At 36.4% G+C, this 114734-nt stretch overlaps 2 protein-coding genes and 1 long non-coding RNA gene across 3 annotated transcripts; all 3 read right to left on the bottom strand.

Moving 5' to 3' along the window:
* Positions 1-2516: 2516 nt before the first annotated feature.
* LOC109054252 (inactive tyrosine-protein kinase transmembrane receptor ROR1-like) lies at positions 2517-8952 on the bottom strand. Its single transcript, XM_042725985.1, has 5 exons — positions 7680-8952; positions 6735-7052; positions 6406-6651; positions 5334-5542; positions 2517-4103 (listed from the first exon to the last, which is right to left on the bottom strand). Exons 1-5 carry the CDS (start codon positions 7834-7836, stop codon positions 2664-2666), a joined length of 2370 nt encoding a protein of 789 aa, XP_042581919.1. The 5' UTR covers positions 7837-8952; the 3' UTR covers positions 2517-2663.
* Positions 8953-20927: 11975 nt separating this feature from the next.
* LOC122137680 (inactive tyrosine-protein kinase transmembrane receptor ROR1-like) lies at positions 20928-106852 on the bottom strand. Its single transcript, XM_042725986.1, has 5 exons — positions 106520-106852; positions 29317-29388; positions 24847-25134; positions 23180-23216; positions 20928-21954 (listed from the first exon to the last, which is right to left on the bottom strand). The coding sequence occupies exons 1-5, from the start codon at positions 106599-106601 to the stop codon at positions 21870-21872; spliced, it is 564 nt and encodes a 187-aa protein (XP_042581920.1). The 5' UTR covers positions 106602-106852; the 3' UTR covers positions 20928-21869.
* LOC122137681 lies at positions 81389-83427 on the bottom strand. The gene is made up of 2 exons (XR_006155021.1): positions 82851-83427; positions 81389-82238 (listed from the first exon to the last, which is right to left on the bottom strand). It is a non-coding gene; the product is annotated as an uncharacterized LOC122137681 (long non-coding RNA).
* Positions 106853-114734: the final 7882 nt, after the last annotated feature.

The following is a 114734-nucleotide window of genomic DNA, read 5'->3' on the forward strand; positions in this document are numbered from 1 at the left end:
TTAATCATGGTATTAGTAGTAAAACTGGGGTTAAATTTCGCCAAAAAACATGGTTACTTCACTTTTACTAGGCTATAATAAAACCATGGTTAATTTTCGTAAGGGATCCTGATGTTTGAAATTAAACTAACACTACATTGCCCTCTTCTGGTGGCATATGTGAAACACTCTGCAATAACCCTGATTTTAATGCTAATTTGAGGTCTGTTTGTGGCATATAATAAAAGAGCAGTTAACTTAATTATTATAGATAAAAACAATAACAGAACTTTTGGAATATATTAATGATGTACACTGACATGAGATCATAATAGAACACTTGAAAAAGAAATGACATTAAACCAAGCTGTTTCTTTAAGTGGCTTTTATAATGTCAACACACTGTATGTTCAGACGTACAATAATAAGACTGCAATATTGATGTAAAATTGTGTGACAAATCATATAAAAATAAACCATTGATCTACACATCAGTTTATCATGCAAAACATCTGTTCATGAAATGTCATGACGCATCAGGAGATTGTCCAAAAGGCATTTCATAGGTCACAAGCAATCATGTCTTCACAAACACTGTACCCTGCATAAAAGATAAATTCTTGATTGTCTTCCACACAGGAAAAGGGTGTCTTGAATTAAACAGTTGCATAGCAACAAACCAAAATGAGAATGAACATGACAAACAGCTGCTTACTAAAATTATTTGTTTAATCTCTGTTTTTGGGAAATTGTAAGAGATTAAACAAGTTACAAAGAATAAAGGTAACAAACATCAAATGAAAGCAGAAAATCGCAAGCACATACAGTATTAACATGAGACAAACATAAAGAACTTCATTCAATCAGAGTCGCAGAGTGACACTGACCTCTAGAGGAATTTTTAAGCATTACATTCTATAGGTAGTGAGGAGTTTATTGTAGAAAAAGTTCTCCGTCAGTTTTAGGACAGATTTCACATATGCTTTGCCAAACAGTGATGTGAAAAATTGACGACTCATTTAGACAAATTAAATGTTATCTTGACAGTTTAAAATATTAATGCATGCTCTGGGTTTAGGCATTTATAGAATATAAAAATAACAAGAATGTTTTCTGGTTGCCTGAATTTTGGTTACAGGCCTTGTACTCATTAGTCAAAAAATTATATGCATAATCCGGGCTTTGTCCGAAAGCTGAAAAAATGCTGTATAATGACTGGAGGTAAGAAGGCAAAAATACTGAATCCAATCTGAATCCAATGATTGTGTCACATCCTATCATCTTAGATTTCTTCATTGATTTATCCCACTATTCTATGTATGCGATTCCATGACAATTGAAAAAAAAAAAAAAAAAATCATCTGAAAGTTAGCAGTCAGTTTGTGTATAAATGTAGGTTTCTGCCCAATTCTGACAGCTTTTGACCTAAAGGGATTCACCCTTTTTTTTTTTGTAATTCACACACCCTCAAATTGCTCCAAACCTGGATTCGTTTTCTTCTGCCGAATACAAAATGAGTAAATGTTGATAAAATGCTAATTTTTGGGTGAACTATCTCTTTAATTCCTAGCAAGAAATAAATACTAAGATGTTTAAATATTTGCTTGGTTAGCACCAAAATTCTCACTATTTTGTTGCAGCTACACCGTTGCCACTTCAAAAGCCTGTCTCTTAGAAACACAAATGTTGCCTGAGAAATCACTGGCTTACAGCAAACGCAGCCCAGGTGTCTCGTGTATTGAAATGATTTCAATTAACAGAAGAATGTCACAGAACACATTCTCTACCACATGTACAAATGCCTGACTTCATAACAAAATGCAGGCACATACGGTGACCATAATTAAAGCAACATTTTTCTGATATTAAGGCATCAGTGATTGATATTTGCAAAACTATACCCTTAATTTGGGAACTTCGGCAAAATGTAATGATGGGACAGAAACCAAGACATTCTGAAACCTTTCAGGAAGTCGTCAATAAGTGAAAAAGCAGACAAAACTGATGATAAACCCACAGCTCTGTTGAAAATAATCGTGAAAGGGCATGATTTCAAAGTTCTGGTTGGAAAAAGGACATTTTAAGGCCACATTTAGTCATACTAAGTCGAAAAAAGTGGCATGAACTTCACAGAGAATATGTGAATATACAAGTTCCTTTTAAAGGGTAGTTCACCCAAAAATTAAAATTCTGTCATTACTTACTCACTCTCATGTTGTTCCAAACCCATAAGACTTTTGTATATCATTGGAACACAAATTAAGATATTTTTAATGAAATCCGAGAGCTTTCTGACCCTTCATAGACAGCAACTGACATGTTGACATGTTCAAGGGCCAGAAAGGTAGTAAAGACATTGTTAAAATAGTCCATGTGACATCAGTGGTATAGTTCTCTTGCTGTCTATGCAGGGTCAGAAAGCTCTCAGATTTCATCAAAAATATCTTAATTTGTGTTCTGAAGATAAACTAAGGTCTTACGGGTTTGGAACGACATGAGGGTGAGTAATTCATGACAGAATTTTCATTTTTGGGTGAACTATCCCTTTAAGACACATTTATAAAACAACATTAAAATATAAACTTTTGCATTTTTTTCAGGCTATTACATATTTACAAGGAAGAAAAAAAAAACATTAAAATATCAATAATTCAATAAATCAATATACAGGACAAAGCATGTATTCACAAATCGGCAGTAATGATGGATTCACTGTATATCAGTCTGTTAGTGTCAGCCAGCAGCGCAGCCTGACTCGGGTCTATTTGCATGGCCTTCTGTGCCATATGTCCAAACACTTGCATTGTGCCGCCCGGCAATGCTGTCATGGGCGTCAGAGTGACACAATGAGAAAGCAAAGGCGTATTGGCGTCATGATTGGAGCCTGTGGAGGGGACGCTGGTCACATGACCCGTGCTGGTTGAGCCGCTGGCGCTGCTGGGCGACCGGCTCTTCGGAGGAGGGCAGTGCTGCACCACCTGTGGAGGGCCCTGAGTTGCGGCGAAATGGGCTGCAGGGAAGGAAGCATAGCCTGTTGGGATAGGGTAGCCATTTACAGGTATAAAACGCTGGTTTTGAGGCATCGGTGCTGCCATGAAGCCCGCAATTTGTCCCGGTTGGAGGCTCTGCGGAGCTCCGTAGATGTATCCGGCGTAGCGCGGGCTGCTGAGGTTGCTGACGGGGCTGGCGCTCAGAGAGGTAGTCTGGGTGGTGGCGTTGCCTCCGGATGGTGTGCTGGAGCTGGCGTGAGAGGAAAGACCCTCCCAAGCACGTAGTCGGGCGTGGATGTCTTTGAATCTCGGCCGACGAGCGGGTCCCTCCTGCCAGCACTCGGTCATCAGTGCGTACACGCGAGGAGGGCAATCCTCTGGGCAGGGCAGCAGCTGCCTCTTCCGCACCATCTCCATCACTTCCTGGTTGCTGAAACCGTAATAGGGCTGCAGGCCAAAGCTGAAGATCTCCCACAGAACCACACCAAATGCCCAAATGTCAGAGTCTGTTGTGTACTTCCCGTAAATGATGGCTTCTGGTGGCATCCAGCGAATAGGAACGAGCATTTTGGGTTGGACTCTGTAATAATCTGAAGCGTAGATTTCTCTTGAAAAGCCAAGATCAGAGATCTTGATGTGAAGTTGCTCACCAACCAGGATGTTTCTTGCCGCAAGGTCTTTGTGGACGTAAAAGTGGCTTGCGAGGTACTCCATCCCAGCTGCGACTTGAATGGCCAGGTGAAGGAAGTCTCCATGATCGAGGCTGGACTTGATGGTACCATCTTCGTCGCTACTGCAGCCCACATCTGAGTGGGGAGAGCGCATGATGAGGAACTCGTGGAGGTCTCCTTGGGCTAGGAACTCGAAGAGCATGCAGACGGGCTGCTCTTGGGTTACGACACCCAGGAGACAAACCACATTGGGATGATGAAGTTCTGCCAGGACAGAGGCTTCCTGCTGGAAATCGCCCCAATGTTGTGCACTTGAGATGTCCTTCAGTGTTTTTATGGCCACTAGCTGAGCTTGCTCCATGCCTGGCAGGTACAGGTGGCCTTTGTAGATCTTACCAAAGTTGCTCTCGCCCAACTCCTCCATGAAGCGCACTGCAGACAGAGGAAGTTCTTTGGTTTTGCTCTACAGAAGAGAAAGAAATAGAAGAGTAAGGCTGGGCTGGCAAATTTGTTATTGCAGATATCAGGCAATAATGTAGTAAATGATCTGTGATCAAGTTATTATTGTTTAAATTATTAAACAATTTGAGAGAAAAGGTATGGTATTAACATGTCATGCACTTTTTTGTAAGTTTTAATCCATGAAGAAACTGTTGTCAACTGTTGTAGCTTTGTTTTTAATCTTTTACTGTGTTGCTGAAAAACAAGACATGCTACAACCTCAACCACTGACCACAGAAATGCATAAAACCTCTGTTTACTCTTAAAATATTCTTGCTGTTGTGTACATTTATGTACTTCGCAGAAGCTGTCTTACCACTTACATGACAGTCACTATGTCTCTGTATGGTTTTATCCACTATATGCATGATATAGCTGTAATTAACATGCATGATGTTGTGTGACTGGTATAGACAAGACTCATAAAACAGGAAATAAAAGGTTTGCCAAAAGGTCACAGCTACATTCAGTGGAGAAATAAACAGCATCAAATAAAAGATAGGAGTCTCTTTCTTTGAAAGAAGCAGATGTTTTGTGTTAGCGTCAACTCTGCCTGAGGCTAAACATGTCTCATCCCTGTTTTGGATATTACTTGAGTGAATGCTGACCTTTGTATGACCTTAGTCTAAACTTTGTAGATGAGAGGTCTCAATGTGTTACAGATACAAACAGCGCTTCAGTGTGTCAAAAGGTCTGATTAATACTGGAACTAAATGGAACTACCATCATCTCATCAAAATATTTGTTTGTAAAAATGTCTCTCTAACCAGCAACCAAGATGAAAAAGAAGGAAAAACAATTTTGTAGCGAAAATCTCATTTGAATCTGCTTTGAATGATCCAAATGATAACAATATGATTATATTTAGATTCCTCTCCAGGCCTGGAAGAGATTGACTCCATATGCTCATCCTGTCGTTTTGCCTCCTGTTTGTGCAGTGCCCTTAACTCAGGAATGCACACTAATTCAAACCTTATGAGAATGCCCAGCAACTCCAATGGACAAAATGTGTTGTTTTAGCACCTGATTCACTTAAGTAGGCCAATCAGAAACTACTTAAATGTTAAAGCACATTTAGCACCTTTGGGTAATAAGAGAATAAGATGCAGGTTTTGTGCTGGAATCCGTGGATACACTGTGGTGTAGATGCACTTTCATAGTTGGTTATGATCTGTTAGTGATAACATCTTACCTTTGGTTTGTATGCCGTGAGCATGGACATCTCCACGTTCTGGCCGCGTACTGGTTTGGGCTGACGTGGGGCTGGTGGACGTGAGGCTTTCTGGTTGTTTCGGCACACACAGATGAAGAAGAACAGCAGGGCAATGGCCAGCGGTATAGTAACGCTTGGTACCAGGATGTATAGGATCCCCATACTGCTGCTGCCATGCTTGGGCAAATCTGTGGACAATCAGTATACAAATATATAAACTAAAACCATACAAAAAAGTCTGTTATAACAACATTTGCACTCAAGCTAAGGCAGTGCTAATCAGTCAATCTTTCAAAGATTACCCAAGTTTGGTTATGTTCCGAACAGAATACAAGCATACTAAAGATATACTGTACACTGCATACTAGTTTTTAAAATGGGATATTATGTAATCATGCACTTGACCTTATTACATGCATGTTTGAACAGAGAGTGGTGCACATTTATCATCTCAGAAATATATTTCTGAGGTGCATTTTTAACAAAATTTTGTGTAAGCATATTTTAACTTTTTGCAGTCCATGAAATAATTGGTTAAAAAAAAAAAGTAAAATTGTAGCTCATATTATTGTTCATATTTATTGCTCTCTTCACACTTGAAATAGAAGGTCAAGTCAGTTGCTTTGCATTTTTACTGTTGAATAAAACTAAAACAAGAAAAATATTTTTAGTAATTAAAATAAAGCCCAAATAAAACATTATTAGAAAATTTGAAAACTTAACCAAAGTTTTTTTTTAAATAAAAATTAGAAATGTTGCCTTGGTAAATTACTGTAATAAAAACTAAACTAAAAGTTAATTGAGCTATATTAAATACATCAAAAAAAAAATCTAATTCAAAATTTTTAATAAATACTATATTAGCTTAGGCCTATAAATAATGCTTTGTGGGATACAGCATTTTAACAATTTCGTTAGATCTTACCGGTGTTCTGTGCATAAATAACCCCACATATAACACAAAGTATGCATACTGTATATTTAGGAAATATTCTGAGTGTAGCATGCTATTCTGAACACAGCCTATGTCAATATGAGCAGTGCATCTCACCACATGGAGGAATGTCGCAGAGCTCCATGCGCACACCCTCATCTAGGGTGAAGCACCAGGGAGCGTCGTGCTTGTTTCCGGGGTTGCGACAGTAGGAATGTCCCCCGTTGAGCTCTGGGTAACGCATGGCCAGGAAGGTGTGGCTGTGGGGATACTGCGAGTTCCACGGCTGACACTGACGACCAGATTTAGTCACGCTGACTGTCCCGCGATAATCCGAACCGCTGTTGTTATAACATTTGTGGCCTAAAATGAAAGAGAATTAATTTAGAATTTCAATAAAATATTATTTTGACAAGTCTTTTTTAATAATTACACAAAACACATACTTTTATTTATGGTCTCAGCTATTGGGATGCCTATTCTCATACAGTTGGCAGCCGCAGGACTGTCTGAAGCGGCCAGGTCTTCACAGTTGGGCAGTTTGAGGCGCTTGAGGATGAGGGGGTTGGAGCGAGCGATGATGTACTCTGTCTTACACAGGTCGTTCTCCAGAATCTCACACTCGTCCTTGCACAAGTCCCGCGGTTTGTCCATGCCAGAGCTGCGGTCACATGTCGGGAAGGCAAAATGGCACAGGGACGGGATAGCAAATTGGGAGCAGCGATCTGACAGGTGATTGGAGGTGCCAATCATGGTGAACGCCGCTGAAAAAAAACCCCAGAAACAAGCCTTCATAAAGGGGATTCTTTCAGATTTTAAATCAAAAATAAGCCACTGTGGATTCCAACAAGCTACGTTACAGTCTAGTGAAATTACATCTTACACACACACAACAAAGAAACAAAGTTCTGGTGAATTGTTGTGGTTTCGCAAGAAGCTGAGTGATTCAAAAACAAATTGACTGCTCACTCTTGAGAGGAAACCACAGTGAATGCCTGTGTGATCTAAAATGGCTACAACTGGAACCTTCTCAGAGAAAACAAAAAAAGGCTTAGTCCAGCCCATATGTGTATGATAGCAAGATTCAGCTTTAAAAAAACCTTTAAACTCTCTCAGACTACATAACTTTTCTCTCTGGTTCTGGTATCAGATTGTAATACCATGGCAGATATATAAGACGGTCTTATAATTACTATATTCACATGGCTTGGTTTCTATATAGCAATTCAAAGAATACCATGTCTGAAACACAGCCTAGCTGGCAAAAGCTCTCTTATCTAAGGCTTCAGACTGATTTTATCAGCTGCATTTCAGTTGAAGTATGTACAAAACAGTTGTTTTGACACGTCTATTGTAAGGACTGAGAAGCGAATGTTTTTTTAAAAGGCCACCTGTGATTTGGGTCTCAATCTCGCCTTGCATCTGCAGCGAGTCCACGAAGATACTCCTGTTTCCTATGAAGCGAGCACACGCGATCCCTCTGTACGGCTGGCAGAAACCTTCCTCATCAAAATCATCCTTAAAACAAAATAAATGTGAAATATGCATGTTAATTATGGTAAATTAGCTTAGCAGGCCTTAATAACAATATGCAGCCCAGATCCCCCAAGTACATTGGCTTTTATCACAGTTTCTTTTTTGGCATTCAGGGAATTCATGCAATGTTGTAATTTTAACTTTAGCTCTAGAGGGCAGTAAGTGCCACTGTTTCACACACATACACACAGCTGCAACCCCACAGAACAAACCTGGCATATTTAATCAGCCTATACAATGCAAATCCAACATATGAAAAGTACATTCAAATGGAATATAATACAGACCTGGATATATCATTTAAAGCATTCAACATATCATAAAAATAATCAAAAAGACGTTTTGTTCTGTGTCTGCGTGTCATACCCTGTAATTTAAACCATATGAACGGGGTGGTTCTCGCAAAATGTATGCCATATATATATACTCTAAGAGAAAAAAAGCAAAATCTGAGTCACTGCTGGACTCCAGTGATTTGCAATGCGGTAAACCAAAACAATTTGACTTAATAACGTGTGAGATAAAATGATCAGGTTATGAACAGTTCAAATAAACAGACAAAATGTGAAAAATTCGGAATCAATTAAAATGGTTGGTGTAAATGAAAAGCAGGTGTGTGAAAGAGGTCAGAGGTCAAAAGTCAAAGCAGTGTCTGAGGAGCAAATGTCAATCCAGACATTAGCACTCAATCTGGACATGTTTAGAATAGAATACTAACTTTGTTTTTTGACTGAGTTACTCTATATACTGTAAAGTGACTGCTATTCTTTAAAATACTAGAAGAATAGGAATGATTCTACGGTCATATATATTATTCTATAAATGTTTTAAACAGTAATACATAACATTTTTGCGAAATGACTTAATGCTGCAGTAGGGTGCAGCTATCAGCTTGGAAATCAAATAAAACTGGCTTTTATAAATTCTTAAGTAAATTTATGTGTGTCAGTTAGTCTATAGTCTATATATTTACAACACTGTGCAAACTCTGGGGTTGGTAAGATATTTTAATGTTTTTGAAATAAGACTTTTAATGTCATTAGTATTACATAATCCTTCAGAAATCACTCTAATATGCTGATTTGGTGCTCAGTACACTTTTTAAATGATCACAGATGAAAACAGCTTTTCTGCTTTATATTTTTTTGTGTGGAAACCTTGATGCATTTTTTAGTATTCTTTGATGAATAGAAAGAACATCTTTATTTAAAACAGATTTTTTAAAAATAATGTTTACTTTCAATTTTGATCTATTTAATGCATCCTTGCTGAATAAAAGCATTAATTTCCTAAAAATCTTACCGACCCCAAACTTTTGAATGGTAGTGTAGTTTACATATTTAAGTTGTACAATGGAATATATCAAAGAACCATGGCATGACAATCTGACAGCATCCCCATGCTAACCCTACAGTTCTGTTTGTGAGGGCAAAAAAGTTAAGTTAAAAATGTGTCCTGTCAAGTACACTGAACAAAATTATAAATGCAACACTTTTGTTTTTGCCCCCATTTTTCATGAGCTGAACCCAAAGATCTAAGACTTTTTCTATGTACACAAAAGGCCTATTTCTCTCAAATATTGTTCACAAATCTGTCTAAATCTGTTAGTGAGCACTTCTCCTTTGCTGAGATAATCCATCCACCTCACAGGTGTGGCATATTAAGATGCTGATTAGACAGCATGATTATTGCACAAGTGTGCCCAAGGCTGGCCACAATATAAGGACACTCTAAAATGTGCAGTTTTACTGTATTGGGGGGTCCGAAAACCAGTCAGTATCTGGTATGACCACCATTTGCCTCACGCAGTGCAACACATGTCCTTTGCATAGAGTTGATCAAGTTATTGATTGTGGCCTGTGGAATGTTAGTCCACTCCTCTTCAATGGCTGTGCGAAGTTGCTGGATATTGACAGGAACTGAAACACGCTGTTGTATACGCCGATCCAGAGCATCCCAAACATGCTCAATGGGTGACAGGTCTGGTGAGTATGCTAGCCATGCAAGAACTGGGATGTTTTCAGCTTTCAGGAATTGTGTACAGATCCAGATCCAGATCCAGATTGTGTACATGGGGCATGCATTATCATGCTGCAACATGAGGTGATGGTCGTGGATGAATGGCACAACAATGGGCCTCATGATCTCGTCACGGTATCTCTGTGCACTCAAAATGCCATCAATAAAACGCACCCATGTTCGTGGTCCATAACATACGCCTGCCCATACTATAACCCCACCGCCACCATGGGCCACTCGATCCATAGCGTTGACATCAGCAAACCGCTCACCCACACGACGCCATATATGCTGTCTGCCATCTGCCCTGTACAGTGAAATCCGGGATTCATCCATGAAGAGAACACCTCTGCAAAGTGCCAGACACCATCGAATGTGAACATTTGCCCACTCAAGTCAGTTATGACAACGAACTGCAGTCAGGTCAAGACCATGATGATGACGACGAGCATGCAGATGAGCTTCCCTGAGACGGTTTCTGACAGTTTGTGCAGAAATTCTTTGCTTATGCAAACTGATTGTTGCAGCAGCTGTCCTGGTGGCTGGTCTCAGACGATCTTGGAGGTCCAGATGCTGGATGTGGAGGTCCTGGGCTGGTGTGGTTACACGTGGTCTGCGGTTGTGAGGCCAGTTGGATGTACTGCCAAATTCTCTGAAACGCCTTTGGAGACGGCTTATGGTAGAGAAATGAACATTCAGTTCACGGGCAACAGCTCTGGAGGACACTTCTGCAGTCGGCATGACAATTGCACGCTCCCTAAAAACTTTATTGTGGCCAGCCTAATGGTGCGTTCAAGTCATGTCGGATACATCGTATTTACGAGTTAAACGCACATGAACGCCAACACAATGTCGTAATTAAAATTCTTAAACCCCAAATTTTCTTAAATTCCCAAGTTTCCGAGTTGGGGGCGTGTCAATGAGAAACATGACAGAATCAATGGATCGATGGATGCAACGTCTGTTGTTGACGGTAACTTTTTAGTTGAAATTCATAGACAGGATTGAAATATAACAATTAATAAGTTTTTATGCGATACAGATTAAAGTGGCTTCACAAATTATTTTTAAAAAATTAAACACGCAAAACACACCTGATGCAAATTCTTTGCTCTTCATTTTCTATAAGCAGAGTTAACAAACCCTGTTGTAGTTTCTTGTAATTTATTAAAAGAAGATACACCGCCATCTTGTGCCGACTAAACTGACTTGAACGCACCCGACTTCGTAATTACGACTTGTCAACTCTTAAGTATGAACTTCCCAGGAGGACTTGAGCACAGCATAAGGCACACCTGTGCGATAATCATGCTGTCTAATCAGCATCTTGATATTCCACACCTGTGAGGCGGATGGATTATTATTTGAGAGAAATAGGCCTTTGTGTACATAAAAAAAGTCTTAGATCTTTGAGCTCAGCTCATAAAATATGGGGGCAAAAACAAAAGTGTTGCGTCTATAATTTTGTTCAGTGTATTATGCAAAACAGTTCCATCTAAAATTGAGGCCAGCACAAGAATCCGACACAGTGACAGACACTGGAAAAGTTTCACAGCTCTCCAGCATGTGCGTCAGAGGAGAATGCATTGGTAACTGTGGCCACCCACAGAAAGCTAAATGACAAGAAGAAACATTTGTTGTGGAGAACTATAACCTATTTTTGCATGATATTGTTTTATTATTTTTTAAACTTTCTCTTTCCCTTACATTCTCTCATTCTCTCCTGCTGTCTTAGACACGCACATATACATGAGCACGCCCCAGTTCATCAGCGTGTGTTTGTGTTTCTTACGAAGAGCGTGGTTTGTCTAAACAGAAGGAAGTCCAGAGCATTTCTTTACTCATCACTGCTGGAAGCAACACAAACTGTGTTAATTGACCTGTGACAGTGATGTAACATGGGAAGAGAACAAGAGAAACACACACAAAACATGATATTTTGGAATTCCTGCAGGATCCTCAAACTCTCCTGTTAAACCTATTGAGTTGAGACAGGAAGGAGCGAGGAGTCTAAAAATGCTCCCATGTGAGCTGAGTAGCAGAGAAATCATCCTGACAGAGATGCACATTAAACATTACCAAGATGGATGTTTGATACTTCAGGGTGTCCTATTCTTGAAAAGTGTGTAGCAACTAACAAAAGCCATCCAGAAACAATTGTACAAAGGGACCCAACATTTTGAGACCACAGAGGAAAGTATAATTTCTTAATTCATATATTAAACATTTTGTACTAAAGTGGATTGATTGATTGATTTATATAGGAAAATTCCACAAGATATGATTTGAAGATGTTAGAAAAAAAAAAAAAAAAAAAAAAAATCCAAACAACAGGAGAAGATCTTTGCCTGTTGTCCTGGTCGGGAACTCAGCTATTTCACAATCAAACCTCAGTTTGATGCATGTTAAGTGAGGTCAGCCAGATGCCCTAAAATTAATATTTTGGCCCAAACAAAGTTGTGATTTACAAGAGCCTTGTTAAGAAGCTAAGCTCATGAAGATGTCAGTGCAACAGTAAGGAGAATGGATTTGTGTCATCGGTGTTATTGCACATGCCCTGGAGTCTAATAAATGTATCAAGATATTCCCATCCGGAAACAATCTCCAATCTGCCTGGGCTGAAGCCTCCTCCATCTTTTTAGCCACTCTCCCTCCTCCTCCATCCATTAAGAAGTCAAAAACACCTCCTTAAGATGTTTCCTACACTTTTTTTTTCTCTTGTGTCATTCGTTGGTCGACTTAAAAACGGGTTAAGCAGCAGAAAGGTTGATCAGTATGGACAGTGAGATACTCTGTTTGGAAACTCAAAGTCATGCTGTGCCGAAATGTGATTTTGAAATAAGCAGATCTGATTGCTGACGACTGATTTTATGAACCGATATTTCCACTTATTCCATTATAAGATCAAGAGACTCACTGGCCTACATTAAGAAAACTAATTATAGATAAGCTCACACTTGAAGGGCTCCCATGATCATGGAAAACATGTGATTTCCAGTTCTGGAAACATCATGGAAATTATTAAGATCTTAAAGTAGAGTAAAACTGGTCCACAAGTCAGCTTGATGTCATCAGTCTGTCCACTGAGGGACTTTGGTACTCTAGAAAAAAACTGTACACTACAAAGATAGTTTACTGACAAACAAATGGAATTTCGGATTTATCTTTATGAAATGCTTAAAAAAAATACTGGAAAGTTTGTAGAAAAGTAATGAAAGTGCACTGAATTTTATCCATCTAAGATGTAGATAAGTTTGTTTCTTCATCAGAACAGATTTGGAGAAATTTAGTGAATCTTCTGCAGCAAAGGGGTGCTGTTACAATGTGAGTTTGAACTTTTTAAACTTAAAACACAGTTTTCTGCTTCACAAAACATTAATCGATGGATTAGAGTCGTGTGGATTATTGTGATGCTTTTATCAGCTGTTTGGACTCTCTTTCTGACGGCACCCATTCACTGCAGACAAGCACTGTTAAATTTCTTAAAAACTGTTCTGATGAAGAAACAAACTCATTATCTCTAAACATGCAAAGACTGTTTGGATCCCTCCTAAACTCGTGTCTTAGATCACCTCTTTTTAACATTTTATGGGTTCAACGGTGATGCATGTACTTAGAGGTTCTGATCTCGTCCAAATTCATGTCATATTTTATGTGCTCATATAAAATTACTACATGCACCTCTGGAGTCTCTAACACTCAATATTTTCATCTCAGATACTTTGTGTACCATGAAAGCAACAATGGTCAATGATATCACTTCTCAGTGACTGTGAGCATGCCATTTCATGCACTATGAATGTTAATGTCCATATTATCATTGCTGTTTTGATGAAACACTTTCCAAAACATCTTAACTTTGTTGTTACTGTAAGTAAGAGGGCATTCCAGAGTAGAGTTTGTGAAGACGGGCAGTCTGCCTGGATCTGTAAAATAGACCGTTTCATTTGCTATGGATCTGCACACACACAATCTTTGAGGTTTTTTAAAACTCTTCTGTATGCCAGATGTAAGACACATAAAATCTTGTATAATGGGGACTAGACTTAAAACCTTGGGAAGGATTTCTGAAAAAGAGAGGATACAATTCACAGTCATGTTTACTCCTCAGCTAATGTTTGACCTGGGTCAATGGCAGTATATTTAACAATGGGGGGGGATATGGGTAACAGTCGACTGGTTTGTCCCTGAAACAGGGGGGCCTGTGGTCCGTGACTGCATCTCGGGAGGAAGGGAAAGACAGCCACCAAGGGACTCTCATTAGGAGTCACAAAGAAAAAGAGGAAAGGGTCCTCATGTTACACTACCACAATGGCAGCCTCTATTACAGAAGCAAAGGACACAACCCTGTGACCCCTGAGATCTCCCAGAAACAGAGAAATGGGGCATGCAAACTATAGTAAAAGACTAGACACATGATCTGAGCATAGATTAAAAAAATCTAAATGCTTGTTTTGACAATGTATTGATATAAAAAAGCCAGTCATATGAAATGAATGTACAGTAAGCAGACAAAAATATATATATATATATAAATATCAAAATTTTGCATCAAGAACCATGGAATGTCACTGGCTTATTTATTTATTTTATATTTAACTTAAATAGTATGTGCTCAAATAAATGACGCATTAGTTTTTTTTTTTTTTTTGTGTTGTATCAAAATTGAGCATCAAGCATTATGAAATGTCACTGGTGCTTTGTTGGTATCCTGACAGCTCTATATCCATCAGAAGCCTGATTAGATGTGTAATTGAATCTATGATCTATGCTTTAGGAACCCAAAAGATCATCCGCCCCTTCTCTTCACTCCGCACTCCATCTGACCACATCACATCCCCTGTGAGCAACGCTGAGCCTCGGTCTCCGATTTCTCAATTTAAAGGTCCCGGTCCACTGGGTGCAACTGCTCTCGCTGAAACAAATAATCTAGAGATTGGCTGTATGGGTGTATTAAAACCCCCACAGATGTTTTGCTTATACTATGTGCAGTTGAGTGGCTTGCTAAACAAAAGAGGGCAGAAAGGTCAAGCTGTTAGGAGCCCATTAGGACGAAAGGTGACAACATACATGGAGAAAAATATTCCATGTTTGTTTTTCTATTCACTGAACCACAATGTGTACTGATCATTCAATAACAAACAGAACTGACCAGCCGAGGTGTCACAAAACAAGTAATTAGGTGGAGTAAACAAAGACTAAATTTGTGCCAGCTGATAGCATTGTTTATTTGCACACGCTTGTCTGCGTTGTGTCAGCATCCCAAACACTAAAGGAATTATGCTAACTAGGTAACGGTGCAAACACACCCACAAAATTAGTGCTAAACACAATTTACATGCCGTAGTTCTCCATCATGTGCTGATTAATTGTGAAAAATATAGCAGGTTACCACAATATTCATCAAAGTTAATGTTGCTCTGCTTCCTTTAATGAATTACTTCCATCATGATCAATATAAAATTTGTAAACACTCTCTTAAATAAAATTATTTTTACAACATTATTTCCATGGGTGATAATAGCACAACTATTAATTTACAAACATTTTAAATGAAATATCAAAATTTTATTACATTTACACAAAGACTTTAATTAAAAGCAAAAATTCTAACCAAAATAAAACTTAACTGAAAATGTACCCGCTCTCAGGCCATCCCAGATGTAGATGAGTTTGTTCCTTCATCAGAACAGATTTGCAGAAATTTAGCATTACATCACTTGCTCACCAATGGTCCTCTGAAGTGAATGGGTGCCGTCAGAATTAGAGTTTAAACAGCTGATTAAAAAACATCTCAATAATCCACATAACTACTTTAGATCAATTCATGTCTTGTAAAGTGAAAAGCTGCTTGTTTAAATAAACAAATCCATCATTAAGGCATTTAAACTTTAAACCATCACTTTTGGCCAAAATATCACTCCATAGTAATATTCACTTTTTGGGTGAACTATTCCTTTAAATTGCATTAAGTTACGGTAAGTACTTAAATGGTCAATCTGTGATGCGTAGTGAATAAGACAGGGTTTTTGCTGAAGAGTCACAACTCTGATTTCACACTCAGTGTGTGTGTAAGTGTTTGAATAGATGTGGGTGTGTATGCATCTGCTTGTGTGAAAGTTATAAAACTGAATCCTGACACCACTGTTATTTACTTCATATGTTATTGCGCGCTACGTGAATCTACATTTGTCTGCCAAAAAAATCGTCTGAAGTTCATGCTGTAATCAGTGTTGGCTCAAAGGATTGGCACAGCAATACTAAACTGACAACATGAATCATATAATCACTAAGCAGAGTAAAGAGCAACCTTTATCCAAGAAAGCTTCTCCACCATGTTTTGATATGTGCTTGCGATTTGTCACACCTTCTGATTTACAAAGCCAAAGTGTATAGATCATAATGCAAACACAGCTATTTAAATGACAAGAACATGCATGTTTAACACAGCCGGTGTGTTTTTATAGAGAGTGGGGAACCTTGAGTAATTATGCATTACTCACAGCTTACTTCCAGGTGTAGGAAAACATAGGAACTCCACATAAGCCTCGGGAACATCAATAAATAAGCTCACTGTACACAACTGTCTCTGCTTTCCTTAAACATGACCTATTTATCTCTGTCCATATCAACAGAACAAATCATTATACATTATATATATCATTAAACTATCTTCACTAAGATATTCATAACTTTAGCATATCCAAAGCTGTAAAAAGCATTAAAACTGAAAGGAACTTGCGCTGCAGGTAAGGGGTTATCCGTTTGAGAGGGGCTCTGGGAATAAAGTTCATGCTCTCCCAATAAAAGCAAATTTACTGGCCCCATGTCCCTCTAAAAGTAATGGGAATAAGACATAACTTATTCCCTCAGTGAAAAGAAGAGAGAAAGAACGCGTTTCTAAGCTTTCATTCATATTTACAGTTGTGTATCCAAACGTGCGTCCGCTGTAGCTCAAATGGAAAAAATCAGAAGGCTTTGGCTGCCAGACTTTGTTCATGGAAAAACATGAGGAGAGGGTGCAGGGCACAGAGTCAATAGAAAAAGGAAAGGAAGAAGACGGCGAGAGAGAGAGAGAGAGGGAGAGAGAGGGACTGGGGATACTCTGAATACATAATATATCATAAAAGTATAAAATACCATAAATCCCTAGTTCAAAATGCCTCATTTATTAATTCAGAGATAGAAAACATGATAAAACTATAATTGTATTCTTTGATTATAAGCATTTTTTTTTTCTTTTAAAATGATTATGAAACATACACACATAGTTATATTTATATATCATAAATATAAATGTATACCACAGTGCAAAAAAGAAATTCTAAATTATACTTTTATAAGTTATAAGAACCAACCTCCACATACCCTTGCTATGGTTTACTGAAATGCAAATATTTTTGTCTGTGATGACCTAATATCAGCTGGCATATATTAACGGACCATTAAAATAAAGATAAACAGGCTGTCTATGGCAGGGTGGTGTGGTCTGCTGATGTAATTGAGTGGTAGAGGTTAATATGGCGTCATATGGGGTGCTGGGGGAGGTATGCTGACCCGCGCTGCTTGCCCTGAGACTGGAAAAGAAGTTTTGACGAAAGGTCAGGATCAAGTTACAGACTGCACCTCCGCCATAGAGCATACCAGGTCAAAGGTCGTATACCAAGAGACTCATATTAAAGCTCCAATCTTCAGTCAATCAACACTTAGTTAAAAGAGCTCCATAACAAGCTAGAGATTTAGATCTTGACCGAGCCTGTATCTGCTTGCATGGTGAGCTATAGTTTTCTGCAGTTATTATAACCTATTTTGAAGCTACAACAACAAGTGCATCTTTGGTCAGGTTAGCAGATAAATTGTACACAATGGAATAAATGTTGAGCAAAAATGTTGTGGGGGAAAAAAGCATTAACACTAAATATATTATAGTGGGGATCATAAAATCCTAGTTATATTTAACAGACTGTACTGTATATATGTATATGGAAGCCCATTTTAGCGTCACAAAAAAAATGAATCGGGTAATTAAAAGTTAAACATTACAAAATAGGAAATAAAGTCACACAGTGAGATATAAAGTCACAATGGTCAGATATAAAATCACAGTCATATGATTTAAAGTCACCATTATAAGGAATCAAGTTGTATGCAATTGTGAGATATAAATTTCCCAATTATAGAAAAATTAAGCCGCATTTGTTAGATAAGCTGTCGTAATTACAAGAAATGAAACTGCAGTTATCAGAAACAAAGTCACAATTTAGATAAAGTCAGAATAATGAGGAACATGGTCAGATTTGACCAGAGGTGATACATGACCTTAAAAGTTTGAGAACTATTTTTGAAAAATAAAGTCACGTTTGCAATACTTTTTTACTCTGAGGTGGAAAACTGACTTTCATAGATATATAGTGACAAGTTCTAAGGGTAATATGTTCCATTAGTATAAAAATGTCTGTGATGGGGGAAAAAAAACATGAAAGCCCATGAACTTGCAGTAAATCTGAGCTGCTTCTACAAGATCTATAATTCAAAGCACTACACAAACAAGCTGCTACTTACTTTCCTAACTTTACAATTAAATTACTGTCCATAACAACACACCACAGTGACACAGTTCTGAATGACCAAATACATCTTCAAAAGATTTACTGTAAGAATCAAATAAATCACATCTAGGCTTTAAGATCAATCAAAGAAGTTATGAGAGCCCTTTATTAAATCCTTGTTTAAACGGGGAGCTTTCTAAAACTGAAGCACTTGAATATCTTTCAGAAGTATTACTGTAGTTGTTACTTAAAAGCAGTACAGGGCCCCATAAGGATGTGCTCCTTCAGACAATGCTGAGGCTTCTGGGATATCTCTAGCTCCCATACCCCAATAGCCCAGCCTTGAGCGAACAATGGTCTGGAGTTTGTTAAGATCAGTTTGATCCACCATTCAGCAGGCCAGTTTAAACAGCAATCGTAAAAAAGCTGAATATCTCGTTTTTAAATGCTATTTTATTTGAGAAAAAGTTTCCCTTTCAAACAGCTGGGAAAACTTTAACAGGCTTGACAACCCAGTGATGGTAGTATTAATCTTGTCAAACAGAGTAAAGGGGGATTTTATAAACAACCTTGTAGAAATGTGAGGCCGTATACGGTTCAAACGCCTGCTATTAAAGAATTCTGCTGACAATTCATGGGAGACCAGCAGCACAACTGCATTGTGTACATTAAGCTGTCTCTTCATGTTAAAATCACAGTAATGAAATCATGTCTATTAACAGTACATTAATGATATTTTGATAAGGATAACCTCTGCAGCTCTTTATGTAACAGCTGATTCTGAAAGATGTTAGTGATGGCAGACAAAAATGAGAATCAGAAATGGTAGAAATTGGTAGAAAAACACCCCAAAATGTACTCTTGTTGCTTCATAACATTACAGTTAAACCACTGATGTCACATGGACTATTTTAATGATGTCCTCACTACCTTTCTGGGGCTTGAACGTGGTAGTTGTGTTGCTGTCTATGCAGGGTCAAAAAGCTCTCGGATTTCATCAAAAATACCTCAATTTGTGTTCCAAAGATAATTTTTTTTATGTGTTTGGAACAACATGACTGTACATCATTTTTTTAATTTTTTTTTTATGTGAACTATTCCTTTTTGAGAACTACTTTTCTAGGAAATACCAGTAAATCCTAAGCTATGAATGTTTTTTTTTGTGGGATGCTTCAATGAAGCACAGGAAATGTTGCTTGATGAGTCATTTATCTCACTTAAAAATCTGTTCTTGCCTATTAAATTCTTCCTTCCGTGCTTCCCAAAAACATCAATAGCATCAATGAGTGAGAGAATGGCGAAAGAGGTGTGATGCTGAGACCCCTCTCCCCTACAGGATGGCTGACATTTGGGCCAGAACAACAGTGACTATTGTTTCTTCTTTTAAGGTTCATGCCCATTCCTCATCCATGGTGTTCGATTACCTCCTTTCCAGGTGGTCCCCATAAAAAGGGCAATGTTAAAAGTGAGAGGCAGTAAAAAGGGGCAAGAAAACATATTGCATTTATTAAAAAGTCTATGAATAAGGTCTTCAGTGTGAGCAATCATGATGTGCAGCTGTGGTGAGCATCTGAGACGCGCTAGACACAACAGGGGACTGTATGTAGACACTGCCCCTACCTGCTGTTTTGAGACCAGCTCACTTTATTCAAGCCCTTCCGCTTTCAAAAGATAAAGCACAGTTAACCTCACATCACTGAATCAAAGCCAAATCCGCCCTCATCAAACAAACAACCTCCTGTGTCACAAAGGGCTCATGGGACTCCATTATGGTCAAATTTTTAAAGGGATAGTTCACCCTAAAATGAAAATTCTGTCATCATTTACTCATCATCATGTTATTCAAGACCTGTGTGACTTTCTTTCCTCTGTGGAACACGGAAGAGGATATTTTGAAATATGAAATAACAGTTTTTTTCATTGAATGAAAGTCACAATTTTGAGATATAAAGTCACAGAAAAAAAACAGTTATGAGAAACAGTCACAATTGTGAGATAAGCTGCATTTACAAATAATAATAATAATAATAATAATAATTCAAAGTTGTGAGATTTAAAGTTACAATTTAAAAAAGTTATATATATATATGATACGTCACAATTCTGAGAAATAAAATAAGTTGCATTTATGGAATAATTAAGTCAAAATTGTGAGATATAAAGTTGCAATTACAGCAATAGTAAAAATTGTGAAAAGTATAAAGTTGCAATTACATAAAAAATAAGTAGCAATTACAAGAAATAAAGTTGCGAATATGAGAAATAAAGTCATAATTGTAAAATAGTCAAAATTACTTCCAGTAAATAAAGTTGCATTTGTGAGATATAAAGTTGCAAATATGATATATAAAGTCACAACTGTAAGCTATGTTGCAGTTATGTAAAAATTAAGTTACAATTACAACAACTAAAGTAGCAATTGTAAAATATAAATTCGCAAATATGAGAAATAGTCACATTTGTAAGATATAACATCGCAATTACCAGAAATATAGTCACATTAGTGCTACATAAAGTCGCAAATATGAGAAATAAAGTCACAATTGCAAAATATAAAATCACAATACATAAAAATTAAGTTGCAAATTCCAATAAATAAAGTTGCATTTGTGAGACATGAAGTTGCAAATATGAGAAATAAAGCCACAAGTGTAAAATATGTTGCAATTACAAAAAAATATACTTGCATTAGTGCTACATAAATTGCAAATATGAGAAAAAAGTCACAATTGTAAGTGAGGGATATTTAATCAGGCTAATATTCCCAGCACTAAACCACTAGTTTTCAAAATGGTAAAACCTAGCTTATTTCTCAGAATGGACAAAAACAAGCTTCCATGCTGTTGATCTATGAATGTCACCTCATTCTTTATTTTTTGTGCCTCATCCCTTACCCTGCCATTCATTGACCTTTTGCTCTTTAGACATCAATACCTCTCCAAACCTTCTCTCATATTTCCTCTCTTCCCCACTACAAGGCCAATTTAAGACCAGCTGTGGCCAGTTCAGCTCTCAGTCTATGCACTGACTCCAGGCTTGCAAACACACTTCTGCTTTGGAGTTCATTAAAGGAAGAGTTTTATTAGAGTCCCAGACACAACACCTCACAAGGGACACCCTCTCCCCACACTCTCTTTACCAGGTGCTGCTCACCAAGACGAGGCTGACACTTCCATACGTATCAAGAAAAAAAGGAGGCACATAAAGGAGAAAGAGTGTAAAAAAAACAGACAGCATACTGACCCTTTTCCTCTTGATGGAAGCTGACATGATGACTTTATTTGATGATGACACTAATGGTTACCAACAGGCCAACATATGGCTCAAAGGGATCTCTGTGCACCTCAGTGCAATGACGGCAGCTAGTCCAAAACGAGCTGTGCTGTCGTCTGTACGAGGCTTAGAGGCACACAGACGGGTTTGTGGACTTTAATCAATATTAATGTGATTTGGAGCACGGCCAGTCACGTCAAACGGTCAGGGGTTCAGTCTTTGATTTGGATGGAGACAATCCACAAAGCTTAGAAATGAAATCTGCACCACTTTGAGATTTGCATCAGTTCTGTAAATAAAAACCACGCGACTGTTTACTTCTAACAGTGGGTCAACTTACTACACAATATGAGAAGGTGCTAGTGAGGGCAAAAACTATAGCACTAAATTGAATGTATTACTGGGATCTAAAAAAAAAAATGCTATAATAAATGTACGCCCCCATGCTAAGTGGTTACAGTAGGTGTTGAAGCCTGCAGCATGGAAATATGTTAAGATTAAAAGAGAAACATGAAGGCAGTGTATTAATGCACTGTCTGTAATCTGAGTGGGTTGAAACAGAAACACGTGGTGAGGCCGCTTGTACATTTTAGCACAAACAGGTGCTGGCTGATTTTAATGAAGTTAGACATACAAATACTGCAGTTCCTACAGCCTTAAACAAGACACATGCAAGCAATATGGACAACATCTTCATTTGTCTTTGCTAACCTAGAATTGACCTGCTGAAGTTTCTGGAAGGCTCACTGTAAAGCTATAAATCAGAATGCAAAGAACAGTCTTTAATTACCACATCTAAGAATAGTTCCTGATACACATCTGAAAAGAACTATGAGGTCTGCAATATAGCTATCATTGTCATTTTTCATTGTAAATCTCAAATTATCTCAATTCTAATATAAAATTTTAATTTGACAACAGTGAAAATAAGTTTGTCAACAGTTTATAACTTTTTAAATATTTTATAATTAAACAATATTTAATTTAATAATTAAAATTATTACATTTAATAATTAAAATAATTTAATTTAATTATAAAATATGTAATTTAATTATACATTATAAAATTATAAATTATATGTCAATTTTGTGAAGTATTTTTGCAATTTAATATAAATGTTTTTTTGTTTTTTTTTATATGTAATTGATTTATGTGATGGCAAAACTAAATTCCCAGTATCCATTACTTATCACATTATCCTAAATAATCTGAATATGAAACACAAAAGAACAGCATTTATTTAAAATATAATATTTTTGTAACAACGAAATAAAAGGTATGTAAATTGTCACTTTTGATCAAATTTTATCTTACAGACAAGAGCATGCATTCCTTTCTGTGCAGGTCTACCTCATCCACTCACTCACACATAAAATGGAAAAGCTTTAGCCAGACAAATCTTGAAGAAGCAATTAAAAATTTGCTTATGCAAGTTTTTTCCCCTTTTGCTCTGCTATATTTAATCGAGGATTTTAGATGGGGTACGGCACAGAGGAAAGGAAAATGGACTTACGGTGAAGGCCTTCCAGGCAGAGGGGTGGGAGCCGGATCTGGAAGAAAGAGAGAGTGGAGATTTTTAACAACATATTAGGCACAAATTGCTCACAAAGAAGCACAACACATGCAGCCAATATGGCTCCTTGGCATGGAATAGAGAATAACTACAGTGACCTCATCAGACCTACACAGTTTCTTTGGCATTCAGGGTATAAGCACATTTCAAGGGTCGTCATTCCAAACAGAGGGACCACTGCTTTGCAACAAGTCAAAAATTATATGGGGTGTATAATACTTGGAAACTGTTTCTCCTAGATAACAAAGACATTATTTTAAGACAATATGAAATCTTTACTGAATTCTACTTCTACTTAGATTTTTCTCCAGAGAAAGACTGTAATATCAATTATTTTTGTTCATAAAACTAAAGTCCACAGAGTTCAAACAGCACCAACAAATAACACAAGGTGTGTCCAAAAAACACATACTGAGTAGGTACTAGATTCGATGAGGAATGAACATCATAACCAGTAAACAGTATGCTCTATATAGCAAAAACATATGTAGTATGAATGAAATTTAGAAATATTACTTTGTCATGGTACTTACAGTAAAGTATGCATTGGATGCACACTTTGGAAATTGTACCTACTGTTTGTTATGAATAGTACAAATTTGGAAATGCTACCCACACCCAGTTCTTATACTGTTTATTGCCCTACTATATAGTGGGGACGTAGACATAATCAGACACAGGGAAAGAGATATTTTCCAAAATCTGTTCTTTTATGTCCCACAGAAGAAAGAAAGTTATACAGATTTGTAGCAACATGAGAACCAGCAAACTCTCAACCTGTGCGAGCGCCCTAAAAGGGTTAGTTCACCCAAAAATGACAATTCTGTCATTAATTACTCACCCTCAAGTCGTTCCAAACCCATAAAACCTTTGATTATCTTCAAAACACAAATTAAGATATTTTTGATGAAATCCCAGAAAGGTAGTAAGGACATTGTTAAAATAGTCCATTTGACATCAGTGGATCAGCCGTCATTTTATGAAGCTACAATAAACACTTTTTGTTTGAAATGAAAACAATTATAATGACTTGATTCAACAATTATTTTCTTCCATGTCAGTCTTCCATGACACGTGCACAAAAAAACCCCCATTCTTGTAGCGTCATAAACTTAAGATTGAACTATTGATATCACATGGACTATTTTAACGATGTCCTTACTACCTTTCTGGGCCTTGAACATGATTGTTGTCATGCTGTCTATGGGAGGGTCAGAAAGCTCTCGGATTTCATCAAAAATATCTTAATTTGTGTTCCGAAGATGATTGAAGGTCTTACGGGTTTGAAACAACATGATGGTGAGTAATTAATGACAGAATTTTCATTTTGGGGTGAACTAACCCTTAACAGGGTTAACACAATGCAGCAATTTGCAAATGTTTGGTTTTCTGCGATTTGTTGCATTTGTTTTTCAGTGAAAAAAAAATGAGATGTAGTCGATACTTTAAAAAAAACATAACTGAGGACCCCCTAAAGTCTCCTGATCTAGCAAAGATGACCCCCTGGGATGCGTTTGAACACACAGACCTGAAGTTTTTCTGCAATGCGTCATTGGTCACTTGATTGTGAAATCATCAAGGTATTGTTAAACTCCAAAAACACTCACCAAACTTGACAAACAGGATTCCTGTGGTAGATACTGTGCCATAGGTGTTGGCAGCCACACACTGAAAGTAACCGGTGTCTGTGGTGTCTAGGTTTCGGATTCTCAGGCGGGAGCCGTACGGAGTGGGCCGGTAAGAGACACGCCGCGGTTCCTGGACCACAGGGGCATCGTTTTTAAGCCAGCGGACTGTGGGTGGTGGATTCCCTGAAACGTGGCAATGTAACTCAGCTGTCTGTCCGAGGGAGGTAGTGATGTTATTCATTGGAGCATCCAGCCTTAGAAAGTGATCTGAAAGGACAAGGCAGAAAAGTTATTGGAAATGTCGATTCAAGCTAACTTACTCAAATTACCCAAAGGGAATAGGGTTAAAAAATCCAACAGAATGAAGGTGAGCAATAATGACAGAACTAATCCTTTAAACCGCCATTATTTGACATGTAGTAAGTCAAAAGTTTTTCCGAGAGGGTTTTTCCGAGAGTGTTTGTGTGTATTTGTAACTATATACGAGCATACAATGTGCAACAAACCTCTAAGCTGCCGGTTAGGAATTCTTTACATGATATTTAGCGGTTGCCACTAGGTGGTAAATCATTAGTTTGTCTCATCGGTCTGGATATTGCCAAAGGGGACGGCAAAACCTCTTGAAGCTTCTGGAAACTTCTGTCTCCAGAAAATCTGTCTTGCCAGGCCTACAGCTAACTTTGATAAGGGGCCAGCAACAACATGACAACCCCCAATAATTCATAAGTGGTGGGAGGGAAATAAAAGTGCTTGCAGTGAGCTGAGCAGATCTGACCCATTCTGGTCTGAGTAAAGCCATAGAGGGGAATGTTCAGATCTATGGGAAAGTTGCACAGACCGTATGTTGAAACACTTTGTGGTGAAGAACCTCAACCAGAATTAGGGTAAGAGTGGATATACAATGGTATGTGTGTGTTTGCGAAAACAATGAGATCTTATCAGTATTAGTACCGTGTGGCTTGAGCACAAATACATTTTCATACATTTGAATAGATGCTGAAATGTACAGTCCAAAATTAACATCCAAACCAAAGATTGTGATCGAACACACACATATAAACCAGTAAATAAATGAAACACATTAATGTTACATCAAAAAAATGACAATGTTACACTTTGTTACACATATGTTGTACTTCTGGTTTTATATACTAAAGTAACACATAAAATGGTTTAAGTTTTAGATGCTATCAATATATTATTGTACATTTCAGTGTATGTCCACCCATACAAAAATGTTAAAATAAAAAGTGTACACTTAGTGTACAAATGCCTATGAATACTAATTAGTTCATCTTGGCAAAAAACAGACAGATAAAGTTGTTTCATACAAATAATTTTAACCTCTGTAGAGTTCCCTGGGACTTCCTGTGGAGTCATATGATCGGTTTGGCTCTTGATGGCATTCTGACAAGCCCTACTGGTGCAGCCAAGAAGCAAAGAGTGAAAGTAAACTTTTCCTCTCACTCAGCACCGATTTACTATGAGCATATCAAACATAGAGTCCAACAATCTGTCAATATACTTGCTCATGATTAAAAGAGTCTAGGCATTGTGCAGTGACTAATTACTATTACAAACTAAATAAATTACTAAAATATATACATGAATAAATAATGCAGTGCAAAAGTGGTGTTCCAAAAGAAAAAAAAAAAATCCCATAGAGAAATTGTTTTTAAATGACAATAAATAAATATTTCACAGCCACCTAAAGAGTTTTGTTCTGTTGTGCACTATACAAATCTGTAAGGCAATGAAATTTGTCTGTGAATCTATGAGGTATATGGTAATGGTAAAACTAGGAAACACAAATTTCTGATTGACATGTTATGCCACATTACTTAACCAAAGTCTGAATTTATAGTTGTTGGAATAGTTCTCCTTCCCTCTCTCTTCAAATTCAGTGGCATCTTCTCACAGGAGGTCAGACTCTGGTGCAGTGCAAGGAATGTGACTTTGACGAGAAAATTAATAAAAGTATATTGAGAGGAAGCCATGAGTGTGGCCCCCCGGGGTTACAGGCAGGGTAAACAGCCACAGGGCCCACAGCTGTGCAGGTACATCCACTATATTAGTCCTGCAGTGGTAGGGGTTGAATTCCTCTGACTACCATTCACCTTTCAGAAACCCTAGCGCTGTCTGAACAACACCTGACAGCAGTGCTCAGCAAACTGCATCTAGGGTTACCAGGAATCTGGTGGTAGATTTGAAATTTTCTTCTTATGTTCAGTTATTTAAAGTAAAATTAAAGCCTGAGAAAAATGCTCATTTTAAAACAACAGACAACATCTGCATTAGAAAGAGCTGCAAAGGCAAGTCACTGCAAATTCACACCAAAAAATACATTAATTGTGCAGATTTTTGGGGCCTCAGTCATTTCCTATAGTCCCCATTGCAACATATGAAACCACAGTGAGATACCTGAGGTCTGGGTGACAAGTGACTAATATACACACCATCCAACTATTACTCCACTCCCTTATATTCTTACTCTTGTCCATTCACACCTCCTCCCTTTTCTTTTCCCTCCTCTCTTTCTACCGCCCTCTTGCTCTCGTTCCAGACATATCTGGTCTGAGGACAGCTGGAGGAAAAGATCCCATCCTTCCCCTGGCGGATCTCTTCTTTATCCCTCCATCTTAATTTCCTCCATCCAAACATCAGCTCTCTTACAACAATATACAAATATGGCTCTCCAAAAAATGGAACCGAATGAAGAATCCAACCACAGGGGGATCAGTTCCGACCCATAATGCATCTGACTGACAAGCCTCATCTTCTGGACACTTCCACTTCCTTTTAATGATGTAAGGATGCGGTGACTGGTTAGGAACTTCAGCCAGAAGGAACAAGCTGCACACAAACCCACACATACATGTAATTCAGCTGTTTATTTATCAAAGTTTGGCAGATGATTTGTAGAAGTAATTTGACCATCCAAAGTTAGCAGGATCGAGACAATGGCATCTTTTGTTGGCAGTCTGGATGTGTGTGGACAGTAGGCTCTTTGTTTACTGTGCTGATAGTTATTGGAGGGGAGTGTGAGGGAAATGGATGTCCAAGTCTATCGTACCATTTCTGCTACATCAGTTTCAAAGGAGCCACTGAGATAAATAGGAAGGCATGTGCATGTTCTTTCTTGGATGTGGAATCTACAAGTGAATGCAACAAAATGTACAATTCAAAGCATTAGAGAACTAGATAGATTTTCAGAAAAGACTGATGACAAGATACTAGAGCATTATGGGTTGTTGCCAAGGTTTCTGTGTGGTATTTATCATGTTGCCTGTTCTGCAATTGCTGATGTTTTTACCTTTCATGAAATGCATGTCATAAAAACTATGACATCTAATTTAACACTGTAAAGCCTCTAAAAGACAGAAACAAAGAAAAAAAGTCATGAACAGCATGTTAAAGTATTAGACATATTATATTTGAAGAAACCTATGAAAAAAACTTAAATAAAAAGTACAACATCCAAACGAAAGACTAATTTTCAAAAATTACACAAAAAATGACAAAAGTTGCAAAATGCGTAAAAATATGATCGTAAACACCACAATATAAAAAAAAAAAATTATAACCTAGAAAAAATCTATCTATCTATCGTTTACTTTAGTTAATATACAGTTGAAGAAACACCACTATATAACAAAAAAAGATATGTATCTAGCAGAAAGGAATTACTGTGAGTTCTTTTGTTTCTTTAAACCTTTTCTGTTTTCTGACCTAAAGCACAAGTCAACTGCTGGTCAAAAGGAAAAGCCTCAAAGTCAGAAGAAAGTTCTTGTGTTGACAGCTGTGTTCAAACACCCAGCAACAAATCTGACTGAGATTTAATTATTAATCCCAAAGCAATTAGGACAATTTGGAGAAATCACATAGCGGACATAATGACTCCAATTCTCTTATTAGTTTAATTACTACTGAGTTTTATTCAAGACAGGAAAAACACTTAAATGAAACGACAAATAAAAGAATGACAGAAAAGAGGCTTGGAATGGAAAGAATGGAACAGAGTGCTTATATTATGTATTTGTAGGTATTTGTGCATGTGCATTCATGAGAGAGAAATTAAATGGGGTTATTATATGTGGGCACTGTGAAATCTTTGGAAAATACAATCTTTTCCTGACTTTTGTTCCAACTTGCATCTAAAATGATAGCACAGACACAACAGATCTAGGTTTACCAAGACAACGGAAACCCCCAAATTAGTGCATAATGTCCCAGACTGAGGAATTGGGATGACTTAAGACACATAACAAGACTCTTTCTAAATGCTGCCGTCCTATAGCTCACATGTTCCTGCTAGAAATGCTGTCTGCTTTGGCAATCAAAACTAACATTCATCTCCAGACAAAACACAGCAATCGCTGCCGATCTGTCACATTACTGTAGTCTTAATGGTGTCCCTGAGTGGCCTAACAGAGCTGGGCTAAAACTCACCTCTTTCAGCTCCACTGGACATGTTCCAACTGGAGGCGGCCACCACGTTTGGGTCTGAAGGAATCTCTGCGCCTGCAGATACAAAGCCATGAACAGAAAGTCAAAGAGAGGCATATTTCAGACTGTGGTGTTACCATGGTACAGACAGACAGATAATTTTGTGCAAATGTACATGATCCCTTATTTAATTTAATACAGTTTTAAGGTTAACTAACAAAAAATTATGGATAGTAATCTGATCTAACATTTAAAAAAAAAAAATTTTCAGTTCAGTATTCTGGCCTTAATTCACTTTTGTGAGAACTATGATACAACATACAGCAAGAATGTGAAATTAAAGAGACGGTCATGTTGCTATTAGCGCTCTGTGTGTGTTCAGGAGTGTGCAGGTAAAAGGTGTGCCTCTAATATATGAAGATTACAGACTTGTTACTGTACAAAGGACATTTTATTATAGTGTAGCAGCACAATATGGGCAAGTGTTGACAGGTTCAGAGTTAGTGATGCTCGTCTTACAATGGCCCCCTTTGAGTCAGACCAGGGATATTTTCATCATTTTACTACAGAACACAATAAACAATGGACTGGGGCAGTAATGGAGTCTGAAAAGAGGTGCAAGGTGCTCCAGGAATGCACAGAATTAGTTCAACTCTCTCCCTTTTTTATGTATGTTTAATTAGAGGTGGAATAAAATGGAGACAGAGTAAATTAATGACTGAAAAATGAATGGGAGAAATCCCAACACTCAGCCTGGTGGTTGTCTGTGAAGACATTTCCAATAAGCTTAATGGAAAAGACCTGATTCATTACTCTAGAACGTAGTCTAGTCTAGTCGGCAGATTTATGTGATTTGAGCTAAAGAGTCTAAATCAGGGTTGTCCAGACCTGCTCCCGGAGCTCCAACCAGCTCCAACATACTTGCCTGGAAGTTTCTACTGAATCTGAATACCATGATCAGTTGGTTCAGGTCTGTGTAATTAGGGTTGGACCTAAACTGCACAGTGGACTTTCAGGTTTGAACAGCCCTGATCTAAATATATGATAGCAATTTAGTTAATATGGGTTGTACTTGCCTGGCTACACTTATGAAAAAGTCAAATTTAGCATACTTTTAAAAATAGTAATTATTACAGATAATAATAAACTTTAAAAGAATATACTTCAGTGTGAACAACATTTTTTGCACATTTAACTATTAACTGAAATTAAAGGAAAATGTATGACAGTTTAAATGTATCTTTAATGCAATTAGTTGAACTTCAGAGTGTTTTTCTTTTCTTAAGTACATATTTACATGTAATTTCATTATTACTTGTATTGTCTTTAAAATATGGTTAATATGGATTTGTAATAATTAGTACATTAAAATATATTAACTTAAAATATATTATCAAATAACACACTACAGTTAAAATAATAATCAAGTACTTAACATGCTTAAGTATGGTTGTCAACAACACAAGTGTAATTGTTTAAAGCACAACAAAAGATTATTAAAACATAATAATTTAAAATGTACTTTAAAGTGTGTTAAGAAATAGTCATAGATGTATTCTCTGAGTACATCCGAGTGGCTTTATTTCATTAATATAACATTATCTGCACTGTTTTAATACACTTGTAAATTAAAAGTATTTTTAAAACAAGTGAACATTCAATACAAGTAAGTGCAATTCTTTTTTTTACAAGGGTAGAAAATAATTGTCAATTACCAAGTTGGTTGCAGCTAAAGTGAAACAACTTGCTGTAATGAACAACGTGATCCCACCTTTCATTAAAAAGCACCAATTATCTCACTAGTAAAGTCACTGCTTGGTCTTCAAAACAATTCTTACTAGAATACACTTGTTCATTAGCTCAACATAGCTTCTAGCTCGACCAACCTAAAAAATTACAGCTTTCTTTAGCCTGATTTGAGCTAAACAGTTTCAGTCAGATTTAGTCATTCATGAAGACAGAAGATGTACTTGCATGACTAAAAAATGGTTTTCCAAGATGGCTGCTGTATAAACTAACTTGCTTTTTTTAAAAAAAAGCTATTTAATCTGACAGCATAATCTCAAGTAAACTCTAAAAGAGTGCACCTACACTCTTAAAACCTTGACGACAAAGACTACGGTCAACAACAACTACCAAAGCAAACATATGCTCACACTGTGTGTGCATTTGCATCTGTGCATGAGTGCATCCCTATGTAGAGTTCTAGTAATGGATCACAGAGACTCCCTGCTGACTCGGCTCACATTGGTGGATAAATCTCCAGTGTGCTGACAGGCTCAGAGGTCTGCTGGAACTACAGCGAGGGAGGAGGGGCACTTTTTGTGGACATCTTGCTCAGTCCATGAATGCCAAAAACAGAAAGGTGTGCTTCCATTCACAAATGTTACACAAATAAAAATATATACTGTTCTGTGAGAGCTTTTTATGGCCTCGCTGGTCTCTCCATAATGCCTGTTCCAAAAAGTAGGTTTATTTAGGGAAGGCAATCCCAGAATGCATAGTGACATGCTTTGTTTTTTTAAAATAAAATAAAATAAAATTTAATAAAAAAATTTAATTAAACAATTTAAAGGTAAATAAATAAACTTACATTTTATACCTAATATTTGCATGTTCTATTTATTTTCAAGCTTATTAGTGTATAATGCACGAAGCTAATGCTGAACTGTCTGCTGAATTTGCTTTCTGTGTAGAGCTTTCCTAATTGTTCACTTATGAGGCTCCATGAGTGATAGGATGCTGTCTTAGAAGGCAGCCACACATGTAGGCAGCGGAGAAGCTACCTAGGTTTTATTTGAACAGAGCTCTAGTAGTGGTGTGAAATAAATACACAAATCTCACAGCTAGAGAGGGAAAGGGTGAAAAAAGTGATATACAAGCGTCAAAGTGTGAACACAGAGGTGTTATTATGTTAACTGGGTGTTAATTTCATGTTAAATATGCCTGGTGTTAAAAAAATGCTACTTTAATGAGCTGCTGATATACACACACACACACACACACCTGTTAGTGTCTTGTGTGACAGTGTGCACACACACACATAAACCACCACATGCTACCGTTGCTGGGGTAAAGACCAGCAGCTGCAGGGGCAGGTGGTTTAATGCCTCCTCCACGATGACACTGACTGCAAATGCGAATTACACTCATTAGTGATGTATCTATGACAGCTCTCTTCATCTGCTCGTTACATTATAACCATTACTCATTATAGCATGACCTGTCACTTTCATCCGAGTCAAGTGTGGCCCCAAATTAGGATCATCTAAATATATTTTACAAGTGTCACATTACTTTATGTGACATTATACATTACACATTTTGTTGTATAATCATCCCTTTTAACATGGCAGACACTATATCACCACACACACACACACACACTCCTAAAACCACTTTTTTGTAATGCATTTTCAATTAATTACTCATCTGACACAATGGCGTATTTACATTTTTTCAGCAAATATTTCTATAAGAAACTAATTGTGAGTTATCTGATTAGCTAATCAATATATCCATATAATTAATCTGGCCATTTTTTTTTCCAATGACAGCTCTATTTATAATACATTTCAACTGGTGTGGCACAGGTCAGCTGAATATATCAAAACAGATGTCCACATCTGCAAGCTACCCATCATTAGCTAATCACGAAATATTAGGCAAATTGCAGTGTAATTTGGAGATTACCTTTCTAATGTTGCCAAACAACAAAGGCAGCTTTAATTGGGAACATTTGTTAATTATGACCTTAAAGGAAAGCAGTACACCTGAAAAATCAAGCAAGAACACACAGGAAAGCCTCTGGTACAGCATTCAGAATAAATACATGCATCTGAAAGCACATAAAGGTTACAGGTTTTAGACTGGTTTCAGTGTTACTTTCTTTCTCTTCACTTATTTCACTAATATAATAAATGAAGAGCTTGATTTTCATTATTCTACATATATAAAAACTACTTGTAAAATATGAATGTACATGAATGTACATTTTACTCAGCACAGATATATAAAAAAATAAAAATATCCAAGATTGCTCAAAAGGAAAGATTTATTGATATTTTGACTGTCTAAAAGAGCACATACACTTATAAATCATAACACATCTCCGATTTAATGGAGGCCGACTGAAATGTCTTCGTATTCAGTGGGAGACCCAACCTGGGACAGGTGCCAGGGATCTGGTTTTGCGCATATAAGAAAGATGATTACAACTGAATTTACAATCATGCAAACTGAAGTATACAACCATGCAATCAAATATGATTGTATGATTTGTTTCCTAAAACTGAAATTATGGCTTTTTACGCTGTTCCTGTTATTGATGCGAGTCATGTTAGACTATAATTACTCATCATATTTTCTGCCATTATATTTTTGGAGAATGCAATAAACTGATCAGTATCCCAAGTAGTGTATCCCATAAAATACCATCAAATAGTGGCATACTACTATCAGCTTAATCAGAAGTCAATATGATAGACAGACGGACGGACAGACAGACAGATAGACAGACAGACCTATATGTTCTTGCCAGATGTTTTCTAATCAAAGCAACAAAAGGCACTAGTGACGTCAAGTAAAACTCTGTGAGGTCATAATTACTCTGTCACTATCTAATTGTATGGTCCCCTTCAATTAAAAAAAATGAACAGCTGGCTGAGTCTTTATGAAGAGTTGCCTGATCTTCCTGGGTTTGAACACTGCCTGACAACCTTACTGAATTATTAGCATAATTACGTCGGCACTTGGATGTGAATGGAAAATGTGAGGCTAGCTGGGCCAGAGACAATAAAGCTTTTTAATGACAGGGAGAATGTGAGGGAAAAGCCCAGGCTGATGATTCCAACCATAAACTCTTCTGTGTGGAGGTGGGTGCTGAACCCGGCCCAAATGCTGAGGTTTGACTTGGCTTGGAGAATACCTCTGAGTGAGGAGAGAGAGGAGAATTAACCTGAGTGAGAGAGAGAGAGAGAGAGAGATGGAGAAGATCCATCGTAGAGGAACATGGCTGTTTCACCTTCTCAGGTGTCACCTGATACATAAAAAAGGATTAACCGGCCTCCACCTGAATAACTCCACCTGAGTGCACTACGGGGAACAGGAATCAAGCCACCCTCAAATTCTCCACCACCTACCCCACCGTCCTGTCTCAGGAAGCCGAGCTGTAATGTGATAACTCTGTTCATGCTCCAGGGACCCAGATGGCCCGGTATAGACCAGGCGTAGACATGCTGGAGACTGGGCAATGAACCAGGGTGAGCGCTGGCCATGGACGCTGTAATACAAGGACCTTTCCCATTAGCACAACAAACACCAGAGCAGAACAAAGCATCTGATGCAACTGAAAGGTAGTCTCTCCTCTGGTTAGCCCTCCTTAGCAAGACAACAGCCAGGCCCACCGCTGGGCAGCCCTCTTGGGAGCTAAAAGGAATGAACTAGCATTAGCCCCAGGGTGAAAGTACTTAGCTGTGAGCATCAGCTCTAAAGAGTTTTTTTCTTTTCCTTTACATTTCTGGCAAAATTAGTACTAAGAAAAATGTTGTGTCCGAACATATATAAGAAGTGAAAAACAGTACTTTTTATTGACTAGCGGTGTAGTGCAGCCAAACTCTACATCACTGTTTCTAAAGTGACATTTTATTGCATTCCATGTGCCATCTTTCAAGAGTTCAAACTCTTGTAAATTGTCCTTCATCTCCTATGTAACACCAGAATGTCAGATGAATATTAGTGAATCTGTTTACTATAGTAAACCAACTCAAGTTTTTTCATTTGGTGTAAAAAAACAACTGATAATTCACCAAAACTCACTGAAATATTATATACTGTATAATTCTGCAAATGTATATATGCTGGGCAACAATTAATTGTGATTAATTACATCCAAACTAAAGTACTTGAACTACTCTAAATTATGTGTAGCTTGGCAAGATATAGTTTCAAAGCAGCTTCCCCAGTGCAGGCTAATGTGTTGCTGAAACAGTGCAGCACACAGGCGGATGAGTATTATATCAGGACATCCCATGCAATCAAGATCAACGGGGGAAGATTAGCATATTCCTGAAAGGACCCCGAACCACTTCAAAGCCGGTGCATCATTTACCTACGGTCTAATTTCAGGGGCCCAGAGTGACGAGCACAACACGTAACAAACATGATATTGCTTTACCATTTAATGACCCGTTTACTCACACAACGCAATCTCTGGACATATCGGGTCACTCTGAGATCTCACAGGAGCATTTTGGAATGTGCTCTGCTGGTTACCACCTACTGTAGAAGTCATTTGTTTTCCGCTGACAGCCTGGAGAAAGTGATCTCCTGGTGCCAGACTGACAACATGCTGAAATCCTCCACTGGCGTGGAACAGACTCCACTCTCAAAATCTGGACATAAGCACAATCTCAGGTGAAGAGAGAAAGACACGTACCATGTGATTGGTAACTGCACAGTTAAAGCCTGTCTGCACTCCAAAAATCCCATATATAACTGACACAGATTGACTAAACCAACCCAGCAACCTCGGCCTGAGGAGCATTTGGGACGGATAGGAACTGGAGATGCCCCAGTTAATGTTGGACAATTTAGAATGTCATTACAGTTTAAACATCACAGGAGGCCCAAGGTTTGAGCCAAATCCTCGTGATCAGTTTCCAAACCCTTTCCTCAGTCTTTCCCTAAGCTTGATAGAAATAATAGGGAGAGTGTAATGAACAAAGCAAGCCAGTTGGATCTGAATTGCGGAGCATCTTAAACCATTTAAAAGCAGTGATTGTTTTCTGCCTAAGGGATGATTGCAGAAAATGACACTGACAAGACAAAGTGTTTGAGGACTACAAGTGATGCTTCAGAGCTGTCCATCATGCAAGCTCTTCACATCCAGGACTCAAGCCACCACCTGCACCTGGTGCTACTCAACTACTCCATACTGAACTCTAGTCCCTTAAACTGCTTACTGAGGAGAGTTTATATTAAGACTTGACAAGCATGCTTTTCTTTCTTGGCATATTCCCTATTAAAGCAGAAAGTTGGCATGTCTCCATTTTTGTTAATCAGTCAATAGTCTTTAGTTATATCACAACCATAAACAATGATGGTTACTTGCTTTTACTATCAAAGACGTTTATAATATTGAGAAAGCATTATCTGTTAGCATTCACAGTCAACATATATACTTTTATGTGGTATTTGCAATTTACAATTCATTTATTCAGAATAAACCGCTATTTTTGAATGAATGGAGAAAATTGCTTTTTTGCCACTACAATGTTATAGTGCTATGCTAAGCTTGGAAGCCAAGATGTTAGTTTGCCAAATGAAACAAGCAATGGTAAAATGCATGTAAATAAAAAAAAATCATAAAAAATTCGTAATTAAGAATAAATACAACATAAATTATATTCTAACATTTCTAATCAGGCACCGAATAGAGTACATGTAAGAGTTACCTCAGCGAAAAGATAAAGACAAAACATTTTAAATGTGCTTTAAAAAACTTAAAAAGTAAAAGAACACATAGATGGCCTCAAAGCTAGCAGATACGGAATAAAAGCCACAAAATTGCAATTTTCATGGAACACCATTCTTAAAGTCCTCATCAAGACCACACATCTGACCTCATAAGAGGTGTAATACCCGAAATATGAGAATTACAGATGAGATGATCCATTTACTTGGCCAAGAGAACCCACAATCGAATGAAAATCAATCGCTTTGGTCCATTTCTTTAACACACAGGTGTTTCCATGTGCTTGTAACTCCTTTTCCAAAGGGTTACTTCCTTGCCTTTATGCAAAAGTTTATCTCCCTGATTTATGGTAAATCTTACAGCTGGGAAATGGGAGACAAGTACGATGTACGTAACGGCCGATGTGTTACGCTATCAGCACCAGACACTATTAGCTTGGAAACGAAGGAATGTGTGCGCAGAAGCTTTTAGTTCACAAAACTGCGGCATTGATACATATCCATAAAAACACTACTGGGAAACTAATCACATAAAACACTCGGACATAGATCAATACAAGCCGTTTGTCTTTAAACGTGATCCATTGATGGCCGTGCGGCACTATTCACAAGTCTGCCCAAACGGAATGGAAAACATCTGTGGGCTTAAGAGCCTCTCTCACATACTATGTCTTTGTCACCTGACCCAATGGTGTGACAGTCACGGCAAGATGAACCAGATTATGAGCCAGAACCGTCTATGTTTCCAGTAAAACTTACAGCCATTTATTATTTCTCTTTTCTTCCAGCCCAGTCTTCCCATTGTTGCTTAGCCAGCTTTGGAGAATGTGCCAGTGGGATGTCTACAGCTTTGGCTACCTCCAGCTTTCTCTTCTGTCAATCATACGGATGGTCTCTTGATAGCACAGCCCTCAAGGGTTAGAGAAATAAAAGCTGCAGAATTCCAGAGAACCTTCAGCTGACATAATGAGGAAGACAGTATACGCACATGAGATAGGAAAAGCAAGTGAAAGAGCTGGTGACAAAGACATATAGAGAAAACTGAGGTCAATTGGACAAAGTTCAGCCAAAAATCCAAAGTATATTCCATCTGGTGCAAGTAAAAAAACAACAAAAAAACAAGGGAGTCTTCCGGGGAAGTTTTAAGAAGACTTTGATTGATTTACCTATATTAAAGAAAAACATTATTCCTGCTGTTATATGCGACGTCCTGCTGAGTATTATTCCTCTGGAAAACCACAAAGACTTTCATAAGAAGACAACACAGGGAGAAGCATGCATAAACTGTCAAGTAAAGGAATCGAAGAGAAGTTGATGAAATAATCTGTACAATTGTAAAACTGGTGGATGAATCTCTAGGGAAAAGTTTATACTTTAAAAGAGAAAAAATATATATAGAAATACTATACAGAAAAGGGTGAATTCACTAAAAAGTTGTGGTGGACTGCATGGATCAGTTTCATACAAAAAGTCATAGGGGCCATTCACACAGAATGCATTTTTGCATTTAAAAAAGTCATGGAATGGAAGAAATGCAAGGTCTAGTGACAGTGAACTTTTTAACTTAAGCGTTGCATTTTAAGAATCCAGTGTCATGCTCAAAACCCTGCAAAAGAGACAAGCGCAATGGTCAAAGACGCCTGTCTAGAGCATGTTCACATAAAAAAAAAACCCTTGGAAAAGCAGCTAGTTGCATGCAAAACTACGTTCTATGTGAACAGCCCCTTAATCACTCTGCTACTCACTAACTGCCTGCAATTTAGTTTAACCAGGTGCTAAATGCATTGAAACAGCATTGCAGAATTGCAGAAAAATGAGAACTCTGTCATCATTTACTCACCCTTATTTAACTCCAAACCTGCATGACATTGTACAGAGCAGAAAATTAGATATTTTGAAGAACGCTTAGGTCCAAAGATCGACCTGAATACAAAATACTGAGACATTTTCAGAAGAAAGTAAGTCATACAGGTCTGGAACATCATGAGAGTTAGTAAATTATAACAATTTTTATTTTTGCATGAACTTGAATTCTACTAATATCTCTAAAAAACAATTCTCACCCTAAAGTGTTTCTCACCTTATATTTGTAGAAGTCTTTCATTTTAAATTGTATCAACCGATTTTTAAATGTATTAACTGAAAATTTATTAGCATTAACAAAAAGGATAACCAACTGAACACTGCATACTGCTACAATGAAATTATTTGCTTCCAAAATAGAGCAAAGTTATGGAGCTTATAATATGACAAAACTATTTGATTTTTAATCGTGTAAACTTGAATTATTGACAAGTGTCATTTAACAAAAATTAATTTTATGTGACATTTAACATAGTTCTGAATTAGAATTTTTTTTTTTTTACTTGAATATTGAACATTTGAAATGTAACACAATTGAATTTTTTTTTTTAGACGTATTTTCAAACAGCTGATTTTTTGTTCTGAATTGTTAGACTGCAAATATCCAGTTTTTAAAAATACAGCTTCAAGTTTTCAAGATGAAGAAGAAATTCGGGAACATGAAATTCAATATTCAAAATTCAATACGCAGAAATTCAGATTGTACAGAAAGTAGGTCAGAGGTTATCCACAGGGAAGAGTAGATGATCTCCGAAAAGTCGAACCAAGCATTTATAGTAAGTTGACTGGAGCGGACATGTTCGGTTAACTTAGGCTAGTTTTGTCGTGGCCACAACATATTAACTCGTGGGAGCGTGATAATATGTCGTGGCCATGAGATCATTTTGTTGAGATAATCGTATGGGGATGATGTCATCCTGGAATTGCGTGTTCCAGTGTTTTGTGCGGTCTCGGGGCAGACATTGCCATAATTAAAAAACAACAAGGTCACATTTGATTTTACTAAAAATAAACAAAACATAACGGAAATTCAGTATATGTATTATTTGCTCTTTATCATTTCATGGGACTATGACTAGCATAGTTTTCATATCAGACACAGTTAACAATGACATTTTACCTGGCAAACCAACTTGAACATGCATGCTCTTGTATTTTTATTTATTTCTTTATTTATATCTCTGTAAACAATTTTTGATGGATCATCCAATTCCATTAGGCTACATTTAAATGATCATCCTGTTTTCCACACACCGACATGAGCTTAGTGAAATGCTCCATTGGTTGTTAATAATTTGCCCCGTAATAGGTTAAAGATGATAAAAAGATAAAACGCACCGCTTCCCGACAACCCCTATCTTGAAGAGCAATGGACAACAAAAGTTCGGCGCATAATCACCGCTTGTGCACCTCCTCTACAACAATTAAAAAACCGCCTACTTTCCTGCTATTCACAATTTGAATAGAAGTTTTAATAAACAAGTTTTGTCTACCTCATGTAGGAGAATACATGTGTGGTTCTGGTCAGGTATGAATTATAGTGTTGCTGTCGGTTAACGGCTCGAGTGTTCAGTCAATTACTGCGGGTACGGGTTTATCAAACATTTTTTCCTGTGGCCACGAGTTTAATGCATAAACAACCTGCATGATCATATAACCTGGGACTATCAGAGATGGATAAAATATTTTTGTCCATCCCACAGGCTTGTAATTCAGAACAAAAAATCCACTGTTAATGTCTAAAAAAAAACCAAACATAAAAAATCAAAAGTAAAAAAAAAAAAACACTCAACAAAAATATAAAAAAAAAAAAAAAAAAAAAAAAATTATATATATATATATATATATATATATATATATATATATATATATATATATATATATATATATATATAATTCAGAACTATGTAAAATGCCACAATTAAAATTCAAATCCATACAAACACTTGTCAATAATTCTAATTTACACAATTAAAATTCAAATCCATACAAAGTTGCTATTCCACACCTAAACACATATTTAATAAAAAATCAGAGTCAGAAACAGACTCCTATCATTTGAGGAGCAGACTCCTTCTCAGCAGTTGGCTTCTAATGCTGAGGATTTGTCAGTGGGATTCCAATCTTAATGAAACTTGATTCTCTGGTTACTTGAAGAAAAGTAGATTGTCAGATGGAGACTTGCTGAAAAAAAGTCACATCTAGTCCGCTCTTCAGTGGTTTTCAACAGAGAATAATCATAGGAAGATTATCATACAGCACAAACTATATATATATATATATATATATATATATATATATATATATATATATATATATATATATATAAAAAAAAAAAACTTCACTGGAATTTAACAAAGCAGAGCTCTCCAACCTTAATGTGAGTGAGAGAAACATGAGGGAATGAACTAATCTGAAGCAGTATTTTTCTACTAGTTTCTACTAGTTCTACTATAAACACAAAACCAAAAATGTTTTTTTTTTTAAATAATAAATTAATCAAATTAAAACTACATCAGTGTGACTTTATCAGGGTGATGGTACAGGTAGAGCACCAAATGATTACGACTCAGGATGTCTGTATGCAGCTAGTTGTCATATAAAGCGTATAAATGAATTTTGGTTGGATATCACTTCATATGCCTGTGTTTTCATAGGGTGAACATGGCAGCACTGAAAGAAGAACAATGAAAGATGATGTGTGGGAAGCCTGGATCTGGTTAGACACTGGGCTGTAAACAACCAGAGTGATGAGGGATGAGTCATGGGTGTGTGTACAGTATAAGCTTATGCACACAGTAAAAAATGTTTTCATCATTTTGTTATATGATCTCTTTTTCCATCCTTTTAAACTAACACAATCATTTCTGTCATTTTAACTTTCAAAATGTAAGTTTTCAGTTGATTTTCAATATATGACAATATATTTATATATAAAAAGAGTGCCATAAGGAAAGTCTTATGAACTTCAATGTGAATAGGAAAAAATGACGAAAGAAACAAGATCATATTAAACACACCACAAAACAAATAACACAAAAAAGTACAGTAATTTGAACTATGTAGCAGCAGAGAGAATAGACTCCAGGATTAAACTCTGGGGCTTACCAGCAAGGGAAGATTTGTTGATTAATGAAGCATTAACTAAGTGGACTCTCCAGAGGACTTGACTTCAAGAGGAAATGATATGCAGCATAGGACGGGTACAGAAAGTGAACAGCAGGAAAAAATTCCAGGTGGAAGGAAATCCAATGGGACAGGAGCCCCAGAAGCATGAGACCTGCCTGCTTGCCATCTTTGATCATAGGCACTTAAGTCTGGTCAAGGAAGCTTTTGAGGGAATCACATGAGCCATAAATGTAAATGATGATAGTCTGATGGTCTCACAAGAGAGCACACAGTCTAAACCCTTCGTTAATGACTATTCTGTGATGTTAAAGGCAGCAGACAGAATTTTTATTTATTTTTTGTACATTTTATGCTTTTACAGTTTTTTATTCAACTGCATACACACATTTTCAAAACTTTGCCTCTTTTTTCAAAACTTTACACACAAATCCAAGAATTGCACACACAATGCAAAATGCCTCACCTCTCTTGTGAAATGAAGCACTTCATTCAAAATATCACAAACACATCTCAAAAGCACACATTTGCAAACACCTTTGCCATAATATTAATTCCTGTTAGAAATTTGGTGTTACATAGAGAATTGTGTGTTCTGTTTTGCAAAAAGTGTTTTATGAAATTGGAAACCGAGTCCAAGGTTGAGAATAAGTATGGTTTTGCAGATTTGTTGTGCGGTTCTGATGTTTGGTGAGTGTTAGCTTTCAGAAATAGTGTGAAAAGTAAAGATTTTGTGTGTAAGCAGTTGAAAGAAAACTGTAAGAGCACCCCTAAATGGTCACTGTCAAACCATATGGATAGTAAATATTTCATTATATTTTAGAAGTATGTTGCTTACAATTTTTTTAATACATTTTATTATGTCTGAAAAATATTTCAAAACAAACAAATGGCATGGCCTTCAAATGGCTTTATACTGTACAAAACCATTCAAAAGTTTGGGCTCAGGAAGATTTGTATTTTTTGGAAATAAATGTATTGTTTAATTCAGCAAGGATGGATTAAATTGATCAAACATGACAAGAATTCACACAAGATTTCTAATTCAAAGTTCTGTTCTTTTGAACATTCTATTGATCAAAGAATCCTGAAAAAATGCAGATCATGATTTCTACAAAACAACACTTTTTACAACTTTTTAAGAAATGTCTCGAGCACCAAATCACCTATTAAAAATTATTTCTGAAGTATCACGTACCACTGACAATATGTAATAATATTTCACAATATTACCATTTTTACTGTATTTTTGATCAAAGAATGCAGCCTTTGTGGGTATGAGAGACTTCTTTAAAAAAAAATCTTACTGGCCCCAAAATTTTGAATAGAAGTGCACAGTAGGTCTGAATCAAAGTCACAGAGAAAAACAGACAAAAGACAAGACACTGGGTGTAGCACCAAGTGAAAAGACTATGTAGAAGGAGAAAAGGCACCACAAAGAAAGATCCATTTTATTTATATTACCTCATTTCCTGTCACAACTAGCTGTGAGACGTCCCATCTTGCTGAGATAACATACAACATATTGCTCCTATTTTTCCCCCTCCATCAATACGCCAGACTGAAATAATTCTATACGCATTGTTTTAAATTGTTAATAATGTGCAGGTAACCAGGGGAGGCCCTGTCCAGCACATACAGGTTCGGAGAGCGAGGGGGTCTGGCCTTCATTAGTGATTTAATTCCCCCTCAGCACCTCCACCTCAGCTCAAGGTCTGGAACCATCCATTTACATCTGCGTAATTGGGGACACATGCAGGTTCACATGTACTAAATCTACCCCGTCCTGACAGCTCTACCCCCTTCAGGGTGTCTTGACAAAGCCTTGATATGATCAAATACTACCTCTTCCAGTTCCAATGGGTCCGTCCCTCAATAAAGCAACAATAAGCAGCCTAGGCCATAGATGAAGCCAGCATCTGATAGCATATGGAAGATGTTTACACTAATATTGCTGTTCTGATGTTATCACAAGCCTTCATTTAGTGGATCATATGTTCCCAAGAGAGGAGCTCTAGAAGTAGGGACAGATTTTCATGAAAATAGATTAGATGGGGGGTCAACTGATGCAAAGACACATATCGTCTACTGGGGCATTCTGTCTTTGAAGCAAAATAAGTCTTGTGGAATGATCGCAAGCATTTTGGAGATACAACAAAGCATTTTTGGGCTGCTTTTAAAGTATGATTTCAATTACAGTGACACAGTTCTAGAGCATCCATGGGATTTTAAACAAAAGCATATCTATGGGATCATAACCAGACAGAATAACAAAACACAGCTAATGAAACGGCTACGGACATAACAGTTAAGAGATTGTTGGAAACTGCAGTTCCTTTGAAACTGTATTATGAATTTCAGTAATTTTTATCGATTTGACTGCACTGGATAACAACACAGCTTTAACTGAATTGAGCTAAATGATGATACTATCGTTTTCTGTGCAGCTGCTTTATAGCAGAATTACATTTGTTTCAAAATTGATGAATTATGGAACACTGGCGCTATTATAAAACTGAAGTGAATCCACATTTGAGCTGAATAATGACATTATTTCCTTCTGTAGAGCTGCTTGTACTGTAGCTGAATTGAAGTTGTTTCATAAATGATGGACTACTATTCAACTGAACTGAATCAACACTGAACTGACCTGAACCAAACAATGACACTATTGTCTTTGTAGATCTGTTTTACAGCAGAATTTGAATTGGTCTCATATTCAACATCATTAATTCTGTTATTTTCCTGTTTATTACTGTGAAGCTGCTTTGAAACAATCTGTATTGTATAAAGCAGTATATGAACAAAGGTGACTTGACTTTCACTTTAAATTATGGATACTGAAATAAAGAATCAGCCACCGCCAATGACATTCTGATTACCTTATTGTTACAGTTCTCACGGCCATTTAAATGCCCGAAGGCTATCAGGACGATCGCATAAGTACCTTCAAACGATTACCCTCGAGATCACATGTTAAGATAACTTAAAAGGCTCATATGGACGAAACCTGTGTTGAGACAATCTTATCGCTCTATAATAAAGCCAAATACCTCACATTTTAGCAAGGGTGCACAGTCTGTATGTCTTAAATTGGCTTGTCTTTAACTGGAGACTGATACATTTTAGCAGCCTCATGTGAAACATGCACACAGCAGTTAGTATTTTAAGTAAATTGAACCAAAGTGCCCTTTCAGTGATATGATGAGCAATAATTTAACCCGTTCTGGGTCCTTCCCATTACAGTAAGAGTTTCTTGGGCTCTCTGGGGGGGGGTTTGGCCCATTGGTCTGTAGACTGATGTGCAGCAATGCCTTTGATTCCGCACATCTGCAAAATACACACACCACATCAACCATGACAACAAACACCCCTTTAAACGAGCAGCCACCGCTGACAGTCTACAGAGGCCACAGCTCCCATGACAGCAAACCCCCCTTTCCTTATGGAAGACTGTTTTATCAAGTCTCATGCAAGCGGTAATAAAAGTTTTGGTTTTAGTGGGGGTTTGCGCGTGAATGAGAAAGGGAGACTAGATTTTCTTGCCAAAGACCCACAAATATGACTCTAATTCTAAAATACAAAGGCAGATATACCAAATTTTCATGTATAAAGACCCATTTTTTATACATTTTATGAAAGACAAATATTAAGTGTGATATTATAAAGACAAAAAGAAGCGCCGGAGCATGTATGCACATCTAACAGACGGAGCGCAATAGAACGTGAGAGTGATAATTCTGACTAATATATGCATTTTGCTAATACATTTTGCATTTAAAAATGGAAACACTGTCTTCCCCCTTTTACAATAACAACCTTTACTGAAGAATGTGTTGCAGTCTGTTACAGTAGAAACAGACATAGTAAACCATTGTGTAATGTAAAAAAAAAAGCCGGTACCTAAAACATTCCAAACCGTGACTTTAAAACAAGGTATGTACCGAATCGTCATTTTTGTGTATGGTTACACTCCTAATTATACTTACTGCTTATCATTTTCATGGAAAGGGTACATTGGTGGTTCAATGTACTAAAAACACAACCTGCTGTATGTACAGTATATTCAAAATGAGGCTGCTAAAATGAATCAGTTTCCAGTTAGAGACAAGCAAACATGACATAAATTATCATTATGTTAATTTGTGGTGCTGTGCAATTGCAAGAGTGTTTTGGTAGGTTTCCTACTGGTAACAGAGCCCATCCCCAGGTCATCGTCATCTTCTTCTTCAATGCAAGTCTGGGACTTTTAGCCTGTTTTAAGTCTTATCATTAATAGCTCACCTCACTTCAGCAAGCCACGTGATTTGAGGCCATCAGCCATATCCGTGCTAAAGTTTTAAAACTCACTAAGTATAAGCAATACTAACAATATTGAGCAAGCACCACTAATTAACAAATGAAAATAAATAGACCGACACCAGACGGGATTAAGATGAGTGACATAAAGACGGCTGGGGTAAATGGTGGATGGTGGTCTGTTATGCAATCAGTCTGTTCTCCTCCATGATGCATCAGGGTGGATTAGTCGGCTCACAGGAGCTCATAAATTAGCCTGGTGGAATGTGAACGTCTGCCAGCCTCTTGCCTCAAGAAGCTCGGCCCTGCTCAAGCCATCACCGGCCTGTGGTCTCTCATCTTCTTTGATTCATCCACCACTTTTCCTTTTTTTTCACATGTTTTTGGTCTCTCTTTCTTTGTCACTATGCAATAGTCAAATAGTTGTAGGAAGACGAAAGCGAAATGAAATACACTGTGGTTACGATGGAGGTCTGCTTGACAGAACTGCAAAATATTTCAACCTGATGGCATTTATAATGGGTTTTCTATCATTCGCTCATTGATGCTAACTAATAAGCCGCATAAGGAGGATACATTCCGCTGTAATTGTAGCCTCAAATGTGCACTAGAGCTGTCAGCTCAAAGACTAACAATGTGGTGGAGTTGAGTTAATATTCCCGGTGCATAACAAAGTATGGGATTACAATCGTTTTGCTTAAAACTAATCTAACATAGCATAGCCTCACCTCACAAAAAGAAATAAAGCCATTGTGAATAAGGTCAAACTAAACACCATTTTATGACAGAAAAGGAACGCTAGTCATTCATCACTCCTTGAACCCTAAAATGGTCGCCTTGACCTCTCTTCTCCTGAGAGACAGCCAGGTCAAAGCAGGCAAAGGATGTCTGGTGACCCCCCTCATGACTCCTGCTTGGTGGTGTGGGGATCTGAGGAGGAGCAGACACGCTAATGAGTTTTACAGCAAGTCTACGCTGCTTCTTAGTCGTGTGAAAGAAGGAACAAAGCTACACTGTCGTTTTCTCTGCTTTTATTCAGCAAGGATGCATTAAGTTGATCAAAATGGCAGTAAAGAAAAGAGAAAAGCTCAAAAAACGCTTCTGAACTTTTTATTCATCGAAGAATTTAAAAAATAAAATATCACCGTTTCCAAAATACAATCATCAGCAACTGTTTTCAACTTTGATAATAATACGAAATTTCAGCTCTGTCAGCACAGAAACAATATTACTGTTTTTACCACATTTCTCCATAAAAATGCAACCTTGCTGAGCTTATGAGACTTAACATAAAAAACAAAAAAAATGGTCATACTCAAACTTTTGAACTGTACTGTAAAAAAATAAATAAATAAAACCACACACAATAGATAACAACAGAAAAATGACTGTCAGGCAAGCGGAGTATCCTAATAATTAACTGAAGTAAATTATATAATGTTTAGTAAAGATTTTGCAGAATATGATATGGGGAAGTGCATACATCATGTTTTAAAAGATGACGACTGTGTGGTCTAGTACTAATGTGCTGAGAGCTTACGGAGCGCTGCTGTGCCAATGAACTGTCAGCGCTCTGTGAATCTCACTGCATTCATTCTGCATGATCTCACCATAAACAAACTCCTGTGCCCAGGCTTTGATATGACGATAAGCCCATTTGAGAGAAGTGAATTAACACACACAACTCCTACACTAACTGATTACGTGTTCTAAACTGCTGCAGTAAGATGCTTTTTAACTTCACAATTACTGCAGAAAAATGTGGTATTACAGCAAGAGAGTGAGTTAAGAGGTCATGACCATGAAAATGCCTTTGTTTATTAATGTTGAAGTAATTTCATTTAGTTTTAATGAAATGGTCTGTAATGTCAAATACTGCATGACCTATTCTCTCAGTTATGACTCTTTAGTTTTAGGGGAATATTACAGCTCTGTTGAAGTATAAAGGATATGTTATTTGAAATAAAACAGTGCAAAATATATTACTTCCACATGTGCTTTGAGAAAAGCCTCAAAGCACCTAATCGAAATCTGAAAATAATTTACTTGTCCTCCACCCCCAAACACTTTTTTTTAGCTGTAATTTTAGAGAGCGATAGAGAGAGATATATATATATATCCTCATTTTATTCATCATTCTATTCTAATTTCATTCGTTGCAATCAATTGACCTTGTCCTCCAAAGTGTCATATTTACGATCACTCGGTGAAGGCAATAGTGGAACAATATAATATAATATAATATAATATAATATAATATAATATAATATAATATAATATAATATAATATAATATAATATAATATAATATAATATAAATATATAACAATCAATACCTTAAAATCAAAAAATCAAATAATATAATATAATATAATATAATATAATATAATATAATATAATATTTTTTACTTTATTATTTTACAATCAATGGCTGTAAGGCAATAATGGAGAATTAAAAAATATATAATATCATATTTTATTTATATTAGGCAATGGAGTGTTAAAAACAGACTATAATATAATATAATAATACATTTTTACTTTATATTATTATTGTAATGAGTGAAGGCAATAGTGAAGGATTAAAAAAAAATATTTAAGATGTAATGAAGAAATAAATAAACAAATCATCATCATATAATATAAATATATGTATACATATTATTTATATTGTATTTTGTTAAATATATATACCTAAATAAATGAGCAAACCAAAAGGTGTACAGATATACACGTTTTGATGCATGATAACACATTGAGTAAGTTGATAAGTTCGGGTTACAAACATGGCGGTAAGGTCATATAGTGCCGTTACGTGAAACAGATAAATACAGGGGTTTGGGGCAGTTTCCATAGCGACGGTTCTATCTAAACACCAAAACATCATGAGGTCACATCATACGCCAGGGAGATGCAAATCTGTATCTGTTTCCCCAAAACAAAAGGACACATATACACACGCTGCTGAAGAGGCCATTCCACTGTGAATCCTATCCCTTTCCCAATCAGTTCTAATGGATCAAAGCCACTACAAAAAAGAGAAACGTCTCTGCCAAAATCAGCAAATGTCCAGTCACTCCACAGCTGGGGCTCTTGTGTCTTCCCTCCACAGAGAGAAACAGACACAAGTCCGAAAAAAGAGATGCAGGGAGGGAACAAGAGAGAAAGGATCGGGGGTGAAAGAGAAGAGTTAGGGAGGGAGAGAGGGGAGGGGGTCTCCATCTGTCCATCTCCAGGGTCTCATTGATCAGTAGGATCAGAGGGGTGAGTGCACCGTAAATCCGTTGGAATTCCAAGAAGGCCAAGAGAGGGAAAACAAAGCCTGCGCTTCTCTCCCTGCCCCATCCTCTAATCAGTCACATATGACCACAGAAAGAGAAAGAGAGAGGAAGAGAGAACACAATTTGCTTTTTTCTTCTTTTAAATGTTCATATTTACATAATTCAACCCAACACTCTCCAAAAGAACTCATCAGATCAGTCACACTGTTTCAAATGAGCAGTGTTCTAATTTACTGTTAATTTAACTACATTTTCAGTAGCATTACAACTGACATGTTAATGCTATAAAACGCTACATCAGTGTTTTCTAACTGTTCAATTTCTGATATTACACTGCCACACACATATTAGGTTTTAATATTGTGAAATATAATTACAATTTAAAGGAACTGTTTTCTATTTTTAAAATATTATTTATTTCTATGATGGCAAAGCTGAATTTTCAGCAGCCATTACTCCAGTCTTCAGTGTCATATGATCCTTCAGAAATCATTCTAATAATATGCTGATCCAGTTTTCTTAACAAGAATGATTATTACTATAAATGTTGAAAATGGTTATGCTACAAAATATTTTTGTGGAAACTGAAATTCATTGATGAATAGAAATCTATTTAAAGCAGAAGTAGAAATCTGGTTACATTATAAATGTCTTTACTCCCACTTTTCATCACTTTAATGCATCCTTGCTGAATAAAAGTATTCATTTCTTTCAAAAAATCCCTACTGTCCCCAAACGGTTGTGTATATATGAGAAATGTAGCTTCTTTTGTTAGCAGCTTTAGTGAAGCTAACTCTATTTTTTTTTTTTAAGTAGCAGAATTAAGTTTCACCTTAGCATTAACTTTGAAGAACAAAAATGCAAATCTTCAAAAAGCTCAAAGCTAATCATTCAGTACCAAGTACCATTTAATACCACAGTACACCACATTACTTTTTCAAACTGTATTAGCTGAATGATAAAGGTCAGATACCTTGATGTAATCTTACACCTTTTTAAAATTGTTAAAGTCATAAATCCAACTTAATACTGCAATCATTTTATACACAGTTTTGTGTGAATTAACCCATCGCATTCCTAAAGAAGAGGGGCAGAAAAAGAGCTTCATCATAGCTAAAACTGATGATTTTTGGCTAGAGTGACCTAGCTCTTGGGAACCAAGCAGTAGATTTAACCCAATAAAAATCCTTCATTTTGCTTTCAACCTGGTCAGCCATAAATTGTACTCTGAGACACATCTTATACAGCAGACCTTGTGCTACACATATTTTACCTTTATGTCCTCTCTCTTTCCCTCGTTCACTCAGTAAGTGGATTCATCAGCTCAGCGGGGGCTTTTGTCTAAATGTGCAGTTGTTATTAAAACTACTTGCTCAAGTTTTCACAAGAGCGCATGATTGAACAGATTTCACAGGACAGTGTTTCCCAACTTTGTACCCCCAGAGTCCCATCAGTAAGGCTCAAGCATACTTTCATTAACACCAAACCACAATGTGTTTCTCATTTACTGGATATCATGTTCCAATATCATTCATATTAATAGCATTAATAAAGTCTGGTTTAAATTAAACAAATAAAAACGTTTGGTAACAAAGAAACCCACTGTATAATTGTACTATGAGCATCGTCTATCATTTATACATGTATGTATAAACTTCCAAACATTATGCATATTTTATTTTTTTATTACTATTTTTACTGTATTTTTGGTCAAATAAATGCAGCCTTGGTGAGCAACTACTTAAAAAAAAGTATTTAAATGTAATTGTTGTTTTGTTTTATAGGTAACAGATCGAAATCTAGAATTTTTCCCCATGTGGTTACCCCTTTGATCCTGCTTAAATTCCTATACACATACTTCTGTTTAGGAATAACTGTTGTAAGATGTTCAAAATCTGTTTGGGTCTAAAAAGACAGAATTAATTAGCTAAAAAAAAGTACAAAAGCACATGGTCCTCCTGTAGTACATCTGCATTTCGCTATGATTCAGTACTTAACCTGCTATTTCTGGAACTGTATCTAAACACTACGATCGGCCATATAGTGAATGACCGTGGCTAGTTAGTTTCCTGTTTTCCACACCATACGGTTTCATTTTTCATCAAAATATGTCAGTTCTTAGTTGCGCATGACTTGAGGTTTCCTTCACAAGCATAATTAAGTGTTTGTTTATTTATTATTGAGCAAAACAGAGACCATAGCGTCTTTCATGTAATTATGAGGCAGAATCGAAGCGCTTGTATCCAGACAGACTGCGTATATTAGCTTTGAATGGTTGTAGTTTTTACCTAATAGACTTATTTATCTACCTACCATTGATATAAACTGTTTGTTAACACAAAAAAAAAATTTTTGGGGAAAGCAAAGCTTAGTCCCAAACCAAAGAAGTCTGCTGGTGGAATCTGGGGGTAAATGTTTCGGGAAGTACCACCTCTATGCTCTGTGTTGAGCAAATACCCTAGAGAACAAAGTCTTTGAGCGTGTGTGTGTGTGTGAGTCTTTGAGCGTGTGTGTGTGTGTGCACTCCGAAAGCTCAAAGTCTTCCTGTAGGACACTGAACAGCACTGCAGAGTAGCACTGGGTCCATTAGAGCTCATCAAGAGATTGCCTTCACAGAGTGCAATTACAAGTCCACAGAGCCATGAACCTTCCTGAAGCCCTGCCAACAACATCTGAGCACCATGTTTCCACAGGACGGTTGACCTGCCTTAGAAATGGATGCCAAATTAATTGCTAAAACCCTAATTCAATTTAGTACGGCTGAGCGAGAACGTTTATTTTGTCTCCCGGACTATCAGAAGTAAGGCTATGCATTTAGCGAGCGCAGCAATAAGACAAAAATAAGTAAAGATGGCTGCCAACATTCCTGCACAACCTATGGTACGATTACACAGAACAGATGGATTAATGAATGGAACATTTACAGTAAATTGGTGGAGAGAACCGGAGCGCAGAAAGCCCGTCCAACTACTAAAGACACACAAACAAAAGACAAATTCTTGTTTAGTTTAGCATTTCTGTGGAACTATGTTAAGTGCACTAGGTATTCCCACTTCAGTGCTAGTTTTAGTGCCAAACCACTAGAAATGTAGAGAAAGAAGATGCAAGAGACAGAGAGAGGCAAGAATATGTGTGTGTGTGTATCAAGAAAAGCAATATAGAAGTATAAGCTTATACACATTTATTTGCATTGGAATTTGTCACATATTCGAACGTCTCTGGGTGGGGGGGGGCATATGGTATGTCAATACTATAATATATTAATATGGTAATCATTTACTACACTGTTATTTAAAAAAATGATGCTATTACTAATACCATCACTGTATTACACATATAACTCATTATTGATGTACAAAGACTGAAAGAAATGTAAAAAAGCTGTAAGATTTAAATTATGAAAGCCTTTTTCTATAAAATATTAAGCAGATAATTGTGATGAAATGTCTTTAATAGGAAATGATAACATTGTGACATATAAAGTCACAACTGGAGTCACAATAACAAGAAAATGAACACTAAGTCTGAGAAATAAACTCAAACTGAGAAATAAATGAGATAAGGAATGAGAAAGTCATAATTATGAAAAATAAAGACAGAATTGTAAATGAAAATACATTAGTTGTTATTTAAGGTCAAATTCTGAGATGTAAAGTCACAATTCTGAAAAATAAGGCATCATATATGATATAAAGTCACACTTTGAGATATAAAGTCGCAGTTCAGAGAACTGAATTGAAAATTATAAAATATAATTGTGGCATAAAGTCACATTTCTGAAGTGTCAAATTTTGACACATTTACAATGCTAAAAAATAAAGTTGCAATTAGACATACAAAGTTTTGTGATAAAGAAACGAATATGACAAACACTTGTTAGACAGTCACAATTATGAGAAATAAAGTTACAAGTGTGTCGCATTTAATTACTTTTTTATTTTTTTTTATCTGAAGCAGAAACTGTTTTTGCACAGAAAAGTGAAATATAAGCGGCAAGTTATTCAATTAAAGGCAGTTTAAAACAAATGTTATACAGATTAAAAAGAGGAAAACGCCTTATCAAGTCAAGTGTGCACCATGTAGTCGTCCAATTCTGCCTCACAAAAAAGTCCCAACAGTTCCGTGTGCTCTCCAAGCTTTCCATAATGAAAAAGTACCAGCATCATAGGAAAGTCCCCACAATGCAGCTCTGTCTCCGCATATAAAGGCTGGCTGTGGCTGAATGCTCCTAAAGTTTTACAAGCTAACATTAGCCCCCAGTGCTCTTAGAGCCCTGATGCACCAGAGGGGACACCATAAACACACTTCAACTCTGCTATGGCACATCCATTCATTCTGGAGCTGGAAACACATGGCACTTTCTATTATATATATACTGTATATTTTGTCTTTTTTTAAGCCTCACCCACACTTGGTTCTCTCCACGAATACAAAAACAGCTAATTTTGTCACTACTCACTTTCAAAAAAAATGTAAACAAATTATTTGCTGTAATAGATTGACTTTACATTTCAACCTAAAATACATCACGAGACACCTGTGTTTTATTTCATTCCGTTGTGCTCCGTCTGGTTGTTTTAACTGCAAGAATGCATTGAATGTTGGGTTCACTGACATATTTCACTCGGTTTAGAACTGGAGTCTAGTCTGCCTGCTGTGATTTATGTGAAGCCAATGCCACTGAAGTGATGCTTGAGGTGTCTGCGAGTATCAGGGATCCCAAATCACCCGTGCTTCCCTTCAAACTCACTAAAGGTTAAACTCTTTTATTCTAATCCACCAATCCTTTTTTCCACCATACATCATCCACTTCTTCCACCCCCGATGACAGGCCTTACGTTCAGAATGACATCACAAAACTGAGGCAAAATGCTCCAGTGCTTTGAGAACTGTGCTCTGCAAATGTAGCACAACTGATTGAGACTTTTTGGCTTCCAGTAAATGGTGCGAACAGCCAAGTGCCACATGAGCTTACGCTGAGAGAGGTGAAGTTCTCCTCTCACACTCCGCCACTGCCATAATACCGGTCCTCATAAAACCCTAAACCACCTCTTTAGTTTCACACTTGCTCTGACTTTACAAGCAAAGCCTGTGGTGACACAACGTGTGTGGGGTTTGTGTGCGTATGTACGAGCAGACTGGCATAAGACAAAAGCTACCTAAACCCTCTCACCCAGCACAGAACTTCGTCTTATACAGTAGGTACAGTGTGCCAACTAAACCAAAGTAAACTGCAAAAACAATAGACAATAGATTTTTTATCACGGCCATTAATGCCAAATAGTTCAGACGCTTGTATATATGACTAAAAGACACAAAATTTTAAATAAATTAACCCTATTATGTACTAAATCTAGCATAAAGTTAATATCAACACTTCTCAATATATACGAAAATTAGCATGGACCTTGAAATCTTTCAACTGGGTGTTTGTAGACTATGAAATCACAGGTCTAAATAATTGTAATACCCTCAAAACAACAGAACTTCAAGGCTCTGTGTTACCTCATGTCCACTGCCGTTACTCACGGACAGACCCTGAGTGTTTGAGTGATGAATGCAGGTGGAGGCTTCATTAATCATGTGGACGCAGAGAAAGGTGTTGGATAAAGAAAAGTGACATTATCCTCGGTGTGTAATGCGAGAGCTCGAGGGCCAGTGAGGAGGCGAGTGTGTGCGCATGTACGTTTTGATTCTAACCAGGCCTGGCTTGTCTCAGCAAACGGCTTGATGAAGCAGGAAGTCATCCAAACACAAGCTATGCGGGCTGAACGGAGCAAGGTGGTCTTGAACATGCGACACAAGGCCACACACAAAGATCTGCACCACCTGGAGAAAAAGACGCCCATGAGACGCATCTATTATCTACTGATCTAGGTCCAGTTCTGTTCAGTACGACTGAGTGTGGTTGGCCGGTCAAGCACAGCTCTAATAGGATGAATGAAAGTACATTCTGTACATCTGAGGCATTTCTAGCATCGGATTATGTACGTAGATGAGAATTTCTTTGTTTTAAATGGACATATTCTGTGTACCAGATGTTGCATTTCTTGTCATGCCAAAAATTATAAGAACACTGTAAAACAAAATCCAACAACGTTATAGTATCCAATATAAAAAAAAATTGTCATCATTTACTCACCCTCATATCATTCCAAACCTGTAAAAGTTTCTTTCTTATGTTGAACACAAAAGAAGACTTTCAGAAGAATTTTGAAGAACCAAACAGTTGTTGGTCCCCATGGACTTTCCCATAGTAGGGAAAAAAAATACTATGGAAGTCGATAGGGGCCATCTACTGTTCGATTACCAGCATTCTTTAAAATATCTTCTTTTATGTTCAACATACAACTCATACAGGTTTGGAACGACGTGAGGGTGAGTAAATAATGACAAAATTTGTTCTAAACTCTAAACTAAAAACATTTAATTAAGGTTCTATGAAAACAAGTTTTATATTATGCAGTTTCCTTCCGCAAGGACTACTTGTTATGAGCATGTTTAGATACTTATACTAAACAAAAAGCCAAAAATACTAAAAATTTTATTTGTTTTATAGTGAAACCCTTTTATTTCTCCCTCCCACAACTAACTAACTAAATGAATAACTATTTGCAAGTAATGCAAGAATAATAAACATTATTCAATTAAGATTCTCTGAAAACAAGTCTTGTCTAATGTAATTTTCACAAAAAAAAAAAAAAAAAAAAATACTGAAGTAATTTTTTATAGTGAATCAAACTTTTATTTTTCCCCTCACACATGCACACTTTCTCCACATCTAAGGCATGCTTTTGTGATTAGCTGGCATCCATGAAAGGAAGAGTGATAATGCAAACAGCAGGCTGTGAGGATATGGGTGTGAGTGTGTGTAATTCTGAGGAATGAATTATGGGTATGTGGTTGCGATCCTCACTGTACGGATTCACTTGTATATCTGACAACGTAAAGTGTGTTTACAGAGAAGGTTAAGGTCACAGTGACACAGATTATCTATGTGCATGTTTGGAAAGATGGTTTTCACATCAGAATATGCATCTGCATATGTACATTCATGTGGGTTTGCATAGATTCCTAGCGAGATGGCGCTGACTCAGGCCTACCGGTTCCAGCTTGGCTGTAATCACAAACTCCTGCATGACGAGTGCAGAATCAGAGCGAAACTGCAGCCCATGGGCCCCAAAGCTCCCATAAATCTCAGTCTGCTCATGAGGGTGTGGTGGCCAGGGGCGTGGAGTAGTGTCTGAATGTCAAACATGATATGTTAACAGCTGTAGATAGTGCCGCCCTCTGGGCCAGTTGCACTGATTGGCATCTGACTAATTTGTGTTGTGCACATATACGTATCTGGCTCCAGTGCATGTGGAGTCTATTTTGACAGCTCTGCCTAACCAGAGGTTACATAGGTGAGGCAGCCACCAAAGTGTTATAACCAACAAATAACAAATTAGCTTGCAAATATTAGTGATGGGGGTTAAAAGTTATATTCATATTTTAATCTTACATTTATTAAAAAGTAAAAAAAAAAAAAAAAAAAAAAAAAAATAGTTTACCAGGGTTTCTAAACTTTTTGGCTTTTATGTGAAGTTACCAGTTGATTGTGATTACTGGAAAAGGACTTGTAAAATTGATTTTGATTCAGACTAATTAACAATTTAGACTCATTCACTCAAACGAGCTGACTCAAAAGCAAATCAGAACAAAAAATTACTTTTGATGAGAACATCATGTATTATGACACTGAACATGTCATTGTTTTTAGCAAATTAAACATTTTAGATCAGAAAACTAAAAAAAAAAAAAAAAAAAAAGAAAAAAGAAAAAAGTTCACTGCATTTCAAAAGTTTTTTGGTGTTTTTGAAAAAAGAAATTACTTATGCTTACCAAGGCTGCATTTATTTGATCAAACATATTACATTATAGGCTACAACATTTTTAAATATTACAATTTAAATTCTATTTTAATATATTAATAAATATAATTTATTGCTGCGATTGCAAATTTGATTTTTTAGCAGCCATTACTACATTCTTCAGTGTCACATGATCCTTCAAAAATGTTTTAATATGCTGTTTCTATGATCAAGAATGCTTTGTTTCAATGCTTTCTTATTATTTATTATTATTATCATCATCATCATGTTGAAAGCTGTTGTGATGCTTAGTTTTTGTTCAGGATTCTGCGATTAATAGAACGTTCAAAAGAAGAGTATTTCAAACATATTTATAATGTTCGTAATTTTGTCAGCCCTGGAATAAACAATTATAAAATTCCTGATATTTACAAGTTTTTCATGAATGTGGGAACATCGGAAAACACATCTTTAGCTGAAATTCTATAAAAAGTCTGAATAGAGTCTGATAGGAATTATTATGACACTGAACATGTCATTGTTTCATCATTAAATTGCTGGAGCTCATCATGATTGTATGCTTTGGCTCAACACTTCACTTCAGGTTTGGGTTTCTGACCCAAAAATGAATCCTGATTTTAAAAAAAGGACACTTGCCTGTTTAATTGAGAACACCCAAGACGTTTCCAATCAAGCCCCATTCAGCCCAATTATTTCAATCAAACTCTACCGTGATTACTGAAGAGACCTGACTGAGTGACAACGGACATAGCCTTACTCCGCAATCAAGTGCAATGTCCTGAGAGAGTTGGATGAGGCAAGACACGATTCCTGAAGGCAGCCACAGCAACCTAAGCCTCACATTGTGCTCCCAATCAAGAGAGGAATTTATTAGGGCCTCTGCTGAGACGTATCATTCCCTGACACATCACTGGGGATTTGGAATTCCTGCATTATCTTCTCTATCTTTCATTTGTTTTTCCTTTCAACTGGATGGTTCAGCTATTTTATCTCTCTTCAGTCCCTATATGTTGGACAATAGCATCCATTTTTTTCTTCCCAATACTTATGCTTCTTTTTCTCTTCTGCACAGACACACACACATACGTCTCCTCATCCTTGGTTCCCGAGGGCAGCTCTTTTTCTCTCTCATTACTCTGATCCCTCACAAGTCCACTTCACAAGACTCAACAAATTTTTACATGTTTTACAACTGATTCCCCTAACGTGTAATTAGATGGCTGTGCTGCAAAAAAAAAAAAAAAAAACTGTACCACTTAATCTCAAAATGCAATGCAAAACATCATAAGTTTTACAGCCCTGTCAAACTTTTCTCGAAAATGTTACAATTATTAATTGCTTATAGATGTTGTTTGCAGCTTGTGCACATTACACACGTCAACGGCATAAATGATGGCCCTTGAAATCAACAGTCAACTGCAGTTTTTCAAACATATGTGGAGGAAAAGACTATTTATTATGGATGAACACAATAAGTTTGTTCCCCGAAGACAAAACTATCCATTCATTGTGACTGGATCGGACACTTGAGCCCAGCACAATAACAATATTACTTCACATCCATCTGTACACAACTAATCATTGAGTCTGACAGCACATCCCATGGCACTATGACACAATTACACCTGAAAACAGAACTTTACATTTTCTGAAGTAACTGCCAAAAAGGTATTGTCAAGGTATTGCTATGTGGTTGCTAAATTGTTCAAGAAGGTTCCTGGGTCAAAAGGACTCAAATCTAATATATTCCTTAAGCCTGGATATGCCTCAGGTCCTTTCAGTGTAAGTCTATGAGACTACTCTAATTATACTTAAAAAAGAAAAAGAAAATTAAAAAGGTAAAAGAAAGTAAAGTGTACAAGAAAACTAAAATTCTAATAAAAAAAAAAATCCAAGTTCTGTTATGAAAAACTAGATGGTGCAGGCTGATGGGTCGTTAACGCAAATTGATGATATTCACAGCGTGCAACTACTTGGTGCAAGCTGATTGGTTCATGTTGCATACAAAGTCAATGAGCTTGCTGCTTTACATTTAAATGGCTGGTTAGCATTCGCTAGAGCATTACGCAGTTTGCTTTCAGAGTTCCTCTGAAACCCTCCTCCTTCCCCAGCTCCACCTGTTTAGATCTGCTATGGGTTATTATACAGTATATGCTACTTGTGCACCAGCAGTGCTGTACATCTTAAATACTCACAGCATTATATCGCTGTATATATTGGCAGTAGGGCTGGGCGGTATATATATAAGCGATACGGTATGAACCAATACCGTTTATACAGATATACAGTTGTTTGATACGAGCACATCTAAAAAATATAGTAGAGGACACAGACTGAGCTGCTGCAGAGATCATCCAATTTGTTCTAACCATGTGACTAGCTTTATATTAAGGGCTTTAAAAACTTGTAAGATACAGTATAGTTTAAAGTTTCGTTATGTATAGTCTAAAGCGGCTCGCCAGAAAGGCTGTGTGTGCTGCTGACGGAGATGCTACTCGTGCTGTTTAATGTGTTTGAGATGTGCTGTTTTCCTTAATGTATTACTTCCAAAGCCTTCCACTTTTAAATTCTACACTAAGCTTCACAGACTTCATTTAGAACGAAAACATTTCCATTTTGCTGTATATAAAATATACATTTTGCTGAAATATTTGTAGCTGGACAATAAATGTGACATATGTAGATTTTTAAACCAACAAGTAAGTGTATTTGTATGATACTGTATATACATATATATACATATTCATCATATATATGTGATGAATTTTTGCAAATATCAACCAGCCCTAATTGGCAGTAGCTAGTTCCTGTACATGCAGCAGCAGCAATATACAACTACAGCAATAACCAACAGCAGCAGCAATTCAGCAGCAGCAGTGTAGTAGATCTATTCTGTTAAAACCAATTACATTTCTATTGCCAATCTGCCATATCCATTACCATGCTAAAATCTTCAGAGAGTTGTCATGATAGAAATGTATTAAAAATATAAATGCATACCTCTCTTTAACAAACTGTATGATCAACTGCATGATTATAATGTTTCTTATGCAAATAATGCAGAATTACTTCATGTGTGTTAATAATACATAAATTACACTTGTGTATTATTTATATTATTTTACTTTGAAGCTAATGGTTTATTTGAAAGTAAATTACCTCACTCTGAGTGTGAAGGGGTTTAGAGGTGGAAGTAATAACAATGTCAGCCAAAGTGACAGGATAAAGAGTCCTGTAATGCAAGTAGCGGCACGATTATTCAAACATGAGGTCACATGACAGAGGACTGAGCTATATACACAGCTTCAACGTGTTAGTCATCTGATATACTGAGGTTTTGAAAGTGAGAAAAATTAGAGCATCATAATGAGACAGTGTGAAAAAGGGAGAAAGAGAAGGATGCCTCCTGTCGGTTCTTCACGTTCCCTGTTCATGTCTAATCTCATCTTTGAACGATAATGCTAGCCCCAAAATTGCAACCACAACATGCACAACCTCAAACATTTACATAAATCAAACCTAAAGGCGTTCACACACTCAGAGGCTCCCAGTAAAAACATTATCATTTGAGTGCCTTTGCTAATGAGCACTTTTGCAAGGTTTTTAAAAAAAGAAGCTTCCTAGATGCAAAGCAGATGGAAAAACTTTGATTACATCTGAAGAACTGATTACAAAAAAGAAGGAAGATTCAAACATGAGGGATGAATAACCTTTAGAAAAAAGTATCTGTTCTTAATGTGCAGATTTTCATACAAAGCAAATTTAGACAGTCTTTTCTCCTCTTCAGTTTAAGAGTTGGCTTTAAATGGAAACATAAAGGATCTTTAACTAATGGAAGCTTTTGATTTTTCCCTTTGGGAATGTCTTTATGTAAAATGTGGCACACTGTATCTCACATCAGAGGTGAAATGGTTGTGCACCGAGCCAGTGGTAAACTCTCAGCAGAAGATCTAAAAGAGCAGCAAGTCATGTAAGAATCCATAGTGGGATCTGCAGACCAGTGTTCATGCAGAATTCTGCTTATACAGTGATATTTAGTGCAATAATCTGTATTTATATGATCCATTAGTGCCTTGAGGAAATACAAAAGTAAATGTCTGTTTTATACTCCACTGTTATTCAGCTGAGGCATTTCCACTCTGAACCTCAGAGCACCCTCCTCTTCATCAATAGTCATCATAAGAGAAATATCTGGTATTAAGAAATGCTAAGCTCAAAATCAAGAGATCCATCTAACCACATCCTTTGGAAATCAGCCCAGGTTCCTGAATGATACACATAAGCAAGTCAGTGGTTTTCTCTGCAAGTCTCAAGCATTATCTGTCCAGTCTCATCCTACAGTTCTGGGTTTAAGCCACCATTAATTCTGGCACTTTCCACAAATAGGGTGAAAAAAAAAAAAAAGGTTTTGCCCTGTTCCACCAAAATTTATTTTTTTATTTCATTAGTTTGATTTTCATGACATTGAACATGTTCTGATGGCAAAGCATTGAACACTTCTTTAAAAACTACACATATTTCATAAGAACTTTCAGGACTGATTTTGTATCCTATCTAGGGTTGCAAAAAGGTGGAAAATTTCCAGTAAATTTAGGAAATATTCTAGAAATTTTGGAAACTTTCCAGGATTTGTTTTTGGAATATTCCTGGGAAATATTCCAACCCTTTGCAACCCTAATCCTATCTGAGAAAGATCCAAGTATCTAGTTCTCTCAATAGTCTAAACCTCTCGGCATGTCGTTGGGAACACGATGTGGCCACTCACTTCTTTTGTACATCAATACAAAAATATTCCAGTCTGTGAATAATGATCTGATTCAAAAATAGTACATTTTGCACAGATAAACTATTATGTTTGATGTATGTGTACTTCAGTCCCAGTACAATAGTTCAAAGGTTCAAAGAGACGGACTGCGTCCTAAGTGCTTTTATCATAAGGAACATCCTTATTACAAGCATCTATAAAAGAGGTAAAGACTTCTGCAATGACCAAAAGAAACATTTGCTGCATAATAACTGTGGAGGCAATGCATGTACACACTCACCTACAGGGTCGACAAGGTGATCATCCATCAAGAATATGAGGGGAAGAGACGGAGGCAAATAAAAAAAAAAAAAAAGAGAGAAAGAGAACAAAAGGAGAAATATTAAAAACATGTATTTACAGTGTCACATATTATGTATTCTGTAAAGCAATTCAACTTATCTGTCTCCTGTCCACTATTTATTTTTTCCTTCTAAAAATTTTTTAAGGATAGAATAGCGTTAATGATTTATTGTTTCTCCTTAATTACTTTTTTGTGATTTGTTTGTTTTAAGGCTGTTCAAATTTTACACATGCTAGAAATGAATGAATTAACAGAATAAAATGAATTGTGTGTGAGTGTGTGAGTGTGTGAGTGTGTGAGTGTACAATATTGTATTGGAGTCCCCTACATCAGGTTTAAATGCATCTAAGGTCAGAAAACATTATAATTTTGCTCAGAATATACATTTAATATTAGAGTCATTTGCCAATGATTAGGAAATGATTCGTTTCAAGCAAGTTCGGAGCAAGCCCCTCCCTTCCTCAAGCCTACTCTGCTCTGATTGGTCAGCTGGCCAAACCTGTTGTGATTGGCACAGAGATGAGTCCTTGAGCCAGTTAGCCAGCGCTACCATTGACAAAGCACCTTTACATAAAACAATAATATAATCAATCCGTTCTTATAATGACATAAAATACAAAAACACTTATGCAAGCGAATCGTGCCCACAGCTAAAGTTTAGCTGCTAAACTGTGAACACTAGGTGGATACTTTAGACGAGTGCTAACATGACTAACTTATGAAACAATACAGTTTGTAAACCAAAATATGTCTACTGTAATGTTTGAAGAACGACAGACAAAAGACGCTTGGTCTTAACTTTTAATCAGAACGCAGAACAGTTGTATCACAGGAGCACCAGCCGAAATCACTCATCTCTCCCGCATTAACCCTGTAACTGCCAGTGCAGCACAATAATCAGCAGCTTCACAATTATTATAAAGTCTGTGTGCTACACTACATTCTTTATTATTAAACAAAGTAATTAGAACAACGTCAGTCTACAATAATCGACTTATTCTTAGGTTCACTGCGAATTTTTAGAACTACTTCAGTAAGACAGTAATATCGTGCTTTACCTGGAAACCTAAAGCTGCACTAGGTATACATCACATATTGGCACAAAAAAATTATATTTTGAGCACTCAATTGAAAATGTACACCTAACGTATCAATCGTACTACTAACAGGTCGTGGTTCAGAGAGCTTGTTAGTCCAAATTAAGAAGATTAGAAGCCAACGAAGATAAAAGCCCAGATTAGAGAAGCAGTTCTTGATAAAATGACAAGCAGACAACAAAATCTTTGTTGTATCCTTGAATACCGCGTCTTCTCAACATGATGTAAACGCACTAATAGCAAAAGTGTTTGTGGGCAGATCAGACTCTGTTCGTATTTCGCGGGCAGGCGGGGATTATGCAAATATGTACCCAGTGACGTACAGGCAAACAGGCAAAAGAGTCGAAAATATAACGACTCGTTACGGCGATTCAGAACCGACTCTCTCTTTTGAGAGACAATATCTTTATTTATCATGCACTTTTTTGATTAACAAGTTTGCAGATCATTTTTTATTTAAGGATAGCTACGTTATAAACTGCAAAAGAGAGATTTTTCAAAAACCCATCTGACCTTATTTATCTATTATATTTTTATTTTATTTTTTATTTTACATATAAAATATAAAGATAGACGTTCTCAAAAAGAGTAAAAAAATTACCATCACATATCAACCACACCTTGACTGAAATATCAAATATAATGCTTTCCAAAAAATATTACAGATCCATAAGGTGAAAGTATCTTTCTCATTTTTCTTTTGGTCCACTGGGTTTGCTTTGGTCTAATAAAGGCAGAGAGTATGACCCAGCACCACCTGCCTCGTAAAATCAGTCACATGATATCAGTTAGACGATCCCACCGTCTGGTCCGTGCAGGTCAATACTTACAACTCCGCTGTGAACTGACAGATTTGGAGAGCATAAGGGTGACATAATCATTGCAGTCACGCGAGCAATCTTTTACTCACACTAACAAAACACATTCAGCTGCACATACACATCTGTGCAAGCTTGCAGACAACTCAAACATTCTTATGAAGTCCCCCCTTTCTTATTTGGTTAGGATAAAAAAGACCTTGCCGGAAATTATTACTGTAATATCTAACTCCATCTTTTGTGGGTATTCGCTCTTGATTGCCTTTAAGGATTTTTCAGCACATTTTCATTTGAAGCACACCAATTCTGTACTTCTGACTGCCGCACACTATTACTATTTATAAGAAATCTCCCTCTCTTGTACACCGTCTCTTTCAAACTGCTTCCACAGAGCTACACTAAATTGCTTACAGATTGGCTCCAAGTTTCTATGCCAAGTTTGGATGGCGTAGATCTGGCTACACGTTCGCTATAGGAAAGCGGAGGCTTTGTTCTGCTGCCTCTGCACACGCCAAGTCTTGACGAAAGAAAAACAACGAAAGCGCTTCATTTAATTTAATAGAAAAGAGACCTATGAGTTCACCAGCCAAAGACAGAGGGACAGATACTCTGCCGTCACACACAGAGATGAGCCACAGAGAGCAACCAGCCAATAATTTTCGGCTAGCCTAAAGAAAGTACCTTTGAAAACTCCAAAAATCGTGCAAAGCAAGAACTTTTTTGCAATGCTAAAACTTGCTATTAATTTCTCTGAACCATATTTAAAGTATTTAAACTTTTACCATAAACATAACTTATGTTTAATTGAACCTACATTTGCAATGCTAAAGTTACAAATTTATACAAAATAAAATAAATGTATATTTATAAAATTACAGTAGATTTAATGGGTCACAAAAATATTTTTACTTTAAAAAACAGTTTGTTAGTTTTTATTAATTTTTTTTGGGGGGGGGGGGGGGGGGGGGGAGTTGATGCACATTATAATTGATATATATAAGGAGTTAAAGGTAACAGTTTAGGGACCAATTCTCACTATTAACTAGTTTGTTATTAGCATGCATATTATTAGCATATTGGCCCAAACCTAAACTTAACAACTACCTTTCTAACTATTCATTAGCAGCAAATTAGAAGTTTATTGAGGCAAAAGTCATAGTTAATAGTTAGTTAACGGCAGTAAATTTCGTCTAACAGTTGGGGGGACAATTAACATAAAATTTCTCAAGAGCACTTTTTGAAGGGGACACAAATAATACAGCTAAATTGTACTTGTAAGGATATGTATTCACGGAGTAAAGTCTTAGTGCAGCAGTAAGACAGTGTGCCAAATTAGACAACTTCAAGCTGTTGTGGTCACCGCGATAGCGGTCATGTCTGTTGTAGACATTACTATCCGTCACAGTTTTGCCAAGTCCACGGTTTTCCCGTGGAATTGAGCTACTTTATCACTGTTTCCGTGGATTCTTTTTCATATCCGTGGGTTGAGGTGACCCCAATAACGTGTATTTTATCTCCCGGAATGCGATTTATACCGGGGAACCCCTTGGAATGTGGTTAGTTTGGGCTACTTTTGGGATAGTTTTGAGTAGCAATTGTGCAGGTTTTGTTGAGAAAACCTGGCAACCCTTTCTGTCAAGCAGGTAACGTTATTATTGCTAACATAGCTCTTAGCTCATTGAAAAATACACTGGCATCATCTGTATCCAATGTACATCTGTATTCCGATGTTTAAGTGAATAAAATATCTTTGACAGCCTTACTTACTGGAGTTCCACAACTATGGACTTTGTTCTCCCTCACCGGACTGTGTGTGTGTGTAGGTGATGTAAAAGAGGAAAGCAGGCATTTGGACCAAAGCACTGTGAGGGGGAGATTCAAAATGTTTTTAACTTAAAACGCATTTTTGCCCCGTTTGCATTTGTGTTGTTTTACTACTTACACAATTATTTAAAGTACAAAACATTGTTATTTACAATTCACAGCATGGTTTTTAATCATATTTGTGGGGGGGGGGGTCAGATGGGGGGTCCTGTTGTGGTCCTGCACGAAACTTAAGCAGTGCTTTCAGAAACGCGTAGGCTAGTTGCTCCCCTCCATTTTTGAATCCCTGAACAGGGATTCCAGCTCTCCTGAAATACATCCTAAACCATACCTTGATTAGTCCTGTTTCCTCCCACAGAGGGCACAAGTTTGACTGCAGCTCCTTTTGATGACTGCTCTACATGTAGGCCACATAAAACTCACTCTCCACTGCACATTCGAAATAAAAGCAATGGTTTACTCAAACAAACCAAACAGCCACTGCTAAGCCCTCTAATTTCCGTATGAAAGCCCTCCTTCCTCTCAGAGTCAGACCAGAGTGGAGCTCGCAGCATGCTGCAATTACAACTTCTGTTGTTTTAAGGCAGTTGTAGCTTTAGGCCATTGGATTTTATTTACTGACATGCTTTGGTTGTTACTAGGAGGCACTTCATTTACCAAAACAGAGTGTCACCACTCACTTCTATTTTCACTAAGACCAAAACTGCAATAACCAAATAACTGTAGATTAACAGCACAGGACAGATGCGCTTCATCTAATGTCAAACGGTTTTCACACTGTCATTCATAAACATACAAGGAAATCCACACAAATACCACATACAATGCAATATTTTGTGTAGCTAAAATGATTTAAACCAGATGGATGCTTAAAATTTGACGCTACTATCAGTATCACTTCAAGAAAGGAGAGTTCACTGAAAAAAAAAAAAATTTGGTCAACATTTATTCACTGTCTTGTTTCTGAAACTAACCAAAATGTCAATATTCAAGATTGTGCCCATTCAAAACTAGCAACTGATGATAAGTCTAATATCACTGGCTCTCAGTTGTAACATCTGAATGTCTGCGAGAATTAGCGAGATTCATATTGGACAGGAAAGGTTCAGCAAATAACAACATACATTTTTGTCTGTTCCTTACACAAATCTACTGAATGAGTAGAATCACAAAACAAAACCAAAACAAAAAAGAGAGCAAAACAAAGCAAAACAGAAAAAAACAAAACAAAACAAAAAAAAGAGAGCAAAGCAAAACAGAGCAAAACAGAACAAAACAAAAAACAGAGCAAAGCAAAACAGAACAAAAACACTAAACAAAAAAGAGAGCAAAGCAAAAGAGCAAAAAAAAAAAAAATTCAAAACTGCAAGGGAAAGCAGAGCAAAATAAAACTGCAAAAAATGTAACTAAATTATCAGGGCATAATGCATTGTATAATGAACAACAAACACACTGCATTTGTATGAAGTTAAACACATTGCTACTGCTGATGCATAGTTCATTTGCATTGCAAGTACTGTAAATGCATTGCAGCACAAGCACACAACACTTTGCTAATGGTGCCGTAAATCACTAACTCTCATTGAAAACAAATGACTTCAGGTTGCTTTGTTGCTGCAAGATGCTGTCAAAACGCCCACTCAAACTGCACAGCTGTGTGAAATCATAACTAAGAGTTGACACATTTAAAAATGCAAGTTTGAGTAGATACAATGCTCTTTTTACACAAACCCACGTGGCGAGACAAAATCTAAGAGCAGCATGACTGTGCTGAGGGTCGGACATGACACAGCAGCGCAGATGGAGGCTTGCAAACCATTCTGTGAGGTTCAGACAAAGGATAGACATACCTTCAGCACACGTCAAGCGTTAAAATGAGCAAACAATGACTAGACCTGTCTGTATCAGTAGGGACGTTAATCGCATATTTCACGCTAACTAACTTTAACAGCCTGGGAAATTTCTACAGAGATTCACTTAAAAGAGAAAACAGCGACTGGTGTTATGGTGGTTTGAGGAAGGCTATTACAAGTCAGATGCAAATTTAATCAACAAAACCTAAACTTGGTCCCCTTGACAATTTGCATTCAAAGCCTGAACTTCAGGTTTGATCGAATTTACTTTGTTTACCACTGAGCTCCACTAGGAAGCTAAAAGGTCAAATGGAGGGCAGATCAGGGACAGTTCAGAACATTGCAGGAAAAGCGGCTCCTGATGGCTTTCCTGCCACAGATAAAAACCGGCGGTTCTTCTCTGGGGGACTCCATCAGCTCGGAGGGTTACGTCGAGTCAGACCTAGGCCCTTAGAGGAGATTAATTGCATGAATTATGACTGGCTTTTCAGAGGAAGACACCATTGTCTGACAAGCAGGTCAAAAGGTCTGACAATAAGTACAGGGTGTCAGACTGGAATGCACGTGTGTGTATCCATCCACATGTGTGTGTAGCCTTGCCCCAGGACAGTTTGCTGTCATGTAAGCTTGTCTAGCTCAACAGAGACCCTCCTCACTCCCTTGTCTGCTCTGACAGAGGTTCATTATATGCCTTCTGGCTCTTATCACCTCATCAGAACAGAGAAGAAAGGATCAGAGTGGGAGTTTGGATATAAAAGGATGCCCTTTCTCTGCACAGCACTGAAAACATGCCAGGGATTCCAGAACACTGGCTCCATTATCAGGCCTGAGCAGGATGTCAGTGCGGGTAATGTAAACCTATCCTCTAATCAAGCAGACATCATAAACACCCAGCAACACCTCCTGCCAATGGGGACAGGTGAACGCTGAGTGTGTGTCTTTGCAAGAGACATCATAATGGTGTGCAAAAAACACACACACTAAGACAGCAGAAATCATAATTATGGACAAATTTTCTTCAAATAGCTATTATTAATTTTGATATACATACTGTACTTATTTTGCGTGGGGCAATATAGGGTACACAAATAATACAAGCAAGTTTTTTTAAAGAAAAAAAAAAGCAGGTTTGACATTCTGCTTAACATTGCCTATTGTGTTTCATGGGGATTTTTTTTTCATAAAATACAGGACTAGAATAAATGATGAAAAGTGCCTTTTTAGGTGAACTACAGTATATAAGTTTATAAATGAATGATGCAGAGGTGCATTTTGTTGTACTGTTTCAAAGTCACAAAGTCATTTAGTTCATGCAATTACAAAACCTGAGATACACAGATGGAGTTTCTCCGCTATAGTTGATGGAACGGAATCTTTCTAAGTGAATGGATTTAAACAACTATACCACAAATGTTTCCAATAAGACAAAAAAATTGTCCTAAGTTTATCAATGAGGCTCAGTGGACTAATTGCTCATGTTTACCGATAAAATAATTGAAAGGGATAAAAAAAAAAAAACAACAACTAAATTTACAGTAGAAAAGTTCATGGGATTTCCAAAACTTCTGACATCGCATTAATATCCTAGACTTTCCCAAGAGTTTAAAGATTCCATTAAATTCCTTGACTTTTCCATGCCTGGACATCACAATTTTAACATTTCCTGTTATTTCCAGGTCTTTCAGGGCCGTGGGAACCCTGTCATGTGTGTGAACCGGCAGACTTTGAAGTCTGCAACTTTCGTTCTGTGTCACTGTGGGTCCTTCATTAGATTTTTCATGTGGTTCTATGTGTGTGTGTGTGTGTGTATGTGCGCGCCCATATGCCAGTGTAAGATAATCTCTGATCATCATCCCTGCAAATCACAACAAAGGTCAAACAGTGGCGGGAAAGCAGGCTTGTAGCCAGTTGCTATGGCACCTCAGCAGGTTACTAAGTTCTGTCCCTATGAAGTCAGACACTGTGGCCATGCAGGTCAAGAGTTCAGAAGAGGTCAAGAGGCAGGTCGCCTACTGGCCTCATCAAACAACGTCCAGTCTGCCTCACCATGTGTTGACAACAACATATAGCTTCCATTATGAATCTATAAATGTACAAACATGCCACAAGCCATGATTTTAGCTCTGATAGATTTATCCATTACTAAAGAGCAGGTGTACATGGAATCTGCAGCCATAAATGATTTACAGAGTTCCTAATTAGAAAGTCCTGTCATATTTGTTTATTAAATATGAAGATCACACTTTCAGCTCCCAATAAATGTGTAATACCAGCTACTTGCTCCATTAAATATATTTTACCATGCTTAATTCCATAGGTTTTTGATGACCCCAAAATATGATATGATCCTCTTTCAGAAAGCCCTCTTCCTAAAATATAAAGGCAGCTTTATATATGCAAAAAAATATATATATTTATACTGACAGAATATAAAAGTGTGATAAAATTCAATACAAATTTTCAATAAATGTACATTTTTAAATATTTTATATATATATATATATATATATATATATATATATATATATATATATATATATATATATATATATATATATATGCGCATGTATATGTGTGTATATATATATATGTACACACACACACACACACATTTTTATAAATGAAACTGACTTTATACTAAAGCTAAATATTAAATATAACCTGTAAAACATTTCTTTTTATTATCATAATTAACCTCATGATTTCCGTTCTGTCTTTAGACATAATGAACTCGTAATATTAAATTTGGTAAATGTGAAAAAATAAAAAAAATAAAAGACCTAAAACACATTTTATAAATAGTTTTCTTCTCTCTCAAATTTTTCCAAGTACCCCCTTGTAACCCCAGTTTAAAAACCTTTGTGTAGATCCACATGATTCCACATAATTCCTGCTTTAAAATAAACATCATCAAACTTGCAATTAACTTTTAGGAACCTTGGCTTGGAAAAAAATCAGAGCAGAGTTCAGAACAGAACAGGGTAAGAAAAGCTGTGTATCACATGTTTGAGTGCCCATATGTACTTCTATGCATGTAAGTTAAACTATTGTAACATTTTATGGCAAATGCCATAACAAAACTGCATGATTTATTGCTTCAAAAAAAGAAAAACAAATGCTTAACAACACAATATGAGCACTGTTTAAAACAGTGAGTCTTCCAAGATACTCAAACCTAACCCTAACTCAGCAGGGTAAACATAGCTACTTGACCTCCATGCTAATTTTCAGAGTAAAACCACTGGTTGACCAGCGCTTTGTCACAGGATTTTCTTTGATTGGAGAAACTCATAGGAAGCTACTGAGGTGAACCACAACTGTGATTGGAGCAACCGTCTCGCTCTACTGAACCAAAGACCACATAGTTTGAGCAATGGTTCGAGGACATGCATGGACGAGATCAACTGACCCATCATCATCATCGTTATGCCACATCAATATGGCCACCAATGATGGTCTGAGGCCCCACAGAGCGATTAAAAAGAAGACATTCCTCCATTGCATCCTCTTTATTACTTTCTCTCCTCATTATAACTCGCAAAAAAGTCCCAACATCACTTGGCTCTCTAACTCACTTGCATGTTTTCTTTCGAAGGGGGGATGAAACGTTGTGCCGGGGACATTAATCACAAGCACACGGGGGTCAGGAGCAGTTCATGGATCAGTGCAAAAAGCAAGTGACTGGAAGAACAAGAGACTCCAAGATGCAGTTTCCACAGAGGGAGGCTGTGCTGCTCAAGTGCCGTCAAATGGGGCTTTACCCAAAATCCTGCCCCAGTCTACCCCAAACCAAGACCCAGGTGGGACAAATAGTGAAGGAAAGGTTCCACAGGAAACCAATACCTCTCTTGGGACAGTCTGCAGGAAGTGAGCATGGGAAAGTGTAAAGGACAGATCTGCAAGTTCTCCTACTCACTCTCTCTTTTATTTCTTTCTTTGCAGTCTCAGGCATGGCTTTGTCAGTACTGATAAGGGACGTGCAAATCTACCCATTGCCAAAATTATCTAGCTCAGGGGTCACCTAAATGACTTGACTTATCAGCTCTAAATTCACCTGGTTCACCTAAACATGTATCTTAGAAGATGTTCATGTTCTAGTCTTAAAATAGAACATAAATGAATGGGACACAACTCTCTAAATGCATTTTTTAAAAAGTTTTTAATGTATGAATAAATCAGTTTGAGTCACCATGTACTATAGCATAATTTATGAAAGCATTAACTTTACTGTAAACCCTATTAGAAGGTTTCACTGTCAAAATAGCTAAACTACAGTATATAGATTAAAGCATAGTCATTAACAATCTAAAAACAAAAACAAAAAAAGAATTAACTAAAGAAATACAAACAAGATGGTCGTCCATCACGGTCCTTCTGTTCTATCGAACACCTTGGGTCAATGCGCTCATGACAACATGCAATAATTCTGAAATCGTATCATATTGTGCGAAAAACGAACTTTTTTCCCCATTTACAATCATGTTTAGGTTTTAAACAATTTTATACCTACTGTACATGTTAATAAAATACAGGACTGGAACAAATGATGAAAAGTGCCTTTTTAAGTGAACTATATAAGTTTATAAATGATGATGCAGAGGTGCATGTTGTTGTACTGTTTAACAAAGTCACAGGGGAATGTGCATTTAGTTCATGCAATTACAAAACTATAGTTGATGGAACTGAATCTTTCAAAGTGAATGGATTTAAACAACTATACCAAAAATGTTTCCAATAAGACAAAAAATTTCCTAAGTTTATTAATGAGGCTCAGTTGACTAATTGCTCATGCTTACCGATAAAATAATTGAAAGGGATAAAAAAAAAAAAAAAAACCGAAATTTACAATAAAAGTTCATGGGGATTCCAAAACTTCTGACATCGCAATAATATCCTAGACTATATAAAATATAGAAAACAAAAACAAAAAAAGAATTAACTAAAGAAATACAAACAAGATGGTCGTCCATCACGGTCCTTCTGTTCTATCGAACACCTTGGGTCAATGCGCTCATGACAAAATACAAAAAAATTTAAATCGTATCATATTGTTCGTAGCGAAAAATGAACTTTTTCCCCATTTACAATCATGTTTAGGTTTTAAACAATTTTAATACCTACTGTACATGTTAATAAAATACAGGACTGGAACAAATGATGAAAAGTGCCTTTTTAAGTGAACTATATAAGTTTATAAATGATGATGCAGAGGTGCATGTTGTTGTACTATTTAACAAAGTCACAGGTCAATGTGCATTTAGCTCATGCAATTACAAACTATAGCTGATGGAACTGAATCTTTCTAAGTGAATGGATTTAAACAACTATACCAAAAATGTTTCCAATAAGACAAAAAATGTCCTAAGTTTATTAATGAGGCTCAGTGGACTAATTGCTCATGCTTACCGATAAAATAATTGAAAGGGATAAAAAACCTAAATTTACAATAAAAGTTCATGGGGTTTCCAAAACTTCTGACATCGCAATAATATCCTAGACTATATAAAATATAGAAAACAAAAACAAAAAAGAATGAACTAAAGAAATACAAACTAGATGGTCATCCATCACGGTCCTTCTGTTCTATCGAACACCTTGGGTCAATGCGCTCATGACAATATGCAATAATTCCGAAATCGTATCACACTGTGGAATAAGATAATCCAGGTGTGCCCTTCAAACAAAGTCAACTCAAACTACAATTAAAAGTCTGCAAAACCAATTCTCCTCAAAAAAATCTCCCATGCCATTTTACGTAAAACTCACAACTTGAAACACACAATTTTGGAACCATAGCTTGGATTTCTAGTTAACTGTAAATGCGTAATTTTTGTATGTAAGCAGCACATATATACTGACATTATTGTGTAAGTCCCCAGCCACAAAATCAAGCGTGAGTGAAATCTGGCTAATGTGATGAACTCTAAAGAGCATGGAGACCTTTCACTCCTGACTACTTTTACACACACAAGTACACATGCACAAACACATACTCAGATACGCAGAGCCAAGCGGCTTTAAATTGGGGCCACAGCGCAAAAACGTTCCGAGGGAATTCTCAGCAGACTCTGATAAATGGTCGTGATAAATGAGCAGTTCTCTCCAAACACACGCAGACACAGCCATATGGCCTCGACTCAGTCTGGACTGTATTACCTTAAAATGGACTATGTGTCACAAAAATAATCGACTTTTTCAAAGAGCTGATGACTATCTAGAACGTGCACGACGTTTGAGCAATTGCGCTTGTTACGGCCTCCTTTATGGTGAAAGTTCTCTATAGTGGTTTTTGTTACGATTTGGCAAACCTTTAACCATGTCGATTATCCCAACAATGACAGAACCACATGCTTTGCTTTGATTCGTGTATGACTTTCCAATGTTACTCTGGGCGGACAGACAAGCTGTATTAAACAAGGCCAACTGAACCTGAAAAAGACCAAAGTATGATACTCTTATAAGCGTGGCCTGATTACTTCACTCCTACATGATTTAGAGTGGATTTGAATTGTCAGTTTTTATCCTTTATTACGAAATGTACAACCAGGGCAAGAAAATTATCTTTAAATAAAGAACATTTTGACAATGGGAGAACTATAAACATCCATTTAAGGAATATTCCACCTAAAAATAAAAAAAATGTAATTAGCCTATATTTACTCATCCTCAGTTTTTTTATTTTTTTTATTTTATGACTTAATTTCTTCTGAGGGACTCAAAAGGAGGATTTTGAATAGCAGGTAGCTCTTTTTCATGCATACTTTCAGAAATATGTTCGATTTCTTAACCAATCATTCCTTTGAGTCAGATTTCAATGAATCAGTTCACATTCTGAATCTCACCTACTTAAATCATTCACAGCTCCTAGAGTTGAAGAGTTGAATCAAATGAATGATCATCTAAATTTGGATCTGTGAACACACTTTTGACCCATTTGGACCAATTTTATATTATTTTTATGGTGCTTTTGCATTCTTTTTGAAGTTTAAAAGCCTCGATCCCCATTCATTGTAACTAAATCTCAAAAAGAAAAAAACAAAGAAATTAAAAAAGAATTAAATAGCATTAAAATAAACATCAAGAATTGTGACCCAAAGGCAAACCGAAAGAAGGAAAGAGCAGGAAAATAAACAGCATGGAGCGTGACCCAAAGGCAAACCGGACAGACAGCGGAACAAGGATCCCAAGGTTAAAGTGACTGAATTTGGGAGGAACAGTGAGGAGTGACAGACCGAGAAAACAATGGCAGGGGGGTGAGAGAAAGAAAATGAATGATCACAGCATCCCACTCTCTTCTATTCTATTCCAGTGTTTTACCGACTTGATGAACTTTGGCTTTCGCCTTGCTCTGTTTATCCAACCGTCCTGCGGCATGCCCTCCCGAACAGGGATTTAGTGACTGATAAATGCTGGTCTTCCATTACACAACCTCTCACCTTCCCTCACTCCCTCCCTTCTTCCCTCCTTCATATTCTCTTACGGTGCATCCAAATTCTGGGTCATTCCTACTATGCAGTACATTTCAATGTCCCATAATGGAATTCTTATTAGCCTTTTTAAATGCAATATTAAAATTGAATAAAAATGTGGGAGATTTGTAAATAATTTCACTACATTTGCTTATTTTGGTTATTTGTGGATTTATTTATTTATGTGACTTCAATATCACCATTCATTCTGTTGGCCTTTCATAATATCTAACAAAACCCAGCTGAATTCTGTGATGTTTTGTGCTATTAGATGGTTCATCAATCAAAAGACATTCAAACGAGGATGATTAAAACTTTCTAACTTTTTAAATTAATGCTCATTAGCTTTAGGTCCACATTTCCATCCTGTTAGGCTTCATCCTGTTAATTTCCTGGCAATTGTGTAGTTAAAATTAATGACGTTTAAGTGTGTGAGCTTTACCAGAGCATATTTCTCAAGTCTGGAATATGATAATACTCACTTAAAATATAGCACAAGCATATATCTTAAAAGAAATGAGCCACTTGTCTCCGGGAAGCTCAAGACTCTAGTGGAGTAAGGGAAAGCGAGAATGTGGGAGTTGAAGAGGAGTGTGTTCATAAGTATGGGATGGCGTTAAAAAAGAGTGTGCATGTGAGAGAGACAGATTTGTTATTCAGAAGTACAAACATGAAGGACTTCTCAGAGATATCTCCGGCTTACATGAAAGCTTATAAAAACATCTCAAAGAAATCATCCGCAGACCATTAACAGAAGAGGAAGATTTGAGCTGTTTGATCAAGACAAGAGAGATTCATCTTCTCCTAATTCACACAAGACACTTTTATTTGCTCTTCATCTTGTATCTTGACTCTAGCTTGGCTGAAGAACCAGTCTATTCAATGTACAGGATGCATGCAGCAGTATAACATCATATACGAGTAGACACTTGCTGTAAGATAAAAATAAACTGTCGTTGGTGGTGGTTTAGCATCTGGACAGACAATCCAGTTGTAATGGGCTCAAATCTTGGCTGAAGAGATGCACAGACATGTGTAAGATCAGTCTCTGGTGATCTGATCATAAGTGGTCAGGCAAAACAGATGGGACTCCTGTGACCACTTATGATCAGATTTTGTTGAGAGAAAGGTCTCTGATTTTATGACTATATATTGTAGATTGGTTATGTTCAAAAATAAAATTTGAATCTTGCGTAAGTACTTAACTCACTAAACTATTTATGAGGGGCAATTTAGTCCCTGACACTGTTGTCAGAGTGACCGAAGCAAAACAAGAAGAGCTCAGAGCATTAGCTTACCAACACATCTGCAGCTTTTAAATATACCGGCAGAAGAAATGCATTTCTTTCCTCTTCAAAGACAGCTAATCATTGTGCTACCACAAAATTTAGTAGAGTGATTGACAGATTAAATGCAAAGAACATTTTCACAAATAAATAAATGTTTACACTCTCAGTCTTGCAAGAAAATTACATTTCATTAGAGTGTTTTTGTTGTTGCAATCCAAGACTCTGTTTATACCTTGTTTACTAAATGAATACAGCTGGGACCAAAATGTTCACATCAGACGCTCAGTTCAGGTTTGTGAAACATCACATTTGTGATGAAATAAAATTTAACTACTTTGGGAGCAACAGTGTAGAAACATTCCTGTGTTTTTATTAATTTTAACATGCTTAATGAAATGCAACACCACAGTATTTGCAAGTGATGTACTGATGTATCTTTAATGTTTTTGAAAGAAGTTTTCTATATTCACCATGGCTGCATTTGATTAACTGTAATATTGAAATATTATTACATACAATTTAAAATAACTGTTTTCTATATTAATAACATTTAAAATGTCATTTATTCCTGTGATGGCAAAGCTACATTTTCAGCAGCCATTACTCCAATCTTTGGTGTCATAATATCTCTCAGAAGTCATTCTAATATGCTGAATTGCTGCTCAAGAAACATTTGTTTCTGTCAATGATTAAAACAGTTGTGCTGCTCAATATTTTAGAGAAAACCATGATACATTTTTGATTTTCATAAATAGTTCAAAAGAACGAGATTTAACTGAAATATAATGTTTGTGTGGGGGGGGGGTAGGGGTATTATTTTTTTTTTACAAAATTTTAAGAAATATTTAAGAAATTTTTGATAATTTGACAATGGATTAAAAATTAAATGAGTAAAATAAACATACTTTAGATGACAAAGTATTTTTCACAAATAAATAAATATTTATTAAAATATAATTAAAAAGGAAGTAAACACTGTAACCAACAGGGCACTCAGTATTCTGGGAAGTTTGTGTGCATTGGGAATCATATTTTTCAAATAAAGCCAGGGTAACACTCATTTTACTTAAAGCATTCAATTCACGCGGATCGACTTTCACACAGAGAACACGCGATCATGCTGGATAAAAATGCGCATTTCACAAGATCTCACAGCTGGATTCGACTAAGTTTCCAAGGTTTGTGATATTAAATGTTCATCATTCATTCAAAGATTTGTTTAAATGATATAAATGCATATTTGCTTAATGCTGACGGCAAACTAGAAAGTATTATAATGTTTGCCTTTCTATTACTAATAATATAAAAGCAATCATTATAATACTTTTTGTATACAGTAATTCCTTTGTTTAACTGTTCTATCTGATTATTAGACAGACTTCTAGTATTAGACAGAACTGTTAATGACGACGGCGAACAAGAGGGAAAATGTGAGCACTGTGTGCTCAGGCCCTGCCGATCTCAGCGGCGTCAAAATAAAAGTCCCACCTCGAACACATCAGCCAAGCAGAAAAACTTATCAGCCGATGATATCGGCATTGGCGATGTATCGGTCAACCATTAGTCATTTCTTTAATGACCCTAAACTTTTAAACAGTAGTATTTGAGACCTGAAATAAGAGCCTCCATTCGTCAAAATTTTATCCCTAGCGGTCAAAGGGGAAACATTTGAGATGTGTACTAGTACCAGGTGTAAATGGCAATCTATCTTGGCTGACCAACTGTGATAGGATCACCGAAGATGGATGTTTACATCTCTATCTGAGATTAGATCGGAGCAGTTCACAGAAATGAAGAAGGCATGCTGGTGTCAGACTGTGGGAACTGTGAAGCAACTCATTAACCTGCACATCAATTGGCCTGTGGCACGGAGGGGGTTGGACAGGTCACCAGTGGGTCACAGAGAGCTTCAGATTGACCACAAAAAGCCAGTGTAAAACATCCCAGCACTGCCAGCACTCACACACCCCCGGTCCTGAAGCATGCGTAATGATTTGGCTCAGAGAACCCATATGCTTTCTCTGCCTTCTCTTCACATTTCTCCCTAATCCCTGCCTCGTCTCTTCTTCGTCTTTCATGCAATGCAACTCTGAGATGCTGGTGCGACTGAACAACCTCTATGTTTCTGAATTACTTCATGGTTGAGAGCCTGACTTACGTAATTAGTGTTTAATTGGCTTTAGCGATTCTCACATGAAAGAGCAAAAACCACAAAGAATCTGTTGCTCATTGTGTCCCAATGACTGTGTCCCATTAGCTCATCCTTCCATAAAGATCTGCATCTTGTAAGCAAGATAAGGTCAGAAAGAACATTAAAGGGATAAATTTACTGAGCAGCTAAGTAACTTGTGCGTGAGGTGTATTTCAGCACAAAAACCTGTTTTACCTGCAGAATCCATGCTAACCAGGTGCTAAATGCACTGAAATACTGTGGCTCCTTGAATTTTTAAATGTCTTCTAGGTATGAAATTCAATTATGTTCATTTAAAGTATACATATTGTAATTTAGTATGGAAGCAATAGTCATTTGTAAAGATAAATCCTCAATAATCAGAATAGTTGCTCTAAAACTGTTGTTTTATCCAGTATACAATGATATAAAAGTAAAAATATGATTTATAAGTTTTTAATTTATGAATCAATTTCAAATAGATCAGTTTTAACATATGGGCAATTTTACACAATGTTCGCAAATCAATATTTTAGTGTCACTGCACTTTTATGGTTTTTGTTAATATTATGAATTATATATTTTTAGATTTTTTAATATTTTGTTTTCATTTCAATTTGAATAATTCTTGTTGTTTTTGTCATTTTTAAAGTAATTAATTTTAAAATTAAGTTTCAGTTTATATAGTTTTAGTTATTTTAGTACTTAAATGAAAAAAAAAATGTTGTGTTGGCAACTAGAAGAAATAAAATAAATGTTTAAATATTATTTTATTTCAGTTATTGTTATTTTATTTCAAGTAACAGTTGGGCATTATTTTATGTAAAAGAAATAAAACTACAAAAAAACAGCGAAGTGTGCAAATTCAAATTTGAAAAAAATTACTTTGCGACCATTAAAAAAACTTTGTTCTATATAGTGTGAATGTGCATAATAATCCAGCTGCATATTTTGGGTAATATAAATTATTGAGTAATGATCCAGAAGGAACCAATCCGGGGTCCAGATCTGGATCACGGTTTATCAGTAACGTCCGCTTTAGTGAGTCAAGTGCTAAAACAACACAGACAACATGCACAAGTAAACAACGTAATCAGTGAGACGCAGTTCATCCCCAGTAGCATTCAATTGTTTAAATCCTCACTTTGACTCCCAAAAATCTCTCGTTCTCCTCCTCCTTTCTTTCATCATCTAGAAGGCATCCTCTACTCACTCAACACACGAGCACAATACTACATTATTCTGTTCCTTCACTCTGCCCAGTCTTGCTTAACTGCTACAAAACAAAATACCATTTTAGAGCTTTTCAACACTGTCCGTTTGATGGATGGACTGATGACACAGTGTGCAGGAGAGGGATTTTTTTTTTCCACAAGAAATCAACTTGTTGGAAAACCTGCACACCCTGTTTGATGAATGTCTCTTTAGCGGTCATGTAGCACATTGACGCTAACCAGTCAGCAAAGGGCTAAGCACTGAACTCAGCAGAGGCAAGCGATTCATAAAACACAAATACACAATTATTTGTGTCCATTAACTTTTCCTCTTTGCCACACTGTCAATCTACAACGCTTCCTAAACGCAAATGTCCATGTGTCAAGTGCAACTTATCAAACCGTAACTTCCTTTCAGCACACTGCGACACTTGCTAACAAGACAACTGTCATTTCCAGAGGTAACTCTAACTGGCCCTGGCAGCTGTCTTTCTATTTATGTTGAGACAGATCGTGGTGAGAGATTATTTATGTTTTTGAATACGTGTTTGGGTTCAGATCTACATGCTAAACTTGCACGTGTGTTTATGGGCATGTGTGTGTTCTTCACCCATGTGCCGCGTTCGAGTGAAAGTATGAATGAACACTTTGTGGGTTGACAGAAGCTGGTAATGACATGCAAATAGAGGGCTAAAGCCACAAATGACCACACAAACATTCTGGTTTCTCATTTGTTTGCTCAGGCCGTCATTCAAGAGCGAGAGGCCCCGCCCCCTCTGGTCTGTTGAGAATTGGGTCGGAAAATAATGGCTTTCTTGTAATTTTGTTTTTCTTTCGAGTAAAAAAAGCCAAGCAAAAGCGGACAAGAAAATGCCATCAGCTACATGACATTTGCAAAGTCTTAAGAAGAATTGACATGCCTTAGTAAAAAATAGCAATTACTGCCTCTGACTGACATGTCATGCCAACAAACAAAATAAACAATGTAAAACATTACTGATTGTTAGGCAAATCCGGCATATTCGAATCAGACTCTTTTCCTGCGTATTTTTTGAAAAACTGTGGATTGTGGTAGCTGATAAAACTTGGGCAGTAGCATTTAGATTTAACTTTGATCTTAGATTTAGATTCTAGATTTGAGTGGAAGAAATACACCAGGAAAAATTATTACATAATTATTTTATGATCAGTATTTTTGTCTTGTTGAGTAAAAATATTTAAAAACAATAACAGGATACATTTACTTTTAAAATACCATACGATATTAAGACTTGTTTTAAGAACACGTCGTAGATTACGTTTTTTTACCCCACTGAAAATTTATTTTTTATTTTTAATTCAGATCATATTACTTCATCTTGTGCAGTCTTTGTTCTCAAGTGAAATCCACTTAATTGATATCTTTATCGACTAGTGGATCACATGACTTCAGTGTTTGTTCTTTATTGCAATAATAGTCCACAACTGTCCACAAACTGTATTTGTGTAACATTATTTCTGTTCGGTATCCTGTAAAGGCAAAATATAAGTGGAATTATGTTAATGTCAACAGCAAAACTGGAGCATGTTGCGTTCATAAAGACTTCATAAAGAGTGTTCACACATAAAAGCCAAAATTCTTGCAAACCCCTCTGACATCAATTAATCAACTGAACCTCGGCCAAAAGCTGACATAAACTATAAGATATCAGGACATTTTGAACTATTCATGCAGCATGTATCTGGCAATAGAGACTTCCAAGATTTTGTTTTCCATCATCTCAGCATGGCTGGAGACTGGCTGCAACTGTAGGGTAACCCTGACCTACTAACTAGTCGACTGAATTTATGGATGACTAGGTGATTAGTGAAAATGAGTACTCTTGCAAGCCCTATTACGAGGGGCTGGGCATCCATGAATAACTAAACCCATTTGTTGATCTAGGCTTCTGGAGAATTAAAACGTGAGGAATAACTGTTGACCTACAGTCAACCAAAAAACTACATATTACTACAACTTACACACAGCACTTACTCACAAATGAGACCCAAGGACTTATTCACTGACAATAATATGCCTTTTCTTTTCTGTTTCATGCTGAAGTCAGGCATCTGTTTCCTCTCAACACTCCTGTGTCAAGCTGTTTAGCACCGTTTGCTGTGTATCTGGTCCAGACATTAGTTTTTTCCTAAAATAACATGCAGGAAAAGCCTTGAAATTGACAGATAATTGTTATTCTTCATTAAAAGCAGGCTGAACTAACAATTTCTTTCCATGGATAATGCAGCTAAGACCAGACATACTTTCAGACCATATCCACACTAAAATACTTGGACTGAACACAGTACTTTGATAGCTTATGCAATCTTAATGAATAAATCAGAAAGGAAAAAGGAAAGAGATTGAGGCGCTCAAGAATAAAAACGAGACAAAAAAAGGGGTCCATCAGTATTTAAAATATTCACTGCAAAAAAACTAAAATAAATAAATAAATACAAATTCTTTAACCAGAAGTTTTGTATTTTTCAGTAAATATATCTAAACATCTTTTAAAATGACATAATAATTATAGGGGTCATCAGATGGAAAATTCACTTTTACATGTTGTTTGAATAAATCTGTGTTGGCAGTGTGTGTACACATCTAACCTGTAATGATAAAAATCCACCCAGTGCTTTTTACTTAATCCCTAAAAATAAGATCCCCTTTTTTAAATGAAGCCACTCTCTCATATTTGTCTCTGTGACGTCACAAAAACCCAGGCCACTCCCACGATAGTTGATTGACACGGCCGTCTTACCTTAGACCCACCCTGAGTGAGCTGTAACAGTCCGACTGCCATTGTTTCGATGCCGGAGAAGGGACGTAGACAAATGTCTCCGAAGCGACTGAGGTGTTCTGTTGTTGGATATAATAATGAACATAGCAGTAGTCATTTACTCCCGCATCTGCTGAACACGCAGAGGATTACGTTTGTTTGTGAAGGGAATGCACCTCCGGATCTACCTAAATGTGTCTATGTTCGTGCAAACCATTCGTGATCCAGCTTCACCTCCAGAAGAAGTGAGTATAAGGGTTTTTTTAAGCATCTTTGCAAATCCCCTTTCTTAATAATGTGCTAGTTAACCAGATTTGTGGCCAAATGTGGCTAAAGTAAACAGTCTCATTAGAACGGCTCATCACCCCACAGAAGAGAGGGGCGGGGTCAGCAGAGCTCATTAGCATTTAAAGGGACGTGCAACCAAATGGGTTGATTTGTGCAGAGCTGATTTTGACAAGGTAGAAATATAGACTTTTCATTAGTGATTTTTTTTAGTGATGTGACATACAGCCAAGTATGGTGACCCATACTCAGAATTCATGCTCTGCATTTAACCCATCCAAAGTGCACACACACACAGCAGTGAACACACACCGTGAACACACACCCGGAGCAGGGTTATTTATATTTATATATATATATATATATATATATATATATAATGAAATATATAAGCGACATTTTATTTTTATTTATTTTTTCTTACCACATTGCAAATAGTTTTTTTTTTGGTTAGATTTAAGCTTGAAACAAAATTAATTTGGGCTTAAAGCGTATATAAAAACAATCAATTTTAGTAGTACACACACACACACACACACACACACACACACACACACACACACACACTCTTTAACTGAATATTCTTTTTCTTTAAAGCTTTGCAAAAATATTGATTTGTAAAATTTTCTTTTACAAAACACTTTCATTGACAAATTGATAAACATGGCAAAACACTGTGTCCTGACAGCCAGCACAGATAAAAAAAACACATTGGTTCAGTTAGCAAAGTAGATTAATAAGATTGATTCCACTGATGAGCTCTGCTTTTAATTGTAATGCTGGTGGGAAATGGTTCATGGTGTCTTAGAACTTAGTGTTTCAGAGTGTTCTGTTTGTGCTTTACTCTTTCTGCCGCACACACACTCAGAGTAGGTGCACGCCTACGGTTTCAGCCTCTGATCTGGCCTGCCTTTGATTAAGCTGCGATGGCAATTACACTTTTGAAAAACAATGTTTGAACCGTTAATATAAAGCCATAAAAGTTTCACAGAAGATCGAAGCTGTCCGGTCATTTAATATGACCTGATTTCACAGAACCATCGCATCATTTCCTCATGTGTTGCCCACATGTATCCTGTGGCTCCTCACATGTCCTGACAATCAGACTTTTTGAAATCGTGCCACTCTGACTTTTGAAACCAGGCCACAATATTTTGAAATACCAAAGGAAGACCCAGAGATAACTGGAAGGCATGTGAATGAAAATCACTGCTTACATTACACACTGTCCTCAATAATCAAAAGCATACTTGTTCAAAATACATACAACTCAAGATGTCCAAAGAGTTGGTGTCTTTGAAAGAAAATGCCAGTGTCATTCCCTCGCTGGCAAATGTTGTAGATTGTGCATCATGTTACTGTGCCTGAAAACCATTAGAGTGCACATAGTCTTTTGCGGTCATCTGTCACTAGCTGGAAAATCTGTGGCAAACATGGAAGGAAGAAGGGCACTGGATAAGTAGATCCACTTTTGGTATAGCAGAGGATGGATTTGCCAAAAACGTTGTAAATTAAGATGGATACATAAAATTTGGGATCAGCGGCTTGAAGGCCACACACTAGAATAAAAAAATAAAAAAAGAGAAACAACATGAAATCATACATTTGTTTCCTTTGTTTTGTTAGGCAATTTCTCTTGTTTGCACGCCCAAGTAGTGCCAGAGAACCACCTTCCTTGAGGAAGAACTTCTGACACGGGTGAATTCTCTGTAGGTGTAAGAGCTATTCTCTTCAATTGATCTGTTTATTGTCGGAATACTGCTTAAGATGTGCAGAGGAACAGAACTGTTTCTTCTCCCTTCCTAACTGAGCATCACCACAGATCCAGATGTGAGCAGCTGGGCCTGTTCAGTGCTTACATAAACATCTGAAATGTCTCTCACATGGCACACAATCGCTCAACAGCTTTGTGTTTGTGAGAGAGTGAAAACAGCGCTGTGCTAGCTTGTCTCCAATTCATTCTAATACTCCTAACATGAACATGATCTTTTCATTTATTTAGTCACTTAAGAATAAATGGCATTCCAAATTCATCTGAGGGATCTGGAATTAACACTTCCCAACTGACACTTTGCAAATGTAAAGTAAAACTTCCCAAGCTGAAGTAATTTTACTAGGAATGGGATATATTATGATGATATCTGTTTACTGATCAGTCAATACTGGATATTTAGCAGTCCATGTTGGATATTTAGGATCTTGTTTTCACTTATTCAAGACAAGTTAAAACATTGCCGTACTGCTAATTTAAAAGGATAAAAATGCATTATGGCACAGATCCTTTATGTCAACATACACATTGATATGAAACAGTTTACAACCTATTTTAGTATATATTTAAAAATGAAACTTGAATTTTGCTTAATTTTTTGATTTAATAGAGTACAATGAGCTGTTGTGTGTTAGAATGAGCTGCTGTGTGCATGTAACTACATTAGTGTGAATTCATGCATGAAATTAGTTAACTTAATTACTCGATTTTTTAAGCAAACTTTTGTAATATCACTTTACACAGTACATACACAGTAAACTCATTTCAGATGTTGTTATGCAATATTAAATCATGCCTTTCAGCCTTGGATGCACATGGTAAATATTACAATTATTTTCATCAACAAGCTATAAATATTCACAGTAGCATTATTCTTAATACTGTATGGTTATTTATTTATTATTATTATCACAGTAACATCTTATTGGGTATTGATCAAATTTCATTCTGTGCGTCTATATATTTTTAATTGAATTCAGATCTTCAAACTTCATTCTTCAGCGCTAAGTTCTGCAGCTGGCCCCATGACTGTTTAGACTAAACAAATGAATAACAGTCCCACAAAATGTTTGGGGTTCACTAATGAATAAATAATCATTTTCTAGAAAGTTGAAGTTAACCTGGATTTCAATTCTCAATTCTCAACTCTCCAGTAATCTAAATCACCCCTTTCTGCTACTGAGTCTCTATTAAAAGCCTTACGACACTCGGTGTGATGTTATTAGCCATCGTGAAAGTTAACATTAGCCATGGTGGCTTGTGGAGTAAAAGCAAAGCTTTGAGTGTTACCCTAAAAGATCCAGGCACATGTCTGGGTCCCAAAGGTGTGTCTCTGAAGTGGGCAAACACATGGACACGAGCAGGGGGTTCCGTCTGCAAGAAAAACTCCAACGTCATCATCAATAACATACCGCATCCATCTCCTCTCAACAGCTGCCAGCAGGCTCATGCTCTTGTGTATGACTGGAAGTCAGTGATGAATAACACTGGTTGTATCACTGAACCCAGCGCAAGAAAATTTACTCAACTGCTATTTCCTTGTAGCCTTTCTTTTGAATGACAAGAAAGTTATGAGATTCTGAAAAAAACAAAAATGACCTTGTGGCCTATATTCATCCATACATCTGAGTAGAGGAAATGTTCAGAAAACGCTGGGATCTGATGGACTACAGTGAATTCAAGTTCATATTAACAGTCCAAACCCGTAGAGCTCGCCTACTGTGAAGAACCGATCACAGCAGTTCTGTTAATCCTGGCCAAGACGCATTGAGAAATGTCGGAGCTTTTGATATAATACACCGGTGCACGTGGATGAGGGAGTATGGAACCGTTTAAAGGGATAGTTCACCCAATAAAGAAAATTCAGTAATCACTCAACATCATATTCCAAACCTGTGAGACTTTTTCTTCAGAGGAAGAAATTAAAATTCTAATGACTGTGCTGGTCAATATTTTCCATGCAGTTACAATCAATGGGGGCTGAAGCTTCAAAATGGGCAAAAAGGTGTAATTAATGTAGTCCATACAACTTCTTCAGAAGTCATATCATAGCTTTGTGAGACAGTCTTCTTCTTTGTTGGAATCAGTGAGAACTTTGAGAACCAAATCTGTCCAATTTATAAATGAATCATTCAGACTGATATTAACCAATATTGTAAAGATTTGACTCAAAAGAATGACTCAATCAAAAATTGGACATCGCTACTGTATTGCTCTCATGAATGAGCCAACGAAAGCTAGGAAAGATTTTCAGTTTATAACTTAAATTTTACACCGTTCCAGAAGATACACAAAAGTCACATGGACTACTTTTTAATGGTACATTTACAATGCATTTGTGTCCTTTTTCAAGGCTTAAAGCTTAAACCCCAATTCACTGCAACTGAATAGGGAAAAAAACCACCAAACAAAATGTTTTCTTTTGTCTTATGGAAAAAATAAAAAGTATTGGTTTTGAATATCATGAGTAATAATAACAGAATTGCATTTTTTTTGGGTGAACTTTTCCTGTAAGGCAGGGTTTCCTAAACTGGTGTTCATTAAGGGAACTACAGGGTGTTTGTAAATGTATAAAAAGCTAATAATAATAATAAAAAGTAAAACTGAAATAAATAACTGTAAAATAGAAAAACAAAGGAAAATTCTTACTAAAAAAGATTTAATATTTTATTTGTATAACTGTGTGACATTAACTGAGAACTGTGAACATACAAATGTGTCATCAATTTATTAAAATATTAACTTAAAGAGTATTCAAGTAAATATTTTAGGTCAAAGGGATTGAGCAAATAAAAAAAGTTTGGAAATTCCTGCTTTAATGGTTCTAGAACAAAAAGAATGGTAAAAAATCAAAGAGAGATAAAAAAAAAAAGAGTCTAGTAAGCAAGGAACAAGATATGGATACTGAAAAAAAATCAAAAGATGGGTCTTACCAACATATGTTAAGCTTTGTTCACCCTCTGCAATTGTTCTCAGTAAACATAACCAGCCATGAGAAGATCACACACAAGGTGGAGATGAGGGCCTGTGATAAGAATCACTATTCCTGTCCTCTTACAACCCTCCTCCAACGTCTGATCTATGAATCGGCACCACCTGCATTCATCACGCTGGCTTTTGACAGACAGCTGGCACCACCTCCAGCCTGCCCAACAGTCACCCAACCAAGGACCGCTTTTGTCCCCCTTCAAGCTTCAAGATTGACATCCACAGGTGGGGGGGGGGGGTCACGTAACATAGCAAAACCCAGGTAGGGTGCCACAGAGCAGAGCAGAACGAAGACAATGCAGCCCTGGAGACTGTACAGATGAATTTAGTCTCACAGGATTTTGTACAAAGTAAAAAGAATGTGGCTTCACACATTTATACAGCATACAATTAACATTCTGCAAACTACCAAGCTTTCTCTGTCAACTCTCTTGTTTTTTTTCCCTCATTACACACTCGCACCCACAACAAGAACCTCCATTCATGTGCTCCATTTGTTTCAAATCATTGGGTCCCAAAGGCATCAGGAGACAATGGCGTATGGGCCGTCCTCAGAGGAATTTGGGTAAGCGGTATGCAGACAACCCAGACAGCGCTAACAGAAACTCTCCCTAAATCTGCCTCATTGCAGACAATAATGACTGCTCCAGCAGGCCCTTTTCTCAGACTCCTTCAAAGTCGTTGTTGACAGGAAAGCTAAATATTTTTCAGAGGAGGCCGAGACTTATGGAAAAAAAAGAGATGATTCTTTGAAAATCTGTGCATATGTACAGTGACAGGTAGAGGTGCAGAGGAGGAAAACATTACAGTGTATGATGCTCCGATGTTGCGCCTTCACATCTCTTAATCAGGCATATTACATATAAAGTTTGTCTCAGACTTTTCTCCTTCAAAGCTCCTTTGAACAAGTATTGTAAACCTACTCAGTATAACAGTTATGAAACTTAATATGGATAACAGAGCTCAGTAATTTGGTCTTTTTGGAATAATTTAGAATGGTCTGATTTCAAGTTGAAATTCTTATTTTTGACTGCAGAATAAGTTTATTTGAGCAAAGTTTGAGGCATTACCTTTTTGGAAATGTGGTAGCGGAGAAAAATCTAATTTGAGATATTTCTTTCCAAAATGATGGAGAATAAAAGTAAAACTAAGTAAACTGTACAACACAAATACAATAACTACTTTTGGTGACTAATGATACAACACTCTTCTTTACTCACTGCAACACAGAACAATCACATACACGTGAAATGACATTCTATTTACTTGTAAATACTCATTTTACCCTGATGTTCAAAGCTTTAAGAAAAACTAGTTTTACATTTTGAGGACATATGGGCATATTTTTAAGCAATTTTGACCCTAGGGTACAGTTAGATGTGAAACACACTCATACACTGCATATAAATTCCTGTACTTTAACAATGAAAAATAAAATCACTCAGAAATCGCTAGTAAATTTCACAAGTAATTACAATCGACAAATAACAACTGAATTAAACATTAAGTAGAAAGAGTGAAATAGTATTTTCTTTCCAAACATGTAATAACCTTTGTTTTAATTGAGTGTAGTATGCAAAAAATTCAAAGAAGAGCCTACTTCTAGACCACTGATGAAGTACGTTGTACGTGTTCTGTTGACACTGACCTTTTGACCCACTTGTTCTTTGACCTATATTAACAAAAAACGTGCAAAAAATGTACTTGGCTGTTGGTAGAACAGCACAGCTTAACCATGAAGAACAGCTTTCTTGGTACTGTATCTACTACACTTACACTTGAAAAGAGGCACGCTACTCATAATTCTCTGTCATTTTAACTCAAATTTGATTACAACACACATATACAAACAATTGTAAGCAGTGTTTCTGTTCTCTGTGCTCAAGCCTATTATAGTAAAATGGTCCGTAGAGTTCTAACTGAAGCACTAGGGAAAAGATAGTCCAAACACGAGAGGCACGCACTTTGTATGCAGAACCCAATCCAATAAAATCAAATAAAAGCCTGAATACAGTGTACAGATGACACAGAGATATTCGTGTCAAACAAAAACAACTCTTAAGAAAACTGTATATATATATTTATGTTACTCAGTCATGCGTCATGCACTTTTTCTCACCTCTTGTCTCGAGTGTCTTGGCCTCAACACATGTCTACAGTTGCATTTTAGCCCCTCTGTTTCAACACAGGCTTTCTTCTCCAGCGCTCAGCACGCCGGTATTCATGGCCAATCTAAATGTCAACATACAACATAAACCTAAATTCTTGAAGGAGGCGAGCTGAATTTACAACGTGAGCTGAAGGTTGACCTGCAGGATGTGCAGGTACAGACTCTGGCGGGGTGAACCAGCAGAACCCGAACGCCACACGTCCGATGTGATTTAGTGAGGCGGGATACAGACTGTGACTGCATGAGAAGCCCATGTTACACGAGACAGAAGATACATTTTAACTCCAATTTACCAGAGAAGGAACAACAATATATCAATATTACTGCGCACGGTGGAGAAAAGTGGCTTTTTGACCACAAAATCACTTAAACAGAGTCTGAGAATGAGGGTTTTGGTGATTCATTGTATTACAGCGTTTGGCCATGTTTGCTGCTTAATAAATTGAATGCTATGAGTGTACGTGGCTTAAGCACAAGGCTTTGTTCAGTCTTATGAGTTCATAGTTTATATAAGAAGGTCATTTTCATCAGGCAAATGCCAGCCACCTTAATTTTTAAACCCAGCCTCCCAAGGAGCATAAACAGAGGATATTCTTGGCTTAAAGGGTTAGTTCACCCAGAAATGAAAATTCTGTCATTAAATACTCACCCTCATGTCGTTCCAAACCCATAAGACCTCTGTTCATCTTCGGAACACAAATTAAGATATTTTTCATAAATTATTACAGACATTGGAAACATAAACAAACAGCAAGGGTCCTTACATGATAAACGTCCAGAAACGTAGCAAGTAGATCGTTAAAATAATCCATATGATTATTAATTCCAATAGGGAATTGGATGCAACATACATGGATTTTTTTTACATTTTGTTTTTAATGACCCGCCCCAACCCGACCCGCAAATAAAGTGCCAATTTCTTTACCCGCCCTAACCCGACCCGCGGGTTATAAGACGACCGCGCATCACTAGTGCTGATGTCTGCTCAAGATATAAATGCGTCTAGAGCTTAAAAAAAGGGTTTTGAAAAATAACAATAATGAAGGGTTTAAAATCATAAAATTAAATGTAATATTTCACTCAAACATTCTGAGCCAGAATAATGGTTTATATAATCTTATATAAGATAGTAACATAGATAATTAAATAATAGATAACAGTTAATTAATTAGATATAAAAGATACTGATGAAATAAGAAAGGCAAATGAAAACACTGAATTTCAACACTTTTATTGTGTTTTCTTTAGATAAATGTAACATTTAAAATGATAGGTAATTCATTTTAGGAAGTCTGCAAAATTGCAACTTTATTTTATATATATATATATATATATATATATATATATATATATATATATATATATATATATATATATATAGGTACATAATCAAGGCTATCTCATGTATATGTGCACATATTAATGCACACTAAGCCCTAACACAAATACACATGCAGTAAAATCTGTTCAGAAAAGTAAAAGTAGTTTTACGGCTTTTTTTTTGAGTGAAAACATGTTGGTGTCGTAATGACAGATGAATGACAGCAAACCACTGTTGTCTCTCACTCAAGCACACACACACAATCACACACTCACATACTCACATACATACATACATACAAACACACATACACTTAAGCATGTGACCACACACAAAGGAAATGGAACATACACACACACACACACACACACACACACACACACACACACACACACACACACACACAGTGTTGTAGACGTTAGAGTCTGGGTTGTGTTTGCTAGGATCTGGTTAGTCTTCCCCTTCTGTTTTCTTAGTCCAGTGTTACCTATGGTCTGATGACATGGTCAACATGCCAGTACTATGAGTAATGATCATTTCTCTCTAACTCACTTACTCCCTCCAAACCCCACTAGATCAACCATACTATCATCTATGGATTTGCAATATATCCGAAAATATTGGTTATCAGCCAGTATAGTGATTAATTATTTGTCTGTATGAGTCAATACTTAAAGTAACAGTGGACAAAATTATGTGCTTTTTACTTGCCTTGCTTCCAAATTCTGCAAGTCATAATTCTCTCTCTCTGCAGAGCTCTTCTTATCCAGAAAGTTAAATTACTCTAGTTACTATTTTAGCAGAGCTGTTTCTATCTTCTGTCGTCTGTCAGATGAGCTGAGGACTGCGTGAGCACTTGCAAGGCATGTTGTGGACTACATTTGTCAAGTGTGCTAAGTGTAGGTGCAGACTCCCCTATCTCTCACACCTCTACAGGGACGGGTTATTTCCGCTAATCAAGACACGAGACGAGGACTGGCATGTTGATCCTTTGAGTGTGTCTATTCTTCCATGACATACTTCTTGTGGCGTACTACATTCTAATGGAAACCCAACTATTTATATTAGAACAAGCTACAATTCAAGTTTGGGGTCAATAATGTTTGTAAATGTTTTTTGACAGAAGACTCTCATCTGTTAAAATACTGTGAAAACGGGAATATAATTTGTGAAATATTATTATGATAATGGTTTTCTATTTAAATGTCCCATTGGATTGATTTAATAAATGAAAATATTAAAATAATAATAATAATAAAGATAATGTCCCAAAATTTGAGCAATTTAGTGTCTAAGAAAATGTCTAGACTAAATATGACTGTATATGAAAAAAACCTTTGTTACAGAGTGCAGAATTTAAAAATTGGCTTCCTTTCAGTTCATATGTGTGGATTTGAATTTAATTGGCCACACCCCACAGGAAGTTCAATTGGAATTTGAATCTTCCAAAACTTTCAAACAAGTCTTTGTCAAGCCAACATTCATATTTTGCCTTGACAAACTTTGCTTCATGCTCAGTTTACTTTTAGCTTGCAAGCAGGCGTATCCATCTCTCGTCTTGTTGCATGATTTATTAACTGGTGCTCTGTTTGTGAGTGATTTCTCTTAATTTCACGGATGGGAAAATGAGCAAGCAAAGGGGGAAAAATTCCCCATCTGCTAAAAACGACACTTAAGGGTCTGCCCGGCTAAAACAGAAACACAGATGGTGTTTCCACAATGTAGAAAGCACGAAGCCAACCCGCAGAGAACATATAAGCCTGAAAAACATGTAAATCAGCCATTTATGACAGTTAAGGTACACAAAGAGATAGACAGGTGTCAGAGAAAGGCCTATCGTATTTCCCTTTTTTCCCTTGAGGGTCCAGACTCCCTGCTGGCTCTGGGAGTCTAGAGCTTCAAGTCCCACCAACATGGGGGGAATGAATCCTTTGATGAGCACCCCTTCATAAAAACCCTCCCCTCATCGGTCTACAGATTCACATCATGCCAATCAAGCAGCACGACAAGGTTCAGAGTTATTCTCATGTCAGCTAAAGGAAAAGCAGGGTGCCTCTTTTCTAAACAGCAGCCTCACTCTCCCTCTTTATTGATTTTTCTTGCTTTAAATGAAGAATCCGAATTTGTCTTGCCCTTTTTCCATTTTATAACTTCCTGTCTACACAGGAAACCCTAATTTCTAGTTGCGGCTATATGTCTTGAAGTACAATACTTCTTCGTGGCAGTGCACCCAGTGGATTTTGCAATGCACATGCCTGAAGCAGAGGGTTCGGTTTCAACGGACTGCTGCAATTTATAATTTCTATTACCTTTTTAATGCCTGGCCATTAATAAAACATCTTCACTCCCTCCCCTACCTCCTTCTCCTGTAGTTTTGTTCCACGTCACCCTGCTTTTTCCCTCTACTTCCTTCTGAAGCACCCCCTCTGGTCTTTTGTGCCCCTTTACACTCAAGAACTGCAGCTGCCGTCAATGTTCTGCGAATCTCCATGTTTGCTTTCCTTGAAAACATGGCAGCGGCGGAATTCTTGAAACCCATGGCTGAAACCAGGGGATTCAGAGTGCCCCAGTAAGTACAGCGTACTGTTTAATATGTCGATCTGGTACCAAGAACATGTGGCTTCCTTTCAAATACTTGTACAGTGAGGTGTGAAACAAACCTCTGACTGAGAGGAAACATGCAGTCAGACCTTCTCTAATGAAGCATGGCCTTGCTTTTTATGGACACTGATAGTCTAAAAATAGGCCAATGCGTAGCCTGATGGCTTACATGTCTGTCAAATGATTGCTCAATTCAAATATTTTTTTATTATAAATGAACCAGTTCTGGTCTAAACTTTGGCTATGTTTTTATATTTCCATGTTAATGAAATTACAACCTATTACCAACAATTACAGAATTAATAATCCCACTAAAATAAAAATTAACACTCAAAAAAAAAAAATGCAAAAAAAACATTAACATACCTTATAATTATTTCCATGAAACTCAAATTGAACACTAAAAAACTCAAAATGCAACGAAAGTAGATGAGCTTCAAAATGACTAAATAAATAAATAAATGTTAAAAAATAATAAATTGTAGAAAATAATAGATTTGGACTATTTATCATGCCAAACTATTGTACAGTTTCAAAATACTTGGAATAACACAAGCTTTAGAAACTGTCATCTACATTCCTTTCATGGAAAAGAGCAGCTCAGTCCTTCTGTTAAACTTCTCCTTTTTGCGTTTTGCTACTTTTCCATTGTTTTTCTATGTAAACATGAGCTAGATGAACGTGTTTGAGCATGGCACTTGTATGTCACATCTTTTCTTTAACTTTTAAAATCATTTTGTTTCTTTTCCACTACCCTTTCTTGGATTTTTAACCACAAAACTGTGTACTGTGTGTATGGTCGTAGCTTTAGAAATGGAAATTTTCTTTTAGAGCAGTAAAAGGTAGGTAGTTTTCAACCTATTGAACTATGTACCAGGAGTCAAACAGAGTGGCACTGACATCTGGCCATTTCGTTATTTGAAGTAAAATGCCACTGCTGGTGTTAAAAAGTAAAATCCTGCCAACTGCAGGCTGAGGGCAAAACACAAAGTCCCTAAAATCTCCTCAGTAATCTCTGCTTGATAGAAGAATAGCCCCAAAACTACTCAAATAAGGTGCATATTTCCTGTTCAGAGGGAAACAAAGACATACATGGAAAAGCTGTCTGAGCCCGAGAGAGGCAAACACACTAAAAATAAAAAAGAATCACTGCCAAAAAGAAACAGTAGCACTCTGAAGAGCCAATCAGATCACAGCATTTTTGTAAAATACTATACTACAGTCACTAATTTCCAACTAGTTATGTAACAGACACTGATTAATCAAGATTACTGCTATTGCAGGACTAAAACAGTTCCTTTGGTTTCCATTCCAAGTCTGCAATTGATGTCCACATCTGTATTTTGTCATATTTCTTCCCTTTAAAAAGATTAAAAGATAGAGATGAAGTTATCAGTATGCTGATAAGAGCTCTATTATGCTTTGCTTATAACATCAAAGCCTTGAGCTTAACAAATGCTTTAGATATTAAAAAAGACTTTCAGATGATACATTTCCCTCTTCAACTCCATTTTTCTTCTTCAGACGTGTGCAGCAAGTTCAGTCGAACTGATAACGGATAGCTTAAAACTAACAAAACTTTTTCTATGCTTACTCCAGGTTTTCTATGCTTTCTTCAAGGCTCAAAAGAACTGTGAAATATGCTTCACATAGATTATTTTTGGCCTAGCTTCTTCAAGAAGAGGTGAAAATGGCTTTACCTTCTGAGAAATCTCTCATCTCAAGCTGCGCTTGCCAGAAATTTCAGCCTTGTTATCTTAGTCTCTGTTTCTGTGTTATTGTGTCCTGTTAGTTTTGGAAAATGCTTCAATATAGGTGTAAATCTAAACTGAAAAACAACATCACACACGCTGAGAAATGCAGAGCAGGGTCGGCATCATGCTTAACGTCCATATCACTCAAAGCCTGAGAGCTGAGTTATACAGAAAACAGTATTCAAACCCATGGACACACTTCCAGATGCAGATGTGAAAGCTGAGTGGACAAGCTCTGGCAAAGAGCCATACACTCTTACTTGCTTACAGAACCACTTTGGCTTGGTCCCTGGAAAGGAAAATGGACAATCAATTAGGAGGGAATTGTGGAGCAGCAGTGGCTGGTGTAAAGCCCTTGTGACACTACAGCTGGGAATATTTTCCAGACTTTTTGAGGTGCTTGTAGATCAGGAGAGAATGCTTTGACTTTTTCCCTCTGGAAAAGGAAGGTACATTTCTAGAATACTTTATTCTAATTGGTCAATCACAGTAATCTGCGTTCAAATATTTTTGTTTAATGAGGGTTCTACTGTATATTGGTCCTACGCTGCACTGGTTTTATGTACTACTCTCTTCTAACAATAAAATAATTTCTTAACTTAAATATATATAATAAATACACTGTATATATATAATAAATTTACTGTCACTTTTCAACAATTTAATGGATCCTATTTGATTAAAAGTAGCCCATTTAAAACTAATTTTACTAACCCCAAACATCAAATGCAATCCTCAGTGGTAGTTGCAGGCAGGGCCTAAAACTAACATTTTGCCACACACACAGAACAAATTGTGAGAACATATTTTTTTTTTTTTTTTTTCATTCAAACATTAAACCTTAGAGCTTTTATTTGGGCAGAAAACCACAGAAAAACTTCTCATCTGAAATGGTTCTCTTTTGTTAAAAAAACAGTTTTTATAAAACAATCTCTGATGCATGTTGCATTTTCAAATGCACGTTATAAGCGTCTCACAGTACTTGCAGAGATGGAGTTTACTACAAACAGCATTTACTTTATACGAACAATGAATTTATTTTAAACAAATACACAGCGCTTCACTCTGAAAAACACACTTCATCAGATTACATTAGAATTTGATTATCACGCTAAACCATACCGTGTTCTAAGGCATTGTTAGAATTAATAAAAATAAAAAAAGTTACATTTTGGCACTGACAGCCTTGTGAGCAGAGCACCGACATACGCGCGTCCTTAGTTCTAATCTCAACTCGAGGACGTTTTCTGATCCCGCCTCCCATCTCTCTCCAGCTTCCTGTCAGCTGTGATCTGTCCTATCATAATAAAGTCACAAAAAAACAACAACAAAAAAAAACATATCTGCCAACTGGCAAGTTTCATATACTCTCCAACACTAATTTTTACTCACATTTGGCACTTGGCAAGTGTTAATTTTAAGCCCTGGTTGCAGGTGTTTACCCACACCGATGATGGTAATATTTGACTACAAGCACTGACTTGGGCACCAGTGACTCACAGTCACTTTGTTATTGCACGTATCTCAGCACACCATGAAACCACTGCTAATTACTTTCATATTACTAAGCATCCAGGCAATCTTGGGGTCTGTCCAAGACCACCTTCAAGATGAGAAACAGTGTGAGTCGTGCATGCAACTTCCACTTTGAGAAGAGAACGAGAAACTACAACCATATTTGTGGTTAGTGTTTTTTTTGAGGGGGTGGGGGGTAAAATAATAGAGTCAGACACAAAGTGTTGACAGCAGTAAAAATTGAGAGGGTATTTTATTGCCTTCTGAGGATGGATTAATGTCATAATCTTGGTGAAAGATTCAGTGACCTGCTTAAAGTGTAATATACACTACTGGAAGAGAGTGTTTTCATTTCTCCACAAACCTGAGGGAGCTCCCGTCTAGATATTTTCAGTCAATAATAACTTCCCTTCTTCTTATGATATTAGTCTTACATATATATATTTACCAAAAATATAGTAGTAATCCAAAAACTTCAACAGAAAAATGATTTATTGAAACACGTCACAGACTCAGTCTAGTCTGTGACCTGAACATAAGGTCATCAGCAATCAATCGTAATCCATTGCCATAAAAAAATGAGGGGATAGTTTTTCCAGGATATTAAAGGAACAGTTTAACCATTTCTATGGGATGCTAAATGAGAAATATTGAACAGCATACATGCTTGTCTTTTTCGTACTACAACAGTTCAAGAGTGCCATAAATGTGGCTTATATGACTTGTGCGCTATATTGAAAATCTTCTTAAACACATAAAGAAAGCTTCGAAATCTCAAATGAAGCACATTCCACTTCAAGAAATAACTGCAGTTATGGAATCTGGAAATTAAAAGATCTACAATTACCAAGCACTTTCATTTCTCATACTTTTCCCACTGGCTAGTTAAAGGAAAAAGCTAAAAAATAGACTTTTTCTCAGTGTTTGGATGTGCTATAAAACAGTAAAGAATCAAACGAAATGTGCCTCCCATTTAAAATCGGCAGTCCAGCAGTGCATGTCAAAAATAATAATAACTCAAAATGTTGGTAACAGGCCTGTTCACCCCGAAAAAGTGGAGCCAAATCTCCAGCCAGGCCACAGATCCCGCTGAAGTTCTACACATTTACTTACACAACAGAACAGCACGCAATGTAAATAAAAGTTTGCATCTCTGCAATTTCAATAAATGCATTTAATATGGAATTTTTATGCAAAATTGCTGAGATCGGTGTTTGTTAAACTGTTAAGTCTTGGTGGAATGCATAGCCACACAGACAAATACTGACAGTAGAACTATGTGAACTTATTCCATTTTATTTTGTGTCCAACTGTCTATACAGTATCATAAAACTAGAAGCAGGAAAGAGATGGATGAAAAAGCACAAAGAATGTTCAGAGGAAACATGTTCGATTAATTCAAATGGCATGAACTGACTTGTACTGGTGTAAAATGAGTGGAATAATGAAAGCCTACACTTTCCCAACTTCTGCTTTACTCACAGCTGCCCCATTCACTTGACCTCATTCCTCTGTTTGGTTGAATAACTCATCTGCCAGTTTCCTAGTCCAGTAAATCTCTTTTGTTGAGAAGTTGGCTGTATATCTAAAGCAGTGAGGGTATTAAGTCTTCACACTCACTCCTGCTTCCTCTCTCTTCATGTCTTTGACCCTGTGGCTTTGACCCTCACTTGTTGAAATTTGCAGAAGTAAAAGACTGAGCAGTCAGGCCAATTAACAATTAATTCTGAGGTAAACAGAAAAAAGGCAATGTATAATGCACATTTTATTTTTCTAACATTATTAAGTAGAATTTAATATATAAATAATATGAAAATTTTATATGTAAACACATATGTAAACATAATATGCAAAATATGTTTTAAATTTCATTTTAATTTTGTTTGACAAAATGCTTTGAAGTTCTATTATACTTTCTTTGGCCATCAGCCAGCCACCCTGCAGTCTAGGCATTGTCATAAAATAAAATGACATGACATAAATTAAAACAATAAAATATAAAGTAAATCATATGAAAATAAAAAAATATATAAAACAATATATAATATAATATAATATAATATAATATAATATAATATAATATAATATAATATAATATAATATAATATATCCCAACTATCCTGGTTTCGTTTGCAAGAAGTTAAATATAGCATCCAACCTGAATACTATCGATGTCACAGAGAAACAGCTTCCAAAAGCTGAACATAATTTTGGTCTTTGCCTCAAAATGTAGAAAATGCTATAAAGTAGTGCTGGTGTTGAAAAACATCCAAAAGGAAATGAAATAACTGTTAACGTGGAAATCTGAAAGAGCTAGTTCAAACAGGTAAACTCAATTTTCCCCTCAACGCCATTTAAGATTTTGATCCGCCTCTGAGATATTCCACTGGGACTGGAGAAGACATTCCTGCTGAATAAAATTTCCATCTAAGTGAGCCTTGATGAGATTCCTCTCTGCCACAGGCAAACACACAGCAGAGCCACATGAGCAGTGCTGTATTTCATAGAACATGAAAGATACATGTAGGCTACTGTATACTGTAGTCTGTGAGAGACTATGGTCAGTGATTGTCATTGTTGAGGAAATTACATAAAGTAAAGTAATAGTCAGAGGTGATGAATAATCCCTTCAGCCTTAGCATGATCAAGATTTGCTGAAGATATCTGGTTGAGGGTTATTCACAGATCTTTGGGGTCAGACTTTGAGAGCAGTTAAGACAGCAAAAGCTTCATAGTGTTTGCTCTGTGTATGCATAGCTGGGCAGAGGTCTCCCAGGCCTCTGTGGCCTGTTTGGCTTCCAATCACAAAGCATTAGGGAAATTAAGCTTTTTATTTCAGGATTCCATGGTCGGTGTGGTCGGGTAAGTCATTTCTGCTTTGCCACAGAGTAAGAGAGCTAAATGACTGTTAGCTGCCTGCTTAAATGAGTGAAAAGGAAAGAGACAACAACCGAACCGAAGGAAAAATAGATGTGGAGGGAATGGAGGAATACACAAAGCCAGCAATTGGTCTAACAGCCCCTCTTAAGAAAATGTCATTTTTATATGTTTCCAATTAAAAAAAAAGAAATGTAGATTTTTATTGAAGATTGATGTAAATACAGACAACTAGAGGGAGTTTTCCTGTACCCCAGTTTTATGTTGTGTGTGTGTCTGCGCTATGATATGAGTCATTCCATGTCAAATTTTGGATTTTGCTGATTTCTTTTTTTTTTTTTTTTTTGTAGAAAGACAAACATACATACTGATGAAAGCCAAAATGTCACAGATGTGCATTTACACATTAAACCACTATCCCATATATAGAAGATCAAAATGACAACATAAACAATACGCAATTAATAAAAAATTACTATAAAAACATATCAGAATCACATTTAATAAAATACACAGATATTGGAAGGTCTGTTAGTAAAATCTGTTGACTGGAGCCATTTTTGTTTCATTATATGCTGATGTGACAGTTCAAAAATGGCAAACAGCATTTCTTGTGGTTTTTGCCTCAAGTCTGCATGCCTGTAACTCAAGAAGTATTAAAGATATCTTCATATCTTTTTAGATTCTGGTTCTCTGTGTAAAAAAAATCACATAAATAATAATAATCTTAAGTTATTTTTACACCCCTGTAAATTGGCTCCAAATCTCAGCTGAAATTTGACATTTTGACCCCCATCTAACAAAATAACAGATTACTCAGTAAATATACATCTGTGACATTTAATATTTTAGCTTCATGACTATTTATGTTTGTCAATCTACAGAAAAAAATATTAACAAAGTCAGATATTTGAGCTGAGGAAGTTTCCGAAATTTGGTTAATCTGAAACAGAATGACCCATATAGCATTACGATATAGCAAAAATTAACTACTCCATTCATCAACTGATGATTTAACAATCATCTGTTATTTCAATTAAAAACAATTCAGTTTCATTTGAAACATCAGCTATTTTTTTTAAAGAAATTTAATATTATTGTTTTTAGTAAATGCACATCATAGAGCTACAATCCTTCATTTAAACACATCAGATTTTCTCTGCTGGCCTCTAACAAAGCCTACCAACATTTAATAGTCCTTTGGCTTTTGTCCTGAAGTAACAGGACAAACAGTAACTTGTGTTTTACTGTGACCCACTGGCATTGACAAGCATACAAAAAAAAACCAAAAAAAAAAAAAAAAACCCAGAGCCTAAACAAACAAACAGCTGTTAAAAAGCTCTTTGTTTGACTCCAACTTGTGGGTAAATGTCCATAAAAGCTGAGAGGCTTCACTCCGGGTATCCTATTCCTCAACTACAACACAACAATTCCAAATGCTCAAGAGTTGCTGTCAGCGTATAATATTATTTGAACACAATCTTTCCTATAAAAGAGGTTTATGAAAAGAGTGGGACTCTCAAAACAAGACAGCGAGGACGTTTCTGATTCTTTTTATTTCACATGTGGAGCATTATTGTGGCTGAAGTCAGCTTGTTAAACATAAATCACATTAACAGAGCTAATCATCACAGTCTTGAACATTTGTTTACTTACAGAATCTATGTTTTTTAGCTACTTACAGTAATTAGCAAAAACTATAACAAGGAATCAAAAGCAATCAAAACATACTTACTGGATCTCCTAAAGAGCAGGGCACCAGGCCAATGAATTTAATTTGATTATAGGAAGAATGCCAAAAGGTTTAAGCATGTTTGAATATTACAAATAAATCCAAAATGAATATTCTGCCTATGAACTGAATGCTGCAATAGGGACATGTTATGCTAACATTGTGCAGTGTCTAACACCCATAAAATTTTATTTCCTGAGATGTGGATTGCACAGTTTTAACACTCCCAGCGTGTACATACACACATAAACACATATGTACACATTGCATGAACTGAAAATGTAGTTACCCTGACACTTCTCCCACTTGAGCCACTAAGAGTGCATGAAGCATTCAATCATTTCAGCTAAGTCAAAAATCCACAGTCTGTGCGGGTCAGACAAAACACTTGTGTAAAATAATTTCTGCATATAAATACTAAATACAAGCAAACACCTGTCGGAATGTCCGCATTTTACAGATCATCATGACCACCTCAAAGAAAATCCCAATGGTGTCCCAGCTGGTGTCAATAGATTTCTCTGCAGGCACAAATGGCTTATTTTAACTTCCAAAATATAAGGCCAAATACAAGACCACCGATTTAAAGGGACCCAGTTGGATTTTAATTGAAACATTCAAAAAAGACAAAAATAACCTAAAGAAAACAGCAATTTTAAGAAATGTTCCATACTGTGATGTGAGGGTGAAGTGAGAGTGGGACATTTTGGAGCCCCAAAGTGTCAAATTTTAATTCCTTTATGCCTTTCTCGTTACATTTGGAACAGTATGGATAAACATCAGAACTCATGCCAGGGCTGAGCTGTCTATCACACTTTGTGAAAACTGTCAACTGTTCTTCAGTGTTCGAGTCAAGGTACAATGCAGCAAAGAGCCAGCTTTTGAAAAAACATGCATAAACGAACAAAAACCTGATTAGACTGAAACCTCATAGGGAAGCCAGTGCCAAAGACTCCTTTACAAATGGCTTAATCAGCAATGAGTATGTGGGTGCATGAGTATAGCAGCATTTTCAACACCCAAACTTCTATCACTCAATGCACTACTGCAAATCAGAGCCAGATTTTGACTACTAGGCCACATTATTTAGGCGAAAAAAATGTTCCAAGACTGACAGCGAGACCGAATTATGAATGTACAAAGCTCTCCTCAGAGATAGAAACCTGACGCTGTCAAGACCAGCACTGTGTGAAGGAAAAGAGAGAAATCTCCCAGATGACTGATACTTTGCACATATATTTTCATTTTTAGAGCAAATATCAATCTCCGACTGAACAGGCAGTAAAGGTTAGGTATTTATGAGCTCACTGGGAGTGTGGCAGGTACAAAGGCCCAACTGTGGGCGGCAAGAAATTTGCCAGTCTTTATGCATTGAGGGTTAGTTGAGTCCTTAATACAACGTAAACAGGCTTTAGAGCTTTACTTTCCGACACATTTACAGCTAAAATTAAAAAGCCATGTTTCATCATGCCCTCTAAAATGTGAAATGTAGCGTATCCTGGCACATTTCATTGGGCAGGCAAGGGAAAGTTATTATTTGATAAGTGTTGGCAGACGTCTGATCGCTTAGATAATCATGGCAGCTCATTTCCTATTATATTCACCGCAGACCTTTTGGCCTGTGATGTACATTACCATTAGCATTTTTCAGGCCAAAAAGGCCAAAAAGGCAAAGGATAAGGTGGGTAAGACTTCTCTAAATGTAACCCAATACAATATGCTGCCACAAGCCATATAAAGATAAAGATTACTAAATACTGACAAAATTAAATAAATATGACATTGTTCCAGATGCTGGTATTCACTTTGGAATAAAAAAATAATAAAATGGAATTTGTATTTTTTTAAACACGCCATACAAACACCATGAAAACAATAAATAAATGAGAAAAAAATTATATTTGTCCAATTGTAAAGATAAATATAACTGAGTTAATTAAACACACAAAAATACCACAAAAACAAACTAAATAACCCACAATACCCTCAATACCCTCAACAATATTACAAAAAATACAATATATATACATTCTATCTAATAAAATAAAATAAAATAAAAAAGGCATGTAACATGAAATATTTTTACAACATTAAAAAAACAATGCAACAACATTTAAAAAAAAAAAACAGGTTGCAAAAACACCAGTTTGTGAGTTTATAAGGATGTTCTACATCACTCTGATGTCACTAAAGCTGGATAATGAAATTGAATGGCTATAAACTCTGCCAGTTACTCCACCACAAACCCAAACAGAGAGACACGGACTAAGAGCTTGAATCACACCATCACTAAAGACAAGTGAAAATACACAGATCATTCTCTAAGCTCATATCCAAGACCTAAACATCCAGCTCTGACAGAAGACTTACACAAAAGACAGGGTAATAGAGAGCAATTAATCAAAGTGTTAAAACTGCTGGTAGGCTATATAACTCTCCCCACATTCTGTTTATTAAACAAGACAAGCCAAGTTTTTTAATCCAGCCAACTTTCAGTATTTAGTAATAAAAGATAAAATGCACAGTAACTTCTTGTGTTTGACACCTCAGATATAAAGATTTATAACTCTGCAGGAAAAAGCAGAAAATAATTTACAACTTCTGATATAATATACACAAGCATCTGACATTAAACACAGATTTATAAACTCATACCAACAAAAAGCAAACGGTTCACAAGAGTTGCGTGGCTTTCACAAAGTTAGAACATGTGGTTGAATGGGCATTCCTTCAACATCTATGAAGGTTTTTTTTTTAAGATGGGAGCCTTTATGCTTTAATAACTGTACTGTACACTTGAAGACCAGATTAAACCAATGAATTTTACTACGACGAGTCAAATCCTCCCTTGTAGGCTTTTCTTGGAGGCAAAGTGGCTTTTGTGTCAACATCCAGTCTGGCAGTATAACGCACTGATAGAGTCCCACCCCAGTGATTTATAATCTACCAACTATTATTAAAACCAAAGACTGGATCACGGAAGCCGTCTGTTTCTATTTTGCCCACCGCTCTCAAAAATATGACATAGCTAGATATATGTAGCGCAGTGTCTATAAAACTCCATCTGAAAAGGTTTAAATTCTGTGACAAAATATCCAGGGATACTATCTAGAACAGATGGGAAAACACTACTGCATTTATATCAACAAGGTGAAGTGAGCCACATATTGACAAAAAACTCATCCATCAGCTAAAATATCAAACTAACTCTAAGCCAAAACATAAAATGGAGTCCATTTCTCCCATCCTAAAGTACAGACATCCCGGCACACAACGAACAAAGCGGGAATCTGGAAAGAAATCCATCCAAACCACAGCACCAATGGTCTTAGTCAGTGCTTTAAGTTATAAATGAGGAGCAATTGTTAAAATTCCCCGCAGACAACTCAATGCAGAAAACTTTGCATGTTACGGGCTAACACCGAAGTCAGAGTACAAATGATATATTACTTGATTTGCTAGCAGGTTGTTGCTTTGTCAGTAAAATTTGTCAAACCTGCCGATATACTTTAGTATAATGTAACTTAATCTGACAATTCAACTGAAATATTTTTAGTTGAAGCAATTTATGCTTGTTAGCATTTCACACACTTATCTGTTAGTTTGCTTATTTAAAAATAAATATCTTCAAATGTATTGTTTTATATTATTATATATATATATATATATATATAATATATATATATATATATATATATATATATATATATACATATATATATATATATATATGCTGTATGCTCATTATTATTACAAATAATTTATTATTATTATAATATGACCTAAAACTAAACCTGATTAGCCTATTTTTAGTGCCCATGTTGCAGTGTATCTACGGGTACACTGATTATTGCAAACTACATGTACTCTTAATTATTTTGTGCGGTGTCTGTACTTACTGTTATTGTTTTAACTATTGCAGTAATCAATAATAGTGACATCCACTCATCTAACATAAACACTCTAAATAAAGAGTTGCTCAAACATGTACAACTACATTCAAGTTGGTCTTTGGTATATGTCTCATTCTTGTGAACTAGGAAATAATGAAAAGCTGATAGAAGTTAATGTACCTTTTTAAACTCTTTGCTCAGTATAATTGGATGCTATCTTATGTCAAAGTGCTTTTGTAAGGCAAATGAAGCAGCTCAGACCGCACAAAGAGACTCCAACTGAGAGCTTAAGACTGTTACTCTCTCAATCAGTACACTTTAAGAGCTCTATTGTCATTCAAATGACACAAAAACTGTTTAGATAGCCCTTTGGCAACACGAGTCAATAGGTAAACAAAAAAACCTGAGGACTACTGAATGAAATGACACTTCTAACTAGTTGTTCAACATCATGACATAGGCCTATTTAAAAAAAAAAAAAGTCACTTTATATAACAGTGTACACATTACAGCACATATACAAATGCAAATAAACAACACTTAATTTACTTAGATTGAATTTGCACATTTATGTTGCGTTGACGTTGTGCTGTAATTTGATTTAATTTAATAATAATATCAGAAATATTTTCGACTGCTCAGTGTTTCCTGTTAACTCGACAGGTGAGGCTCGGTTTAATTACAAGTAATTCTGTAAGTCGATTATGAACACAGTAGTGCAAATGAATGAGTTTAATCGCCTACCGCAGTTGACTACGAGCAACACGATGATCAGTGTGAAGTTGCGCTGGCATCCGTGCGGCTCTTTCACTGTTCCTCTGCTCATTTCTTCTGCTTTGAGCGCTGTTACATCCACCGCAAGCTCTTCTCACAGGTCAGTGTTATAGCTGGAGAATGCAGAGCTCTTCTGGACTTTACTAAGCCTCGGATGTCCGCAGAGGTGTAAGGTTGTAGGCGGATGGTCCTCTGCACTGCTCTCTGCTTCTCTCGCTCCTGTTTGGAGTTTGACTTTCTTCAGTCCTCTCAAGAAGTTTCCAAAAAGTCTCAGGACATGTGCTGCTTAACGATGCCTTTGGCGCCACCTGCAGTTTCAATAGCCTACAGGGAAAAAAATCTCGTAGGCCTAATTAATTTGTGGACACTGTTGGAAATGGGCTTTCTTAACATTTAATCACTCAGTAACCTTATTTTGTATAGCGGGAAGCTTAATAAAATATTACTTAATAAAAAAATAAAAAAAACAAAAAACAAATAAATCTCATTAACGTATAAGCTAGCAGCAGCAGCACATGTTGAAAACACACAGAAAAAACATTAATTTTAGCATTAACTCCATCAGTCTACAAAAGCCTTGAAAAGCATGCTGGTAAATCAAAATACAACCTAAGGTTATTTTACAATTCCAACACAAATTAAATTATGTTGTCCTAACACAAATGAATTATTTTCCATTATGCAATGTTTAGGAATTTTGTTGCATTACCTAATTTTTGCTGCAACAGACAACAAAAATGAACGTCAATTATTGTATTTAAAAACAATCCCTAATAGTAAATAAATAAATGAAGGCCACAGAATATATATTTTAAGTATATGAAGTATATTTTATAATGTTGTAAATAGATATACATTTGTAATTAAAGTAAATTGGAATTAATTATTAACACAAATAAATATTAATAGGAATATATTTTGTTTCATATTAATGATAATGTATAAATGATATAAATAAATATATAATATTTTAATATTATTATTAATAGTATAAATAAGTATTAACAATACCTACATGAAAAACATCATGTGTTTATTATAAAGAGCTGCAGACTGTTGTCCTGAGAGCTAGAATATCTGCATTCTTCTTTGTTTCAAAATAACAATATAAACTGTAAAAAAAATTAAATAAAAATGTAAAAAATAAAAATAATAATATAATCATTAAATACAAAAATCAAACAGCCTTTCATGTAGTGACATCTAATAAAGAGGTTGTATAAAAAAAAAAATGAATTTGACCCAACGTGCTGCTGTTTTAGGTTTGTGAAGACCAGACAGAGAATGGTAGCAATTTTACAAGCCAGAGGTCTTGCATCCTGACGTGTTTCTATTCATTTATGTTATATCAGTGGCGGACAAGAAAAGAAAGACATTCCTCTTTTGAAGTGATGGGCTGGGTTGACTCTCCAGACCCAGAGTTCATCCTTCATTTCCTCCGGTGACGTCGGCTCTCTGACACACACAAACGGCAGGCTGCGATCAAAGCCCAGTTAAAGTCGCGCTCCTGCAGACTCTAATATGAGCTCACATGCTGGGAGGAGATGCTGATTGGTGGGGATGGAGGAGGGAGGGCTGTCCCTGCTGCTTTCATGAGAGCTTTTCAGTGGAATGAATTATGAAGGAATGGAAACTAAAGTTACTGTGAGCTTGCAATTGCATAGAAAAGCTGTGAAGATTCATAAAGCAAAAGAATAATTTTGTCCAAGCTAAGATTTTATTTGATCAGTTTTCAAAGAAAAGCTGTACCTTTTCTTCAGTGTGATTGCATCTAATATTAAACATTTGGAAACCATTATCTGCTGAGCAGCAAAGCAGCTGAAATATTTGTGACATGGGGCTGTTTTTCTTTGCGATGTCTATCTGTTTTATTTTCCCAAAGTAAAATAAGATTATTAAAATTGCAACCATGCATGGCGAAACTCATCTAATTGTAATGAGCAGGGGGATCGAGGCTTTGAAGGTCCATCCCCTTGGCCGTTCTCCACACACAGCAGATCTATTCAGAATGGACCTTCTGTTCTGAACTTTAAATGAAGTAATCTCTGGAGTTTGTAGCTAATGGGTATAAAACCGCTTGAATTACAAATGAGAAGCTGCTACTGAGCTTCCTACACTGTCCAAAAACTGAATAGAAGTTGTGATACTTATATTTTTGTCCTATTATCTATTAAAAAAAAAAAAAATGTAAAAAATGTAACATGTAATTCATACATACAGTGGCTTAAAAACATAGTCTATGATGATGAACATTAATTTCTGAATTAAAATGAATTATTTTGAGGGCCAAATGTATCAGGGTGATACAATTGTCCTGAAAATGTAAAAAAAAAAAGAAAAAGAAAAAAATTACAACTGATATTCTTAAAAATAATTGTTAGTTTCATACAGTTTTTATAATTTTGGTATAATAATCTTTTATTACTTGTTTTTAGAAAAATACAAACAACTAAAATATTACAAAACTGCTTAATATCTGAACAAATTTACCTATCAAATTAAAGTCATAGTGTGACCAACATGCAGAAACATGCAGGAAAAAAGTAATAATATAATATAATATAATATAATATAATATAATATAATATAATATAATATAATATAATATAATATATTCAAGTTTTTCAATTCAAGTTTATTTGTATAGCGCTTTTTACGATACAAATCATTACAAAGCAACTTTACAGAAAATTAAGTTTCTACAATATTTAGTAGTAGCTTATCAGTGGTGACTGTCAGTTCATGTGCATATAGCAGAAATGTTCAGAAAAAATCAATAAAAAGACATAAACAAACAGACGATTCACACTATTAACAGCAATTATGCAATCAAACTTATAGCAAAATGTGGTAGTTCTGTATGTTGTCTCTGGGTTTAGCATCATCTGAGGTCCTCTGAGGGGCTGGCATCATCTCTTCTCAGGTGTTCTGGATCCAGACTGGAGCTTGTGTAAATCCTAGTTACAAAGCAGAGAAACAAATAGAGACATAATTAGCGTAGCTGATGTTCCAGCCAAGTAAAATTAATTCGTTTAACCCAAGCTAAAGAATAATAATGAGCATTTGATCAGATATAACTGCAGTCCAAAATTATGAGATGCATTATTTTGAATGCTTGGCCAAAGAGGTGTGTTTTTAATCTAAATTAAACAGAGAGAGTGTGTCTGAACCCCGAACATTATCAGGAAGGCTATTCCAGAGTTTGGGAGCCAAATGCGAAAAAGCTCTACCACCTTTAGTGGACTTTTATTTCCTAGGTACTATCAAAAGTCCAGCGTTTTGTGACCTTAGGGAGCGTGATGGGTTGTAGCGTGGTAGAAAGACTAGTTAGGTACGCAGGAGCTAAGCCATTAAGGGCCTTATAAGTAAGTAATAATATTTTGTAACTGATCCGGAACTTAATAGGTAGCCAGTGCAGAGACTGTAGTATTGGGGTAATATGATCATATTTTCTTGACCTGGTAAGGACTCTAGCCGCTGCACTTTGGACTACCTGTAGCTTGTTTATTGAGGATGCAGGACAACCACCTAGCAGTGCATTACAATAGTCCAGTCTAGATGTCATGAATGCATGAACTAGCTTTTCTGCATCAGGAACACGTAACATGTTTCGTAGCTTGGAAATGTCTTCTAAGATGGAAGAATGCTGTTTTTGTAACATGGGAAATATGATTTTCAAAAGACAAGTTACTGTCTAATATAACACCCAGATTTTTTACAGTAGAGGAAGTAACAGTACATCCGTCTAGTTGCAAATTGTAATCTACGAGATTCTGTGTAATGTTTTCTGGTCCAATAAGTAATATCTCTGTCTTATCTGAATTTAATAGGAGAAAATTATTGGTCATCCAATCTTTTTACATTTTTAACACACTCTGTTAGCTTAGATAATTTAGAAGTTTCACCTGGTCTCGTTGAGATATATAGTTGAGTATCATCAGCATAACAGTGGAAACTAATCCCGTATTTTCTAATGATATTTTTCCAAGGGGCAACATGTATATTGAAAATAGCAGAGGACCTAGGACAGATCCTTGTGGCACTCCATATTTTACTGGTGATAAATGAGATGACTCCCCATTTAGATAAACAAAGTGGTAACGATCGGACAGGTAGGATCTAAACCATCTTAAAGCCTGCCCTTGGATACCTGTATAGTTTTGTAATCTATCTATGAGTATGTCGTGATCTATGGTGTCAAACGCAGCACTAAGATCAAGTAAAACCTAGCAATGAGATGCAGCCTTGGTCTGATGCAAGAAGCAAATAAATATCAATTTTAACAAGTGCAGTTTCTGTGCTATGATGGGGCCTGAAATCCGACTGAAATTCTTCATAGAGATCATTTTTTTTGCAGGTAGGAGCACAATTGAGCAGACACAACTTTTTCTAAAATTTTAGATATAATATAATATAATATATAGATGATCCCCACAGTTCCTCATGACTATCATGACTATCAATATCCATACATCTCTCAAAATAATACATATTTAACCTTTTCATGCGAGGCAAGAAAATAAAGATCAGGTAACTTTTCTTGAAAACATTATACAAGTTTTTCAGAATTCGTTGAAACCACTGTGAATAGCACTTCTCTTCTTTGTCTTTTTCTTTATTGTGGACACTCTTAAATGTCAGGCATCTTAAGACTAACAATAAAGACGTAGATTTTCAAAGAGATGTTGCATGTGCTGACATGCATTTGTTCTACCCAAATAAGGGCATTGCTGGTGACATCGTTTCTGGTAACTGGTGATGTGTGCCTGGCGAGACATTTTTGATTGGAGTTTAAGATGTGCTATGACGGTGACCTCATTTTCGTGAAGATCTGTAAATGAGGTCTATTAGATCATTTACATTTAGATAAAATAACCCTTTGAATCTAATCCTTGATCAGAATCCAAGTATGACACAGAATCAATGTGCATACTAACAACTTCTAACTTCATCTACATTTGTGCTACTAACAAGCCAAGGCAAAAAGAGCAGCAAGGAAAGGTGATATTCACAAAACTCATGTAGTATGATAACGATGGGGCACATGAGAGGACTTACTTGAAGTCTTTGAGTGGGTGGGTGGTCTCTCATTATGTTTTCCAGTCTTTTAGCCTCTGATAGCAGTTGCATTTGGTACAAGGGGTCATGTTTGATCATATGGAAGTAGGGTCAGCAAGAATTAGACAGCATAGATGTTCTTCAAACGTGTGTGTGTGTTTCAGGAAGAGGTGGGTGGAGGGTTTCAAAAGGAAAATGAAAGATGCAAAGAGTGCCAGCATGGCCCTGTTGCTGTATTTATTTTGCCTGGCTTTAGGAATGATTGCTCAAACTCGATCATGCTGATCTTCACCCACATGACCTGCTGACAATAAATGCATCTCAGCACATTCCATAAGGCTTTAACCTGGGCCCAATAAAATAAACAATATGGAGCAATACACTGTTGTTGTTAGGTCAAGAGGTCATCTCTCTCTGACTGTCTTCTGTGTTTTTAGATTCCTATGGTAATTGATATCATAGCATAGCACGCTCTGGATAACAGAGGGGAGAAGAATGCCGAAAAGACCAACACGCCACACTGTGTGAACTAATATTTTAGAATATTTAGGGTTCCTCGGGTTAATCTGTCATGCATCGTCCAGTAAATAACTGGAATGAAAACTTGATGTAGGTTTGTTTTCATTGAGTAAACTGTGCATGGGGAACTGTGTGAACTTGGAAAAACAAATAGATTCTTTCTCTGCAGTTTCCTAGTTGCAGTTTTGCTTTTTCTAACCCACGTGTTGGAAAACAAGCAATGGAAATATGCTACTCCAGATGCAAGCTAAACTGTTACATGAGGTAAATGCTACACACACACACTCACACTTTAATTGCATATATGTATGAAGAAGTTATGATTTCTGAATGATAATGTGACACTGAAGAATGGAGTACTGGAGTAGCTTTGGCATCAATATAAATTACATTTTAAAACATATTACAAATCAAAAATTTCACAATATTACTGTATTTTTTAATCAAATAAACGCAGCCTGGGTGAGTATAAGATACTTCTTTTAAAAATGCACCTTTAATTGTGTACTAGCTCCATATCTCTAAAAAATGTGAAGTACAATTACTTTTAAGCTTTAAAGTGTCTTTAATGTTATATAATTTAAAAGGTAAAAGATAAAAGCAAAGCAGATGTTGAAAGGGATAAAATGAACTTTTAGGATTTCCGGAATATTGGTTGCATTTTTGTTTTATTTGACAAGATCTAGTCTTTATAAATATATGGCTATAATGATTGTGTTAATGACCTTTTCTAAAAGCTTTAGATCGCTTTAAACCTCTAGATTAAATAAAGATGCTGTGGTAGAAATATAAAGAGTTTAATCTCTTTATATTTCTACCACAGCATCTTTATTTAATCGAGATTCAAAATATAATAACCTGACAGCTAAATACACACTGTTACTGCCATTACTGTAATGACATCCAATGAAAATAAAACCTGCAAACCATTACTTTGCAGGCAGGACGTTCTTTGTATCTTGATATGTCAACATAAGGGGGCTTCTACAATGTGCAAACCTGTTCTGAAAAAACGTCCCACCTATTCATTCATCCAGAGCACAAGCGGGAAACCATTTGAGAGCAGGTGTTTGATGGGTGTCCTGACAGGTACTAATAAATGGGTTGTAATAAAGTTGAGGTCATTTCTGACAAAGACTGGGGAAATGTTTTGATCATATGGGTATGTGTATGTCGGTTTCAAATAGGCTGCTAGTTTTTTTTTTTTTTTATATATATAGACCTATATATTTTTTTTCAAAATAAAGAGGTTTCTGTTCTCATGTATGTGCACCTGATTTCCCATATTAACTCAATTGAAGGAAATTTCAAACCAAATAGACTGACTGGGAGTTAAATATGACAACACATCATTTCATATATACAGTGGGTCCATACATACATTTTAGGCCACTAATGTAAACACCCTTTTTTTTTCTTTTACATTTTTAAATAATGTTTTCAATAATAAATTATATCCAGATATAGCATATATGATTTCATATATATTCAAAAGGTATCACATGCTTCAATTGAAGCAAGAAAATCTGACCTTTAATTATTCTGACCTCTTTAACTGATTTAACATGCTCAGTGTCACAAACCTGATTGTTTGATTAGTGACCTAGACATAGAAATAAGGCAGATTCTGAAGGTTTATTCAATTTGTCACAAATTATCCTTGAAATGTTTCATAATTTTAAAGGCATAGTTCACCCCCCCCCCCCCCCCACCCAAAAAAAAATGTGTCATCATTTACTCACTCCCACTTTTTCTAGACCTGTATGAGCTTCTTTCTTCTGTTGAACACAAAGAAGTATATTTTGAAGAATGTTGGTAACCAAAACAGTTAATGGTAGCCATTGACTTTTATAATTTTTTTTTCCATATTGTGGAAGTCAATGGCTACCGTCAACTACATGGTTAAAAACATTCTTCAAAATATCTTCTGTGCCCAACAAAAAAAGAAACTCATACAGGTTTAGAACAACTGAGGGTGAGTATATAATGACAGAATTTTTAATTTTTTAGGTGAACTACCCTTTAAGTTGAAAAAATAAAAAAGTGCCAGATTTTAATTTATACACTCATCATGACGTTTTGGCATATATTGTGTTGGTAAAAACTCCATGAGGCAACATATTGTCAAATGTCAAAAGTCTCAAAAGTATCCAAAAACATAAAGAATATATTGAACTTTTAAAGTTAAAGTTTTTCTCTGTGTGATGATTTTTTTTCAGCGACCAAACCGGTAATAATTCTTTGTTAAAGGCTTTTATTTTGAACCGATGCCATCACCCAGATTTAGGTTATACAGAAGACTCTTCAAAAAATAATTTAAATGATGGTAATCTGAGCTTTTAAGTGTCAGCTCCCATTGAAAGACACTTGTGCAATTTGTGGTGCTAATTTAAAGGCAGAATATATTTCATGCAGGTTTCCTGCCTTTAGGATTCTTTATCCACTAATAACACACTGTAGCGTAATAGTTACTACTTTAAGCCTCAAATGAAAGACGAACTGTGTATATGAATAAAACATAGCTGTTGTTTTTAGAATCCAAATATGATAGATCTAGCAGACACAGAGAAAAGTTAAGCACTTTAGTCCCAATGACAAATCAAAGTGC

The sequence above is a fragment of the Cyprinus carpio genome, chromosome B6, assembly GCF_018340385.1.
Source record: "Cyprinus carpio isolate SPL01 chromosome B6, ASM1834038v1, whole genome shotgun sequence".
Lineage (NCBI taxonomy): Eukaryota > Metazoa > Chordata > Actinopteri > Cypriniformes > Cyprinidae > Cyprinus > Cyprinus carpio.

Bases quoted from the DNA above. Each gene is read 5' to 3' on its own strand.
- LOC109054252 (XM_042725985.1), bottom strand. From the start codon at position 7,836: ATGCATATTTCACATTTATTTTGTTTTAAGGATGATTTTGATGAGGAA. The intron at 6,652-6,734 runs GTATGTGTTTTG...CTTTCATTTTAG, and splicing joins AGCTGAGACCATAAATAAAA to GCCACAAATGTTATAACAAC. The intron at 5,543-6,405 runs GTGAGATGCACT...GATTGTCCACAG, and splicing joins CTGCGACATTCCTCCATGTG to ATTTGCCCAAGCATGGCAGC.
- LOC122137680 (XM_042725986.1), bottom strand. From the start codon at position 106,601: ATGAGCAGAGGAACAGTGAAAGAGCCGCACGGATGCCAGCGCAACTTC. The intron at 25,135-29,316 runs GTGAGTTTTAGC...TTGTCCTTTCAG, and splicing joins GTCCAGTGGAGCTGAAAGAG to ATCACTTTCTAAGGCTGGAT. The intron at 21,955-23,179 runs GTAAGTCCATTT...TTTTATTTACAG, and splicing joins CTGCCTGGAAGGCCTTCACC to AACTGATGCAAATCTCAAAG.